Source organism: Oncorhynchus tshawytscha, linkage group LG01, assembly GCF_018296145.1.
Source record: "Oncorhynchus tshawytscha isolate Ot180627B linkage group LG01, Otsh_v2.0, whole genome shotgun sequence".
Taxonomy (NCBI): Eukaryota; Metazoa; Chordata; class Actinopteri; order Salmoniformes; family Salmonidae; genus Oncorhynchus; species Oncorhynchus tshawytscha.
Genome location: NC_056429.1, coordinates 66,700,692 through 66,844,870, shown reverse-complemented (window position 1 = coordinate 66,844,870; position 144,179 = coordinate 66,700,692). Strand labels below are relative to the sequence as shown.

The following is a 144,179-nucleotide window of genomic DNA, read 5'->3' as shown; positions in this document are numbered from 1 at the left end:
TTATCCAGTCTTGGTGATCGAGTGCCCACTGGAGCCACTTCTTGTTTTTAGCTGATAGAAGTGGAATCCCGGTGTGGTCGTCACCTGCAATAGACCATCCGTGAAAAGGACTGACGGGTTGTGCGTTCCAAGAAGCCATTCTGTACACCACTGTTGTACTGCGCTGTTATTTGCCTGTTTGTGGCCGGTCTGTTAGCTTGCACGTTTCTTGCCGCTCTCCTTCGACTCCTCATCAACAAGCTGTTTTCACCTACAGGACTGCCGCTGAGTGGATGTTATTTGCTTGTCGCAACATTCTCGGTATACCCTAGCAGTAATGGTGCGTGGGTAAAATCCTTGGGGAAGCCAGAAAAAAAGCTATATTGCAACCTGTGTTAATTGTGTTTCTGCTCTACAACCTGTTGGTTGCAATCGTCATAATAAATTCAACCACACCTTTTTCATCACAAATCCGGAGTGCAACCTCTGTCTGTTGAAGTCTGCAGTGCATATTGCATGTAACAAACAGTTACATGACCTACAGCATGGTTAGACGACTAAACTAAAACACCATTTCAACATCATCAAATCACCTATGCATACTCTAATACAGTGACAACTAATAGATACAAAAAACAATTTAGTCAAATAAACGTAAGCTAAATATGGAAAAAAGTGGAAAAAACATGTTGACTCACCCTACTTGTTGAGAAGCGCCAATGCCATGCTCCTCTCTTTCATGTTCATGAAATGTCTATGACTCTGTCATTCAGTATGTTTTTATTTTTTTGTTATCCTATGCTACCTGACTTAAATGCTTCCTCGCTAGCCTAACTTCATTTCATGGGCAACGTTAGCTACTTAACATTAGCCTTCTACATCTAGCTACATATTGAACTTCCATCCTCTTTTGCCATGGGCACAATGTATGAATTTATGGTTGGATCAGAATTGCCATTATAATAATTGGCCAGTACGGAGAATTAAATAAAACCAGAAGTCCAAATCCTTATTTCCATCTATGGCTAATTTAGGAAAGGGACAATTTTAGCTAGCTAGCCACCGGAGGACAAGAACACAACGAGAGGCAACAATTCAAGTTGTTTCTATCAATGATGTATTGCTTTCGATATAATTAAATTAGATTGAAACCAAATCCAAACTGGCTTCCCCTGGCTTCCCTTGATGGTTAGCATGACCATTCACAGTGGAGCTCACTCAGTTTAGCTCAATGCTAATTGACTATTATTTTATACTTTTTTTTATCAAGGGAGACTAAAAGATCGCTGGCTTCCCTTGCATTCAATGTTACGGGTGGGCAACAATGTCATACTCTTTTTGACCAGACAGCCTCAGATAGATAGGCCTATGCATACAGACAGAGGGGCGCTGTTTCGCTCGCTCTAATGGTTTCTCCGGTGCGATACATTCAGCCTCTTGCGAATTGAAGGGAAATTATGAAACACAGAGAGATGAAAGAGAATAACTATATATATATATATATATATATATACAGTATATATATATTATTTGTTGTAAAAAAAATGGGAAGCCTGCCTTCCCTTGGCATCCATGCCACTGAACCCTAGACGCTGTCTTGCGTGAAAAGCCCAGGAGGCCTGATGTTTCTGAGATAATGGAACCGGTGCGCCTGGCACCGACATTCATACCACACTCAAAGTTGCTCGTTTTGCCCATTCAGTCGAAAACTAACTGAATACCTCGATGCCTGTCTGCCTAGTTTATACAGCAAGCCACGGCCACGTGATTCACTGTCTGTAGGAGCGAACCATTTTCGTGAACGGGGTGGTCTACCTAATAAACTGGCCACTGAGTGTCTCAATGCAGTCATATTTGCTAATTAGTGGTGTGGCTTTATAACTATATAACTCAGAAACGAGTTCCCTACCTGTCCAGCTGGTAGTTTTGCTATATTCCTTCTCTAGTTTACACAACCTATGTTCACTCGTTTGTGTTGACTAGACTGACCAGTTAAGCCTCATGGCATTAGGGTCAAGGTAGACTTTCAGCCAAAATTAGAAGAAAGCATCAACGCTTTTCCCATCGGCTAGTACTGCTCTAGCTATAGCTTAACCTTTGCCTCACAAGGTGGTTGCTAGCTAGCTAATACCTACACTAGCCTCACACCTATAGTGTAGCCACGAGGCATCTAATGAACTAGCTCACGCCGCAAAAGGCTAATTTGCAGCAATGCTGAAAAGCCAGCTACGACTGGCCAGCTTGCTTCTCTCGTACACCTAACGTTCACTTGTTAATCATTGTCTATACTGACCAGCTACACCTCATGGTGCTATGGGCAAAAGATACTCTCAAGATCGAAGAACCAATGCTATTCACAGCTGCCTTCGTCTAACGTGGTACTAGCTAGCTAGGCTATTTGCCAACTAGGTGAACACTAGCTAGCTAACACCAAAAGCCTCACGGCTAAGCGTTGACTTGCACACTCATAACCCAGTTAAGCAATGCTTTCCCCCCGGAGCTACTGTGGGAACCCGTACCCCATGGGAAACAATCATGCTCAGGCACTTCTCAAACGAGTCCGCTGAATGTTGTAAGGTTTTACCACGTGCTAAGCTTAAGCCATCTAGCATACTGATAGCTTGGCTCTCTGGCATTGTTCACATGACGTTCAGTCGCTTTTGCGCTTACTTACCCAAGAGCCCTCCAAGTTAAAACTCTCCCCTAAGCACCTTTTGAGGATCAAGCCGAGGCTGGACAAGTAAATGTCAGTTGCCAGCATGCATTGACGGCACTCCGTGCCTGACGGCACTTTGCCTTCAGAAATAAATCACTCTCTGTCCATTTAATAGAATAATAATAATAAAATATTTTTTTTGTGAAGCAAACAACAAATAAGAAATTGAGCGTGCATAATTATTCACCCCCCAGTATTGACTAATACTTTGCAGAGCCACCTTTTTCAGCAATTACAGCTGCAAGTCTCTTGGGGTATGTCTCTATAAGCTTGGCACATCTAGCCACTGGGATTTTAGCCCATTCTTCAAGGCAAAACATTTCCAGCTCTGTGAAGTTGGATGAGTTCCGCTGGTGTACAGCAATCTTTAAGTCATACCACAGATTCTCAATTGGATTGAGGTCTGAGCTTTGACTAGGCCATTCCAAGACATTTAAATTCCCCCTTAAACCACTCCAGTGTTGCTTTAGCAATATGCTTAGGGTCATTGTCCTGCTGGAAAATGAACCTCCATCCCAGTCTCAAATCTCTGGATGACTGAAACTGGTTTCCAAAAAGAATTTCACTATATTTAGCATCATCCATCATTCAATTCTGACCAGTTTCCCAGTCCCTGCCGGTGAAAAACATCTCCACAGCATGACGTTGCCACCACCATGCTTCACTGCGGGGATGGTGTTCTCGGGGTGATGTGAGGTGTTGGGTTTGCATCAGATATAATGTTTTCATTGAAGGCCAAAAAGCTTAATTTTGATCTCATCTGACCAGAGTACCTTCTTCCATATTTTTGGGGAGTCTCGCACATGCCTTTTGGCGAACACCAAACATGTTTGCTTATTTTTTTCTGGCCACTCTGCCGTGAAAGCCCAGCTCTGTGGAGTGTACGGCTTAACTTCTTATGGATGGGGGAAGTATTGAGTAGCTTGGATGAATAAGGTGCCCAGAGTAAACTTCCTGCTACTCAGGCCCAGAAGCTAAGATAGGCATATTATTAGTAGATTTGGATAGAAAACACTGAAGTTTATAAAACGGTTTGAATGATGTCTGTGAGTATAACAGAACTCTTGTGGTAGGCAAAAACCTGAGAAAAAATCCAACCAGGAAGTGGGAAATCTGAGGTTTGTAGGTTTTCAAGTCTTTGCCTATCCAATATACAGTGGAAATGTGGTCCTTTTGCACTTCCTAAGGCTTCCACTAGATGTCAACAGTCTTTAGAAACTTGTTTCAGGTTTTTACTGTGAAGGGGGAGCGAATAAGAGCTGTTTGAGTCAGAGGTCTGGCAGAGTGCCATGAGCTCAGTCATGCGCGCGGCCGTGAGAGCTAGCTGCATTACTTTTCATTTCTGAAGACAAAGGAATTGTCCGGTTGGAATATTATTGAAGATTTTTGTTAAAAACATACTAAAGATTGATTCTATACATCGTTTGACATGTTTCTACGAACTGTAATATTACTTTTTTGACTTTTCGTCTGGACTAAGTGTGCCTGCGCCTCATGAATTTGGATTTGTGAACTAAACACGCAAACAAAAAGAGGTATTTGGACTTAAATGATGGACTTTATCGAACAAAACAAACATTTATTGTGGAACTGGGATTCCTGGGAGTGCATTCTGATGAGGGTCATTAAAGTTAAGTGTATATTTATAATGCTATTTCTGACTTGTGTTGTCTCCACAACATGGCAGGTATCTGTATGGCTTGTTTTGGTGTCTAAGCGCTGTACTCAGATTATTGCATGGTTTGTTTCTTTGAAACAGCGGTTGCATTAAGGAGAGGTATATCTTTAATTCCATGTATAGCACTTGTATTTTCATCAACATTTATGATGAGTATTTCTGTAAATTGATGTGGCTCTCTGCAAAATCACCGGATGTTTTGGAAGCAAAACATTACTGAACATAACGCGCCAATGTAAACTGAGATTTTTGGATACAAATATGAACTTTATCTAACAAAACATACATGTATTGTGTAACATGAAGTCCTATAAGTGTGATTTGATGAAGATCATCAAAGGTTAGTAATTAATTTTATCTCTATTTCTGCTTTTGTGACTCCTCTCTTTGGTTGGAAAAATGGCTGTGTTTTTCTGTGACTCGGTGCTGACCTAACATAATCGCATGGTGTGCTTTCGTCGTAAAGCCTTTTTGAAATCGGACACTGGTGGGATTAACAACAAGTTTATCTTTAAAATGGTGTATAATACTTGTATGTTTGAGGAATTTTAAATATGAGATTTCTGTTTGAATTTAGCACCCTGCACTTTCACTGGCATCCCGTTAACGGGATTTCATCGGTAAGACGTTTTAAAGTGGTCCTATGGAAAGATACTAATTTCTCCGCTGTGGAGCTTTGCAGCTCCTTCAGTGTTATCTTTGGTCTCTTACTTACCGCTCTGATTAATGACCTCCTTTCCTGGTCAATGAGTTTTGGTGGGCAGACCTCTCTTGGCAGGTTTGTTGTGGTACCCTATTCTTTCCATTTTTTTGATAATTGATTTAATGGTTCTCCATGGGATGTTTTAAAGTTTCCATTTTTTTTATAACCCAACCCTGATTTGTACTTGTTTGGTGAGCTCCTTGGTCTTCATAGTACCGCTTGCTTGGTGGTGCCCCTTGCTTAGTGAGTTTCCACACTGAAACCTTTCAGAACAGGCATATATATATATTTATATATATATACTGAGATCATGTGACAGATCGTATGACACATAGATTGCACACAAGTGGACTTCTTTTTAACTAATTATGTGATTTCTGAAGGTAATTGGTTGCAACAGATCTTATTTAGGGCCTTCATATCAAAGGGGGAGAATACATATGCACGCACTACTTTTCTGATTTTTATTTTTTGTATGTCCATTACATGACATCCAAATAAAAATCGATTTAAATTACAGGTTGTAATAGGAAAAACGCCAAGGGGTTGAATACTTTTGCAAGGCACTGTTCAATGACAAGATTTGAGAACGGCGATCAGCAATCAAAATAATTCAAATTCGTGTAGAATAACAGCTGTTGACTAACAGTGAAATGTTTACTTATTGGTCCTTTTACAAAGCAGAGTTAAAGGCAAAAAAATGTATACATTGAAATAGTGACTTGAGGAATAAATACACAGTGAATAATAAATAACAATAACGAGTAAAAATGCCATGGCTATATACAGGATATATAGCATGATATTGCCACCACCATGCTTCACTGCGGGGATGGTATTCCCCGGGTGATGAGTAGTGTTGGGTTTGCATCAGACATAGCGGTTTCCTTGATGGCCAAAAAGCTCAATTTTAGTCTCATCTGACCAGAGTACCTTCTTCCATATATTTGGAGAGTCTCCCACATGTCTTTTGGCAAACACCAAACATGTTTGCTTATTTTTTTCTTTCTGGCCACTCTGCGTTAAGCCCTGCTCTGTGGAGTGTACGGCTTAAAGTGGTCCTATGGAAAGATACTAATTTCTTAACCTTAACCTAGTTGGCTACTGCCAGTGCCGAGTCAATGTGAAAGGGTACAAGGCAATTGAGGTAGCTAGCTATGTCCTGTAAATATACCGTAGGCAGGGGTAAAGTGACTAGGCAACAGTATAGATATTAGACAGTAGCAGCAGCATACAGTGCATTCGGAATGTATTTTTCAACATTTTGTTACGTTACAGCATTATTCTAAAATTGATTAAATATTTTTCTTCCCCTTCATCAATCTACACACAATACCCCATAACGACAAGGCAAAATTTAGAAATATCACATTTACCTAGGTATTCAGACCCTTTACTCAGTACTTTGTTGAAGCACCTTTGTCAGCAATTACAACCTCAAGTCTTCTTGAGTATAACGCTACAAGCTTGGCACACCTGTCTTTGGAGAGTTTCTCCCATTCTTCTCTGCTGATACTCTCAAGCTCTGTCAGGTTGGATGGGGAGCGTAGCTGCACAGCTATTTTCAGGTCTCTCCAGAGGTGTTCGATCGAATTCAAGTCCGAGCTCTGGCTGGGCCGCTCAATGACATTCAGCAACTTGTCCCAAAGCCACTCCTGCGTTGTCTTGGCTGTGTGCTTACAGTCGTTGTCCTGTTGGAAGGCCAATCTTCGCCTGAGTCTGTGGTCCTGAGCACTCTGGAGCAGGTTTTCATCAAGGCTATAACGCATTAGATCTGGTAAAAGATAATACAAAGAAAAAACATTTATTTTCTTTGTACCATTATATTTTTAATGCAAGAGAAAGGCCATAATGTATTATGCCAGCCCAGGCACAGTTTTGATATTGGCCACAGCAGTGTATGTGTAAAGTTTTAGACTGATTCAATGAACCATCATCATTGCAGACGTCATTTCCGGTTACAACTTGCTGGCTTGTTTTCGAGTTGCTGTGCGTTTTGTTGCCAACCTGTTTTGCTACCTGACAACTTTACGGTTTTCACTTTTTAATTACCGTTCATATATTTATTTATTTTTTCCTCAACTTTTTCACTCCGGACGCTTTATCTGGACACGATTCGTCAGGACCTCCAACAGCCGAAGCTAAGTAGTAACATTAACATGATGCCTTCTAATTGCAGCCGCTGTACTCGCCTTACGGCGAGGATAGCTGTGCTGCAAGCCCAGCTTCAGACGCAATCGTTAGGCAAGGGTAATTTCAGTGTAGGAAAGGATGAAACAGCGTCTGTGCCACCAGTAAGTACAGATAGTAGTATAAATCCCCTGGCACAGTCCCCATAGCCGGACAACTTTCTCACGGTTTCTGGAAGGAAATGCTGTAGGAACGCTCAACCGGTGTCGCTCATTCAGCCGACAGAAACTTTCAACCGGTTTTCCCCATTAAGCAGCGAGTCGGAGTCAGAGGCCGAGTCTTCTCTGGTCTCTAATCCTCCCGTTACGGGGTCTGAGACGCCGAAGCTTCCCACCATTAGCTCTGACAAATTGAAAACTCTAGTCATTGGCGACTCCATTACCCGCAGTATTAGACTTAAAACGAATCATCCAGCGATCATACATTGTTTACCAGGGGGCAGGGCTACCGACGTTAAGGCTAATCTGAAGATGTTGCTGGCTAAAGCTAAAACTGGCGAGTGTAGAGAGTATAGAGATATTGTTATCCACGTCGGCACCAACGATGTTAGGATGAAACAGTCAGAGATCACCAAGCGCAACATAGCTTCTGCGTGCATATCAGCTAGAAAGATGTGTCGGCATCGAGTAATTGTCTCTGGCCCCCTCCCAGTTAGGGGGAGTGATGAGCTCTACAGCAGTCTCACAACTCAATCGCTGGTTGAAAACTGTTTTCTGCCCCTCCCAAAAGATAGAATTTGTAGATAATTGGCCCTCTTTCTGGGACTCGCCCACAAACAGGACCAAGCCTGACCTGCTGAGGAGTGACGGACTCCATCCTAGCTGGAGGGGTGCTCTCATCTTATCTACCAACATAGACAGGGCTCTAACTCCTCTAGCTCCACAATGAAATAGGGTGCAGGCCAGGCAGCAGGCTGTTAGCCAGCCTGCCAGCATAGTGGAGTCTGCCACTAGCACAGTCAGTGTAGTCAGCTCAGCTATCACCATTGAGACCGTGTCTGTGCCTCGACCTAGGTTGGGCAAAACTAAACATGGCGGTGTTCGCCTTAGCAATCTCACTAGGATAAAGACCACCTCCATTCCTGTCATTACTGAAAGAGATCATGATACCTCACATCTCAAAATAGGGCTACTTAATGTTAGATCCCTTACTTCAAAGGCAATTATAGTCAATGAACTAATCACTGATCATAATCTTGATGTGATTGGCCTGACTGAAACATGGCTTAAGCCTGATGAATTTACTGTTTTAAATGAGGCCTCACCTCCTGGCTACACTAGTGACCATATCCCCCGTGCATCCCGCAAATGGCGGAGGGGTTGCTAACATTTACGATAGCAAATTTCAATTTACAAAAAAAAAAAATGACGTTTTCGTCTTTTGAGCTTCTAGTCATGAAATCTATGCAGCCTACTCAATCACTTTTTATAGCTACTGTTTACAGGCCTCCTGGGCCATATACAGCGTTTCTCACTGAGTTCCCTGAATTCCTATCGGACCTTGTAGTCATAGCAGATAATATTCTAATCTTTGGTGACTTTAATATTCACATGGAAAAGTCCACAGACCCACTCCAAAAGGCTTTCGGAGCCATCATCGACTCAGTGGGTTTTGTCCAACATGTCTCTGGACCCACTCACTGTCACAGTCATACGCTGGACCTAGTTTTGTCCCAGGGAATAAATGTGGTGGATCTTAATGTTTTTCCTCATAATCCTGGACTATCGGACCACCATTTTATTACGTTTGCAATTGCAACAAATAATCTGCTCAGACCCCAACCAAGGAACATCAAAAGTCGTGCTATAAATTCACAGACAACACAAAGATTCCTTGATGCCCTTCCAGACTCCCTCTGCCTACCCAAGGACGCCAGAGGACAAAAATCAGTTAACCACCTAACGGAGGATCTCAATTTAACCTTGCACAATACCCTAGATGCAGTTGCACCCCTAAAAACTAAAAAAAATGTCTCATAAGAAACTAGCTCCCTGGTACACAGAAAATACCCGAGCTCTGAAGCAAGCTTCCAGAAAATTGGAACGGAAATGGCGCCACACCAAACTGGAAGTCTTCCGACTAGCTTGGAAGGACGGTACCGTGCAGTACCGAAGAGCCCTTACTGCTGCTCGATCATCCTATTTTTCTAACTTAATTGAGGAAAATAAGAACAATCCAAAATTCCTTTTTGATACTGTCGCAAAGCTAACTAAAAAGCAGCATTCCCCAAGAGAGGATGACTTTCACTTTAGCAGTGATAAATTCATGAACTTCTTTGAGGAAAAGATTATGATTATTAGAAAGCAAATTACGGACTCCTCTTTAAACCTGCGTATTCCTCCAAACCTCAGTTGTCCTGAGTCTGCACAACTCTGCCAGGACCTAGGATCAAGAGAGACGCTCAAGTGTTTTAGTACTATATCTCTTGACACAATGATGAAAATAATCATGGCCTCTAAACCTTCAAGCTGCATACTGGACCCTATTCCAACTAAACTACTGAAAGAGCTGCTTCCTGTGCTTGGCCCTCCTATGTTGAACATAATAAACGGCTCTCTATCCACTGGATGTGTACCAAACTCACTAAAAGTGGCAGTAATAAAGCCTCTCTTGAAAAAGCCAAACCTTGACCCAGAAAATATAAAAAACTATCGGCCTATATCGAATCTTCCATTCCTCTCAAAAATTTTAGAGAAGGCTGTTGCTCAGCAACTCACTGCCTTCCTGAAGACAAACAATGTATACGAAATGCTTCAGTCTGGTTTTAGACCCCATCATAGCACTGAGAAGGCACTTGTGAAGGTGGTAAATGACATTTTAATGGCATCGGACCGAGGCTCTGCATCTGTCCTCGTGCTCCTAGACCTTAGTGCTGCTTTTGATACCATCGATCACCACATTCTTTTGGAGAGATTGGAAACCCAAATTGGTCTACACGGACATGTTCTGGCCTGGTTTAGATCTTATCTGTCGGAAAGATATCTGTTTGTCTCTGTGAATGGTTTGTCCTCTGACAAATCAACTGTAAATTTCGGTGTTCCTCAAGGTTCCGTTTTAGGACCACTATTGTTTTCACTATATATTTTACCTCTTGGGGATGTTATTCGAAAACATAATGTAAACTTTCACTGCTATGCGGATGACACACAGCTGTACATTTCAATGAAACATGGTGAAGCCCCAAAATTGCCCTCGCTAGAAGCATGTGTTTCAGACATAAGGAAGTGGATGGCTGCAAACTTTCTACTATTAAACTCGGACAAAACAGAGATGCTTGTTCTAGGTCCCAAGAAACAAAGAGATCTTCTGTTGAATCTGACAATTAATCTTAATGGTTGTACAGTCATCTCAAATAAAACTGTGAAGGACCTCGGCGTTACTCTGGACCCTGATCTCTTTTTGAAGAACATATCAAGACCATTTCGAGGACAGCTTTTTTCCATCTACGTAACATTGCAAAAATCAGAAACTTTCTGTCCAAAAATGATGCAGAAAAATTAATCCATGCTTTTGTCACTTCTAGGTTAGACTACTGCAATGCTCTATTTTCCGGCTACCCGGATAAAGCACTAAATAAACTTCAGTTAGTGCTAAATACGGCTGCTAGAATCCTGACTAGAACCAAAAAATTTGATCATATTACTCCAGTGCTAGCCTCTCTACACTGGCTTCCTGTCAAAGCAAGGGCTGATTTGAAGGTTTTACTGCTAACCTACAAAGCATTACATGGGCTTGCTCCTACCTATCTCTCTGATTTGGTCCTGCCGTACATACCTACACGTACGCTACGGTCACAAGACGCAGGCCTCCTAATTGTCCCTAGAATTTCTAAGCAAACAGCTGGAGGCAGGGCTTTCTCCTATAGAGCTCCATTTTTATGGAACGGTCTGCCTACCCATGTCAGAGACGCAAACTCGGTCTCAACCTTTAAGTCTTTACTGAAGACTCATCTCTTCAGTGGGTCATATGATTGAGTGTAGTCTGGCCCAGGAGTGGGAAGGTGAACGGAAAGGCTCTGGAGCAACGAACCGCCCTTGCTGTCTCTGCCTGGCCGGTTCCCCTCTTTCCACTGGGATTCTCTGCCTCTAACCCTATTACAGGGGCTGAGTCACTGGCTTGCTGGGGCTCTCTCATGCCGTCCCTGGAGGGGGTGCGTCACCTGAGTGGGTTGATTCACTGTTGTGGTCATCCTGTCTGGGTTGGCGCCCCCCTTGGGTTGTGCCGTGGCGGAGATCTTTGTGGGCTATACTCAGCCTTGTCTCAGGATGGTAAGTTGGTGGTTGAAGATATCCCTCTAGTGGTGTGGGGGCTGTGCTTTGGCAAAGTGGGTGGGGTTATATCCTTCCTGTTTGGCCCTGTCCGGGGTGTCCTCGGATGGGGCCACAGTGTCTCCTGACCCCTCCTGTCTCAGCCTCCAGTATTTATGCTGCAGTAGTTTATGTGTCGGGGGCTGGGGTCAGTTTGTTATATCTGGAGTACTTCTCCTGTCCTATTCGGTGTCCTGTGTGAATCTAAGTGTGCGTTCTCTAATTCTCTCCTTCTCTCTTTCTTTCTCTCTCTCGGAGGACCTGAGCCCTAGGACCATGCCCCAGGACTACCTGACATGATGACTCCTTGCAGTCCCCAGTCCACCTGGCCATGTTGCTGTTCCAGTTTCAACTGACCTGAGCCCTAGGACCATGCCCCAGGACTACCTGACATGATGACTCCTTGCTGTCCCCAGTCCACCTGGCCATGCTGCTGCTCCAGTTTCAACTTCCACCTGACTGTGCTGCTGCTCCAGTTTCAACTGTTCTGCCTTATTATTATTCGACCATGCTGGTCATTTATGAACATTTGAACATCTTGGCCATGTTCTGTTATAATCTCCACCCGGCACAGCCAGAAGAGGACTGGCCACCCCACATAGCCTGGTTCCTCTCTAGGTTTCTTCCTAGGTTTTGGCCTTTCTAGGGAGTTTTTCCTAGCCACCGTGCTTCTACACCTGCATTGCTTGCTGTTTGGGGTTTTAGGCTGGGTTTCTGTACAGCACTTTGAGATATCAGCTGATGTACGAAGGGCTATATAAATAAATTTGATTTGATTTGATTTGACCATTGCATTTCTGTTCAAAATGTTGTATCAAGACTGCAAAAATGTGCCTAACTGGTTTATTAGTACATTTTCAAGTTCATAACTGTGAACTCTCCTCAAACAATAGCATGGTATTTTTTCACTGTAATAGCTACTGTATATTGGACAGTGCAGTTAGATTAACAAGAATATAAGCTTTCTGCCAATATCATGTTTATGTGCAGGGAAATGTTCTTGATACTTACAACCTCATGCTAATCACATTAGCCTACGTTAGCTCAAAATGTCCCGCGGTGGACCCACCGATCCTGTAGAGGAATGCAGTTCAAGAAATTGAATTAAGAAAATATTTACTAAATAAACAAAAGTGAAAAAAATATATATATGTATATATATATATCAAAATGTAACACAACAACATTACATAACAACAATGAGGCTATATACATGGGGTACCGGTACCGAGTCAATGTGGTGGGGGTACAGGTTAGTAGAGGTAATTTGTAAAGTGACTAGGAATAGATAATAAACAGTGAGTAGCAGCAGTGTAAAAACAGGGGGGGGTAATGTCAATAGTCTGGGTGAAAATTTGACTAATTGTTCAGTAGTCTTATGGCTTGGGGTAGAAGCTGTTAAGGAGCCTTTTGGTCCTAGACTTAGCGCTCCAGTACTGCTTGCCGTGCGGTAGCAGAGAGAACTGTTTATGACTTGGGTGACTGGAGTCTTGGACAATTTTTAGGGCCTTCCTTTGACACCACCTACTATATACAGTTGAAGTCAGAAGTTTACATACTCTTAGTTTATAGTAATTAAAACTCGTTTTTCAACCACTCCACACATTCCTTGTTAACAAACTATAGTTTTGGCAAGTCAGTTAGGACGTCTACTTTGTGCATGACAAGTCATGTTTCCAACAATTGGTTACAAACAGATTATTTCACTTATAATTCACTGTATCACAATTCCAGTGGGTCAGAAGTTTACATACACTAAGTTGACTGTGCCTTTAAACAGATTGGAAAATTCCAGAAAATGATGTCATGGCTTTAGAAGCTTCTGATAGGTTAATTGACATCATTTGAGTCAATTGGAGGTGTACCTGTGGATGTATTTCAAGTCATACCATGAAACTCAGTGCGCCTCTTTGCTTGACATCATGGGAAAATCAAAAGAAATCAGCCAAGACCTCAGAAAAAAATTGTAGACCTTCACAAGTCTGGATCATCCTTAACCTTAAATTTCCAAAAGCATGAAGGTACCATAATCATCAGTACAAACAATAGTATAAACACCATGGGACCATGCAGCCGTGATACCACTCAGGAAGGAGATGCATTCTGCGTTCTGAGATGAACATACTTTGGTCCGAGAAGTGCAAATCAATCCCAGAACAACAGCAAAGGACCTTGTGAGGATGCTGGAGGAAACAAGGTACAAAAGTATCGATTTCCACAGTAAAACGAGTCCTATATCGACATAACCTGAAAGGCCGCTCAGCAAGGAAGAAGCCTCTGCTCCAAAACCGACATAAAAAAGCCAGACTACAGTTTGCAACTGCACATGGGGACAAAGATCTTACTATTTGGAGAAATATCCTCAGGTCTGATGAAACAAAAATATAACTGTTTGGTCATAATGACCATCATTATGTTTGGAGGAAAAGGGAGAGGCTTGCAAGCTGAAGGACACCATCCCAACCGTGAAGCATGGGGGTAGAAGCATCATGTTGTGGGGGTGCTTTGCTGCAGGAGGGACTGGTTGTCACACCCTGAACGGAGTATTCTTTGTTTTCTTTATATATTTTGGTTAGGTCAGGGTGTGACATGGGTGATGTATGTGTTTGGGTTGTTTACCATCTAGGTGTTTATGTATGTGTATGGTTGCCTAGATTGGTTCTCAATTAGAGGCAGCTGTTTATCGTTCTCTCTGATTGGGAACCAAATTTAGGCAGCCATCATTCTTTGGGTATTTGGTGAGTTATTGTCTATGTGATGGTGCACGTTTGCACTCAGTTTTGATAACGGTCACGTTCGGCTTGTTATTTTGTTTGTTTAGTGTACTTCGTGTTTTCCGTCTTTCATTTAAAAGATGTATTCACATCACGCTGCGCTTTGGTCTCCTCACTACGACCATCGTGTCACTGGTGCACTTCACAAAATAGATGGCATCATGAGGGAGGAAAATTAGGTGGATATATTGAGGTGAACTCTCAAGACATCAGTCAGGAAGTTAACGCTTGGAAGAAAATGGGTCTTCCAAATGGACAATGACCCAAGCATACTTCCAAAGTTGTGGCAAAATGGCTTAAGGATAACAAAGTCAAGGTATTGGAGTGGCCATCACAAAGCCCAGACCTCAATCCCGTAGAAAATTTGTAGGCAGAACTGAAAAAGCGTGTGCGAGCAAGAAGGACCTATAAACCTGACTCAGTTACACCAGCCCTGTCAGGAGGAATGGGCCACAATTCTCCCAAATTATTGTGTGAAGCTTATGGAAGGCTACCCAAAACGTTTGACCCAAGTTAAACAATTTAAAGGCAATGCTACCAAATACTAATTGAGTGTATGCAAACTTCTGGCTCACTGGGAATGTAATGCAATACATAAATAATTCTCTCTGCTATTATTGTGACATTTCACATTCTTAAAATAAAGTGGTGATCCTAACTGACCTAAGACGGGGAATAATTTTTATTGGGATTACATTTCAGGAATTGTGAAACTGAGTTTAAATGTACTTGGCTAAGGTATATGTAAACCTCCGACTTCAACTGTAGATCCTGGATGTCAGGAAGTTTTGCCCCAGTGATGTACAGGGCCATATGCATTACCCTCTGTAGCCCCTTACAGTCAGGTGCTGAGCAGTTACCATACCAGGCGGTGATGCAACCGGTCAGAATACTTTTGATGGTGCAGCTGTAGAACTTTGAGGATCTGGGGACCCATGCCAAATCTTTTCAGTCTCCTGATGGGGCAAAGGTGTTGCTCTGCACTCTTCGCAACTGTCTTGGTGTGTTTGGACCATGATAGCTCGTTGGTGATGTGGACACCAAAGAACTATAAACTCTCAACTGGCTCCACTTAAGCCCCATTGATGTTAATGGGGGCCTGTCCGGCCCTCTTTTTCCTATAGTCCATGATCATCTCCTTTGTCTTGCTCACATTGAGTGAGAGGTTGTTGTCCTGGCACCACATTGCCAGGTCTCTGACCTCATCCCTATAGGCTGTCTCATCGTTGTCGGTGATCAGGCCTACCACCGTTGTTTTGTCAGCAAACTTAATTATGGTGTTGGAGTTGTGCTTGGCTACATGGTCATAGGTGAACACAGGGAGTACAGGAGGTTACTAAGCACCTGAAGGGCCCCAGTGTGGGGGATCATTGTGGCAGAGGTGTTGTTGCCTACCCTTACCACCTGGGGGTTGCCCATCAGGAAGTCCAGGATCCAGTTGCAGAGGGAGGTGTTTAGTCCCGGGGTTCTTAGCTAAGTTATGAGCTTTGTGGGCACTATGGCGTTGACCGCTGAGCTGTAGTCAATGAATAGCATTCCCACATAGGTGTTCCTTTTGTACAGGTGGGAAAGGGCAGTGTGGAGTGCGATTGAGATTGTGTCAGCTGTGGATCTGTTGGGGTGGTATGCGAATTAGAGTGGGTCTAGGGTTTGCGGCACGATGGTGTTGATGTGAGCCATGACCAGCCTTTCAAATAATTCATAGCTACCGACTTGAGTGCTGCGGGGGTGTTAATCATTTAGGCAAGTCTCCTTTGCTTTCTTGGGTACAGGGACTATGGTGGTCTGTTTGAAACATGTAGGTATTACGGACTCAATCAGGGAAAGGTTGAAAATGTCAGTGACGACTTGACAGTTGGTCCACACATGCTTTGAGTACACGTTCTGGTAATCAGTCTGGCCCTGCGGCTTTTTGAATGTTGACCTGTTTAAGAGCGTGATCACACAGTTTTCCGAAACAGCTAGTGCTCTCATGCGTGCTTCAGTGTTGCTTGCTTCAAAGTGAGCATAAATGGCATTCAGATCATCTGGTAGGCTCGTGTCACTGGGCACCTCGCTGCTGGGTTTCCCTTTGGAGTCTGTAATATTTTTCAAGCCCTGCCACATCCGACGATCATCAGAGATGGTTTTGTAGGATTCAATCTTAGTCCTATATTGTTGCTTTGCCTGTTTCATGGTATGTCTGAGGGTATAGCTGGATTTCTTATAGGTGTCTGGATTAGTGTCCCACTCCTTGAAAGTGGCAGGTATAGCCTATAGCTCAGTGCAGATGTTGCCTGTAAGCCATGGCTTCTGGTTGGGAAATGTACATGCGGTCACTGTGGGGATGATGTCGTTGATGCACTTATTGAGGAAGCTGGTTACTGAGGTGGTATACTCCTCAATGCCATTGGATGAATCCCGGAACATAGTCCAGTCTGTGCTAGCAAAACAGTCCTTTGGCGTAGCATCCGCATAATCTGACTACTTCCATATTGAGCGAGTCACTGGTATTTCCTGCTTTAGTTTTTGTTTGTAAGCAGGAATCAGGAGGATAGAATTTTGGTCAGATTTTCCAAATTGATGGTGAGGGAGTGCTTTGTATGCATCTCTGTGTGTGGAGTAAAGGTGGTCTAGAGTTTTTTTCCCCCTCTGGTTGCACAGGTGACATGCTGGTAGAAATTTGGTCAAACGGATTTAGGTTTGCCTACATGAAAGTCCCCGGACACTAGGAGTGCCGCTTCTGGATGAGAATTTTCTAGCTTGCTTATGGCCTTATACAGATCTTTGAGTGCGGTCTTAGTGCCAGCATCGGTTTGTGGTGGTAAATAGACAGCTACGAATAAAATAGATGAGAACCATCTTGGTAGATAGTGTGGTCTGCAGTTTGTCATGAGGTTTTCTACCTCGTCTTACCAGATGTAGCTGCTCTGTCCTGCCCATGCACAGACAAGCCAGCCAGCTCTATATTATCTGTGTCGTCGTTCAGCCACGTCTCAATGAAACATAAGATATTACAGTTTTTAATGTCCCGTTGGTAGGATAGTCTTAATCGTAGATCGTCTAGTTTGTTTTCCAATGATTGCAAGTTGGCCAATAATATGGAGGGAAGTGGTGATTTACCTACTTGGCAAATTCTTACATGGCACCCCGCCCTTCTCCCCCTTTTCCTCCGTCTTTTCTTCATGCTGATGACGGGGATTTGGGCCTTGCCTTGACAAAGCAGTATATCCTTCGCATGGGACTCATACATTTTGTTTTCATCCAGTTTGAGTTAAGTAATCGCTGTTCTGATGTCCAGAAGCTCTTTTCAGTCATAAGAGACGATAGCAGCAACATTATGTAAAAAAAAATGAGTCACAAACAATGCGAAGAAAACAAACAAAATAGCAGTTTGTTAGGAGCCTGTAAAATGGCAGCCATCCCCTCCGGCAACCATTATCAGATCGCAATGACTTTGATAGACATTTCAATTGTTTTTTTGTAGGTATATTATACGGAAGATTTATGGAGAATTGCTGTGGGAGTGCTATTTATATCCCATCTACTACTGACCATTCATCCATACTGTGTGTCCCCCATCATTGCAGCTTTGGAAATAAATTATCTATCCATCCATTGTTCCTTCCTGTGTTGATTTACTGACATGAGGGACAGGACCAGGACGGTCACATTACATCATGTGCTTTCTGTCCTGTTTCATTCAGAGGGAAGAACTAGGCAGTTACACCAGCAAATGGATACACAAATTGGAGGAAACAGGCACAGTGGGGTAAGTTACATAATCATGGTTTGTCTCTCATTCCCTTCCTCATGTTTCCTCATGTCTTATGTTCAATTTTTTTCTAAGTAATGTAAGGTACGTTATTCAACTGAGAATAGTGTTGACTAAGCAGAAACGCACTGGGTACGTTTTGACAATCTAAAAAAATAATTGCAGTGGGGAAATAGTCAAATTTTAGATCAATGGCTAATACAGTGTTATAAATGTGCTTTCATCGGGTGCTTCAGACGTGTCCATGCATCATGAGGGGAAATACCTTTGCTGGCTTTGAAGTGGAGGGAAGGATCAGAATCATACTGCTTCTTATCAAGAAGTCTATTTATTTTCTCCCATATTGTTTTATTCCTTATCTACACTTACCCTGCAGCATTATATTTTAAGTTAAAGCCTAAACCAAAGTTTTAAACTAACTCTGGTACTAGAGAGATAATGTGTGCAGGCTTTTGCTCCAGCCCATCACTGACACACATTCAAAGAATCATGGTCTTAAAGAGCAACTGCCTTTAAAAAGCAATGAATCCCTTTGAAAACAGCCTTTGTGGCATCGATTCGAGTCAGAAACAGCTATTCTAGTGTCAAAATTAACTACAAAGTATAAATAGGATAATTTTGGTCATAAAGTCAGTCTCATCTTAAACAGAGTTTGGAACATCCGTTCATCACAGCGGGTAAATTTAGGTTGGGTTTTGATTTGATGAAGTCCATTTGTCCACTAACATGGGGTGAACAGCTGCGGTGATTGCACCCTATCCAATAGCATAGACATAGAGACAGACCTGTCCAGCAGCTCCGACTTTGTTAACATATGACAATACGTTGCACATTTTTGAACTTGAGAAATACTGCACCAAACACCTTAGTTAGATGTAAAATTGTATAACTAAAACATCCTCGACAAAAACGAAAAAAGAAAGAAATCTGTAATTAATTTGATCTTAGATTCATTCTGGGGATTTTGAGGAAATTAAATAGGCTTCAGTGTCTACAGTGCCTCATGGGGGACAAATATTATTAACCAAACAAGGAATCGGTCAGAAAACACACCTCCAAGACTGAAATCTCATTTTTTCTAATGAGCAACGGAAAAACATACATGCCAATTAGCGTGTTCAGTGGCTTTTTAAGTCTGGTCTATGATAAGCTGAATCAAGTGTGTTACTGCGGGGCAGGAAAGAAAACCTGTACCGAGTTGCTTTCCAAGATCAGTGTTGGATACCCCTGGCCTACACACTATTAACTCTGTCATTTACATCTGACAGCTATGGTAGAAAATTACAAGGTTATGTTTTAATTCTGTTTATGCATCGAATAAGGTTTCTCAGTACTCTCTCATCTGTGTCTGTGTGGACTTGGGCCTCTGGGGCTTGGTGCTGGCAATTGATTTATGATGATTTGGTAATAAAACCTACAGCCTGCATTCCATAGAATGAGTTGGTGTTTGTGTACTATGAGGAGATGTCTCTGGTATGGACAGCTGATAAGAAGAACCTTGTCTTTGGGGCCAACCCCTGGTTTCTATACAATAAGAACAGTCTTCCAAGCAAATGCTATATGACTGGGGGGTTACTCCTTTCCTACATACAACATTTCACCTTTAGACCCATTCCACACATCTGTTCTTTGTCACGAAGACTCAGGAGTACGTAGGGCTTTTAACAATCTCCATTGCGTGACCGTTAATGCTCCATTATTGCAATAAGTATTAATAAAGTTTGATGGTTTTGAAGAAATCTAAAACTCTCTCTTTTGGTTAGAATAATTCCCCGACACAGCTCATGACCAGAAGCTGAGAAAGAGAAAAGGATCTCTGAAGATTAACCTGGACCGGAAGACTCCACATCTTGGCATTACTTAGGAATAAAACATTACTTTGTTTGACTGCTTGAGCCAGACCAGAGGTGATGCATTTCCATTTAAGCGTTAACACTGTATTGCCCTTTCAAGAGCTCTTCAATATCAAATTAAGTATTTTGTTCTGGAAATAAATGTACTTAGATTTTATTTAGGCAACACCTATTCCTTCTTTATTTGGGTTGTTGGTATAGATTGTGATTTGTGAAACAGGTTTGTGTCATTTTTGTTATTGTAAACAAATGCAATATTAGTCAACATAATACAATTGTTGGCTTTAAATTTGATTGTGTAGTGTCAATGCATCAAGTACAGTATGCCTATGACTTAAATGTTGTAATTTGATTGAAAGAGGTATGAAGTTAAATATTTTCTCCTTTTAAAGACCAGTGTGCATCCACATGGCGTATATGATACTGCTCTGCATGTGAACATTTAATTGATTCGTTTTAGACCTGTTTATACGTTTAATTAAATATGCACTAAGCAGAAATCGCTCCGCCATTTCCTAGTTGCTAAAATTTTAACAGTTTGCCTAATTTTAGATTATGTGACAAAACGAGCAAGAATAGTGTAGAGAATCATTATACCATCTAAACCGTTGTGAAATATTTTTTCAATAATCAAAAATATTGTATTTTCAGCTATTTGAACCTGGTATGCAAAAGAAGCAAAAACAAAACAAAAACGGGATGCATAGAAATAGCGCACATAGAACAGTTCTACCGCTTCTTAGACTTGCTTTCAATGAGAATGTCCTATTCCACATCAGGAGACTGAAAAGATTTGGCATGGTTCCTCAGATCCTCAAAAGGTTCTACAGCTGCACCATCGAGAGCATGGTTGACTGGTTGCATGACTGCCTGGTATGGGAACTGCTCGGCCTCCGACCGCAAGCCACTACAGAGGGTAGTGCATACGGCCCAGTACATCACTAGGGCCAAGCTTCCTGCCATCCAGGACCTCTATACCAGGCGGTGTCAGAGGAAGGCCCTAAAAATTGTCAGACTCCAGCCACCCTAGTCATACGGTTCTCTGCGCTACCGCACGGCAAGCGGTGCTGGAGCGCCAAGTCTAGGTCCAAAGGGCTTCTAAACAGCTTCTACCCCCAAGCCATAAGACTCTTGAACATCTAATCAAATGGCTACCCAGACTATTTGCCCCCATCCTCCACCCACTCTTTTACGCCGCTGCTGCTGTCTGTTATTATCTATGCATAGTCACTTGAATAACTCTACCTACATGTACATTACCTCAATTACCTGGACTAACCGGTGCCCCCGCCCATTGACTCTGTACTGGTACCCCCTGTACATAGTCTCGCTATTGTTATTTTACTGCTGCTCTTTAATTACTTGTTCCTTTATTTCTTATTTGTATCTTTTAAACTGTGTTGTTGGGTGGGGGCTTGTAAGTAAGTATTTCACTGTAACGTTTACACCTGTTGTGTTCGGCCCATGTGACTAATACAATTTGATTTGATTTGAGATCGATAACTCACATTTCTATGTGAATTTTGTGGGGTCGCCTAGTCTAGGTTCTAATGTAGCCCACTGTTACATTTCTAATAGGGGGTGGAACAGACACTATTTTCATGGTGACAGCATTGAGCACCCTTAATTGAAAGATAAAGTATAGTGCATCTTTCATACAATCATTCAATAAGGGATCACATGCTTACTTGAGGTGTTATGATGTTTCAATGAATATGAAGCAGCGAGGGATGGGCTGTACCAAGGTGGATCGAAGCCTTTGACACAGCATGTATCCCAGATGGGTCAGAATGTGTTAATTGAGTCTGACACAATGTTGTCCGATTATTGGTGTGTCCAAATGTTGATATGGTCCGTATCGGACCTGGACACATTTGGACACTCATGGACATACACTGAGTGTACAAAACATTAAGAACACCTGCTCTTTCCATGACATAGACTGACCAGGAGAATCAAGGTTAAAGCTATGATTCCTCATTGATCTCACTTATTGATGTTAAATCTATTTCAATCAGTGTAGATGAAGGGGAGGAGACTGGCTAAAGAAGGATTTTAATCCTTGAGACAGTTGAGACCTTAACTGTGTATGTGTGCCATTCTGAGTGTGAATGGACCAGACAAAGGATTGAAGTGCCTTTGAAAGGGGTATGGTAGCAGGCAGAGTATGTAAGCGGAGCTGGAGCAGAGTGAGCAGCTAGGCATGCCAATTTGACTGGAGCACAGAACAAGTTTCCCAAAGGCTGGAGCATTGGTCTTCTCATGGGCAGCAATCTTTCCAGTAGCGCTTACTTTGATTTTGGCCCAATAGGACTGACATATTACCTCTTAAATACAGTTTTCTGTTTTGATAGTGTTATTTTGCCTAAAAACCCTTTAGGCCTGCCTATAATATATATATATATATATATATATATATATATATATATATATATATCTGCATCCCTGCGTAGCCTGGTAAGAGTGGCCCAAAGGGTGTTAAGCATCCACAGTGGCTCTCCAAGCGCGGAGAGGGTATTCTCCACTTCTGACCTGCTCTCCGGCACCATTGCTTCTAAAAGTGAATTCAAAGGCATTGTAGACTGAGTCTAATAACGCATTTTTCATAAATAAATACATTCTAAGTAAGTCACAGCCTATATGGGTAATTTATAGACTATAATAATTTAATACAACGAAATGTTGTTCAAATGCTGAGCGCTTAATGTTCCTGCCAGCCTAATGTGTAGCACTTGCAAATGCTTCACAGTTTATTTCTTTGTAGGCTATAATCTTGAAATAATTTCAATAACAGGCTAATCATATAGCCCAAATAATTCCTTTCTACCTGTCTGGCACCTGACCTATTAAGAGTGTTTTATATGATGTTTAATAGCACCTTTTCATGTTGTTTATTAAAATACGTTTCAATCAAATTACATGGTTTGGTTTCAAAACTTGGTAGGTCCAGGTAGTCACAAATAGTTGGGTCTTGGTTAAATTGTTATTTTAATGAATGGCATAAATTTGGAGCTGCAGTTTTCTTTTCTGTGAGCAAGGACTGGTTTTAGCAGAAGAGTTGGAAAGCATAAGTGCTCTCTACTGTCACAAGGAGATACAAGCTTCAGTTCACTATGAAATCCCCCATTTTCTACTGGGTTCTATTTTCAGTAACCAACAGCGAATTGATAAAAGTCCCTGCCAAACCCGGGGCCCGTGGCAGCCCATTGGTCACTGCAACTTGCCCAGCCTCACAGCAGGCAGGGGGAAACAAGCTGGCCTTGGAGGACCAAAACCCCCAGCGACACATTAGACTGCCAATATCCATGTTAAGCTCTTGAACCAAAGCAAACCTGAAGGTAAAAAGTCCTTTGCTACGGCCACCCCTAAGGGGGGCAAGAAGGATCGGCCAATCTAGGGCACAGCCCTAAGCGACCCTCTTTTCAGGTTTAACATGAGCCAGCTATCCATCCCCTCTTCAATGGGGAGGCACGTCTACGTTTTTGAAAAAAATATTCCCTGTATAGCAGCACACTTTCATGACATTGCTCACATGGTAAAATGGAGGATATGCACTCTTACCCCCAAGTACCATCCTCCCTTGGACTCTCCCCTCTGCATCTTCTAGCTAGGGACGAAACTCAGCATGTGCGCTCTCCCTCCGGTCTCTTATGACATATGGAGCAGGATGACAGATTGCCATTTGCCATCATCCTTCATGGCCCCTGTTGATTGTCTCTGTCTAATGTGCAAGCAAGTCAGTAGAACAGGATCACAAGTGCGCCTCCTCTGAACTACCACCAGGAGGGGCCATAACTCTAGGTCCGTGTTTCCCAACTCCAGCCCACGATAGCACACATTTTTTCGTTGCCCCTGACAAACTCACCTGATTCAACTCATTGATGGCTTGATAATTAGTTGACAAGTTGAATCAGTTGTGCTTGTCCAGGGCTACAACAGAAATGTGGACAGTTCGGGATCCTGAAGGATTGGAGTTGGGAAACACTTATCTAGGTGAGAGAGGCAGGAAAAAGACCTGACACAATTCCCCGTTAATAAACGATAAACTGGGAAACAGCTTTTTTTGTAATCTCATGGCAACTCTGAAAACCCTTTCTATTGAGCTAGAGGACAGTCAGTACGATATTTCTTTACTATTACTTTATGGTCAGTTGAAGCACCAGACAGCTATCTGGTACACGCAAGATTTGGATGATAATTTCTACTTCAACAAGTCATACTGCTCACCCTGGACCAGGCCCTAAACCCAGAGATTCTAAAATGAAAAATGTGGCGTAAGAGAGGCCCACGCGCAGGCACCCTGACAACTACGTCGGTGAGTACATAATCCGCATTTACCCTCTATTCTATTGGCGAATGTACAATCACTGGAGAACAAACTGAACAAGCTCTGTTTGAGACTGTCCAATCAATGGGACCTGATGGTCTCTAATATTCTATGTTTCTTGGAGTCGTGGCAGGACAAGGACATGGATAATATACATCTAGCTGTTTTTTCTATGCGTCAGCAGGACAGAGCGACAGCGTCGGGTAAGCTCAAAGGGGGAGGTGTGTGTCCCTTTCTTAACAACAGCTGGTGAGTGATATATAATATTAAGGAAGTCTTGAGGTTCTTTTCACCTGAGTTAGAATACCTCATGATAAGCTGTGTAGACGTACTATTTAGCAATAGTTCTCATTTATGTTGTTCGTAGCTGTCTATTTACCACCATAAATCAATGTTCGCACTGAGACCTCACTCAACAAGCTGTATAGGGCCATAATTAAATAACAAAATGCTCCTCCAGAAATGTCGCTTGTAGTGGTCATTGGATTATAATGCAGGAAAGCTTAAATCAGTTTTATCTCATTTCAACAAGCATGTCACCTGTGCAACTAGAGACAAAAAAACTCTAGATCAACTTTACTAAACACACAGAACTGCATACAAAGCTAACCTTCCCCTTTCATTTGGCAAATCTGACCATAACTCTATCCTCCTGATTCCTGCTTAAAAGCAAACACTCAAACAGAATATACCAGTGACGTGCTCAATACGGAAGTAGTCCGATGAACCGGATGCTAAGCTACAGGACTGTTTTGCTCATACAGACTGAAATATGTTCCAGGATTCATCCATTGGCATTAAGGAGCTTACTACATCAGTCACCAGCTTCATTAATAGGTGCATCAACAAGATTGTCCCGAGAGTAACCATTCGTATATATCCCAACCAGAAGCCATGGATTACAGGCAACATCTGCACAGATCAAAAGGTTAGAGCTATCACTTTCATGGAGCAGGAAACTAATTGGGATGCTTATAAGAAATCCCGCTACGCCCTCTGACAAACCATCAAAGAGGCAAGAATCCTACTACAACGCCTCTGACACTCGTCGGATTACAAAGTTAAACCCAGCCGGCGCCTACCAGATGAACTAAATGCCTCCTATGCTCGTTTTGAGGCAAGCAACACTGAACCATGCATGAGAGCACCAGCTGTTCGGGATGACTGTGATCATGCTCTCTGTAGCTGATGTGAGTAAGACCTTTTAAACAGGTTAACATTCACAAGGCTGTAGGGCCAGACGGATTACCAGGGCGTGTATTCCAGAGTATTCACTGACCAGCTGGCAAGTTTCGTCACTGACATTTTCAACCTCTCCCTACCCCGTATGTTACACCTACATGTTTTAAACAGACCGCCATAGGTTACCTTCGCATTCTTGGGCACAGGGACTATCGCCCTGTAGCACTCACATATGTAGCCATGAAATGCTTTGAAAGGCTGAGCATGGCTCACATCATTACCATCATCCCACATCCTGGACCCACCCCAATTCACATACCGCCCCAACTGATCCACAGATCTCTATTGCTCTCCACACTGCCCTTTCCCACGTGGACAAGAGGAACACTTACATGAGAATGCTGTTCATTGACTACAACTCAGCATTCAAAACTATAGTGCCCTCCAAGCTCATCACTAAGCTAAGGACCCTGGGACTGAACACTTCCCTCTGCACCTGGATTCTGGACTTCCTGGCGGGCCGTCCCCAGGTGATGAGGGTAGGCAACATCACATCCGCCACACTGACCCTCAAAACAGGGGCCCCTCAGAGGTGTGTGCTTAGTTCCCTCCTGCACTCTCTGTTCACCCACGACTGAGTGGCCACGCATGACTCCAACATCATTAAGTTTCCCGACGACACAATGGTGGTAGGCCTGATCACCGACGATGATGAGACAGCCTATAGGGAGTATGTCATAGACATGTAAGTGTGGTACCAGGACAACAACCTCTCCCTCAACATCAACAAGACAAAGGAGCTGATCTTGGAATACATTCAAATGTACAGGGCTGTAGTGGAGTAGGTCAATAGCTTCAAGTTACTCTGTGTTCACATCACTGAGGATCTATCATGGCTCACACACACCAACACAGTCATGAAGAGAGCCCAACAACACCTCTTTCCCTTGAAGAGGCTGAAAAGATTTGGCATGGGCCCTCAGATCCTCAAAAAGCTCTACAGCTGCACCATTGAGAGCATGTTGACTGGCAGCCTTATCGCTTGGTATGGCGACTGGTTGGCATCCGACCGTAAGGCGCTACAGAGGGTAGCGTGTATAGCCAAGTATATCACTGGGGCAGAGTTCCCTGCCATCCAGGGCCTCTATACCAGGAAGTGTCAGAGTAAGTCCCTAAAAACTGTAAAAGACTCCAGTCACCCAAGTCATAGACTGCTCTCTCTGCTACTGCACTGCAGGCGGTACCGATGCAGCAAGCTTGAAACCAACAGGACCCTGAACTGCTTCTACCCCCATTCCATAATACTGCTAAATAGTTAACCAAATAGCTACCTGGACTATCTGCATTGACCCTTTTCCACTAACTTCTTTTACTCATCACATACTCTGCTGCTACTGTTTATTATCTGTCACTTCATTCCAAGTTACATGAACATATCTACCTCCAGTTACCTCGTACCCCTCCACTTCGACTAGGTACTGGTACTGTGTGTATACTGTATAGCTAAGTTATCGTTACTCATTGTGTATTTATTATTATACATTTTACTTTTCTATTATTTTTCTATTTTCTTTCTCTCTGCATTGTTGGGAAGTAAGCATTTCACTGTTAGTCTAAACCTGTTGTTTACGAAGCTTGTAGCCATCGTTACACAGGGATCTTCTGACCAAGTGTAGCAGGAGATTTGCCACCCTCACCCCGTAACAATGACCCTCTGAATGTGACACTCCTATCACTCAAGATCATTGACAATCTAGAGTGCCAGTGAGCCTTCTACATGCTCACTGTTTGGAAAAAATAGGCATTTTTGAAAAGTGGTGTGACCTACACAGATAATTCCTTAAATGCTCTGTATCGGAGGTTGCTATGCTTCATTTCAGGACATTTTTGGACAGGGGGAAGATCTCTACTGCAGGGTCCATTTAGCCACTATTATTGACCGTTACTCAGTAGGGTAAGACCCTCTGTTATGGCATTGCTGAAGGGTGAGCGTCACTCCAAGCCTCGTCATTGGGACCTGTCTATTGTGCTTGAGGCTTCCTCGCAGCAGTCTCTTGAGCTGCTGGAAAGCGAGGAGATACACTTCTCCTTCTTTATCGCTTTACCATCTGCCCCTAAGCCTGCAAAGTGAGTGGGCTGCAAACAGTCAGTCCAATGTTTGTGCCTACAGTTTGCCCCAGGGCTGTCCTAGGTACCTTGTTAACTAAACGCTGCCTTTATGCCAATGCAACTGTGGTTGTTGCGCCCTTGTGGTTTCCACCCACCGCTCTTCCTGTTAACAGAAGAAGAGGCTCTCCGTCGATTGTGTCCAATATGCGTTTTTCAAATTTGCTTGGATGAATAGGCCTAAAGAGTATTAGGTTACAGACAAAAGTGAACTATTCGCTGCTCTCACTCTAGCACGAGATGATCATCACATGAAAAAAATCCTCAAACTGAAATATTTAGTTAACAGAAATAAGGGAAACATTTCTGAAAACCTCAATGTTCTCCATCTAACGTATCTGGTCCACCTCGTATTTCATTTGGATTGGATATAGATTTTTTTATTTTATTAAAGGACCCTATCAGGGCCAGGTAGGAATTCAGATCTCAATTTTGGGATCTGAGAAAATGTTGTTGTCACTAATTGGCTTCGGAGAGCATGTCTGCGATACGGCAGACATCGCAGACATTTGATGACTCACATATCCAATGTGAGTCATCAAATCAACTATTTTAAATATAACTTAGGGTTACTTTGGTAACTCCAGTTCAACGATAACATGACTGAGATGTCTCACCTTTTCTCCCTGCTCACAAGAGCTCAAGGAAAAGAGGCATATTTGAGAATGACCAGTAGGCAGGCAAGTGGCACCTTATAATGAGGAGAAGGGCTCACCTCATTTGCCACTCGTCCTGTCTGTCTCCAACAGATGCTGTGTGATTTGGTTCTTCAAGTCCAGAGATCCGCCAAGAGAATCCCAATGTGAGACATCTCACTCATATTATCATAGAACTGGGGTTACGCAATTAGCCCTATATTTCCATTCACCCCTTGTTCTCCTTCTCAGATATGTCTATGCTAGATCTCTCTGTTCCCACAACAACAATACAATCAAAGCAAATAGTTCAGATATTTGGAGTCAAATTCATATGATGAAACAAGTAAATGTGTTACAAAAATTTGAACACATCACATTACGTATACACGCAAATCTCACTTAGGGCCCCCAAAAGGCTAGAGGCGGCACTGCTCAGGCCTTACACAAGGGCTTCAGAGGTACCCTTACCCTCCTGTGTGGCCTTCATCATATCCGCAGATCCTTATGGTTGTGGTGCTAGCTTTTAGCCATTAAATACAAGGAGGTCTGGAGGAGCAGAGAGGCAACAGAAGCAACCCAGCAGGGGATGTGTTTAGGAGAGTACCCCTCACTTCTTCCAAATGACTACAGGCTTTATGTTTGTATAGCTTCTTGCTTTCAGCTCTATCAAAGCAAGCACCCATTGTAATACTGTGGTTTGGGAGGATTAATTAAGAAGTAGTAGTTGATACATTGGTTGTATGCTTGTCTTCTCTTCTCTTGGCTTTAGTCCTTTAGTACCAATGCAAATTGACTCTCATTGGATTATATTTGGCATAACCAGCAGACAAGTTTTTCAGGTCTGTAGGTGGTTGGCAGTGTAAGATCAGTAGCTTGCTGGTGTATAGATTGTTTTACAACAATGGTCCTTATGTGACATTTCCAAGGTCTCCCTCTCTAGTTATTTAAGGTAATTCATGGCCACATGCATTGATGGAGAGCTATACAGAGGGTGAGAAGGAAGAGGAATAGAGAGAAGAGGAGAGGCAAAGGGAACACCGGCTTCCCAGTTCCTCAAAGTCTCAGCTGTTTTCTGCATCTCTGTTCTTCCTTATTCTCCCAAGTGTTGAAAGATTTTCTTGCACACCGTTTTATTACACAACATTCAGCGCATTCGTGGTTCAGAGCCACAGTGATACTTCTGTGTGAGCTTGATAAACAAGGGGTTTTCTGACTGCCCTGTTTTCTTGGTTAATTATTATGAGAGAGATCAAGATTTTTTTTTAAATTTAACAACAAATTCAAAATGATCAATAAAAATCAAATCAACTACAAATCACCACTAGTTTCAAACCACAAATACAACTTTTTACATTAAATCCAAACAGTTGCAATTCTCATTAAATTCCTTCAACAGTAAAGTCCTAAACTACCCTAGAGGCACTGGAAAGTCAAGATGTAGAGAGTTTTGTAGGCTACTCCAAAAATTGATTTACCTAGATCGGTACGTAGTACTGGAACCTCGAGCGTTAACCATCCCTATGAACGGAAATGGTGTCTCGTAATTTTACATTTTAACAAAGAAGTGAGGTAGGTCAGAAGCTTGTGTAATAGAGCTTTGTAAATAGGTAATGAAGTGATCTACGGAACTTTAATGAGGACCAGCAAACCTTTTAATACAGGGCGGGGGGAGAATACCCACAATAGCAGAAAAAGAGTTCACCACAGTCTCTACAAACACTCCTTGAGCAGGGACTGATTGCAGAACCGACACTTATGGCCTTTAAAACAGCAGCTCCCAGCGACCAACACGACTCACTGCAGCCACAGCCCATCTCCAGACTGAGAGAACTTTATTCACTCAAAGCACAGCATTATTTAGATAAGGCTGCGATAGTCACAAACTAATCTGGGCAGGATTATGGCCAGTGGGTTTTAATTGAGCGTTGTGACGTCGTGTTTCTATGCAGCTTTTGGTTTTCCCCAGATGTGTGTAAAAGAGGGAATGTTTAGTCCGGCTGAGTGTCTGTCTGACCACACAGAAACAACACAGCATCTACCCTACAATACAGAGCCAAGCTTGTTTGGGATGCAGCCACGATGACAGCCACACACTCCAGTGTGATGAACCAATTTGTTCCATGCCCTATTTTCCACTTCCAAAGCAGGAAACATAGAGGCCAGAAGAGTGTTTAGAGAACATAGCTGCAGGGTGGGAGACATGATGTTGGACAAGTCTGGATGATTTAGAGTCCTCTTCTGGAATCAAATCTTTCTAAGTATTCAACGTTGGTGTTACTACAGTATGCATGTCTTTGACATTTTTGACAATTCAACTGGATGAATAGTAACAACACCATGATGCATGAATGAATAAATTAATGAATTAATGAAGTGTTCGTGTCAAATCGCTAATTGGCAACCCATCCCTTATATGATTAATTGACAAATAAACAAACATTACAATTATTCACTATGGTAACTAAATGATCATTCTTGTTCAGGTGTTCTCTGCATTGCGCATCGCATAAAGAGTGAAAAAAATTGAAGGAAAAAAATAATACATAATAGTAAATAAGGTTATCCAAACAATAATTATATCCATAGAGCAGTAAAATAATATACATGCATACATACACACTGTATATATACACATACACTACCGGTCAAAAGTTTGGGGTTACTTAGAAATGTCCTTGTTTTTGAAAGAAAAGCACATTTTTTGTCCATTAAAATAACATCAAATTGATCAGAAATATAGTGTAGACATTGTTAATGTTGTAAATGACTATTGTAGATGGAAACTGCTGATTTTTAATGGAATGTCTACATACAGAGGCCCATTATCAGCAACTGTCATTCCTGTGTTCCAATGGCATGTTGTGTAAGCTAATACAAGTTTATCATTTTAAAGGCTAATTGATCATTAGAAAACCCTTTTGCAATTGTTAGCACAGCTGAAAACTGTTGTTCTGATTAAAGAAGCAATACAACTGACCTCCTTTACACTTTTTTACATTTATTTTTATTTTACCTTTTATTTAACAAGACTAGTTGAGTATCTGGAGTATCAGCATTTGTGTGTTCGATTACAAGCTCAAAATGACCAGAAACAAAGACCTTTCTTCTGAAACTCGTTAGTCTATTCTTGTTCTGAGATGATGGCGAGAAATTGGCAAGAAACTGAAAATATCGTACAACTTTGTGTAGAAGTTGTACGATATAGAAAGAGGAGTGGGAGGAATAGAAAGAGGAGTGGGAGGCCCCGGTGCACAACTGAGCAAGGGGACAAGTACATTAGAGTGTCCAGTTTGAGAAACAGACACCTCACAAGTCCTCAACTGGCAGCTTCATTAAATAGTATGCGCAAAATACCAGTCTCAATGTCAACAGTGAAGAGGCGACTCCGGGATGCTGGCCTTCCAGGCAGAGTTGCAAAGAAAAAGCCATATCTCAGACTGGCCAATAGAAATTGAAGAATAAGATGGGCAAAAGAACACAGACACTGGACAGGGGAACTCTGCGTAGAAGACCAGCATCCCGGAGTCGCCTCTTCACTGTTGACGTTGAATTGTGATACAATGAATTATTAGTTAAATAATCTGTCTGTGAACAATTGTTGGAAAAATTACTTGTGTCATGCACAAAGTAGATGTCCTAACCGACTTGCCAAAACTATAGTTTGTTAATAATTAAAGATCGGGTGCATTTGTTCAACTTTTTGATAAAAAGCGTGCAAATATTCAAGCCCTGCTACTCATGCCAGGAATATAGTATATGCATATGATTAGTATGTGTGGATAGAAAACACTCTGAAGTTTATAAAACTGGTTAAATCATGTCTGTGACTATAACATAACGTAGCAGGCAAAACCCCAAGGAAAAACTGTTCACAAAAAATAAATATCCCTCCGCGAGGTCCCTGTATTGTCTATGGCAAGGGAAAATAGATAGCGCCCAGTTTACAGTTCCTACAGCTTCCACACGATGTCGCCAGTCTTGTGAATTGGGTTGAAGTTAATCCTTGGTGAAATGAGAAATAGGCACTTCCTCTCAGAGGGTACACCGTGGGAAGTTATGAAAGAGAGAAAATCGTACATGATTTCAAGACTTGCTGCTATTGAATACAGATCGCCCCGTGATCAAGTTGATCGATTATTAACGTTTACAAATACCTAAAGTTGGATTACAAAAGTAGTTTGAAGTGTTTTGGCAAAGTTTATAGGCAACTTTTTTAATTTTAAAAAATGACATTGCGTTTTGGAAAGCTGTTTTTTTCTGGATCAGACGGGCTTCATAAATGGACATTTTGGGTATACATGGACGGAATTAATCGAAAAAAAGACCCAATTGTGATGTTTCTGGGACATATTGGAGTGCCAACAAAGAAGCTCGTCAAAGGTAATGAATGTTTTATATTTTATTTCTGCGTTTTGTGTAGCGCCGGCTACGCTAATTCTTTTTTTTACGTCTCGTTCAGGTATTTCGGGGGTGCATGCTATCAGATAATAGCTTCTCATGCTTTCGCCGAAAAGCATTTTAAAAATCTGACATGTTGGCTAGATTCACAACGAGTGTAGCTTTAATTTAGTACCCTGCATGTGTGTTTTAATGAAAGTTTGAGTTTTATCAAGTACTATTAGCATTTGGCGTTGCGCATTTCCATTTCCTGTTGGCTAGGTGAGACGCTGGCGTCTCAGTGGCTCTAAGAAATTTGTGGAGTGGTTGAAAAATTAGTTTTAATGACCCCAGCCTAAGTGTATGTAAACTTCTGACTTCAACTGTATATAACATGTACAGACAAATAAATACAGAAAAAATAAACATAAGGCATTTGAACCCAGTCTGGCACAAAGAAAAGATTCACACAATCGATATACACATGTGCCATTTACCAATTTGAAGCTAAATATTTTTTACAAATTTAATTGTAGGTAGCCCTTTTTCTTTTATTCCAGGCTTTATCTAAATATTTTTGCAAATGGAAATACACAATGGACAAAAAATAAATAAAAAATTATCCTCATCACTCAGCTACATAATGCCAGGGTATATCCGGTGTGCTTTCTGGAATAAGAGCAAGCGTATATTGTTGTAGAAAGGGCAATAGAGGATAAAATTAGTTTCATTATCTATTTCTTCGAGATCACAATAGTTACATAGTATTTCCTTTTCCATTTCACCACAACAGAGGCAATATCCCTGAATTTACCTGTGCACACAGTGATTTCTTGCGTTTTGGTAGGTTATAACATAATATATCTCAACACACGAATTCCCTATTAATCAAACCAAAGGTTATCAATTTGGGTTTATGATTAATCTCCTCCACCCATTTTGTTTTTCATATTGCAGTTGTTTTTAATCATATCTACAGTATGTCCCACTTAATTAGGTTTTCCTACAGATGTTCACAGTCAGACTGTTGATAAAGATCAGACATTTGTGTTTTTCCCACGCTCCCCCTATGGCTAGATATAATTTAAAAACTTTACTAGCTATTCTGGCAGTTGACATATCCAACTGTCTATTCCAAAGTCTCACACTAAGTGCCTTCCATCTCACCTCACAGGGTTCCCAGCCCATGTCCCCAGTTATTGCAAGTATAGGTACAAACTTGTGGACACCTAAAAAGTAACGTACTGCTCTGTTATGGACATTTAAAATACCTCTTAGCACCCCACACTCCTGCTGAATAGTCCAGAACAGGACACACACGTCTGATACAGTTGGGAATACGCAGCATAACCAATATCTTTGAGTGTTTTTGTTTTTCCTATAACTCCCCCAACAGCTCTGCTTGCTGAGTCAGCCATGCATGTTGATTTGTTGAATGATAAAATGTTGTTTTGATGAATGATAGAATGGCTGTCATTAGGAACCATCAAGAGACATGCTTCAATAACAGTAAAAGATGCATTTCTGAACATCTCAAGGCCCCTCACATCACTTACCTCCATTGGTGAAATGTTTAAAATGATTTGGGAACACTTTTCCATCTAACGAGTCTAACATGTACTGTATAAGGTGATTTGGAGGCAATTTACAGTGCGAGAAGGAGAGGCCCTCACCTCTATACGCACAGTGAACAGGAGCTCTGGGGTTCCTTTTTATGAAAATTATATGCATGGAGTAAGTGTTAAAAGGAGCATAGTAAGGTGCATTTGGGAGGGTTATTGTTACGGTAAATGAGGCAACAAATATGGTAAATTGATGTTCAATTATAGAGCGGTCTTCATAGAGGCCAACAGGTGGATGGTAGCTCCTTTAGAAATACCCACCTTGTTGATGGACAGCTATATAGTTTTGCAAGGAAATATTGTCTCATGACAAAATGTTCATTGCATAAATCAGAGTGCTGAACTTTTTCTCTGTATCTACTGACACAAATAAGGGATTTCATTGTGTACAGGCTTTAGAAATCACATAAAGAACATGTGGCGTCAACATTATTCCTGGAGGGCTTGACTGACGTGAGCCATCCCTGAGTTTCCAGTGATGTTAAAACACCACCTTAGTGGAGCCACACTGTTTGAGATGCCACTGCTACACTCATTCAGACAGTCTCCGCTAGCCTCAGAGAAATGAAGGTCATTTGAAGTTATACAGTAATTGCAACTGATATCCGTAAAAGGCACCCAAAACTGCAATTACCCAGGGATCCCTTCGTATGTCAGCCTCTCACAGCTATGTCCGAAGTCAACATGGCAATATGCAGTGAATGAGAGCCTGTCACTGAGATGACAGAAATGAAATTCATGCTCCAGTCTTTTTGTAATGATACAGTATGTCAAATAAACATAATGACGTGAGAAAGATATAATTAAGTTACTGTAAGTGAATCATCTCAAATGGAAATAACAACAACAACAAGCCTTAAGGGAAGGCTGAGGAAGAAATCACAATATTGTGAAAGAGACGGACACTCTCAATCTATCAATATAAATTACCCAATGGGCATACAGAAAGATGATGTGTGCAGATAAGCTGGAAAAAGGCTCTGAGCCTAAACCAAACACTATAATTCTCATGACGGCTCATTATACTTGTATACCTGTACTTCCCAGAATTGCATTGGATGCCCTAAGAGGGATTGATGAGGCCAGTCGGAGTGAGAAGAAAGTATATTTTCATGCTACAGCTGCACTTAATGTGCTATTATATTTTAAGGGTGTACTCCAACAAATGTGTCCCCGCATTCCCTTTCAGCCAACATTGACTATCTAGGGATGGGAAATTCTCAGGAGATGTCATATTTTTATTTTTATTTAAACAGGTAGGCTAGTTGAGAACAAGTTCTCAGTTACAACTGCGACCTGGCCAAGAAAAAGCATAGCAGTGTGAACAGACAACGACACAGAGTTACACATGGAGTAAACAAGATGGAGTAAAACAACATGGAGTAAAACAACAATAAACAAGTCAATAACACAGTAGGAAAAAATTGTCTATATACATTGTGTGCAAAAGGCATGAGGAGGTAGACAAATAATTACATTTTTGCATATTAACACAAGTGATAAATGATCAGATGGTCATGTGCAGGTAGAGATACTGGTGTGCAAAAGAGCAGAAAAGTAAATGAATAAAAACAGTATGGGGATGAGGTAGGTAAATTGGGTGGGCTATTTACCGATGGACTATGTACAGCTGCAGCGCTCGGTTAGCTGCTCAGATAGCAGATGTTTAAAGTTGGTGAGGGAGATAAAAGTCTCCAACTTAAGCAATTTTTGCAATTCGTTCCAGTCACAGGCAGCAGAGAACTGGAAGGAAAGGCGGCCAAATGAGGTGTTGGCTTTAGGGATGATCAGTGCTGGAGCGCGTGCTACGGGTGGGTGTTGCCATCGTGACCAGTGAACTGAGATAAGGCGGAGCTTTACCTAGCATAGACTTGTAGATGACCTGGAGCCAGTGGGTCTGGCAACAAATATGTAGCGAGGGCCAATTTTAGATTGGAGATGTTTGATATGAGTCTGGAAGGAGAGTTTACAGTCTAGCCAGACACCTAGGTACTTATAGATGTCCACATATTCTAGGTCGGAACCATCCAGGGTGGTGATGCTAGTCGGGCGTGCAGGTGCAGGCAGCGAACGGTTGAAAAGCATGCATTTGGTTTTACTAGCGTTTAAGAGCAGTTGGAGGCCACGGAAGGAGTGTTGTATGGCATTGAAGCTCGTTTGGAGGTTTGATAGGAGTGTCCAAGGAAGGGCCAGAAGTATACAGAATGGTGTCGTCTGCGTAGAGGTTGATCAGGGAATCGCCCGCAGCAAGAGCAACATCATTGATATATACAGAGAAAAGAGTCGGCCCGAGAATTGAACCCTGTGGCACCCCCATAGAGACTGACTGCCAGAGGACCGGACAACATGCCCTCCGATTTTACACACTGAACTTTGTCTGCAAAGAAGTTGGTGAACCAGGCAAGGCAGTCATTAGAAAAACCGAGGCTACTGAGTCTGCCAATAAGAATATGGTGATTGACAGAGTCGAAAGCCTTGGCCAGGTCGATGAAGACGGCTGCACAGTACGGTCTTTTATCGATGGCGGTTATGATATCGTTTAGTACCTTGAGCGTGGCTGAGGTGCACCCGTGCACCCTCGGAAACCAGATTGCACAGCGGAGAAGGTACGATGGGATTCGAGATGGTCAGTGATCTGTTTGTTGACTTGGCTTTCAAAGACCTTAGATAGGCAGGGCAGGATGGATATAGGTCTGTAACAGTTTGGGTCCAGGGTGTCTCCCCCTTTGAAGAGGGGGATGACTGCGACAGCTTTCCAAATCTTGGGGATCTCAGACGATATGAAAGAGAGGTTGAACAGGCTGGTAATAGGGGTTGCGACAATGGCGGCGGATAGTTTCAGAAATAGAGGGTCCAGATTGTCAAGCCCAGCTGATTTGTACGGGTCCAGGTTTTGCAGCCCTTTCAGAACATCTGCTATCTGGATTTGGGTAAAGGAGAAGCTGGGGAGGCTTGGGTGAGTAGCTGCGGGGGGGTTAGAGCTACAGGATGCAAATTTCTGCTTGAAAAAGCTGGTCTTTGCTTTCCTGACTGACCGCGTGTATTGGTTCCTGACTTTCCTGAACAGTTGCATATCGCGGGGACTATTCAATGCTATTGCAGTCCGCCACAGGATGTTTTTGTGCTGGTCGAGGGCAGTCAGGTCTGGAGTGAACCAAGGCATATATCTGTTCTTAGTTCTGCATTTTTTGAACGGAACATGCTTATCTAAGATGGTGAGGAAGTAACTTTTAAGGAATGGCCTGTGAAGATCAGAAGTAGTGGTCCAGGGATTACGGCAGGAATCAGGCGTTGTTGTGGAGAGACAGTCCGATACTAGTAGACTGGCGAGTATTATCCAGGCTAAGAACAGGGCTGGTATCTGTGTAGAAGGTAAAAGCCGCTAGCAGTGGCTAACAATGACTGAATAGCTAATTGGCTGGTTAGCTTCTGGAGGTTCTTGAATGTGTTCTAAAATTAAAAATAATAGCGATAGCGTATCACATTGGGTGAGGCAGGTTACCGGAAGGTATAATCGAATAAAAAATCGAAAAGAGATTGAAAATAAAATTGAAATATACATACAAAAAATACAAAAGTACACGAGACATGAACAAAACACGTCTGAGCACTAAAACTTCTAAACTATTGCATGTCCTCCCCTAAATCTCTAAGCCATTAGTCTAACACATTCATAAATGGCAAAACAGTCAAAAAGCAAATCATAAGGAATACGTTTTTGAAGTGTCTGTCCTATATCTAGGAGATATAAGAATGCTCAGGAATATATATATCCATACTTCCATTAATTTTAACCAGTACAAGGTTACCATTAGACAAGGCCCGTGAGACTTGTGGGGGTCCTAGAACAAAACTGAGAACACCATCGTGTTTATGAGAGGCTCTCCTTTCTATGGTGGGTTAGTTTGTAGCCCAAATGGTTCGGACACTATTGGCAGAAGTTGGCACATCATTGGTACTGACTTTAGATGAGGCTTGTGGGGGTCATAGAACAAAACGGAGAACACCATATGTTCATGAAAGACTCTTCTTTCTATAGAGTGGTCCATAAAGTAGTCAGATGCTGCAGATAATTTCATGAGAAGACCAATTTTTGGTCTCCTGGTCTGACAAACAACACTGTAGCTCTGCCGCTTTCCAGCGCATCGGTGGATTGAGCCTATGCAAAAAAACAGATATATCTAGCTTAAACAGACAGAATGTTTTATATTATGTTAATTAGATTGATGAAAGCGTGCGTCAATCAACTCTAGTGGGTTAAAACTTCTACTGCATGTCCACTTAATCACTGACCAAGCTATGATAGATATTTAATTAACCTTAACAAGCAGTGATATGATTGATATTGTGCGTGTGCGTGCGTGTGTGTGTTGTGTAAGCATGTGTAAGTGCGTCCATGTGTGCTGGGGGTGAGAGAGGTTGAGATGTAGGATGGAGGCCCCCACAAGATATACAGACACAGCTGGTAGTGTCGGCCATAATCTTAATTGAAATCTCCTAGTCACACTCTCCGTCTGTGTGTGTCGGTGTGCGTGTGTGTAGATAAAAAATTTACTTCACTAAGCTCACAACAGATGTGTGTGTGTTTTTCACCTCAGTGTGTTTGTGTGTGTGCGCGCGTACCTTCATGCGTTTAAAAATACCTCCATCACTATGTTGAAACAAAAATATATAGGCCTACATTTAAAAAACTAACAAAGATAAACAGAATAAAGTGTGACTTACAGTAGGTCTTAGTAATGTGGACACCGAGGAACTTGAAGCTCTCGACCCGCTCTACTACAGTCCTGTCGATGTGAGAGGGGCGTTTTTGGCCCTCCGTTTTCGGTAGTCCACGATAAGCTCCGTTATCTTGCCCATGTTGAGGGACAGATTGTTGTCATGGCATCACACTGCCAGGTCTCTGACATTCTCCTCTTTGTATTTTTCAAGATATCCAATTGTGATCTTGTCTCATTTCTGCAACTCCCCAACGGGCTCGGGAGTCATGCATCCTCCGAAACATGACCCGCAAAACCACGCTTCTTAATACCTGCCCACTTAACCCAGAAGGCAGCCACAACAATGTGTCTCAGGAAACACTGTTCAACTGGCGACCAAAGTCAGCCTGCAGGCGCTCGGCCCGCAACAAGGAGTTGCTAGAGCGATGAGCCAAGTAAAGTCCCCACGGCCAAACCCTCCCCTTACCCGGACGACACTGGGCCAATTTTGCGCCACCCTATGGGACTCCCGGTAACAGCCGGTTGTGACACAGCCAGGGATTGAACCCGGGTCTGTAGTGACGCCTTAGACCGCTGCGACACTCACCTAACCAGGGCGAAACTGGGCCAATTGTGCGCTGCCCTATGGGACTCCCAGCACGGCCGGTTGTGACAAAGCCAGGGATCAAACCCGGGTCTGTAGTGATGCCTCATGCACTGCGATGCAGTCCCTTTGACCACTTGGGAGGCCTGTCGATGCACTTATCAGTCATCACAGGATTCCTTCATGTGGTAAACTCCTCATATTCCAGTCTGTGCTAGCGAAACAGTCCTGTACCTTAGCATCCGCTTCATCTGACCACTTCCGTTTTGAGTGTCACTGGTACTTCCTGTTTGAGTTTTTATTTGTAAGAAAGAATCAGGAGGACAGAGTTATGGTCCGCTTTTGCCAGATGGATGGCGGGGGAGAACTTGGTATACATTTCTGTGTGTGGAGTAAAGCTGATCTAGAGTTGTTATCCCTCTAGGTGCACAGGTGACATGCTGGGAGAAATGAGGTAAAATGGATTCCAGTTTTCCTGCATTAAAATCACTGGCCACTAGAAGCGCCACCTCTGGATTAACATTTTCTAGTTTGTTTATGGCCCTATACAGCTAGTTGAGTGTGGTCTTAGTGTCAGCCTCAGTTTGTGGTGGTAAATAGACAGCTACAAAAAATACAGTTGAAAACTGTTAAATAGTATGGTCTACACCTTATCATGAGGTGTTCTAACTCAGGTGAGCAAAACCTCAAGACTTCCTTAATATTAAAGACACACCACCACCCCTAATCTTACCGAACTCTGCCGTTCTGTCCTGCCGATGCATAGAAAAACCAGTGAGATGTATATTATCCATTTCCATGTTCAGCCATGACTCCGAGAAGCAAAGTACAGTGCATTCGGAAAGTATTCAGACCCCTTGACTTTTTCTGAATTTTGTTACGTTACAGCCTTATTCTAAAATTGATTAAATAACATTTTACACACACTACCCCATAATGACGATACGAAAACAGATATTTGCAAATGTATTAAAAATGACAAAACATATTTACATAAGTATTCAGACCCTTTGTTATGAGACTCGATATTGAGCTCAGGTGCATGCTGTTTCCATTGATCATCCTTGAGACGTTTATACAACTTCATTGGAGTCCACCTGTGGTAAATTCAATTGATCGGACATGATTTAGAAAGGCACATACTTGTCTATATACTGTAAGGTCCCACAGTTGACAGTGCATGTCAAAGCAAAAACCAAGCCATGACGTCAAAGGAATTCTCTGTGGAGCTCTTGGACAGGATTGTGTCGATGCACAGATCTGGGAAACGGTACCAAAAAATGTCTGCAGCATTGAAGGTCCCCAAGAACACAGTGGCCTCCATCATTCTTAAATGGAAGTAGTTTGGAACCACCAAGACTCTTCCTAGAGCTGGCCGCCTGGCCAAACTGAGAAATCGGGGGGGAAAAGGTCCTTGGTCAGGAAGGTGACCAAGAACTCAATTGTCACTCTGACAGAGCTCCAGAGTTCCTATATGGAGATGGGAGAACTTTTCAGAAGGACAATCATCTCGCAGCACTCCACCAATCAGGCCTTTATGGTAGAGTTGACAGATGGAAGCCACTACTCAGGAAAAGGCACATGACAACCTGCTTGGAGTTTGCCAAAAGGCACCTAAAGTGACTCTCAGACCATGAGAAACAAGATTCTCTGGTCTGATGAAACCAAGATGCCAAGCGTCTGTAGGAAACTGGAGGAAATCTGGAGGAAACATGGCACCATCCCTATGGTGAAGCATGTTGATGGCAGCATCATGCTGTGGGGATGTTTTTCAGAGGCAGGGACTGGGTGACTGGTCAGGATCAAGGGAAAGATGAACGGAAGAAAGTACAGAGAGGTGCTTGATGAAAACCTGCTCCAGAGCGCTCAGGACATCAGACAGGGGTGAAGGGTCACCTTCCAACAGGACAATGACCCTAAGCACACAGTCAAGACAATGCAGTAGTGGCTTCGGGACAAATCTCTGAATGTCCTTGAGTGGCCGATCCAGAGACGGGACTTGAACCCGATCGAACATCTCTGGAAATACCTGAAAATAGCTGTGCCGCGACGCTCCCCATCTGACCTGATAGAGCTTGAGAGGATCTGCAAAGAAGAATGGGAGAAACTCCCCAAATACAGGTGTGCCAATATTGTAGCATCATACCCAAGAAGATTAGAGGATGTAATCCCTGCCAAAGGGGCTTCAACAAAGTACTGGTTTGTAAATTGTAAACAGTAAATGGTTTGAATATTTATGTAAATGTAATATTTCATTTTTTTATTTTTTTAAATAAATTCATCAAAAGAAATCTAAAAACTTGTTTTGTATTCGTCATTATGAGGTATTGTGTGTAGATTAAATATAATTTAAAATAAGGCTGTAACGTAACAAAATACTTTCAGAATGCACTGTATATTACACCTCTTAATTCTTTAGTCTAAGACCGATTTTCAGGATGTCTCATAGTCTGACTAACACCGCTCTAGCTCTGCCATCTTTCACCGCAGATGCAGAAGTGTGACACTGGCGGATGCGGCGGATTGAGATGCATCTGATGCGTCGATTCTAGCAGAGCCAGTCCTGGCCGTTATGCTGCCCTGGGTGAGACAAAAAAATTGACACGCTACATGAATAGTCCCAGTAAGCAAAATTACCTTGAAAAGATGTCTAAAATAGGTATTTTTCCAGATGTTGGTGATAGGTTCAATTTAGATTCTGAATGAAAAGATGTATCTTCTGGACGTTGAAATGAGGTTGCTTTTCGGTTCTGAATGAAAGTGCTAACTGAGGAATGGCCTACAGCAGGAATGGGCAACTCCAGTCCTCGGGGGCCGGAGTGGTATCACACTTTTTCCCCATTCCTAGTCAACACAGCTGATGAAACTAATTACACTCTAAACTGAAGATCATGATTAGTTGATTATTGGTGTCATGTGATAGCTGGGGCCCGATAAAAGTGTGACACCGATCAGGCCCCAGAGGACTGGAGTTGCCCATCTCTGGCATACAGTGTCGCCTGATATGTAATATTAGGAATTCCAATCTATGTTTCCTGATTCCTGTGACTCATCAATTTGTCTATCTAAGCTCTGAATATCAGCTACCCAACTTTAATAGGAGGAGTTATCCTGAGCCTATTTGCAATGTGTTTACAAAGCGGTAAATACAGAACTATGATCAGCTCGTGGAAAAATGACGGGTATAAACTTGAAACCACTGATCATGACAATTTAGACCACGGGATGAAACTACAGCAGTTGTGAGTAGCCTGATTGTGCATTCCATATTGTCCATTTTACTTCGACCTGTCATGTTTTTAGGATATGTTGTTTGATAACATGTCAGCTCCTTTTTTATTTAGTTGGGTGCCATTTAGGTTAGGCTATTTGACTGGAGAAACCTGCATGATGTAAAAAGATCTCCAGCCTGTAGGCTACAGAAAAAGCCACATACTCTTTCTGCCATATGCTATATCTGCTACGTGATTTATGTTAGATCACGTTTTTTTGACAAGTGCCACAGCGATGCATCTCTCCAACAGCACCCTGAAGAGGTGCGCTGGGAACAGTGGTGCGTATTCATGGATGTCAACGGAAGCCAGGCTTCCCCAAATATTTCATCCAATAAATCAATTCGCAAGTGGTTGAATTTCACCGGAGAAACTCCTCTGTCTAAGTATGTGTAGCCCATGTATCTGATGCTGTCTGGACCAAAAGAGTATAACATGTTGCCGCCGTAGCATTTGATTGATTGATGCCAGCAAGCATTTGGCCTCTCTTGATAAAACAATGATAAAATAAATAGCCAATCAGCGTTGAGCTGAGCTCAACTGTGGGTTGTCCTAGTGCAGCAAAACTCCCCCCAACGCAAGCCAGTTTGGATTTGGCTTCAGACCAATCAAATCACTTCCGTTATAAAATGTCATTTTCAGAAAAAGATGTCTGTTTCTGGTCTGCTTCTGTTGATGTCCTGCAGTAGCTAGCATGCTAAATCGGCCTTTTCCTAAGCCATGGATGGACATGGGGATTTGAACTTGTGGTTTTGACTTAATTCTCTGAACAGGCCAATGATTATGACAGCGATTCTGATCTAACCACAAATGAATACAGTGCCTTGCAAAAGCATTCACCCCTCTTCGTGTTTTTCCTATTTTGTTGCAAACCCGTAATTTAAATTGATTTTTATTTGGATTTCATGTAATGGACATACACAAAATAGTCCAAATTGGTGAAGTGAAATTTTAAAAATTAAAAACGGAAAAGTGGTGCGTGCATATGTACTCACCCCTTTTGCTATGAAGCTCCTAAATAAGATCCGGTGCAACCAATTACCTTCAGAAGTCACATAATTAGTTAAATAAAGTCCACCTGTGTGTAATCCAAGTGTCACATAATCTGTCACATATATATATACACCTGTCCTGAAAGGCCCCAGAGTCTGCAACACCCCTAAGCAAGGGGCACCACCAGGAAACGCTATGTCTGGCGCAAACCCAACACCTCTCATTATCCCCAGAAAAACCATCCCCACGGTGAAGCATGGTGGTGGAATCACCATGCTGTGGGGTTTTTCATCGGCAGAGACTGGGAAACTGGTCAGAATTGAAGGAATGATGAATGGCGCTAATTACAGGGAAATTCTTGAGGGAAACCTGTTTCAGTCATCCAGAGATTTGAGACTGGGATGGAGGTTCACCTTCCAGCAGGACAATGACCCTAAGCTTACTGCTAAAGCAACACTTGAGTGGTTTAAGGGGAAACATTTAAATGTCTTGGAATGGCCTAGTCAAAGCCCAGACCTCAATCCAATTGAGAATCTGGGGTATGACTTAAAGATTGCTGCACACCAGCAGAACCCATCCAACTTGGAGGAGCTGGAGCAGTTTTGCCTTGAAAAATGGGCGAATATCCCAGTGGCTAGATGTTCCAAGCTTATAGAGTTCATGTACATACTACCTCAATTGGGCCGACCAACCAGTGCTCCTGCACATTGGCTATCTGCATTGTGTCACGCCACCCACCACCCGCCAACCCCTCTTTTACGCTACTGCTACTCTCTTCATTATATATGCATAGTCACTTTAATCATATCTACATGTACATACAACCTCAATCAGCCTGACTAACCAGTGTCTGTATGTAGCCTCGCTACTTTTATAGCCTCGCTACTCTTTACTGTTGATTTATTTCTTTACTTACCTATTGTTCACCTTTTTTGCACTATTGGTTAGAGACTGTAAGTAAGCATTTCACTGTAAGGTCTACACCTGTTATATTCTGCGCACGTGACAAATAAACTCTGATTTGATTTGATTATTCTCCAGAGATTGCACATTCGCCAATAGAACAGAGGGCACCGTCTTCGCCTTTTATGAGTGTCTGGGATTAGGGCCTGGTCCAAGATAATCAATAGGTCTTTCGCCTCCGACTCATTGAAGTATAATTCCTCGTCCAAATCAATGTTAGTGATAGCTGTTTTAATGTTTTGTTCATAGGAAACAATGTCGGAAACATTATGTACAAAAAAAGTTATGATCAACGCAAAAAAATACACAAAATAGCACAATTGGCCAGGAACCCGTAAAACGTCCACCATTCCCTCCGGCGCCATTCTCGTATTCAGCCAGGGTGTGTGGTAGCACACCAAAGGATCTTTTAAATCTGGCCCAGAGAAATACAGAGGTCCTCTCACTAAATGAAAGTCTCTCTCCTGCTATCTGTTCCCTCCTTTCACTCGTTCAGCCATAGAGCTCTCTCTCTCTATCTATCTCGTATTCCATAAATCCCTTTTCATCTCTGCCACCTTGCCACTCCATTTCATAATTTTTCCTCATCCTTTGATCTTGTATTCCTTCCTTTGTGTTTTTGTTTCTTTCCTCTAGCCAGCAGTTCCATCTCTCTCTCTTTCTCCCCCTCTTTCTGCATACTCTTCTTGGTTTTCTCTATCCCCTTAGTTCTCTCTGTTCTCACTCCCTCTTTGTTTCTCTCTTCAACAGCACAATTTGTTTCCTCTGTATATCAGGCTCTTGAGGCTTATAACCATGTATCTTCCTAATTCTGGGTTGGCAGGGTGGTGTCATCTGCCAGATTCATCTCTCTCCTCAGCATTAGGAGTTGTTTAGTGAGGACTTCCCAGGGGACAAAATGTGGCACCGTCATAGGACGCCACCGTTCCAACATTTCAATTCATCAAATTTGCTAGAACTGCCCCAGTCAACTGTAAGTGCTGTTACTGTGAAGGGGAAACATCTAGGATCAACAATGTCTCCACCGCAAAGTGGGGTCCAAAAGCGAGGTCCATACAGAAATGGTTTGTCAAGATTGGTGTGGACGAACTTGACTGGCCTGCACAGACCCCTGACCTCAACCCCATCGAACACCTTTGGGATGAATTGGAACAGGCCTAATCCCAACATCAGTGCCCAACCACATTAATGCTCTTCTCGCTGAATGGACGCAAGTTCCTGCACTCATGTTCCAACATCTAGTGGAAAGCCTTGCCAGAAGAATGGAGGCTGTTATAGAAGCAAACTCCATATTAATGCCCATGATTTTGGAATGAGATGTTTGACGAGCAGGTGTCCACATCCATAGTGTATAAAAGAAAATCAACCGTCTTTATTAATCAGGTTTACACAGAGAGCAGCTTTGATGTTCCCCCCATAGAATAGACCAGCAAAATATTATATTGTGGCCCACGGCAGTTACAGTACTGTAGTTCAGGATGAAAGTATACTTACATCAGCTTGCCGTAAAAGTTGCAGTGCATGATGTAACAGTGGAGACGTAGCCTATGCTAGTCTTTTGCATGCAGCGTGCACACTGTTTCATTGTGTAATGTAAAGTAATTGCAGTGTAACTTAATCATATGTGATGCACTATGTCACAAGTACACACGTATGTGATATGCTGTACATGGTATGCAAAATAGACTCATCCATGAAAGAAGAGTTTTGATGGTTGCCACTAAAAAGAGGAGGATCCCAGCTGCTACTGTATTTAATTCCCAGCTGTTCATTTGAAGCACATGCTCTGCTATTGAACCGGAGTAGCCAACATGATTGAAAAACGCACCAGAGGGAAAGTGACCTTCATTCGCTATCCGAGTGCATATGAATGATGCCTTTTTTTCCCTTGCTCCGACCTAATCAAATGTTTACATATTACTGAAGATACGCTTAAATTGAGAATAGTCTGATGGGTGAAAATATGGTCAAGTGATGAGAGAACAGCTGTGCAGCCAGAGGCCACGAATAGAGCACAAGCTTTTTATACTACTTTCTCAAATCAACAATAGCTATAGTCACATCATGCATCCAATATATGTTTTGATTTCTAAGACATTTTAAGTTTTATCATTCACAACTAAAGTAGCCAAATAGCTGTAAATCTAGTGTATATGACCTGTTTCAAATGATCACTTTAATGCTTAACATAGCCACTTCATATGCTCAGGAATGGGAAAATATCCTTTCTATTTCAGTTTGCTAAGTTCAATTATATTCTTCTTACTATAAAATCAAATAATATAAAATAATGGCATGGGACTTATAAACATTACTTGTCTACTAAATGAACAAGCCTACAGCCTATGGCATGGCGCATAGCCAGATAACATACATTAGGCCAACTCATATTCTGTTCTTCTGAAATACATTTTCTTCATTTCATGTTTCTTTAGACCTGCCTAAAATAAATAATGGCTTTATTGTGATGGTGTATATTAAATTGATTTTATTAGACTTTTTTAAATGTCGATGTGTAAAATGCACGCATCTGCGGCTTGTTTGTGTGGAGGCCTGGAGACGCTAAACATGTTTATGTTAATTAGGTCAGTTACCATGAGACCGGCAGTCTTTTGCATGACAATAACCAGCTGAGAACATTTCCTGATCACCAATACCCTTACTAAAGAGTCAATACACAGACTCTTCAGTTATCACAACCACTCAAGTTCAATGTGTTCCTAACACCGGAGCTGAAACCAGAAGGCATATAGTCTATGCTGGTATTGTTGGCATGCTTTACATTGTTTACAATGTGTGCAATCACACAAAGGATGCTTTTCCATTCAGATTGAAAACCACTCTGCACATACAGGTAACAACAGCAAGCAAAGCTTTATGGAAACAAAGGGTTAGGAAGGTTTATCATCTGCCTGTGAATTTGTTTTGAGTGAAAACATTTTACAATAAATTGTGTGTGTGTGTGCGTGCATATGTGTGCATGCTTTACTACCCATGATGTATACCGTGTGTATGCTTGTATGAGCCATGTTGTAAGGGTTTTCCTCCTCCTCTTTGTCTGAGGAGGAGAAGCGAGAAGGATCGGAGGACCAATGCGCAGCGTGGTAAGTGTCCATGGTTGTTTATTTAAAAAACATAAACTGAACACCATGAATACAAAAACAATAAACGTGAACAAACCGAAACAGTACCGTGTGGTGAAAAACACAGACACGGAAACAATCACCCACAAAACAACAGTGAAACCCAGGCTACCTAAGTATGATTCTCAATCAGAGACAACCAACGACACCTGCCTCTGATTGAGAACCATACTAGGCCGAACACAGAAAACCAACCTAGAAACACAAAACATAGAATGCCCACCCAACTCACGTCGTGACCAACTAAAACAAACAAATAACACAAGAACTAGGGTCAGAACGTGACACATGTACTGTATATCTCAGTGTGTCTTTACACTTTCAAGTGTTTATGGATGCACACCAGCAGTGTCTTCTCCACTAAAATGGCAGGTGAAATCCCAAGTTTGATTCACTATACAGCTGTGGAATTATGCTTCAGATGCTTGCCACTTGGGGAGGTGGCTCCATATTCACAGCCCCCGATGCCTTCATAAATCAAGCTGCCTAATGTTCTGTGTGTTCGGGAGAGATCGAGAGAAAGAGAAATGCACCTCACAGCAGTTTGTGGGTGGCAGTCCCCAGCAGAGCATATTATGTTGCGCTGTATGTTTTCTGAATACTAAGACCCCGACGCACACACACACGCACACAGCTGACAGCCATGGCCACCTGGTGTTTGCTGCAGTATCCATTTTCATTGTTGGCCTATGAAGACAAAACCGCCCTGTCCACCCCTGAACAGGGTCCCTATCCGCTTTGTGTGTGAGTGTTGTCTGAAATGACTAGGAGCAGGCAGGCAGACTAACAGCACAGGGAATGGTAGAGGAAGTCATTCTCATAATTACATCCCTGTGAAAGAACTAGGGGAGCGGTAAACTTTATGTCTGCCCTATTTACAGTACTGTGGATGGTTTATTTAGCTGGTGGGAGGAGATGTTGTTGCTAAATCAAATCAAAGGAATTGTTATAAATCCAAGGCAGATTACAGTACACATGGATGGTATAATGACTTTCATGAATAAGGCATTTGACTGTTTATATAATTAAATTATAATATTGAATAACCTGTTTTCTAGCTCTGAACATAAATAAAACATGCATACAGAAACTTAATTACAAGATATCAGGAAGAATGGAAAGAAAACAACACTAATCTGATACTAAAAGCATGTGTTAAAATCTCCATTGGTTGTACATGGAAGATGGGCATGAGTTTCATTCTTTCCCTCTCCTGCAGTAAAGACTTATCATGTTACACATCAGGTAAAGGGATCTGTGTGCCCCGCCCCCCTCCCACCAGAGATCTGGTTAAAACCCCTCACTTCAAAGCGCATAGAGCAGAGGGGAGGAAGATGGCACCTGTGTTTCTGTTCCGGTGCTGGATCCAGTATGATGGTGATAGAAGAGGAACAAGGATCTGAACTCTACAGCCCAGCAGGGTCTCTGAGGACTGTATGAACACAGTGACAGGAGTATCGGCGGAGTGAATGACAGAAGGGGGAGGCTGAAGAGCTGACTGTCAGACTCACTCAGATACCAATGTGCAATTCTGGATCACTCTGACACTCATCTGATATTAGGTGACGGGACAAAATAGAAGGAGAGTGGAAGATGAGAACTACATCTCCCAAACATGTAGTGAACTGATAAAAGGGGTTCATGGCCCCAAAACACTAACCTCAGGTTTACCCTGAGATATGTTGAGTGTTTGGAAGCTGTGTGTTGACTAGATGATGCAGCAGATTTTGAGGGACATGTACATCGATCTGGAATTGCTGGCAGAGCTCAACGAGGAGCAGAAGCAGATCATGTTCTATAAGGAGCAGGAAAGGCACTGGGATGAGAGGGAGAACCAGAACCAGGACCAGGCCAAGTAGGGTGAGTCTGGGTGTACTGTACTGAAATCGAACAGTGTAGATCTAGACATGATTTTAGCTGTGTCTAAATCATGATTTCACAGGGATGTTTGATATTGGTACTGTTAAGTATGGTTTAATACAAAATTCCCAAAAGAAACTGGAGAGGTTGTGTTTGCTGTGTTTTTTGGTTGTGATTAGGAAATGATTATTATTGTTTGACCATGCTGGTGTCATGACGTTGGCCTGGGTTTAGGTTTATGACAGTCATAAATACCTCTCCCCCTATTTTTCCTCTCTCTACCCTACTGATGTTACATTTGCAAAATCCTTGGTTAACGTAGAGACTCTGGGAACATCAGAAGGTGGGGGGAAATGAACTATATTCTGGTAATCCGACAAATTGAACATATGCGGTGGTACTTAATGAATATGATGTCAGTTCGGTTGTCATCTGAGACATTCTCATCAATGATAAAATGACATAAGCTCTACAGTGTAAAGTCTACACATCAGAGTTATTGGATTCACATGGAATTGTTGTTCAATTTAAATGTTTGAATATGACATTATTCGTGATGGGATGAAATGTGATTTTAGCTTCTAAAATGTGAGATTTGGGTTTTCATAAATTAAGGCTCTGCTCAATCAGTGGCCCGCCCCTGTGAAGGGACATGGGCTATAAAACTTTTCAAGCACGCACTCCTCTCCCTTCCTATATAAAGCCTTGACGACAATATAACCTCCTGTTCCGAGGATGTGAGGACGACGGTCCGATGTCAGAATGGTTCAGATAATAACTACAGAACGAAGCCAACATCAGCGTGAGCTTTGGTTCCGAATGGTATGAACTTTGAACTCTTATTAACTACAGAAGTGATACCTCCTAGCCGTTGAGTTAGCAACAGCAGATGCAAACGAGGGTTAGGAAGGAACAGACAGAGTATCCCGTCTATCAAACAACAACGTTACTACAATGTTTTCAATTGACCACCAGAGACATTCTTCAAAGGACAAAGGACTCAGTTTGGCAACACGGCCTTCCATCTACCACCAACCTACCGAAGCGCAGCTCAGAGTAAATATTTATTGCATTTTCCTTTTCCAAATGGGCGGTAATTTAGAATGCATAAGATACTGTATTTACGATAGCACAGCTCTGGCTAGAGCAAGGCCCGCCTCCAACTCTCAAACCCAGCCCTTTTCTTTTGTGTAACAAGCTGTCATATCTTGTTCCGCAAGATAGGGACGTTTTCCTTTATGACATACTTTGTAATCAAGTTGATTAATTATGTGTATATGTAATTCTGTGTGATTAGTTAGGTATTTAGTCAATAAATAATTAAACCCAATTTTGTATTGCTGATTCAACTTGTTAGCCAGGGTTCGTGCAGATAACCAAGAATTTACAACTTTCAGATGAGACTGAATTAAGGTGACGATTAATATTGACTGCTATTGATGTAAAATATTACTAGGTCTTTAAGAGTTTATTCGGAAGATAACAGCTCTATAAATATGATTTTGTGGTGCCCCGACCCTCTCTAGTTAATTACATTTACATGATTAGCTCAATCAGGTGATATTAATTACAGAGAAATTCTTTTATAGAATAGCATGTCATATCACTTAATCCGGCATAGCCAAAGACACAACACTGGTCATTTATGAACATTTGAACATCTTGGCCATGTTCTGTTATAATCTCCACCCGGCACAGCAAGAAGAGGACTGGCCACCCCTCATAGCCTGGTTCCTCTCTAGGTTTCTTCCTAGGATTTGGCCTTTCTAGGGAGTTTTTCCTAGCTACCGTGCTTCTACACCTGCATTGCTTGCTGTTTGGGGTTTTAGGCTGGGTTTCTGTACAGCACTTTGAGATATCAGCTGATGTAAGAAGGGCTATATAAATAAATTTGATTTGATTTTGTTGTTGTCATAGACAGTCAAAGGTGATGCTGACATGCTTACCTCACTGTACCCGCTCAGGCAGCATGAGAAGTATCCAGTAGCTGCAGGGCAGTGATGGGGATGTGTGTGGGTGATGGGCGACGCCCCTGGAGATGAGCCTTATGATGACATCATTAAGGAGCTGATGGGGGGAGAAAGCCAGACGGCAGATTCAGCAGGAGGCCAAGGAGCTCTGGTGACTGGGGAGGAGAAAGGATGCCCACATAACCCAGTGCAGGGATTTGAATGCCAAAGGTAAACGATTATGTTAAATGTTATAGAAGGAAGGGAAAATGTGCCAGTGAGAGATTATATTGTAAGAGGGATGAGAGGGGCAGATAAGGAGATATCTGTTGTGTGTTATAGAGCCATAACTAGACAGAAACTCTCCAAACATGTTTTATACATAACAGCATGCACCTTGATGCAAAAAGACCCATGTCAATTTGGGCTTTGGGTAGGTTTCCCACCCCTTCCGTTCACGACAAAAGTATATTTCAACAACCCTCCTGCTCAGACAAATCAAAGAGGCTGAGATTGAGAAGAAGTTCTGGGATGCTATGCCGAAGGAAAATGCCCATTTTGTGGCAGGGAAGTGGAGGGAAGAAACAGGGGCTGCCAAGCAGGAAGTGGAACGCATCCAGGAGGAGCTCAAGGTTGGGCAAAGACAGTGTGTGTTTCTGTGGGAGGGATCTGTGGGGCAGGGGCAAAGTGATGGGGATCTTTGGTTGTGATTTGAAAATGTGAGTCAGATTACTTTCCCCATACAATCCAAGTGGTCAATGTCTTCTACAGAGATTTATTTGCTGGACTTGCTTGCCAGATCACCATTAAATATGTAAGTATTTAAGCTGCACGTTGCAACGTCACACTACTGTTAGAGAGGACGTCCCCTCAGTCTGCATCCCAGCTCCCCTGCTCTACAGGAGGGAGATATTTGAGAGAAGGATTGGACGATCAATACTAAATCTGGGAAGCACACTGGCAGAGAGAATCATCCTTATTAGAGGGATCTGAGGGACAGGGGCAAAGTATTTGCCAGGGAGCGCTCTGCACAGACCAACACTGTGTGTGTGTGTTTGTGCGTGCGTGTAGAGATGGCATATATGTATATGAGGATGGATCATGGAAAAGGATTTATTCTCTATGAAATGTAATAATCTTATACCTTCAAAGTAGAATGGGGGGATCTGAGGGGAGCTGGATGGGAATCTCTGGGGGGTGAGATCACTGTTGTACCATAGAGCCCTGTTGGAGCATCGAAAGTCCTGGATGATGTAGAACCCGGACGAATGAGACCTACTTAAGAAACTCAGCAGAGCTCGTTTATCATTGCCCTCCTCTGTTGAGCTCGCCTGAAGGAAAGGGGCTGAGTCATTAAACGTTTCCCCATCTGAAACTCTGGAAAAAGGAAGACACAGACAAAAACTGAGACAAAAATATGAAAAATTGAAGAGGCCAAAGTTGCATCACTAGACTATCTGCATCAAAATTAGGTCATTACTCTTTCACCAATTCAGTTTTCAATTACAGTCAATTCACAACCCTAGCTTCTACAACAAAATCTTAAAAGACTATTTAACTGTGTCACGTCCTGATCTGTTTCACCTGTCCTTGTCTCCACCCCCCTCCAGTTGTCACCCATCTTCCCCATTATCCCCTTGGTACTTACACCTGTGTTTTCTGTCTGTCTGTGCGAGTTCGTTTTGTTCCTCAAACCTACCAGCGGGTTTCCCCTTGCTCCTGCCTTGGTTATTTTCTAGTTTTCCCAGTTTTGTCCTTTCTGCCGTCCACTACCTTTGCCCCACAACTCTGGATTACCTGACCTGACCCTGAGCATGCCTGCCGTCCTGTACCTTTGCCTGCCCTTGTTTGAATTAATAAACTTTTGTAACTTCGACATTGTCTGCATCTGGGTCTTACCTTCAAATGTGATAAACTGTCCTGTTTATAATAATAATACTAATATGATGGGTCTGCAGATATTGCTGCGAAGAGACAGAATCATTAGATCACTTGTTTTGGTAATGCCTATATGCACAGTGCCTTCAGGAAGTATTCACACCCCTTGACTTTTTCCACATTTTGTTGTGTTACAGCCTGAATTTTAAATGGTTTTGTGTCATTGGCCTACACACAATACCCCATAATGTCATAGTGGAGTTATGTTTTTAGATTTTTTTAATATATATAACTAAAAATGAAAAGCTGAAATGTTGAGTCAATAACTATTTAACCCCTTTGTTTTGACAAGCCTGAATAAGTTCAGGAGTAAAATTGTGCTTAACAAGTCACAATATAAGTTGCAATAATAGTGTTTAACATGAATTTTTATGTTTAACATGATTTGACTCACTGCCTCATCTCTGTACCCCAAACATACAATTATTTGTAAGGTCCCTCAGCCGAGCAATGATTTTCTTTCTTTTTTAAAAATGTTACCCCCTTTTTTCTCCTGAATTTCGTGGTATCCAATTGTTAGTAGCTACTATCTTGTCTCATCGCTACAACTCCCGTACGGGCTCGGGAGAGACGAATGTTGAAAGTCATGCGTCCTCCGATACACAACCCAACCAACACTGCTTCTTAACACAGCGCGCATCCAACCCACCAATGTGTTGGAGGAAACACTGTGCACCTGGCAACCTTGGTTGGCGTGCACTGCGCCCAGCCCGCCACAGGAGTCGCTGGTGCGCGATGAGACAAGGATATCCCTACCGGCCAATCCCTCCCTAACCCGGACGACGCTATGCCAATTGTGCGTCGCCACACGGACCTCCCGGTCGTGGCCGGTTATGACAGAGCCTGAGCGCAAACTCAGAGTCTCTGGTGGCACAACTGGTGCTGCAGTGCCCTTAACCACTGCGCCACCCGGGAGGCCGAGCAATGAATTTCAAACACAGATTCAAATCAAATCAATTTGTCACATACACATGGTTAGCAGATGTTAATGCGAGTGTAGCGAAATGCTTGTGCTTCTAGTTCCGACAATGCAGTAATAACGAACAAGTAATCTAACTAACAATTCCAAAAAAACGACTGTCTTATACACAGTGTAAGGGGATAAAGAATATGTACATAAGGATATATGAATGAGTGATGGTACAGAGCAGCATAGGCAAGATACAGTAGATGATATCGAGTACAGTATATACATATGAGATGAGTATGTAAACCAAGTGGCATAGTTAAAGTGGCTAGTGATACAAGTATTACATAAGGATGCAGTCGATGATATAGAGTACAGTATCTACGTATGCATATGAGATGAATAATGTAGGGTAAGTAACATTATATAAGGTAGCATTGTTTAAAGTGGCTAGTGATCTATTTACATCATTTCCCATCAATTCCCATTATTAAAGTGGCTGGAGTAGAGTCAGTGTCATTGACAGTCATTGACAGTGTGTTGGCAGTAGCCACTCAATGTTAGTGGTGGCTGTTTAACAGTCTGATGGCCTTGAGATAGAAGCTGTTTTTCAGTCTCTCGGTCCCAGCTTTGATGCACCTGTACTGACCTCGCCTTCTGGATGACAGCGGGGTGAACAGGCAGTGGCTCGGGTGGTTGATGTCCTTGATGATCTTTATGGCCTTCCTGTAGCATCGGGTGGTGTAGGTGTCCTGGAGGGCAGGTAGTTTGCCCCCGGTGATGCGTTGTGCAGACCTCACTACCCTCTGGAGAGCCTTACGGTTGAGGGCGGTGCAGTTGCCATACCAGGCGGTGATACAGCCCGCCAGGATGCTCTCGATTGTGCATCTGTAGAAGTTTGTGAGTGCTTTTGGTGACAAGCCGAATTTCTTCAGCCTCCTGAGGTTGAAGAGGCGCAGCTGCGCCTTCCTCACGATGCTGTCTGTGTGAGTGGACCAATTCAGTTTGTCTGTGATGTGTATGCCGAGGAACTTAAAACTTGCTACCCTCTCCACTACTGTTCCATCGATGTGGATGGGGGTGTTCCCTCTGCTGTTTCCTGAAGTCCACAATCATCTCCTTAGTTTTGTTGATGTTGAGTGTGAGGTTATTTTCCTGACACCACACTCTGAGGGCCCTCACCTCCTCCCTGTAGGCCGTCTCGTCGTTGTTGGTAATCAAGCCTACCACTGTTGTGTCGTCCGCAAACTTGATGATTGAGTTGGAGGCGTGCATGGCCACGCAGTCGTGGGTGAACAGGGAGTACAGGAGAGGGCTCAGAACGCACCCTTGTGGGGCCCCAGTGTTGAGGATCAGCGGGGAGGAGATGTTGTTGCCTACCCTCACCACCTGGGGGCGGCCCGTCAGGAAGTCCAGAACCCAGTTGCACAGGGCGGGGTCGAGACCCAGGGTCTCGAGCAGCTTGGAGGTACTATGGTGTTGAATGCCGAGCTGTAGTCAATGAACAGCATTCTCACATAGGTATTCCTCTTGTCCAGATGGGTTAGGGCAGTGTGCAGTGTGGTTGAGATTGCATCGTCTGTGGACCTATTTGGGCAAGCAAATTGGAGTGGGTCTAGGGTGTCAGGTAGGGTGGAGGAGATATGGTCCTTGACTAGTCTCTCAAAGCACTTCATGATGACGGATGTGAGTGCTACGGGGCGGTAGTCGTTTAGCTCAGTTACCTTAGCTTTCTTGGGAACAGGAACAATGGTGGCCCTCTTGAAGCATGTGGGAACAGCAACTGGTATAGGGATTGATTGAATATGTCCGTAAACACACCGAGCTGGTCTGCGCATGCTCTGAGGGCGCGGCTGGGGATGCCGTCTGGGCCTGCAGCCTTGCGAGGGTTAACACGTTTAAATGTCTTACTCACTTCGGCTGCAGTGAAGGAGAGACCGCATGTTTTCGTTGCAGGCCGTGTCAGTGGCACTGAATTGTCCTCAAAGCGGGCAAAAAGTTATTTAGTCTGCCTGGGAGCAAGACATCCTGGTCCGACTGGGCTGGGTTTCTTCCTGTAGTCCGTGATTGACTGTAGACCCTGCCACATGCCTCTTGTGTCTCAACCACAAAGACCAGGGAGGTTTTTGTAAGGTCGGTGGCAGGGAAGTCAGGTGCAGGAGAACGAACTTGGTATAAACTGAATCATTTAATAAGAACTCACAAACTACAAAAACCAAAATATACAAAAAATAATCAAATGGGTACAAAACCCATCGCGCACCAACACATACAACAAGGACATGAGGGGAAACAGAGGGTTAAAAACACATGTAATTGATGGGATTGGAACCAGCTGTGAAGGAAGACAAGACAAAACCAATGGAAAATGAAAAATGGATCAGTGATGGCTAGAAGATCGGTGATGTCAACCGCCGAACACCGCCCGAACAAGGAGAGGGGCCGACTTCAGCAGAAGTCGTGACAGTTTTCCAATGCTTCGAGCACCTATTGCTAGATGGGTAAAAATGAATTAAAAACAGACATTGTGTCACGTTCGTCATAAGAATTATCGGACCAAGGTGCAGCGTGATATGGTTTCCACATGTTTATTAACTGAAACGCACAAAAAACAGTAAAGAATGAATGAAACATGAAGACAATGGAGTTCTCACTGGCAACTACACATAAACAAGATCCCACAAACACAGGTGGGAAATATAACTTCTTAAATATGATCTCCAATTAGAGACAACGATTACCAGCTGCCTTTAATCATACAAAACACCAACATAGAAAAAGAAACTAGAACACAACATAGACATAGATATACTAGATCACCCCCAAGTCACGCCCTGACCTACTACACCATAGAGAAACAATGGCTCTCTATGGTCAGGGCGTGACACATTGAATATCCGTTTAAGCATGGTGAAGTTATTAATTACCCTTTGGGTGGTGTATCAATACACCCAGTCACTACAAAGATACAGGAGCCTTCCTAACCAGTTGGGAGAGGAAGGAAACCTCTCTGGGATTTCACCATGAGGTCAATTGTGATTTTAAAACAGTTAAAGAGTTTTATGGTTGTGATTGGAGAAAACTGAGGATGGATCAACAACATTGCAGTTACTCCACAATGCTAACCTAAATGACAGAGTGACAATAAGGAAGCCTGTAATGAATACACATTTTCCAAAACATGCATCCTGTTTGCAATAAGGCACTAAAGTAAAACTGCAAAACAAATGTCAAAGAAATTAACTGTATGTCCTGAATACAAAGCATTATGTTTGGGGCAAATCCAACACAACACAACACTGAGTTGGAGGTGCCTGCATCATGTTATAGGTGTGTTTGTCATTGGCAAGGATTATGGTGTTTTTTGGGGGGATAAAAATAAATGGAATAGAGCTAAGCACAGGCAAATTCATAGAGTAAAACCTGGTTCAGTCTGCTTTCCAACAGACACTGGGAGACAAATTCACCTTTAATTCACCTTTCAGCAGGATAATAACCAAAAACGCAAGGCCAAATATACACTGGAGTTGCTTACCAAGACAACGATGAATGTTCCTCAGTGGCCTAGTTACAGTTTTGACTTAAATCAGCTTGAAAATCTATGTCAAGACTTGAAAATAGCTGTCTAGCAATGATCAACAACCAACTTGACAGAGCTTGAAAAATTGTTTTAAGAACAATGTGCAAATATTGTACAATCCAGGTGTGCAAGTCTCTTAGACTTACCCAGAAAGACTTATGCAAATGTGATATTTCTGTATTTAATTTTCAATAAATTAGCAACCTTTTCTAAAACATGTTTTAACTTTGTCATTATGAGATATTGTGTGTAGATGGGTGGGAAAAAATCAGTTTAATCCATTTTGAATTCAGGCTGTAACACAACAAAGTGTGGAATAAGACAAAGGGTATGAATACTTTCGGGAAGGCACTGTAGCTTGTTTTTGGTCACAGGTGCAGGTATGGCTTAAAGATCACAACATTTACGTAAAGCTATCTGTGCAAATAGCACTGTTGGGTGATTTGAAAAGTCATAGTCAATCAATCAATATTATAATAATACTCTTAGTAAATATTTTCAGATCTAATTTGCAATCTGTAGAAACTATGACAATACAAAGGTTCAGAACTTTCGTGAAACATCACAGCAAAATTAAAAAATATATGGCAAGTAGAAAACTGGATGGTTTTCAAAACTGGATGGCTTTCAGAGATAGATGGAGGGTTAAAAAAATTAAAAAGATAAACGTAAAATATACCGTGTCCGTGTACAATGTCCATAAAATGTATATAATATGTAAAAGCTGGGAGTAAAAGCCTAAGTGTTGTTGTCTGTTGGTTTACTCCAATTAGGGGAGGGGTGTAAGGGTTAGGGGAAAATAATAAAGAAGGAAAATATGTTTTTTTAAATGAGAAAAAAATATATGGGGGATTGGAAATGATGCAGACAAATACATTGATAGAGCCCACAATTTATATTCAATATTAAAACTGATTTACCCCCCACCCAATAAAAAATGTATTATCATAAAAAAAGTAGTTATAATAATAATAATAATAATAATAATATGATGGGTTACATTCCCTATTGGTTACATTCACAGAAGAGTAGCCTTTGACCTAGAGAAACCCAATTGCTGTGCACATGTGGTGAATGCTTGCTTTGCAAAAAAGAACCCTGTGTGGTCTGAAACTCTGAATATGTTCACTGAGGTTCTATACACTGTATGTTCTTTCCACAGCATCAAACAACATCAATTATCTTGCTGTCACTCACCAGTCTCCAGCAGGGGGGAAAAGCATTTTAGCTACAACAAAACATAACAGCTAACAATTGTCCCGGTCAAAAGCTGCCTGTTTTCACTCTACAACTAAATGGTAATTACCTCTATGCAATGAATTACAAGGCCAATTTATTTCCCCGGAAATAAATTATTCAGTAAATTATTTCCACTTCAGTACAGATGATGAGCTAAATGCTTGTGTTCATCACAAGCAGTGTGTATGGAATATCATACTGGAGAATGAGGTCATTAATGTAGTCAATTAGAAGTTAGCCAAATTGGACTAAGGAAGGGAAAGGGAGCAAACCCTAAATATTATAATAGGCCTACATTTCTCAGCAGGCCAAGGTACATTGGAAGATGCAGCAATCATGACAGTCAGGGACATACAGGTCCTGTATTTACTGCCGATAGTCCTGGACAATTATTTTTGTGTTTTGTTACGAAATTGTATGCAAATGTGTACGCCCACCTGTCTTTTGTTCACAATTCCGCACATATTTCTCCTCTGACAGAAACGCGAGGAGGAGGAGAGACATCAAGGTGAGGAGGACATAAAACGTGCAGAGGAGAAGAGAGCGAGGGAGCTGTATATCTCCCTAGAGCAGGAACAAAGGAGTGAGAATGATGAGAAGGAATGGGAGGCGCAACGTAAGTCAAGTCTTCCCTGCCTTTTCTCTCTACACCTGTTTTCCTTTCCATTGATCACCTCCTTCTCCATCCCTCATTTTTACATGAACCTCTTTTATTAATTTCTGTCCCTCCCTAAATGCCAACTCCAAAACTTTTGTTGCTAATCCTCAAACTTTCCTACACCTGAAAACATTAAATGACCCCGGCAATCGATAGAACATCACTCATGGATGCACAAATAATATATAACATTCATAATTGGTGAATCCAGTCTCCTTTTTACCTCATTTAACCCCTGATTTACATAACAAAAGTCACATCTCAATAGGTGGTTCAGATAAGTCATGACATACCACAAGTGGAGGGCTGGGCCTTTCCTTGTTTGTTCTTTATTGTTTCTCAAGCAAGGGGGGGAGGCCGATGACATTACAACTTCCCATCAAACCAACTATTTGAAAGCCCTACTCGTTGAAGTATGCAGTTGTGTTTAAAAAACACAATCCTGCTTTATTTGAAGTACGTGTTATGAAGGCTTCATAAAGCATTCATATATGTTTTGTAACCACTACATTAATGGCTCACAAATCATCTACAACCTTTTTTCATGCTCTATAAAGGATCAAAACATGTGAACAAATAAATTAGATGGTTATGTCACATAGTTATGCCACATTATGAATCATTCTAGAGCATGAAATACGGTTACAGATGATTTATGACCCATGTATCTACTGCTTATAAAGCCTTCATAAGTTGTAGGCACGTGTCGCGTACAACCTGGCAGTCCCTGTGGGCAATAGAGAAGGGCCGTGTGGCGGTACCTCCCTCAGGAGACAGCACTGTGCTAGAGTCATCCTCCTCGACCACCCACAGCACAGAGCGTACCCACTGCCCCAGCCTCCAGCCTGCTGCTCCTCCGCTGTACCGCCGCGGACAGTGCCCGAAGACACAGCCTCACTGTTTCACAGCCACTGACGTACAGGACAGTTACAGAATTGGCCTACTATTCATGAATATGTACACGGATAGACATAGCATAATTACTATGCGGCACCCAATCCATATACAGATAAGATGCATAGAATGGTGATGTAAAAAAAAGTGTATAATATATATCGAGAGATACACAGAAGCAGACCCAATAGACCCGCAAGGCTTTTTTTGTGCCTGGAACTCATCTAAAGCATGATGCACCTTTATCACGTCACCATTAAAAGGCTTTGGGCAATCTTATATATTATGTATTTATTTCTTATTATAATATCATGTGATTATGCATGCTTCACTTCTCTATCTTCTCCTGTCTCGCCTGGGTGAGAGCCCCCCGGCTCAGCTCCAGAGAATGTGTTCTGCTATGGTTCGAAGAGGAGCAAATGCCCAAACAGGCTGGCTATGAGTGCAATAGCACCACCACTACTGGTTCCAGGGTCAGTACTGGGATGTTGTCTCGACCAAACATGGATCCCTCCTAGCTTCCCCTCTTGCACCAAACTACTTCTCTTCACTACTATTACCACATGCAAACTATCTAACTCAAAAGTATTCCTCATGAAAGGAGCATTGAAAAAAAGTGAGTCTGTTCGTGCATGCTAGTGTGTGTGGCTGGATTTTCAGTACATCAGGGATCTTTTCATATCACAACTGATGTAGCAACAAATCACATACACGGCTGACCTGCGTTATCTTCAATAATACTGCTGTAACCATGGAAACATGATATGCGGAGGCTGACAGAACTGAATGTTTGAACTGTGTGTGAATGTGTGACATTAGTTATATGCTAATTTGAAAAGGAGGATCTTGGTCTTGGAGGAGGATCTTGCATCTTGGTTTGCAAGAATTCATATGTCTCTTTGACATTACACATACAGTATAACATTGTGTACAAATACAGATAAAAAGCATCTGGAGACTGCCGGGGGGAGGATGCTGATAAACAGTGTGAATATAATTCACCACAGATCACCACATTGAATCTGGAAAATCGTAACATAAAACCATCCAATTACTGTAGAGCTACATAACATGCATGCAGCGTACAACAACAGACAAAACAACAGCTGTTGATAAGGATGTATAGCACAAGCATATCTAAGACCAGGCAGCTGTAGGCTATGTACTGATGACCTGTCTGTCTTTCTTTAGGAAGAGATGATCACCACATCAGGAGAGCTTCAGCAGAAGGCATGCAAACAGACAGACTCAGCCACGGACTATGGGAAATCTTCCAATGACCCCCTCAACACCTTGTCAGTTCACTATGAACCCCTTTGTGCTCCCTGAGATGTCACTTTGACCTCACCCCCTTGGATTCACACAGAGGGAGCTCAGGAGCTCCGATTTCTCCAGGCGTGGAGCTATGTCTTCCGACTCCTTCAGACGCCTTGGATTCACACATAGGGAGCTCAAGGGCTCTTCAGACTCCAACCGGACCACAGGACTGTCCATAGACATCCATTCCCCCAGTAGCATCTCACATGCCTCACCCCCAGCTGTATAGCAGTGAGGACTGTATAACACAAAAGATGAGTGAGCCATTGAGATATATATCATTTCTGCTTCGGGAGTTACACAAATGATTAGCAACAGTGCGATTCAGGACAAGATCCAGCTTTTAGGGAAAGAGCAGACTTGTGTACACAGGTAAGCAGACAGACACCCAGACACCAGAGGCAACAGGGAACAGATGTGGATTGATAAAAGTGTCTAGCATCTGTCAAATACTCCAACTGACACAATTTATTTTTGAATGCTAAGATTATCACTTTGTTCCTTAAGCAAATTTATGGTAAGATGCTAAACACAATTAGGCAAAACAAAGGTCTCAGGGAGTACTACAGCTTTAAAGTAGAGTCATAGAGAACATTGAACTTGTTTTTGTGCACTCATCCCTATAGGGAATCTGTTGTCATCCTGATAGGGCTTTGTTCCTGGGCCAGACTGCAGTTGAAAGAGAGCATTTGCAAAGAAATCAAACTACGTATATCGAATGAATGCACATCCTCCTCCCATAGGTTAAAGCTACTATGAGAAGGAATTAATCATAATGCAAACAGTGCAATTATTCACTGAGATCCACCTTGAATGAATCTCTTGAATGAATGGTGCAAGTGCCCTCCTGTTCAGGATATAAGACTATTGCTGCAGTAGCACTGACAGCTTTTTCCATGCAACTGGTCCAGAGTGGGTAACCAGAGCTCCTCTTTTCCAACAGCCAGTATCATTCAGCAGTTAAGACAGCCAATAGTTTTGTTAACATCAGCACACACCCCCACGCACCCCAAAAACACACACAGACACACATTCAATCATAAGCTCAGGTTTCCACAACACTGTAAAGAATGCATTCCTGGCTAGTAGAGATGTGCTGCTGTAGTAAGCAGCATGAGGGATTGTTGTGTGGCAGGCAGCTCGATTTGTCCAGCTTTAGGTATCATTTACTGGCAGTAGACCCAGCATGAGTCAGTGAGCCAGGCAGTCAGTCTGTTTAGAGCAGCCAGTAGTCAGCCACAGCCACACAGCCATTAAGTTACATTAAAGTATCACTCTGAACATCAACCTCATCAAAAACACCTCTCGCCAGGTCGTAAATTGTATGCAGCAGAGGACATTTTTTTTACCCTTTAGTATTGGTGATTGGAATGTAGCTTTGTTACAGAGACTTTTGCTGCCCAAAAACGTTTTAGTCCAAAAGTGAACACTGGAACAATATTCCTAACATCCAAATGTGGGGAATGATGAGAGATGGTCTATGGAAAACAAATGTATATTTTGTGATGTCATTAAAAATTATAATGAAAATATTGTAACTTGAACAGTATACACATTGTATATATATCAGGTTTTCATCCTTTACGTTGTGAAGGAAATATCAAAGATAATGAGAGTATTTTTGAGGAAGAGAGGAATGTGATTTTAGTTTTCTAGCGAGATCATAGTTTTGATGATACTTTGCCCCAGTAAGTAGCCAGGCCCGAGGGAGCTCAGAGTGTGTCAGCATGACGGAATCGCCCCCTTTTTACCAGAGTGTATAAAGGATGAGTTGAGACTCAAGCTGCAGCTTAGGTCTCCATTGTTTACAACCCTGAAAATCAACACAAGGTGAAGACGATAAAGTAGCCTTTCTAACAATCAATGTTACGGCTGAGTATCTGTTCTAAGTACCGTATCTAAGAAAGTGAATTTAAGTAGGACCATCCTGTTACTCTCTTCAAACCATTGTTGACTGCACTGCCCTCATCACCCCACTGGGGATCATCGACATCTGATTAGCTGTATTTAGAGGACCACTCTTCCAGAATGAGTGAAAGCAAACACCACCCTGTTAGTTCTGCATCAGACTACAGGACAAGGCATTGAAGCCACGGCCAACTAAGAAGAAGGACATTGTGACTTCTTGTGGTCAATCAGAGCCTTACACTTAAGAGCTCGGGAGAAGGCCCAACTGAACCCTTTTCACAAAGGCCTCGGTCCAACAGAGATAAATGACGTTAAGAAGTCATTTAAACACATAAATACATTCATTATTTCGTACACCAAATGGTCAGCGGTTCTTGGGCTAAGTATTAGAATTACTGTGAGCATAGTTACAAGTGTTGTCACTCTTTCTTTCTCCCGTTTCCCCTCTCTACTCCTCCCTCTTTTGATATACAAGCAGTCATGTTGCTTTTAGTCTGCTAGGGACCTGTTTCCATCGTATTAAGTTGCTAATCAATAACCTATACCGAGTGTGTGTATCCTGTGTTATTATTTAGTTAGTCAGTAAATACATCGTTAAATACATTTTTGTGGTACGGAATGATCAGTAAAGCTGGGGTTTGTCCAGATATGAGGAGTATGCAAAGTTCAGAATTATGAGAAAGATATGAGGTAATAATTGTAATAAATTACTGTTATCAATACATATCTTATATATCATCTAGAGTTTAATTTGGGAGATGGTAACTTGTTAAACAACTTCTTCCGTGGTGCCCCAAATCCTAATGAGTTAATTGTTATCATGATTAATTTAATTGAGTAACAATTAAACCTAGTTAGTTGATTCGATACATAAATCATCAGATTAACGCTTAGTTCAAGTCACGAGAACTGTATATACAAAGCATGTAGACACCCCTTCAAATTAGTGGATTTGGCTATTTCAGCCACACCCGTTGCTGACAGGTGTATAAAATCAAGCACACAGCCATGCAATCTCCAAAAAATGGCCTTACTGAAGACTCAGAGACTTTCAACATGGCACCGTCATAGGATGCCACCTCTCCAACAAGTCATTTCGTCAAATTTCTGCACTGCTAGAGCTGCTCCGGTCAACTGTAAGTGCTGTTATTGTGAAGTGGAAACATCTAGGAGCAACAATGGCTCAGCCGCAAAGTGGTAGGTCGCAGAAGCTCACAAAACAAGACCACCAAGTGCTGATGTGTGTAAAAATCATCTGTCCTTGGTTGCAACACTCACTCCCGAGATCCAAACTGCCTCTGGAAGCAACATCAGCACAGGAATTGTTAGTTGGGAGCTTAATGAAAAGTCTTCCATGGCCGAGAAGCCGCACAAAAGCCTAAGATCACCATGCGTAATGCCAAGCGTCGGTTGGAGTGGTGTAAAGCTCGCCGGCGTTGGACTCTGCAGCAGTAGAAATGTGTTCTCAGGAGTGATGAATTACGCTTTACCACCTGTCAGTCCAATGGATGAGTCTGGGTTTGGTGAAGGCCAGGACAACCCTACCTGCCCCAATGCATTGTGCTGACTGTAAAGTTTGGTGGAGGATGAATAATAGTCTGGGGCTGTTTTTCATTGTTTGGGCTAGGCCCCTTTGTTCCAGTGAAGGGAATTCTCAATGCTACAGCAAACAATGACATTCTAGAAATTATTTCCAAATTTGTGGCAACAGTTTGGGGAAGGCCCATTCCTTTTTCAGCATGACAATATCCCAGTGTACAAAACAAGGTCCATACAGAAATGTTTTGTCAAGATTGGTGTGGAATAACGTGACTGGCCTGGACAGAGCCCTGACCTCAACCCCATCGAACACCGTTGGGAAGAATTGGAAAGCTGACTGCGAGCCAGGGCTAATTTCCCAACATCGGTGCCCAACCTCAGTAATGCTCCATGGCTGAATGGAAGTAAGCCCCCAGAGCAATGTTTCAACATCTAGTGGAAAGCCTTCCTCAGAAGAGTGGAAGCTGTTATAGCAGCAAAGGGGGGAACAACTCCATATTAATGCACATGATTTTGGAATGAGATGTTCGATGAGCCGGTGTCCACATACTTTTGCTCATGTAGTCTACCTTATCATACATCTTGGAGGATGTATAGTATTATAAGTATTTCTCTGAGATCAGGTTGCTTGCTGCTCGTAACAACAAAGGAGAATTATAGGGAGAGTTTATGTTTGTGGATAGATGAACTAAGGACAAAGGTTAAGATAATTTATGTAAAAGGTTAGGAAATCTAAATCAACAAGGCTAGGAGAATTTACGTAGCAGGTTAGGTGAAATCGGTTAGCTAAAACGCTAGTTGTCCCCGACGCGACTTGAACACACAACCTTTGGATTGCTAGACGGTGGCGGATTACTCCCACCCATCCTCCCTGACCAAACTCTATACTTTCGTTTTTCTGGGGGGGGACTCAGTCAGGGTGTCAACTTACTGTTGAAAGTTACATACACAAGGTGCAGTTTTACTGTTATGTCAGTCACTGACAGTCACTCAATTAGCCCATGTCAGCTACAATTTTTTAATTGGTAAGTTAGTCTTGTGGCCAGATATCTAAATGTATAATAATCATAGTTGAATTACCAACTGGGGGGCCCCCATTGATCATCAGAAATCATATTAAAAACAGCAAACATTTGTCTCCACCTGATGTGTGGAATTGCAGAAAATTCCCCAAAATTCACATTTTTCTCACTGCCCTATGGCAAAATTGCAGCAAACTTGCTTTAAAAACTGCTGAACGTTCTCTACATCCCATGGAATGTGTAGAATTGCAGGAAATTTACTTTAAAAAATGTTCTACACTGTCATGAGAGGGGCCGCTAAAATGTTTTGCTCACAAGGTCGCACCCTTGTGAGCTGTTGCTGTAGTTTTACGATTTTTGTGGCCCCAACCCCCATAAACGTTGCACATCCCTGGTCTAAAGTAACTAGACCTTTAGTATGTATCATGTCTTGGAGGTGCTCAGGAATATATAAAGATTGTTTCTTATGGCTGTGGCCAGGCTGAAAAAAATACAATGCTGTCAAAGTTGCAAGACTGTCTCAATGTGGCAATAGACCTATTCCTTGGCTGACTTTTTTAAATGACATGAAGGCTGTTCAGGGTTTCTATTAACTTCCCATAATTAACACAAGAGGGCTCTAAAACACAGCTAAATCAGTACTGTTTAGAGTGTCAAATCCTTCGACCAAGGAGGCACAAAAGCATGTAGTAGCCTTTCAGTATATCCAACGACCACCTTGTAAGTGTATGCCTGGGGAAGGTAATTTGACTAAATGATATTGTCATCTGTGATGATTAATAACACTGGGAAGTTTAACAAAATGGACAAACATACTTTATTGTTTATAAAAACCTATCCAGAATTAATTAAATTCACATTTACAAAATGTCATTACATAAAACAGAACATCCCTTTTGTTAAAAACACTCATATGATTACATGGAAACAATCAGTAACACACACAAAACAAAGAAAATTGTCAAACTACATGACAGAAATTCACCAGCAGATCTGCAGTTGAAGGCCTGAATGACCGTCAACTCCATTGCTTTCATTTGCGTCTTTTTATCTTGTAACTTGTATAGCACAACTCTAGCATTCATGCGATATAAAACCCCATAAAATATATCCTCAATCAACATTCCATAACCCGCCATAGATGCCTCTGTTAAGCTCCCCTTTCTAGTACGAGGACAGCAGAGTATCTTTGGACAGGACGGCAGTAAAGCAAGCTCAATGTATGGAGGTACTGGCAGTTAACTAGCAGAGGCAAATACCTCTGCCAAATATACATTCAGAACGCTTTGAATAATGTTAGGCCAGTGGTCACTTGGATGATTGCTGGGTGCCTTGAGGTATATAGTCTGGACTGAGGAGAGACGCTGGTGGGTTGGGCATCAAGTACAGTTGTAATTATATATCTCCATAAAGTTCAAATCGGGCAGCCGCATCAACACAACAGCAAAATAATTAAACTCCGCTACTCTGAGGCCTAACAACTAACTAATACTTCACTTACAGGTCATCTAACACTGATCAAAATAAAACATGTCAACCATCTACATACGCATTGCATCCACAATTCACTTTCCCTTAAGGAAAGTAGTATGTATCTCAATGATACAAACTCAACTTCTGCTCAGAAGCATTTGATGCACGTTGTGGACTGACAAGTTGGTATGACAAGTTATGACTTATAGAAAAGACATGGCTTGACTGACAAGTCAGAGGTTCAGCAGTGCACATGTGGGTTTGAACAGCTGCAGACTGATTCAAATGGTTAAGAGCTAGCAGAATTTCCCCAATGTTTAGCTGAGAGCTAAGGGACAATGGTGGTTTCAGTTCAAAGCCTGTCCTAACCTCGTCCCCAGGGTTAAATTGCTGTTGCATAGAGCCTAGTAACACTGAGCAACAAAGTGGGATTTGAAAGGGGTGTGGATAAAATCGAGGTGGGAGACAGCGAGCCTGATACAGCGTTATTGGATGAGACTGAAATATAGCAAAAATAGCAAATCAATATAAATGTTCTATCACATAGCCATATTTTTGAGCTCAATTGATTTCGGAGTTTGGGATTTAAAGTTTATATCTGAAAAAATATTTCTCGAAGTGTACTTTCAGATTTTCTGAACTCACTTGTTTAAATCACCTGTGCTGCTCGAGCTTTAAAGTGCTCAATGTATGGGGAGGTTCTAAGGGTTATGCTAGATGGTGATAGATTAGCCAATTAAAACAAATGGTTGTTTCGTCCGCTCCTGCCATAGACGTCCAGTCGAGTCAAGTTCTGAGGCGCTGTGAAACCAGACGGTTCGACAGAGAGAGAGAGACGGCTTGTGGACGATAATAGCCATCACACAATGCGGTGCTGAGATTGTGTTGATTCAGAAAGAGCTCTAGGGCAAAGTCTCATATTGGAGCAATTACATCTTCACTGATGTGGTAGACAACTCTTACTGCTCACACAGTCTGATATTCTACAATTCTAGTCATGAACAGCTGCAGGCCAGAGAGCACACCGTTTAAACAATTGCAACGACTTCATTGTTGTTTTTGATCATTGTTGAGGTATGATGAATTCACCCAGGATTCTACCTGGGTGTATTGGTTAAGACACTGTTCCCGGGAAAGATGTTCAGAGTGTCTTAGGAAAACAATACAAGAATGTACCAAAAACATATTTAAAGGGAAACCCAGAGGCTATTTTTAAGTGGTTTGTTGAAGTCTGACTGCAATCCTGTGAGAGAAGGCACATATGAGTCTAGTTGAATAAGGCAGCTTCATGTCCACTGTGCATGCCCTGCAGAGGTATTCGTCTCCAGAGACTAACAGAACAGTCCAAAGATAATGAGCCATAGGTATGGAAGAAGTATTTTTGTCCTCTTCTCTCATCTCTTGCCGGGCCTCAGAAAGGGAGATCAGAGAAAGGGCGGAATGGATGGTGGACAATTTCTCTCTCAGTACAGTACCCCGTAGACCTATGCATTCCACCACACCCATCACTAGTAGTTAAACTTGACCTTCTCAATGTCGACAATCAGTGTCCGAGCCAAGAAGATGCCCATCATCTGAAAAGGCGGAAGAATTCACAGCATTAGCCAACAATAGATATGAATCCCATCAGCATATAAACATATACTCTCATTTCAATATAGTTATATTTACCTGAAGCAGAGATATAATGATGAATACTCCAGCTACTATGTAGAGATTCCGTGGAAGCCATTCCTCTAAGGCTGGGATGCAGCCCTTGATGTAAATATAGTTGATCCAGTCCCCCTGCAACAGGAAATGAGAGCTATATGGAATGCTCTCCCATACCTTTGTATATACCGGCTTACTCAAATCACCTTACACTAAGTACAAGTCTTGGTGCACTTAATTATCTTGTAGGGATAGATCAAACTGATTGTTTTTTCAAATACCGAAGAAGATTTGACACCAAGTGTTTGTTGCCAAGAAGTTTCCCGACTTAGAATATATATATTTTTTTAAGTCAAAAGGATACATTTTGCTATTGTGTAGCTATTATCTATGACAGCCTATGGCAGTATCTCAGTGAAATTAATATTGACCATCACAAGGGGCAGAGGAAAAGTCCAAATTAGCAAATAGATAGTTCTTCTGCAATTAATGGGCAGGAGTAACAGAAAGGTCGCTGGTTTGAATACCCGAGCCAACAAGGCAAAACATATATTTGTGCCCTGGAGCAAGGCACTTAACCCTAATTTGCCCCAGGGGTGCCATACTACTATGGCTGACCCTGTAAAACATATTTCACTGCACCTATCCGGTGTATGTGACAAACAAGAAAAATATGAAGAATTGATGAGTCATCTATGATGAATAGTGAAACTCAGCTCTTCCATTTCAACATAAAAACTCCCATTTATCTAGAAACATCTGCTCTGTCTAAGACATTTTTCCTGATAAACAAAGAAGACAAATTAGTTTGCCTCATAACTTTGAATAACAATGAAGATGAATAGTTCCTTCTGAGCCAGGGGACCAGAACCGATGTAACAGGGTGGATTTGCAGAAAAACAAATTTAAGCCCCAGATTTGAGAGCGACCACTGGAACACTAGGCCAAAACATAGATAAAGAATCATTTATTTTCAGCCTGCCGTTCTTCGTAGTGACAAGAGATTAACAGGGACAGGAGGGAGCCTACCTTCCGTTCAGCAGTGATAACACGAAATTTGTGTTTCTCCCATTTGGGTAATGGGAAGAAGAGGCACTGTCGATACAGCTTAAATGACCTGACACTAAAGCCTGTATTATCTACCCTTAAGAAGAAATGGAAGTTTACTTTCTGCACTGAAATTTTATCTATTACTTTACAATGTTTACCTTTCACAAAAATAGTCTTACTACAGCTAGTAGAGGTGGATTGTTGCAAACAATAGACTTGGATGCATATATAGGCCATATTAACATACAGTTAAGACATGCAGTAGGCTATCATAAATACAAATAGCGATTCCTACAGATTATGTGTGGTTATCAAAAGTCGCTTTGGATAAAAGTGTCTGCTAAATAGCATATATTATTATATGTATACATACAGTTGAAGTCGGAAGTTTACATACACTTCGGTTGGAGTCATTAAAACTCGTTTAACCACTCCAAAAAAGTATTGTTAACAAACAATAGTTTTGGCAAGTCGGCTAGGACATCTACTTTGTGCATGAAAAGTAATTTTTCCAACAATTGTTAACAGACAGATTATTTCACTATCACAATTCCAGGGGGACAAGAAGTTTACATACACTAAGTTAACTGTGCCTTTAAACAGCTTGGAAAATTCCAGAAAACGATGTCATGGCTTTAGAAGCTTCTGAGAGGCTAATTGACATCAATTGAGTCAATTGGAGGTGTGTGTACCTGTGGATGTATTTTAAGGCCTACCTTCAAACTCACAAACTCACTGTGCAAATCAATCCCAGAACAGCAGCAAAGGACCTTGTGAAGATGCTGGAGGAAACAAGTACAAAAGTATCTATGTCCAAAGTAAACCGAGTCCTATTTCGACATAACCTGAAAGGTCGCTCAGTAAGGAAGAAGCCACTACTCCAAAACCACCATAAAAAAGCCAGACTACGGTTTGCAACTGCACATGGGGACAAAGACCATAGTTTTTGGAGAAATGTCATCATGAGGGAGGACAAATATGTGGATATATTGAAGCAACATCTCAAGACATCAGTCAGGAAGTTGAAGCTTGGTCGCAAATGGGTCTTCAAAATGGTCATTGAACCCAAGCATACTTCCAAAGTTCTGGCAAAATGGCTTAAGGACAACAAAGTCAAGGTATTGGAGTGGCCATCGCAATGCCCTGACCTCAATCCCATAGAAAGTTTGTGGGCAGAACTGAAAAGGCATGTGCGAGCAAGGAGGCCTACAAACCTGACTCAGTTACACCAGCCGTCAGGAAGAATGGGCCAAAATTCACCCAACTTATTGTGGGAAGCTTGTGGAAGGCTACCTGAAATGTTTGACTTAAGTTTAAATTGTTTACGGTAATACTACCAAATACTAATTGAGTGTATGTAAACTTCTCACCCACTGGGAATGTGATGAAAGAAATAAAAGCTGAAATAAATCTCCGTTGTTCTGACATTTCACATTCTTAAAATAAAGTGTTGATCCTAACTGACCTAAGACAGGGATTTTTTTTCTAGGATTAAATGTCAGGAATTGTGAAAAACTGAGTTTAAATGTATTTGGCTAAGGTATGTAAACTTTCCAACTTCAACTGTATATGTGTGCACTGGATAGGGTCATACCTTTAGATGTTTACGGACATCATAGCCACACTGGGTGTTTAAAACGGAGTCCTGCAGAGAGAGAGAAAGAAACATCTCAAATTAGTCCGGTCAGTGTCAAGGACTAACAAGAGGCATACCTAAAAATGAGCATGCCAGTGGCAGTTATAACAACTAGTACAGAGTAACTTATTCAGAGATGGATTGTGAAGGAGCAACGACATGGAGATAAGGGCAAGCAGATTACTCACTGCAGGGTCACTGAGGCAGCAGGAGAAGGGCACTCCGCACCTCTCTCTGCTGGGGTTGTTGTTGGTGCAGTTGAAGTAGACGTTCAGGTTCCAGTCATCAGGCTCCTTGGCTCCGCAGCAGTGGTTCTAGGACAGACAAGAGGGAAGTTTGAGTCAGATGGTTCTAATGAACCCGAACACACACCAACTCCTGAGGTGTTTCCATACCATACATCTGCCAGTGTAGGACTGAGCACACATTACACAGCCACTTAGAGGACAGCGGTTCAAGTATCATCAGGTCCCTAGAGACCAACGGGCCATCGTAGCAAGGCTTGTGAAAGCAAGCACACAATTATACACCAACACTAGGATGTATAAATCATCTCAGGAAGGGGTTAGGAGGAAAGGAAGGAAACAATGTGACAGAACCGATGTGAGGGACAGCAGGTTATTAAGTAAATTCGTGTCTCACATTCTCCCTGCCTCCATATCCCATTACCCACCCCCCACAGCAACACTCTGCATAGCTCTCGCTCTCTGCCTCTCACCAGCTTTTGTAGGGAGTCAATCAGGTTTTGCAGGTCGATGTCCTCTCTGTAGGCCTTGACGTTGGCCAGGAAGAAGTCGTTGATCCACTCTCTGACGTTGTCCTGGAAGACGAACGCCAGCACGGCCGCAGTCAGTTCCAGGAAGAAGATTAACCCGATCACCCCTGAGAACTAGAAGAGAAAAACAAGTTAACTATACGTGGTGGGAGACTGATAAGAGAAGCATCAGTAGTGCTCTGCATGGGTAAAAAAAAAACAGCTTAAAAATAAAACTATTGCATGCCCTAATCAATGAAGGATGTGGTGAATGAAAAAAACTGGCTCTCATGAGGACCGCCACAGGAAAGGAAGAACCAGAATTACCTCTGCTGCAGAGGACAAGTTCATTAGAGCTAACTGCACCTCAGATTGCAGCCCAAATAAATGCGTCAGAGTTCACCTCAACATCAACTATTCAGAAGAGACTGCGTAAAATCAGGCCTTCATAATTGAATTGCTGCAAAGGAACCACTACTAAAGGACACAGATAAGAAGAAGAGACTTGCTTGGGCCAAGAAACACAAGCAATGGACATTAGAATGGTGGAAATCTATCCTTTGGTCTGATGAGTACAAATTGGAGATTTCTGGTTCCAACCGGCGTGTCTTTGTGAGACGCAGAGTAGTTGGACGGGCAATCTCTGCGTGTGTGGTTCCCACCGTGAAGCATGGTGGGTGTGATGGTGCTTTGCTGGTGACACTGTCTGTGATTATTTTGAATTCAAGGCCCACTTAACCAGCATGGCTACCACAGCATTCTGCAGAGAAACGCCATCCCATCTAGTTTGCACTTAGTCAGTCAGACTCCCATTTATTTTTCAACAGAACAATGTCCCAAACACACCTCCAGGCTGTGTAAGGGCTATTTGACAAAGGAGAGTTATGGAGTGCTGCATTAGATGACCTGGCCTCCACAATCACCCAACCTCAACCCAATTGAGATGGTTTGGGATGAGTTGGACAGCAGAGTGAAGGAAAAGCAGCCAACAAGTGCTCACTCAGCATATGTGGGAACTCCTTCAAGACTGTTGGAAAAGCATTCCTCATGAAGCTGGTTGTGAGAATGCCAAGAGTGTGCAAAGCTGTCATCAAGGCAAAGGGTGGCTACTTTGAAAAATCTAAAATATGCTTTGCGTGGGAAATACACATGCGGATATCATCACGGTAGATGGAATCAAAAATCTCAAATTTGGACTCTAGACAAAATTTCCACCAGTCTAATGTCCACTGCTCGTGTTTCTTGGCCCAAACAAGTCTTCTTATTATTGGTGTCCTTTAGTAGTGGTTTCCTTGCAGCAATTCGACCATGAAGGCTTGATTCACATAATCTCCTCAGATGATGTTGAGGTGTGTGTTAGTTGAACTCTGAAGCATTTATTTGGGTTGCAATTTCTGAGGCTGGTAACTAATGAACTTATCCTCTGCAGCAGAGGTAATTCTGGGTCTTCCTTTCCTGTGGTGGTCCTCATGAGAGCCAGTTTCATCATAGCGCTTGGTGGTTTTTGTGACTGCACTTGAAGAAACTTTCAACGTTCCGTACCAACTGACCTTCATGTTTACAAAGTAATGGACTGTCGTTTCTCTTTGCTTCTTTGAGCTGTTCTTGCTAATATATATGGTATTTTACCAAATAGGGCTATCTTCTGTATACCCCCCTACCTTGTCACAATGCAACTGATTGGCTCAAACGCATTGAGGAAAGAAATTCCACACAGTAACTTAAGGCACACCTGTTAATTAATGCTTTCCAGGTGCCTGCCTCATGAGAGAATGCCAAGAGTGCAAAGCTGTCATTGAGGCAAAGGGTGGCTATTTGAAGAATCTCAAATAACATATTTAGATTTGTTTAACACTTTTTTGGTTACTACATGATTCCGTGTGTAATTTCATAGTTAATGTCTTCACTATTATTCTACAATGTAGAAAATAGTAAAAATAAAGAAAAACCCTTGAATGAGCAGGTGTGTCCAAACTTTCGACTGATACGGTATATATATAAAAATGTTTTTCTGAAACGAACAGCTGACTGAAGAGTCAGTTTGAGCCAGTTTCTGTGGAAACATGGACTCTTAACATGAAACCTTGTTGCTTCTTGCTGAAACAAGCAAGGCGTTGCCTAGGTAATGCCCCCCTCCCTGCACCAGCAGCACAGAAAAATAGAATGAATAAAAAGTGCTTGGAACTTCTAACCCTGGCAATTTGACCGGTAATTTCATGAACTCAAACATTGTTGCCTGGTATATTCATGCAATAACTTCCATGGTAAAGTAGAATGTATGATGTTAATTTATATAGATCATACAATGGAATACATTTTTTGCAAAGTCACTTGAGTTGAAATCAACAAACCACAACACATATTGATGGGTATACTTCCTGCCTTGCTACTATGGGTAAACTCGCAATGGCCACCAGTCCACCCCATATACCATCACGCTTGAATGGGTATGCCCCTTCTATTCATGATATTTCTACGACAGCACATGCAGTCAAGAGGAGAATGATTACTTGTTTCTACTCAAACGGTTATTACAGTTACCTCAGTCATTTGGCTGACAATCACAGCCCCACTTGTAAGAGCAGCTAAAATGTGTACCAGTATTCTATCGGTATGCTATGAGACCCCCAAGAGAGAGAGATCGAGCAAGAGAAATAGAAAGAGTATTGTGGTGGTGCAGTACTCACAAACTTGAGGAGGCATATGTTCTCCCTGAGTGCTCCTACACATCCTGCAAAGCCCAGGATGAAGGTGATCGCTCCCACCAGCAGCACCAGCCACACGGGGTCAAAGCCATGCAGCCGTGTCACCTGTGTCAGGTCCAACAGTACTCCCTACAGGAGTGAGAACAGTTGAGTTAACCGTTGAGCTAACAGATCCCCAGGGTATTGGCACATGGCGACACAGAAATTACATAAAATACTGTATGACCTTTCAGACATTGATGAGAAGCTGATAACATTTCAAGCAAAGCATCAACACGCAAGTAGACAGTCATTCCGAGAATAATGAATGCCACATTATAAAGAATTAAATTATTTAATATATTGAATAAATTACATGGCATATCTGATTAAAAGCTGGCGTGTTATCCTGTAACAATATCTCCAATACGCATTTGAATAACCTCTAATGTAGCGGTTCAACCCTACAGAACAGACGATTAAAATGTGTTATCAGCTTCAAGCTGTGTGTAACAATAGGGGAAATTAACTGTGAATTTGATGGTTGTGAATGTTTTAAAAGGTGTGATGGCAGTGATGACAAGTGACAAGTCTGTGGGCTGAAGGTCTGGCACTAACACAATTACACAAATTCTATTCATTGGCTATTTGTGTAATTGTGTTTGTGCCAGACCTTCAGCCCACAGACTTGTCACTTGTCATCACTGCCATCACACCTTTTAAAACATTCACAACCATCAAATTCACAGTTAATTTCCCCTATTGTTACACACAGCTTGAAGCTGATAACACATTTTAATCGTCTGTTCTGTAAGCTGTCTGTACGGTGGTGAAACATTTACAGGACAATGGGAGAAGCTGCTCCCTCACCTTCTCACTCCAGGCCCAGAACCCAATGGCGATGAATGCTGCTCCAGCCAGCTGAGGAAGGAAGCAGACCAACTTTTTTCAGATGTGTTTACATTTTTGACTTGGTGTGTTCAGTTGTTTACTTTTATTTGTAACATTTTCACATAGGCATTAGGGAAAACACTGCCACTAAATAATATTAAAGCATAACTAGGTATAAAAGAGGGAGCCTGCTAATAATGAAAACACTGACAATGTCTTTAATTTAAAAAGGGCACCAAAATTCAAGAAATTGCAAAAAAAAACAGGAAGAGATGGGTCATAAGTGGTTATTGTGCATCTTTGAACTCAGAATACAGCTGCCCTATCAAGAGATTAATTAACGAGCTTAGCCAAAATCCAAAACAGAAGCGTTTCTACATTTCCTGTTGACACAAACAAAGAGAGGAAGCTAGCAAATATCTTAGTGAGTCTCCAGTACACTAGCTAAAACAGGAACTAGGGGCTCTGAAGGTTATTTCTCAACTCTGGATGTTGGAAGGACATTAGAGATGTAGGCTAAAGCAACGAAAGAAAAGCTCACACCCTTCTTTAATTTAGAAATAAACAGAAAGAGGCTGTTACCAGTTAGAGGGAATGGCTATTGAAAATGTGTTTTGTGTGGAAAGATTGTGGCAGGGGGCACCAGGTCAGCCAGCAGGGGCTGCCATCTGCCCTCAGAGGTGAAAAATGGTTTTAGTAAATCAATGTGTTCTCTACATGGGCTTCCCAGACATTCTTGCCTTAAAAGAACACCATATTACTCCCTCCAGAATTTTGCTGGAATTTGGGATATTTGCAGGCAAAAATGTGCAGTGATTGGTCGAAATTGAGCCCAATTTTGTTCCACGGTGATGGGTCAGTTGTATGCAATAATATTGTGATGATTTGACTGACAGAAATAGTGCAGTGATTGGTCAAATCTGCAAGCCCTCGCATAATATGCAGGTGATTGTTGATTTTGCTAAATATGTTGTGATTACAGAATCCTGGAGGGACTGCTATATGCTCCATCTCATGCCGGGCGTAAACTACACGACTTTCAAAATCCTAACATCGCTGAGCCTCACATTAAACAAACGTCTTTCTTGTATTATTTTTTTGTTGTCTTGCCAAAGTAGTGGTGCGCACACTAAACGATGTGGCACAGACTGGGGGTCACACACTACAAGATTCTTCACTTGGTCGTGAGGATTCTCCATACCACGCTGTCTCCTGAAAACAACGAGTGATTAGATTGTAAACGTAGCTGGAACAAGCGGTGGCTAAAAGCAGCCACAAACGCATTCAATCAGAAATTCACACTTGCCATACAGAGTTGAATCACCTAGCCTACACATTTTGAATTGAGTAAAATTGCTTGTGAACTTCAGAGCTGAAGTGGTTTGACACTGGCTTAGGTTAAAGACAAGTACAAACACATAATAGTAGTAATCGCTCTGGCTCGACAGTGGACACATTTTGGGTGTGGCGATACATCATCATCATCATCATCTCACTGGCTTTTTCTCTGGCAAGCTCTCGTTGCTGATCATCCTTCTCAAAACATGCCGTTGCACATCTCACTACAAGAGCACTGCAGATTTGTGCTGATAAAATGTGTTTGAAAATATGGGAACACATGGGATGGCCCAAAGACGGGAGCGATAGCCCTCAGATTGCGTTGGTGACAGCCACGCACCCCGCGTAGGCAACAACATGGTGATTTTGTCTCCAATCTCAAAAATATGTAGTGTACGCCTGGCTTTAAAGTTGCAGTATTCTTGAGTATCTGATTTACTGCCCATCGCTGACTCTAGCAAACTAAACTCCAAGGTGAAGGAAGTTTATGATTTACTTCACCAACAGAGTGGAGCAGAGGCCAGGCTTTTTGGAATCTAGCTCAGACAATATCAATTCACTCACGGGAAATACTTCAAAAAATGTTTTATCATGAAAAGCCTACCTCGTACCTATGTTTGTCCTCTGTAGTTGCGGGTCTTGTTTGCGGAAATCCGTATTTTTTCAATAAATGTTAATAAAATACAACCACTGACGTTTTGCTCATGTCTGTTTCTCAAAGATGGCAATTTAGCGTGAATGTGCAAGTGTCAATTGATTATCCGATGACGTAAGCCTAGTGCTCCAAATACTCATTGTCCAATCAAATCACAGAATCTACAGATGGTGTGCCGACCAATCAAATCTCGCAGATCATTACAGGTGCCAGTAAACCCAAAATTTGGCACATTACTTTATTGACTTGCAGCATTTTCGGTCCAGAGAAAATGAGAAAAAATGAGAAAAATCATAAAAACACACTTTTATTTGACATATTACAATAATTTTATAGCAGGGGTCTACAACAGGTCGATCGAAAGCTACCAGGAGCTTGCAGCCCACCTATTGCCCACCTTGCAGCCCAGCTTGCAGCAAACAATTCTGAAAGTACATTACATTTTCAAGTGTTCCACTGCAATCTAACAAGTATCAGATACTGTAAGCTCCCCGCTACTGTCTAATCAATGCAATATTATAAACTGGGTGGTTCAAACCCTGAATGCTCACTGGCTGACAGATGTGCTATATCATAGGAATGACAAAACATGTATTTTTACTGCTCTAATTTTTTTATTTTACCTTTATTTAACTAGGCAAATCAGTTAAGGACAAATTCTTATTTCCAATGATGGCGTAGGAACAGTGGGTTAACTGCCTGTTCAGGGGCAGAACGACAGATTTGTACCTTGTCAGCTCTGGGATTTGAACTTACAACCTTCCAGTTACTAGTCCAACGCTCTAACCACTAGGCTACCATGCCGCCCCATTGGTAACCAGCTTATAATAGCAATAAGGCACCTTGGGGGTGTGTGGTATATGGCCAACATACCACACCTCCTCAGGCCTTATTGCTTAATTATCCCAACCCTGGTTAGCAACTATTGGCTTAAAAAACCAAACCTAACAATATCTCCCAATTAATTTCCAGAAACATTGCCCGTCAGACAAACGTGCGCACCACTCAGACAATCACTGTGTTTAGCCAGTTGATGTGATAACGGTCTTGTGGGTTGACAGAAATACTTCCCCAAAACAGTCTCAATTAAATGTTAACTGCAATGTAGGTGTACATGGCAGAAGTATATTATGAGTAATTATAAACTGGGTTGTTCGAGCACTGAATGATGATTGGTTGAAAGCCGTGGTATATCAGACCGTATACCATGGGTATTGACAAAATATTTAATTTTATTGCTCTAACTATGCTGGTAACCAGTTTATAATAGAATAAGGCACCTTGGGGGTTGTGTCGAACAGCCCTTAGCCGCCGTGGTATGTATGTATATATATATACACTATATACACACACACACATCCCATCGGGCCGTATTGCTTAATTATGACATTTGAATCTATTATTTGCTTACTTTGACATGAAATGAGCAGCAGCAGTACGGAACCATGGCTAGACCAGCACATTAGATGCCACATTCCTCACCTCGCTAAATGTGCAAGTAAAGGGTCAGGTGCAATAGAAGGGGAATTACATTTTTATTTAAATATTTGTTCATTTTCTTCCATACACCACACCCCCCCATAAAAAAATTGTCTTCACATAAACAATATGTTGTTCATCTATGAACAATTGTACATTTTAGAGTAAAAAAACAAAACAAGTAGTGTACTACTTTCTCTTGTACACTAAGGACCCAGGGAAGAATAGCAGGCGAGATGAGACAAATGAGTAGCTCACAACATGTTTAATTTATTATAAGTAGCTCTCATGCTAGAAATGGTTGGCAACCCCTGTTTAAATCCTAGATTTAATTTACAAATGTCAGAGATTCAATTGATGGAAGTTGCCATCTTCGAGAAACAGAAACGAGCAAAGTTGGTGGCTGTATTTGATTGTTTATTGAAAAGGTATGAATTTCAGCAATAAAAGAAAGGCACGCAACTAGAGGTCAAACATTGGTACAATGTAGGCATTTCAGGATTTACCTTTTTTTAAGTATTGGGCAAATCGATGTAGTCTGCGCTAGATAGCACAAAGTCTGGTCTCTGCTCCACTCTCTCGGTAAAGTTCATCATAAACTTCCTTCACCATCGAGTGGAGTTTAGTCCGCCAGGCAAACTCAGGCCAACTATACAGATTATGCATAACTACATTCATAGCATAGCACCAAATGAGACAACGGGGTGCCACAGCATGTCTGCATTACTCATTGTTTACAGGGTTACCTACTGCTTTTGCTACTTACCCAAAATATGATGTTGTAGCTGAACATGAGGTACTTGTAACAGAAGCTGACTTCTGCATTTTCATAACGATAGTAGTGCATATTTCCCCCTGTGTTGAGAGACAGGAGCGAGACAATGACAGTTAGCACACAGATGGAACAAGATGTTAAAGGTTGACCTACTAGCTAGATAATTATCTAACGTTATTTGTTTATCCAGCTACATGCTCATAAGGCTATCACTTAGCTAGCAACACAGTTCGCTCACTAGCTAACGTTAGCTAGCTCATCACTGAATCAAAGACTGAAATAGTAGCTACAACTGTTGTTGGCCAGAAAAATCCAGCTAGCTAACTAACGGCAGTTTGGCCAGTTAACTAGTTAACAGCTAGCTAGCTAACCATCATTCGATAAGCTGCAAACTGTCAGAACACCAACAGCTAGATAACAATAGTTGCTAGCAGAGTTAACGCTACTGTAGCTAGCTAACGTTAGGCAGCTTTCTAACGGATTCGTTACCTGGCTAACGTTAGCTGGTCAACACAATTCATGTATACGGTGGCTAGATAGTATCTCGTGATAACCAGCTAGCTATGATACAGATGGAAACACAGCTAATTTCACTATGGCTAGTACTTAGTTGCTATCCGGAAAATAAATATATGCTAGCTAGCGTAGCGATTAAGACAGTGTTCGTTTAACTAGCTAGCTATCTTGCTCAAAAGCAAAACATTCGGCAAACTTCACATTTTCAATATAGATAAAGTAGCTACGTTAAAAAAACAAGTTTTTATATTTATTTTATTCGTTGCGACCTATCAACTTCATAATTATCAACAACTCACCGCGGCTTTGTTTAGCGCTGCACTGCCTGTTGGCAAAAAAATATATCTTAATTGAGTTTCGAAAACTCTTTGGATACTTTTTACTCCACTTCCTGTAAGGGCAACAGGCCACGCCCAATTTTCTCCTATGTTTTTGTTTTCGTGTTACCAAAAGGTTACGCGTTAGAACTTTAATTGATATTTGATTGGGTAATAATATAACGTTATTTGTTTATCCAGCTACATGTTCGTAATGCTATCACGTAGCTAGCAACATAGCTATGCAAACTCAACAAATCAACTTTAGCTAGCACTTAGCTATGCAAAGTCAACAATTCAACTTTATGGAAATCCAAAAAACACTCAAAGATGGACACATCACGAATTAATATGGTCAATAAATGACACTGATACATCAAATAGTTTATTTGTCATTTTCACAGTTAAGCAGATGTTATAGCGGGTGCAGCGTAATGGTTATGTTACTAGCGCCTAACAATGCTGTAAAATGTCAAACAAGTAGAAAAATAATTTTAAAAAATATTGTAAAAATAACACTGAAATCAAGATATTGTAATGACCTGACTAGATCATAAAGGAACAATTGTCCAGACAGAGGTTTGAGTTTACGAATTGACGGATTATTAAACCAACTTTACACAGGCTACTCTTTGGCCGTAGCCCACGCCAAATAAATGAAAGATAACCCACAAGCATATCATGACCTCTTGTGAAGCCCAGACGTAAGAGAGAGAACAAAGGCTAAACCTGGTCTTAACTTCCAAAGCTCTATCCCCCTGCCCAACCTCCCTCCACGCCACTCCGCCAACCGCCAGGATGCCCGGCATCAGAACATTCCAGGCATTCCCGTGATTGGCAGATAGCAGGTTGATTGGCATGTCGGACCCTGCGAACACTGGGTACTGGTAAGTACAACACAACCACCTACTAGCCTAACACATAACACACAGCTGTCTGTGCGGGTCGCTACACAGCCCCCCCACCACAAAGTCCCTCGTCCCCGAGGGAACAAACAAAGTCTCTGAAGCGACCCAGAGGTCTCCTTTACCTGCGTGGCCGTGATGGTCGCAGAGTGCCCCTCTGGGAACCAGGGGATGAAGGCAGGGATATGGGGGACAAGGAAGCAGGAACGGGTAATACATTCCGTGGCTCTGGGGAACCACACGGTGACACAGGTGGGGAGACAGAGGGAGTGGGCTGTTTACATACTTATCTCATATGTATATACTGTACTCGATATCATCTACTGTATCTTGCCTATGCTGCTCTGTACCATCACTCATTCATATATCCTTATGTACATATTCTTTATCCCCTTACACTGTGTATAAGACAGTAGTTTTTTTGGAATTGTTAGTTAGATTACTTGCTCGTTATTACTGCATTGTCGGAACTAGAAGCACAAGCATTTCGCTACACTCGCATTAACATCTGCTAACCATGTGTATGTGACAAATAAAATTTGATTTGATTTGATTTGGAACCTTGTCTGCGGCACCTGGGGGTGGGTGCCTGGAGAATGTCATTGCCAGAGAGGGGAATTGTGGGGGTTCCTGGGGTTTGGGTAGAAGAGGCCCCTCTGTATGGGGTTAACCTGTCCCGGTGCAGTGTCACCTTTCTCCCCCTGGGAGGAAGCTGCACCCGGTAAACAACCTCCCCTAACCTCTCCATGACACTGCAGGGTCCCACCCAGTGACTGTCCAACTTGGGGCATCTGCCTTTTTTTCTTAGGGGTCAGTAGACCCAGACCAGCTCCCCAGCCACAAAGTGCCTTCCCCGGGTGTGCACGTCATAGTTCCTCTTCTGCCTCACACCTGCATTCACCAGCTGCTCTCTGGCGAAGGTGTGGGCTGCCTCCAGGTGGTCCTGGAGTCTCCGGGCGAGCATACTCCGGCCCCGGGGGAACATGAGGGCTATCCAGGGGCCGACCAAACGCCATCTCTGCAGGGGTGCGGATCTCTCTCCCCAGCATGAGGAGGGCAGGAGTGCAGGAGGTGGAGTCTTGGACAGCGGAGCGGAATGCCATGAGGACCATAGGCAGGTGCTTGTCCCAGTCACGCTGGTGTTTGGAAGAGACGATGGCCAGCTGCTGTCCACGCGTTTTGTTGAAGCGCTCCACAAGGCCATCACTTTGAGGATGGAGAGGAGTAGTGCGGGTCTTGTGCATACCCAGCCTCTCACACATGGTGGCGAACACACGGGACTCAAAGTTTTGCCTTGGTCGCTGTGGATGGACTCTGCAGCTCCAAACCTGCTGAACATCCCCGCTGTCAGGGCGTCGACGATGGTCTCTGTCTCCTGGTCAGGCAGAGCATAGGCCTCGGGCCATTTTGTGAAATAGTCCATGGCCGTGAGCACCCAGCGGTTTCCACTGTCTGTGGTGGGGAACGGCCCAACTACATCCACTCCCACCCTCTCCATGGGAGCCCCCACTGGGAACTGTTGGAGCTGGGCATGAGAGCGGCCTGGGAGGCCCTTTCTCGCTGTGCAGTTGTCACAGCGGCGACAAAAGTCCTCCACATCCCTCTTGTGCTGCCCCCAGTAAAAGCCCTGACGGAAGCGGCGGAGTGTTTTTCTGACCCCAAAGTGTCCAGTCCCCACCCCCCCCCATGAGTACTCTGGAGCACAGCCTCCCGCAATGCTTTTGGGACCACCACCTGCCACCTCTCCTCTCCCGTAGCTGACTCCTTCCATGCCCGCTGTAGCATGCCATAGCATGCCCGCTGTAGCACTCTCAAACTTTGACCACAACCCTTTGGTTGCGAGTGAGAGCGCTGTCACCTCTTCCCATGGTGGCCTCACCTGCGCCTCTACCCACTGTAGCACTGGCTGTAGGTCTGTGTCCCGTCCCTGCTGCTGCCCCCATTCAGCCACGTCGACAGTCTGCAGCTCACAGCAGACAGGCCCGCTCGCCCGACACACTTTGGCACAGACTATCCCACTTCTAACACCAATGTAATGAAACAGCAGGGAGCAGTTCTCGAACCCTCGACCTTCGAGCCCGAGGTCCGGCACGCTATCGACTGTGCCGCAAAAGCATGCTCGAACGGCAGAGTCGATTTCCGCGCTTATAAACCCAGGGTCGTTACAATATGTTCAACGAATCCAATTAACAAGCCAAATAGCACAGCAATCCAAATGCAATATATACAGTTGAAGTCGGAAGTTTACATACACTTAGGTTGGAGTCATTAAAACTCATTTTTCAACCACTCCACAAATTTCTTGTTAACAACTATAGTTTTGACAAGTCGGTTAGGATATCAACGTTGTACATGACACAAGTCATTTTTCCAACAATTGTTTACAGACAGATTATTTTACTTATAATTCACTGTATCACAATTCCAGTGGGTCAGAAGTTTACATACACTAAATTGACTGTGCCTTTAAACAGCTTGGAATATTTCAGAAAATGATGTCATGGCTATAGAAGCTTCTGATAATTGACATCAATTGAGTAAATTGGAGGTGTACTTGTGGATGTATTTTAAGCCCTACCTTCAAACTCATTGACTCTTTGCTTGACATTATGGGAAAATCAAAAGAAATCAGCCAAGACCTCAGAAAAAAATTGTAGGTTCATCCTTGAGAGCAATTTCCAAATTCCTGAAGGTACCACGTTCATCTGTACAAACAATAGTACGCAAGTATAAACACCATGGGATCACGCAGCCGTCATACCGCTCAGGAAGGAGACGCATTCTGTCTCAGAGAGATGAACGTACATTGGTGCGAAAAGTGCAAATCAATCCCAGAACAACAGAAAAGGACCGTGTGAAGATGCTGGAGGAAACCGGTACAAAAGTATCTATATCCACAGTAAAACGAGTCCTATATCGACATAACCTGAAAGGCTATGTGTAACAGTATAGCTTCCGTCCCTCTCCTCACCCCTACCTGGGCTCGAACCAGGGACCCTCTGCACACATCAACAACTGCCTCCCAGAGCAAGGGGAACAACTACTTCAAGGTCTCAGAGCGAGTGACGTCACCGATTGAAATGCTATTAGCGCGCACCCCGCTAACTAGCTAACCATTTCACATCGGTTACACAAGGAAGCAGCCACTGCTCCAAAACCGCCATAAAAAAGCCAGACTACGGTTTGCAACTGCACATGGGGACAAAGATCATACTTTTTGGAGAAATGTCCTCTGGTCTGATGAAACAAAGTATAACTTTTTGGCCATAATAACCATCATCATGTTTGGAGGAAAAAGGGGGGGGCTTGCAAGCCAAAGAACACCATCAAAACCGTGAAGCACGGGGGTGTCAGCATCATGTTGTGGGGGTTCTTTGCAGCAGGCGGGACTGGTGCACTTCAAAATAGATGTCATCATGAGGGAGGGAAATTATGTGGATATATTGAAGCAACATCTCAAGACATCAATCAGGAAGTTAAAGTTTGGTCGCAAATGGGTCTTCCAAATGGACAATGTTCTCAAGCATACTTCCAAAGTTGTGGCAAAATGGTTTAAGGACAACAAAGTCAAGGTATTGGAGTGGCCATCACAAGCCCTGACCTCAATCCCATAGAAAATGTGTGGGCAGAACTGAAAAAGCGTGTGCGAGCAAGAAGGCCTACAAACCTGACTCAGTTACACCAGCTCTGTCAGGAGGAATGGGCCAAAATTCAACCAACTTATTGTGGGAAGCTTGTGGAAGGCTACCCGAACCGTTTGACCCAAGTTAAACAATTTAAAGGCAATGCTACCGAATACTAATTGAGTGTATGTAAACTTCTGACCCACTGGGAATGTGATGAAAGGAATAAAAGCTGAAAGAAATCATTCTCTCTACTATTAATTCTGACATTTCACATTCTTAAAATAAAGTGGTGATCCTAACTGACCCAAGACAGGGATTTTTTACTAGGGTTAAATGTCAGGAATTGTTAAAAACGAGTATAAATGTATCCTGCTAAGGTGTATGTAAACTTCAGACTTTAACTGTATGTATATAGCCTACACCAGATGAGAAGAATTAATGACATGAACAGCAGTAGATATGTGAGCTATGTCCAGTATATAAATACACAGTATTTTACAAAACCCCATGACAAAATGGATATAATTGCAGTAAATTAGCTTCCTGAGTCCTGGCCAGAGTCCTGAGTATAAATATTTATGTATGAGAATAGTGTGTATAGACCGTATGGACAGTATGTGAATAGAAAAAGTATGTACAGCAGTATTTACAGTACATTCAGTACATTCAGTACGTACATTCAAGTATTCAGACCCCTTCATTTTTTTCATATTTGGTTATGTTACAGCCTTATTGTACAATCAATTAAATAGTTTTTCCCCCTCATCAATCTACACACAATAACCCATAGTGACAAAGCAATAAATGGTTTTTAGACATTTTTGCTAAATATCACATTTACATAAGTATTCTGACCTTTTACTCAGTACTTTGTTAAAGCACCTTTGCCAGCGATAACAGCCTCGAGTCTTCTTGGGTATGATGCTACGCACTTGGTACACCTGTATTTGGGGAGATTCTCCCATTATTCTCTGAAGATCCTCTCAAGTTCCCCAGTCTGAAGTCCTGAGCGCTCTGGAGCGGGTTTTCATCAAGGATCTCTGTATACTTTGCTCCATTCATCTTTCCCTCGGTCCTGAATAGTCTCCCAGTCCAAGCCACCGAAAAACAGCCCATCATGCTTCCCCACAGGGATGGTGCCAGGTCTACTCCAGATGTGACGCTTGGCATTCAGGCTAAAGATTTCCATCTGGGTTTCATCAGGCCAGAGAATCTTGTTTCTCATGGTCTGAGAGTCCTATAGGTGTCTGTTGGAAAACTCCAAGTGGGCTGTCATCTGCCTTTTACTGAGGAGTGGCTTCCGTCTGGCCACTCTACCATAAAGGCCTGATTGGTTGAGTGCTCCAGAGATGGTTGTCTTTCTGGAAGGCTCTCCCATCTCCACAGAGAAATTCTGAACCTCTATCAGAGTGACCATCGGGTTCATGGTCACCTCCCTGACCAAGGCCTTTCTCCCCCGATTGTTCAGTTTGTCCAGGCAGCCAGCTCTAGGAAGAGACTTGGTGGTTCCAAACGTCTTCCATGTAAGAATGATGGAGGCCACAGTGAGTTCTTGGGGACCTTCTATGATGCAGACATGTTTTGGTCCTTTCCCCAGATCTGTGCCTCGACACAATCCTGTCTCGGAGCTCTACGGACTAATTCTAATTCCTTCAATCTCATGGCTTGGTTTTTGCTCTGACATGCACTGTAAACTGTGGAACCTTCTATAGACAGGTATGTGCCTTTCCAAATCATGTTCAATCAATTATATTTACCACAGGTGGACTCCAATCAAGTTATAGAAATATCTCAAGGATGTTAAATGGAAACAGGATGCACCTGAGCTCCATTTTGAGTTTCATAGCAAAGGGTCTGAATACATATGTAAATAAGGTGTTTTAAATTTGAATACGTTTGCAAACATTTCATAAACCTGTTTTCACTTTGTCATTATGGGGTATTGTGTGTAGATTGATGAGGTTATTTAATTCAATCCATTTTAGAATAAGGCTGTAACGCAAAAAAATGTAGATGAAGTCAAGGGGTCTGAATACTCTCGGAATGCACTGCATATATGATAAGCCATGACTAAAATACAATATATACATATAAAGTGGGTAAAGCAGTATGTTAACATTATTCAAGTGACCAGTGTTCAGTGACTCTGTATACATAGGGCAGTCTCTAAGGTGCAGGATAGAGTACCGGGTGGTTGCCAGATAGTGACAGTGTCTAAGGTTTAGGGCAGGGTACTGGGCGAAGGCCGGCTAGTGATGACTGTTTAACAGTCTGATGGCCTGGAGATGGAAGATGTTTATCAGTCTCTCTGTCCCAGCTTTGATTCACCCGTACCGTCTCTGCCTTCTAGATGGTAGTGGGGTGAATAGGCCGTGGCTCAGGTGGTTGAGCTCCTTGATGATCTTCTTTGCCTGCCTGTGACACTGGGTGCTGTAGATGTCCTGCTGTAGACACACTGCAAGGCTCTACACACACACACACACACACACACACACACACACACACACACACACACACACACACACACACACACTCTCTCTCTCTCTGCAAGGGTATAGTGCAACAAAAAAAAGACAGGTCAGTTCCCTTAAGCTTTCTCACAGGCAGACATATTGGCTATTTGCACATATATAATGTATATATACAATACATATTGCAATATATCTAGTAGTTTAGGCTACACTATCAGCCGATAATGAAATGATGACTTCTCATCATATCTGGAGCTTGCCGCCATCTGCTGGCATTGTACTATCCACACATCATTCTGCACTATTATGCACTCACTAACTATTTGAAGGGTTGAGTGCAATATGTGCAATCTCTAATTGTAACTAAAGTGTAAGATTCTTGACAGTTAAGTAAGATTGGCCGAAATGATTGGCTGACCACTATAATTATCTTCCACTGAACTCACGAGGATACAAAACAGTAGCGGATCTGTTGAATAAAATTCCAATGTGAGTTTGAGGTCATGAGAGAATATGCTCTTGTGTTGATCTCCTGACGTACCCTTGCAGTTCCATGGAAAAGTCATGACCTTGAAAAGAGTTATGACCCTCCATTGAATAATATTCTTGTCTCCAAGACCATTGAGAGCATGACCTTTGTGTGACTGGGGTTACACATGTGTCCAGGATATGCTTATTGATGAATTGCACTGCTAAAATGAATGGGCTGATGGGAATACAGAAATAAATCACTATTAGCGATCTGCCTCAACCATGTGGTGGTTTCTATAGTGTGAGATATTTTGCATAAAAAATACATTAGAAATGTGTTGCATTAGAAAAGTCTTGCTGTTGCATCACACTCTTTATGAATCACATTCAACATTTTGGAAAGTGCCTTGAGACTAGAGTCTGCATAAGCCTACAGTATATCAGTAATATCTGCAATAATTCAGCAGGTGTAGCTGTTTTCCAAAAAATGTGATTTCAAGAGGACAATGTATAGCATAATGGAACTTGACTGAGTCGGGTTCAGGATCTGTAGTCGTCCAAGTAGATGTGATCTAATAAATGCTGGCATTCATTAGAAAACTTCGCCGCCGTCTCATTCTCATGGATTACTTTTTGAGGTTTAGCTGGAGAACAGACAAGATCGGTCTGACATGAGTCTATCTACAGATGCTTGTTGACCGGGAATCACAAGCGTTGTTGACCATAGTGACTCACAAAGGAATGAAGAGGTACCACAGGTTCTCTTCTGGGCTCAGCTCAGAAGAGATTTGCATGGGGCAAGTCTGAGTAAGCATGACTCTCCTACAGAAAGGACAGGTAATACGGGGCAATAAATGACCTCCCATCTTTATTCTATTGTAGACTCTTTTATTGTTTCCCCCAGAAATGTCACTAAAATGATCTAGGTTAATTAGAATACTTCTCCGTCTCTGTTTCTATATTTGCATAATTAAAAGCAACCCTTCATGACTTATTCTTGACCAACAAGCTTCTGTTTGCTGTGAGAATAAAAAGCAGCATGTCCCAATACATAATAAATTCCTTCAGAAATATTCTTGATTTATTTCACATATTCTTGTGTTACAGCTTGAAATCAAGATGGATTAAATAAAATGTCTCACCCATCTACACACAATACCCCATAATGAGAAAGTGAAAACATGTTTTTGGAAATATTTGCAAACGTATTGACAACGAAATACAGAAATATCTCCTTTACATAAGTATTTTACACTCCCGAGTCAAAACAAAAATAAATAAATGTTCTAGCTCAGTCAAATTGGCTGTTTACACGGCCGGCCTGGTTATTAGGCAGTTTTTTTCCTTTCACAGCGATTAATTAATAACTTCACCATGCTCAAAAGGATTTTTATTGTCTGCTATTGTTTGTGTTTTTTTTACAATCTACCAATAGTTGCCCTTCTTTGCGAGTCACTGGTGTTTGTGGGTGAATCCTTGTTTGAAATTCACTGCTCGACTATGGCGGCAGATTGACGAGGGCGGAATTTTCTGAGCTAAACTGACCAAGACGTACCTCCAACAAAAACACAAAATCTCACATAATTCTGCCCAAAAACAATTTCTCTCAACCATTGGCATATGTGCTTCTTAGGTGAGCGTTGATGTCGCCCTTTGGTCAGCAATGCCCACTTTGTCAAAGGCAGGGGTACAAAATATTTTTCTTGTCCATTCCCAGCGTACCTCTCCAGGGTGTAGCGCTATATTCTGTCAACCTCCAAAAAACATACAGATCATGTAGCAGATATAGCATATGGTAGAAAGCGTATGTGCCCTTTTCTGTAGCCTACAGGATTTTCAAGCTGATTTAAGTCAAAACTGTAACTAGGCCACTCAGGAACATTCACTGTCATCTTGGTAGGCAACTCCAGTTGGTTATTGTCCTGCTGAAAGGTGAATTTGTCTCTCACTGTTTGTTGGAAAGCGGAGAACCAGGTTTTCCTCTAGGATGTTGCCTACGCTTAGCTCTATTCCATTTATTTTTATCCCAAAAAACTTCCATGCATACCCATAACATGATGCAGCCACCACCATGCTTGAAAATATGATGTGTGGCACTCAGTGGTGTGTTGTGTTGGATTTGCCACAAACATAATGTTTTGGATTCAAGACATAAAGTACATTTCTTTGCCACATTTTTTACAGTTTTACTTTAGCACCTTATTGCAAACAGGATGTATGTTTTGGGATGTTTTTATTCTGTACAAGCTTCCTTCTTTTCACTCTGTCATTTATTTATTTTTATTTCATCTTTATTTAACCAGTTAGGCCAGTTGAGAACAAGTTCTCATTTAAAACTGTGATTTGGTTAAGATAAAGCAAAGCACTGCGACAAAAAAAAACACAGAGTTACACATGGGATAAACAAACATACAGTCAATAACACAATAGAAAATCTGTATACAGTGTGTGCAAATGAAGTAAGGAGGTAAGGCAATAAATAGGCCATAGTGGTGAAGTAATAACAATTTAGCAATTAACACTGGAATGATAGATGTGCAGATGAGGATGTGCAAGTATAAATACTGATATTAATTCTGGTGTGCAAAAGAGCAAGAAAAAAACAAATATGGGGATGAGGTAGGTAGTATGGCTATTTACAGATGGACTGTGTACAGCTGCAGTGATCGGTAAGCTGCTCTGACAACCGATGCAAGTCTCCAACTTCAGGGATTTTTGCAATTCGTTCCAGTCATTGGCAGCAGAGAACTGTAAGGAAAGGCGGCCAAAGTAGGTGTTGGCTTTGGGGATGACCAGTGAAATAGACCTGCTGGAGTGCGTGCTACGGGTGGGTGTTGCTATGGTGACAGTGAGCTGAGATAAGGCGGAGCTTTACCTAGCAAAGACTTATAGATGAGGGTAGTATTGTGGAGTAACTACAATGTTGTTGATCCATCCTCAGTTTTCTCCTATCACGGCGATTAATTTTTAACTTCGCTATGCTCAAAGGGATATTCAATGTCTGCTTTTACATTTTTTTATTTTACCATCTACCAACAGGTGCCCTTCTTTGCGAGGTATTGGTGTTTTTGGTTGAATCCATGTTCTAAGTTCACTGCTCGACTAAGGGAACTTCAAGATAATTGTATGTGTGGGGTACAGAAATGAGGTAGTCATTCAAAAATCATGTTAATCACTATTACTGCAACTTATTAAGTGACTTGTTAAGCAAACTTTTTACTCCTGAACTTATTTAGGCGTGGCATAATAAAGAGGTTGAATATTTATTGACTGAAGACATTTCAGCTTTTTATTTTTAATTTGTTTGTTGAAAAAAATTATGGGGTATTGTTTGTAGGCCAGTGACACAAAATCTCAATTTAATACATTCTAATTCAGGCTGTGACACAACAAAATGTGTAAAAAGTCAAGTGGTGGGAATACTTTCTGAAGGCACTGTTTGCCGGCCTAATTCACTTAAACACAAACAGGCTATGAACTGGAGTAACCTTGTGCTTGTGTGCACAACTGCCCAACAGGATGAATGAAGCATGCTGTAAGAAAATATATTTGGAGGCTCTGTGAAGCGACTAAACTCCCATGTTTTGTGGGTTGCTATGAATGAAATTAAATATTACTCCTAACAACCAACACACTCAGGAGTGGAGTGAAGAGACTAGGGTAAACTCTCACAGCAGTACCATGGTCTTCAGAAAGGTATACAGATAGGCATTTGTAACACTTTGTAACCACAAAAGTGAAGTGAAGATATAAAATGTACCATAAAATGTGTGCCTATGCGCAGGGGTTAAATTGGAACTATGAAGGTACTTCTTCCATCTGCAGTGGATGGAAGTCCATTCCTCCCCAAATGTAAATCTTGTATGACTCACATTTGGGATAACTTTAGTATTTCCACAGAAGTTCAGCTATTTTCAAGCCACTTCCATATATTTGAGGTGTAAAATACACTGTAGCCTATATTTTCATCTGGATAACTCAGTGATGAACTGGATTTAGTTCACAAAATTCAACCCTAAATGTACTTATTATATAGCAGTATCTGAATGAGGAGAAAAAAAAGGTATGACAAGAAAAATAAAGTAACACATATGTGTAGATATGGCCAGGGCTGCTGCTCCTTTTGATTGGTTCCATGCCTGCACTGTTTTCACACCTGGTCTGCAAACAATGGCCAAGTCATGTGCCAGAGATTTAGTGGTTTTAGGAGGGGAGGGAGGAAAGGGAGGGATGAATGAGGGAGGAAGGATGGATGGAGTAGGAACCCTGCCACAGACTCATCCATCTGGAAACAGTGGTGTTGGTACCTCCTTCCAGTGGCCCCTCCCTGCTCTCGATGCCCACATAAGTCAACAGGCTCGGCTCATGACTGGGCACATCTGCAGTTATGCAATACAAGGCATAAAGGGAGAAAATATGTCCATTAGGGCATAGTAAAAGGTCCATATGTGTCAGAGAGAGGCCTGAATTAGAATCTTGATGAAAAGTGAGAAGACAGAAGAGATACAGTGCATTCATAAAGTATTTAGACCCCTTGGATTTCTTAACATTTTATTGTGCTACCAAGAGGTATTAACATTGATTTAATTGTCATTTTTGTCAACGAACTACACAAAATATTCTGTAATGTCAAAGTGGAAGATTACTATTATTATTTCACCTTTTTACAGATTAATAGAAATTAACTGTTAAAAAAAAATAGTCGTTGTGTAAGTATTCAGCTCCCTGAGTCAATACATGTTAGAAACACCAATGGCATTGATTAAATCTGTGAGCCTTCTTAGGTGAGTCTATAAGAGCTTTGCACACCTGGATTGTGTAGATTTGGCCTTGTGTTCTAGGTTATTGTCCTGCTGAAAGGTGAATTCCTCTCCCAATCTCTGGTGTAAAGCAGACTGAAGTAGATTTTGCCTGTGCTTAGCTCCATCCTGTTACTTTTTATCCTGAAAAACTTCCAATTATTTGCCGATGTCAAGCATGCCCATACCAGCCCATACCGGGGTGGCAGTGTAGCCTAGTGGTTAGAGCATTGGACTAGTAACCGAAAGGTTGCAAGTTCAAATCCCCGGGCTGACAAGGTACAAAATCTGTCGTTCTGCCCTTGAACAGGCAGTTAACCCACTGTTCCTAGGCCGTCATTGAAAGTAAGAATTTGTTCTTAACTGACTTGCCTAGTAAAATAAAGGTTAAAAAAAATTAAAAACTCTGTAGTGGTTTTAAAATCACCAATGGTAACATCCCTGAGCAGTTTCATTCCTGTCCTTCAGTTCAGAAGGATGGCTATATCTTTTATGTATCAGAGTGGTTTAATATATAATCCACAGCATAATTATTAACTTGGCCATGCCAAGATATAGAGATATTCAATGTCTGATTAGTTAGTGTTTGTCATTTACCAAATCATTGGCCTTCTTTGTAGTTGAATCTGTGCTTGAAATTCAATACTTGACTGAGGGACCTTGCAGATGTATGTATTGGGGACAAAGGACAGATTAGTCATTCAAAAATCATGTCAACTTGATTATTTCACACTGCGTGAGTCCATGTAACGTGAGTCCATGTAGCATATGTGATTTGTTTAAGACATTTTACTCCTTGACGAATTTAGGCTTGCCAAAACAAAGGGGCTGAATACATATGCAATCACTATATTTTATTAATGCATTTTTGTTTATAAAATTACAGAGTATTTTGTGTAGATTGTTGACAGAAAATTACAATTCAATCCATACCACTTTTCAACTCAATCCATACCACTTTGAAACACAATAAAATTTGAAGAAATCCAAGGAGTCTGAATACCTTTGCAAGGCACTATGTACATACATGGGACTCATGCACCCAAAAAATCTGAGGGGCACAAGTACAGTGCATTCGGAAAGTATTCAGACCTCTTGACTTTTTCCACATTTTGTTACGTTAAAGGCTTATTCTAAAATGGATTAAATAAAACATTTTCCTCAATCTACACACAATAACCCATAATGACAATGCAAAACCAGGTTTTTAGAAACATTTGCAAAAAAACAGAAATACCTTATTTACGTAAGTATGAAGACCCTTTACTATCAGACCTGAAATTGAGCTTAGGTGCATCCTGTTTCCATTGAACATCCTTGAGATGTTTCTACAACTTCATTGGAGTCCACCTGCGGTAAACTCAATTAATTGGACATGCTTTGGAAGTGCACACACCTGTCTATATAAGGTCCCACAGTCAGAGCAAAAAGCAACCCATGAGGTCGAAGAAATTGTCTGTAGAGCTCCGAGACAGGATTGTGTTGAGGTACAGATCTGGGCAAGGGGACCAACAAATGTCTGCAGCATTGAAGATCCCCAAGAACACAGTGACCTCTTAAATGGAAGAAGTTTGGAACCACCAAGTCTCTTCCTAGAGCCGGCTGCCCGGCCAAACTGAGCAATCGGGGAAGAAAGGCCTTGGTCGGGGAGGTGACCAAGAACCTGATGGTCACTCTGACAGAAGGACAACAATCTGAAGACTGAACTCTTTTGCCTGAATGCCAAGCATCACGTCTGGAGGAAACCTGGCACCATCCCTAAGGTTAAACATGGTGGTGGCAGAATCATGCTGTAGGTCGAGGCAAAGATGAATGGAGCAAAGCACAGAGAGATCCTTGATGAAAACCTGCTTCAGAGCACTCGGGACCTCAGTCTGGGGCGAAGGTTAATCTTCTGACAGGACAACAACCCTAAGCACATAGCCAAGCCAACGCAGGAGTGACTTCAGGACAAGTCTCTGAATGTCCTTGAGTGGCCCAGCCAGAACCCAGATTTGAACCCGATCTAACATTTCTGGAGAGACCCAAAAATAGCTGTGCAGCAACGCTCCCCATCCAACCTGACAGAGCTTGAGAGGATCTGCAGAGAAGAATGGGAAAAACTCCCCAAATACAGGTGTGCCAAGCTTGTAGCGTCATACCCAAGAAGACTAGAGGTTGTAATCACTGCCATCCAACCTGACAGAGCTGGAGAGGATCTGCAGAGAAGAATGAGAGAAACTCCCCAAATACAGGTGTTTCAAACTTGTAACGTCAGACACGAGGCTGTAATAGCTGTCAAAGGTGTTTCAACAAAGTACAGAGTAAAGGGTCTGAATACTTATATGAGCGACCGCTCGTTCTATCGGTTCGGTTGCCAGAGACGTGACCCAGTCACTCAGTCTTTTTGTTCTGTTTCTATGGACGTGACTCAGTCGTTCATTCTAAGTGTTCCATTGCCATACTGTTTGGCAACTTTCTTATCCCTTGCTTGTTAGCTAGCCAACTATGGCTAACGTACAGTCATGTCTAAATGTGCAGTCAGAATAATATTTGTTTAAGCTGTTGTCTAGTGACATTTATTTGGATACATCCATAACAATGAGCTAATGATGCGCGATTTCACCTGGCATAGAAAATGTGCTCTCGTCAGGACACTATTGTTCAGAGGATCTAGCCAACAACACAGCTAACACAATCACTTCAAACTGAAGCTAGAAGGACTGCAAACTAGCTGCACTTTGTTCAGTTGTAAGTTTTTTCAATTGACATTTCGTTGTGTGATTACGACTGGCTGAGAAACATTGCCTACCTGTCTGTCTCATCCCGACTCCTGACACGTTCATTACTATGAGACAGTTGAAGATCGAATATGAATATTGAAACAACGTTACAAATGACGGAGAGACAGACAGCAAGGTTTATAAAAAGCTCTGCTGTTGAAAACTAAATGTTAGTCTAAAAGAAAAATGTACAAATTGCCTGGCTGGGCTGATGACACAGTCAGATGGAACAGAGTAAATAGGCATTTTAACTTGTGGAATAGACACAGGCTGGAATGCGGTTTAAACCAATCTTCATTCAGAATTAGATCCACCCGTTGTATAATTGTCTATTAACTTACACTGCTGGTGATGACACCAGGCAAGCCAAATCTCCACCCATGCAAAACCTGCTTATTATAAGATCCTGTGTAAATTGTATTTTCAACCAGAAACTATCCGGAAATAACACTGATAAAATGTTGTCAGGCTTTAACAGTGTTAGTTTCACCAGCTGTTGTATGATATGATATAAAACTCAAGAAAACAGAATTTTGAGGGCACTGGGCCTTTAACAATATCTTGCCCAGACTTTCTTGAGAATGTAATGTCTGAATCATGTCATTAGCCTAATCTTTTGTAAATGAAGATAAGTTATTTTCCTCCAGCTTGTGCATTTATTATGGGTGCTTACTGTGTGTCCGTTCTTTTTTGTTGCCGCTTCTCAGAGCTCCACTCAAATCAAATCAAATCAAATTTTATTTGTCACATACACATGGTTAGCAGATGTTAATGCGAGTGTAGCGAAATGCTTGTGCTTCTAGTTCCGACAATGCAGTAATAACGAACAAGTAATCTAACTAACAATTCCAAAAAAAAAAACTACTGTCTTATACAGAGTGTAAGGGGATAAAGAATATGTACATAAGGATATATGAATGAGTGATGGTACAGAGCAGCATAGGCAAGATACGGTAGATGATATCGAGTACAGTATATACATATGAGATGAGTATGTAAACCAAGTGGCATAGTTAAAGTGGCTAGTGATACATGTATTACATAAGGATGCAGTCGATGATATAGAGTACAGTGTCTACGTATGCATATGAGATGAATAATGTAGGGTAAGTAACATTATATAAGGTAGCATTGTTTAAAGTGGCTAGTGATATATTTACATCATTTCCCATCAATTCCCATTATTAAAGTGGCTGGAGTAGAGTCAGTGTCATTGACAGTGTGTTGGCAGTAGCCACTCAATGTTAGTGGTGGCTGTTTAACAGTCTGATGGCCTTGAGATAGAAGCTGTTTTTCAGTCTCTCGGTCCCAGCTTTGATGCACCTGTACTGACCTCGCCTTCTGGATGACAGCGGGGCGAACAGGCAGTGGCTCGGGTGGTTGATGTCCTTGATGATCTTTATGGCCTTCCTGTAGCATCGGGTGGTGTAGGTGTCCTGGAGGGCAGGTAGTTTGCCCCCGGTGATGCGTTGTGCAGACCTCACTACCCTCTGGAGAGCCTTACGGTTGAGGGCGGTGCAGTTGCCATACCAGGCGGTGATACAGCCCACCAGGATGCTCTCGATTGTGCATCTGTAGAAGTTTGTGAGTGCTTTTGGTGACAAGCCGAATTTCTTCAGCCTCCTGAGGTTGAAGAGGCGCTGCTGCGCCTTCCTCACGATGCTGTCTGTGTGAGTGGACCAATTCAGTTTGTCTGTGATGTGTATGCCGAGGAACTTAAAACTTGCTACCCTCTCCACTACTGTTCCATCGATGTGGATGGGGGGGTGTTCCCTCATGCATGTGGACGTGTGCGTGTACACCCGTGAACACTTGAGAAGCTCGCACCCCATTTCCTGTGGGTTCATTCATTTTGTCAATTTACTATTTTGTTTGTTGAGAGCTCTGCTATTGAAATGTGTAGGCCTACCTGTTTCAATGGAACTTCTATGAATAATGTGATTTTTTGATAGACTAATCTGTTTTAGACATATAGCCATAGTGTTGTGCACCCATGCTCATTGTGGCTATGGTTTAGCAAAGTGGCACTAGGAATTTCTACCTGGCTTTGCCAGTGTTCTGTAAACTCTGTTGGAGAGTGTCCATGTGGTTAGGCTGTATTTTATCTTCACAGTACCCCTAGCCTGTTTCCTTAGGCCAAATCCTGATTTGGTTCAATTTCTTAGAAGTAGATTTTTGTTCACCATTTGTTTGTTTTTGTAATTCAATTTTGCCAACATTATTTATCCTAACCACTGCTACTACCACTACCATTATTTAGTGAATAATAAAAAAATAAGCACTTTTATCCTTTGCCTCCTGACCTCCTGAAAACATTTTCACAGACTTGGATTTGGAAAATGTCTCACTCAATTCATAGCCTTTCATGGATCTGTCACTGTGGTCTCTGTAGTCAATATTCAAGTCTATGGCTGTAAGTCTCTAGTGATATCAGCTCTCTTGGCCGTGTTTGATTGGATCCACCCTGATTGCACGTTTATACTGTACGTTGTTTTCCGTTTTCCTCCCATGATGGTGTCATCTTCTTTTGACAGGGTTTGACGCTTGGAGCCAAGCAGGCCTTTCCCTACCTCAGTACATTCATCTCCTCCCTGAACCAGAGGAGGGAGACGGGAGGCAATGGCAGCTTGGGCATACACCCAGGTCTACCAGGAGGAAGACATGGTGAGTTAACAACACTGGGCAGACACACACCCATACTGAAAACACATGTATTATAATACATACTCAGTTTATTAGGTACAGCACGGTGTTCAAGAATATGGATCACTCATAGAGAAAGTGAGTCGTGTGGCCATAGCTTGCTATAGAGAGCAGGCAGATAAGCATTGAAGCATTCAGTTACTATTTGATTGAATGTTAGAATGGGAAAAACAAATGACCTAAGCGACTTTGAGCATGGTTTGATTGTCGCTGCCAGGCGAGCCGGATCCAGTATCTCAGAAACGCCCGCACACCAGGACTTTACACACACTACAGTGTCTATGGTTTACCGATAATGGTGCGACAAACAAAAAACCTCCAGTCAGTGGCAGTCCAGTGGGCGAAAACAGCTCGTTGAGAGATCAAAGGTGAATAGCAAGAATCCTGCAAGCTAACAGGCCGGTCACAAACAGACAAATAATGCCGCAGTCTAATAGTGGTGTGTAGAACAGCATCTCAGAATGAACAACTTGTCGATCCTTGTCACGGATGGGCTATTGTAGCAAACGGCCACACCGGGATCCACTCCTATCAGCTAAAAAAAAAGAAGAGGCGGGTCCAGTGGGCACGCAATCACCAACACTGGACAATTGGGGAGTGGAAAAACATTGACTGGAACATTACAGCGTGTTCAGTTTACTTGAGTGGCCTGCGCAGTCCCCAGACCTCAACCCAAAAGAGCATCTTTGGGATGAGATGGAACAGGCTGTTTGCAGAGTGTACCACCGTTCAATCTGCCGCAACTGCGTGATTCCATCACGTCAACATGGACCAACATCCCTGTGGAACGTTTCTGAGACCTTGTAGAGTTCCCCAAAGAATTCGGGGTGTACTGGGGGCAAAGGGGGATCCGACCCGGTACAACATGGGTGTACCTATACAGTACCAGTCAAAGGTTTGGACACACCTACTCATTCAAGGGTGTTTCTTTATTTTCACTATGTTTCTACATTGTAGAATAACAGTGAATACATCAAAATGATTAAATAACACATATGGAATCATGTAGAAACCAAAAAAAGTGTTAAACCAATGAAAATACATTTTATATTTAAGATGCTTCAAAGTAGGCACCCTTTGCCTTAATGACAGCATTGTACACTCTTGGCATTCTCTCAACCAGCTTCACCTGGAATGATTTTCCAACAGTCTTGGAGTTTCAGTCCAACTTATCCCAAACCAACTCAATTGGGTTGAGGTTGGTTGATTGTGGAGGCCAGGTCATCTGCTGCAGCACTCCATAACTCTCCTTCTTGGTCAAATAACCCTTACACAGCCTGGACATGTGTTGTGTCTTTGTCCTGTTGAAAAACAAATGATAGTCCAACTAAGCGCAAACCAGATGGGATGGCGTATCGCTGCAGAATACTATGGTAGCCATGCTGGTTAAGTGTGAATTCTAAATAAATCACAGACAGTGTCACCAGCAAAGCACCCCCACACCATCACACCTCCTCCTTCATGCTTCACGGTGGGAACCACACATGCGGAGATAATCTGTTCACCCACACCGCATCTCACGAAGAAACAGCGATTGAACCAAAAATCTCAAATTTGTACTACAGACCAAAGGACAAATTTCCACTGGTCTAATGTCCGTTGCTCATGTTTCTTGCCCCAAGCAAGTTTTTTCTTATTATCGGTGTCCTTTAGTAGTGGTTTCTTTGTAACAATTCAACCATGAAGGCCTGATTCACACAGTCTCTTCTGAACAGTTGATGTTGAGATGTGTCTGTTACTTGAACTCTGTGAAGCATTTATTTGGGCTGCAATTTCTTAGGCTGGTAATGAACTTCTAATGAACTTATCCTCTGCAGCAGAGGTAACTCTGGGTCTTCCTTTCCTGTGGAGGTCCTCAGGAGTGCCAGTTTTATCATAGCACTTGATGGTTTTTGCAACTAAACTTGAAGAAACTTTAAAAGTTCTTGAAATGTTCAGTATTGACTGACCTTCACGGCTTAAAGTAATGATGGACTGTTATTTCTCTTTGCTTATTTGAGCTGTTCTTGCCATAATATGGACTTGGTATTTTACCAAATAGGGATATCTTCTGTACACCATCCCTACCTTGTCACAACACAACTGATTGGCTCAAACATATTAAGAAGGAAAGAAATTCCACAAATTAACACCTGTTAATTGAAATGCATTCCAGGTGACTACCTCATGAAGCTGCTTGAGAGAATGACAAGATTGTGCAAAGCTGTCATTAAGTCAAAGGATGGCTACTTTGAAGAATCTCAAATTTAAAATACACTTTCTTGGTTAGTACTTCATTTCATGTGTGTTTTTTCATAGCTTTGATGTCTTCACTATTATTCCACAATGTAGAAAATAGTAAAAATCTAGAAAACCCCCAGATTAAGTATGTGTCCAAACTTTTGACTGGTATTGTATATATTAATAAAATACAAATTATAAAAAATATTTTCTTCACATAAATAGTGCACTGGGTCTTTGCTAGTCCCTTATTAACTGACGGATATAGCCGTCTGTAGCGTTGGTGAGAAATGTTTATCCCAACCGTTGCATTGATTCTCTTAATGGGTAGAGCCTGTTAGATCGTGAAAAAGATGGGTAGAGTCAATGTGTGTCCACACTTAATGGAAGGTCAGCGGGGGTCAACTGAATGTCATGCAGTGAATGTACTAAATGATTACAGACTGATTGGGTTGTGGTTAAAACCTATTCAGGCTAGGTGGGTAGAGACAATGTGGGAGACACGCTAGCATCCCACCTAGCCCAACATCCGGTGAAATTGCAGAGCGCGAAATTCAAAATACAAAAATCGTAATATTAAACATTCATCTAAAGACATGTGTCGTACATCGTTTAAAAGCTTAACTTCTTGTTAATATAACCGCTTTGTCAGATTTCAAAAAGGCTTCACGGCGAACGTACACCATGTGATTATCTAAGGACAGCGCCCCGCCGACAAAAGCACTAAAAACATTTTTCAAACCAGCAGAGGCATCACAAAAATCAGAAATAGCGATAAAATAAATCACTTACCTTTGAAGATCTTCCTCTGTTTGCAATCCCAAGGGTCCCAGCTACACAACAAGTTGTTGTTTTGTTCAATAAAGTCCTTTATATCCCAAAAAAGTAAGTTTAGTTGGCGTGTTTGATTCAGTAATCTACCCTTCCACTCGTTCAACATGCAGACAAAAGAATCCCAAAAGTTACTGGTAAACTTCGTCCAAACAAGGCAAACAACATTTCTAGTCAATCCTCAGGTACCCTAATATGTAAATAAATGATGCAATTTTAGACAGAATGTTGTATGTTCAATACCGGAGATAAATAACGAAGTGCGCGTCACAAGACTAGAGTCCTAATGAGAGACACCTTGAAAAAGTACAGCTACTTGCTCATTTAAAAAAAAAACAAGCCTGAAAGTCTTTCTAAAGATTGCAGTTCCCATGGCTTCCACTAGATGTCAACAATCTGGGAGGAATTCTTTTGAATATCCCATAGACAAGCATTGGAATGGCCTGTGGCCTAAAAAAAAATAAAAGATTCCGGATGGATTCTCCTCGGAGTTTTGCCTGCCATATCAGTTTTGTTACACTCACAGACATTATTTAACAGTTTTAGAAACCTCAGAGTGTTTTCTATCCAATGCTACCAATTACATGCACATCCTAGCTTCTGAGTAACAGGCAGTTTACTTTGGGCACGTCAGTCATCCGAACTTCCGAATACTGCCCCCTAGCCCAAAGAGGTGTTAATGGCTTGGTTTTCTTAATCTGAACAAGTTGCAGACTGAGGATCTCGCTATCAAAGCCTTGTGAATCATGTGCATTGTGGAACTGCTGTATGTATCCCATCTGTGTCTTTGCAAGCAGTGAAAAAACAATTTACTTATCTGCTACAGTACACATTAGTTGTGTGAATTATACCCTATGTATAGAGAACTATGTGTGTCTTTTGTAATTTCCCAGGGAGGGAGCTACCTTCTATTTGCTGGAGTGTGATGCAGAAACAGAGGTTCTCCATCGACACACTTCCCCCCGAGGTGAAGGCCCCGTTCCTCTCTGACCCTATCATCCCTCTCCTCACTAAAACCACCAAAGAGTTCCAGTGAGTAACACCTCTCCCAATTAGCTACATTATGACCTTCCTTTGACCTTGTGTAACAGTGAGTAGCCTACCTTAATCCCCTCTTATGATAACTATGACCTTTGATTTGCTACGACAATGATCATAGTCTGTTCGCAGCTCCTCATGATGAGCTGCCCCCTCTGTCCAAGTGCTCCTGGTGGATTCCGGCTGCCACCAAGGTCCTTGCCCTCTTCAATAAGTCATGTCCACAACATCAGGAAAAGGGGATATTCATGGGGCTCTGGGTATCCCGCAGTGCTGCAAAATGAGCTCTGTGTAGTACAGTATATGCTGTAAAACCTAATACTCACACATAGGCCTACCAGAAATAGAGCGAAAGGCTATTTGCTCAAGGGAGGCTGGAGTTTCAGGTGCTGTGAAGAGGGTGGAGGTCGAAGGGGTGAATTGGTTTTTCATGCATATAGAACCTGGGTAGAGATCATATTTCACGTGTACTATAAAGTAATTTATAGACGTGTAGATAAACTCTAATACCATGGTATACCCTGTCCACACCAGACGCAGCTAACAGCATATCCAAGCCCCCTATCATCTCCTTCACGGACTTCTACAACATCACCTTGGACCACATTGATATCATGGAGCAGTATCGCACCTGGGCGAGCCATGGGAACTCCAACAAGTGAGTCACCAGTCCACAGGAGCAACACCCATATCCCATATTCAGAGCTAGGAGTTTTCCTGACCAGGACATTTTCTGAGCCTTTCTTATAGGCCATACATTCTTCTTGTTTAAATGTCTTCAATCCTGAACAGAGTTGGGAAGCCCTGCTGGGAAGAATGTAAACCACAGCAAGTTGTTTTCCCGTTTCTGTATTAATCAGTATCAGTAAATTATTGACAGCTCATGGTACAGAGAGCAGAACACACTGCACATTCAGAAAGTATTCAGAGCCCTTGACTTTTTCCACATTTTGTTACAGCCTTGTTCTTAAATGGATTTTACACAATTTCCTTCATCAATCTGCAACACACAATACCCGATAATGACAAAGCAAAAACAGTTAAAAAATAAAAATAAAAAATAGCACCTTTTTCAGCGATTAAAGCCTTGAGTCTTCTTGGGTATGACGCTACAAGCTTGGCACATTCTTCTCTGCAGATCCTCTCAAGCTCTGTCCGATTGGATGGGGAGTGTCTCTGCACAGCTATTGTCAGGTCTCTCCAGAGATGTTCAAGTCCAAGCTCTCGATGAGCTACTCAAGGACATTCAGAGACTTGTCCCGAAGCCACTCCTGCGCTGTCTTAGCTGTGTGCTTAGGGTCATTGTCCTGTTGTAAGGTGAACTTTTGCCCCAGTCTGAAATCCTGAGCACTCTAGAGAAGGTTTTTATCACTGTACTTTGCTCCATTCATCTTTTCCCTCGATCCTGGCTATTCTCCCAGTCCCTGCCTCTGAAAAACTGGGCTGCCAGCTCTAAGAAGAGTCTTGGTGGTTCCAAACTTCTACCATGTAAGAATGATCGAGGCCACTGTATATTTGGGAACCTTCAATGTTGCAGAATTTTTTTCTGACCCTTCCCCAGATCTGTGAACACAATCCTGTCTCGGAGCTCTACGGCCATTTCCTTTGACCTGATGGCTTGGCTTTATCTCTGATATACACTGTCAACTGTGGAACCTTAAATAGACAGGTTTGTGCCTATCCAAATTATGAATTTACCACAGGTGGACTCCAATCAAGTTGTAGAAACATCAGAAGGATGATCAATGGAAACAAGATGCATCTGAGTTCAATTTAGAGTCTCATAGCAAAGGGTCTGAAAATGTATGTAAATAAGGTATCTGTTTTTTTATTTTTAATACATTTGCAAAAATGTCAAAACATCTGTTTTTGTTTTGTCGTTATGGAACAATGTGTGTAGATTGATGAGGATAACAATTAATTTAATACATTTTAGAATAGGACTGTAACGTAACAAAATGTTGAAAAAGTGAAGGGGTCTGAATACTTTCTGAATTCTCTGTACTTCTCATAAGCTGCACGTTTTTCCTCTCTCCCTGCTTGTCCATTCCACATTTTTGATGATAGAGCTCCCTCTTGTGTGCCATACCTCATATGAACAGTTCAAAGTGCTAATGCAGTGCTACAGAAGGTGAGCCTCCCCAGTTCTTCTCTCACTGTGACTACCCTCAGTGGAACAGCTCTGTGAGTCAGAGCCGAAACTCAAAACAGACCACCACGCCTCCATATGAAGTGTGACTGTAAAGAGACACATGTTATGGAGAGAGAAGGATATTGCACAATCATTCCTCATTCTAAAGATGGAAATTATTATGGATCTGGATCGGACCAGAGAATGTGGGTTGCTCTCTTCCTCTTCACGGAAATCTTCATGCTTCCATATTTGCAGTTATTTTTCCCAATCCATTATTTTGTCCTCTATTCTCCTCCTCAGGTTCTCTTTATGCCAGTTCCCATTTATCCTGTCAACAATGGTGAAGAGAACCATCTTCCAGAGGGACTCAGAACAGCAGATGATCTGCATGGCTAGAGTGAGACACACAGCCTAGTGTCTTCTGTCAACTTTCCTTTATCATCGACACCGTTGACTCTGAGCTGTGCATAAACTGAGATGACCTGCTTTCATATTAAAAATAAATAAATCTGTATGTGTTTTTCCAGCAAAGCCTGGTGAACAAGGTCTCCCGCAGGCAGAGAGTGGACATGAACCTGCTGTTCCTCAACATCAAGGTAAGACAGGCCCAGCTACTCAACGACTCACTGGATGAGGTAAGACCTAACACACCGAGCCTGGGTGGCCCAAGCGTTGGGTATGGTCGAGACATTGTTGAGACGCTGTCCTCTGTAAAAAAAAAAAAAATCCCACTCAGTATGCTCTTCTTTATGAAGTTGTCTGGTCCCATGAACACTATAACTGTCTGACAGCTTATTCAGCACTCTGCCTTCTAATGGTGATACATAACACTAAAGCACAGAGCCATTAGTGGGCCCATTCCTTCCCCCCCTAATGCCCATCTGGTCTTTTGCTCTAGAAAGTATTCTGTCACCATGGCTTGATTTGAAAAACCTGCCTGGATGTAAAACGTGTCACCCCTCCTCCCCCTCCTCTCCAACCCTCTGTTGCCCTGTCCAGCTGAGCAGGAAGAAAGTGGACCTAAAGAAAAAGCTCAAGGTGACCTTCATAGGAGCGACAGGGCTCGACATGGAAGGCCTCACCAAGGAGTGGTTCCTGCTGCTGCTTCAGTAGATTATTCACACTGACTATGGTCAGGAGGGTAAAGAGGCCCTCTTGGATGCACATTTGCTGTTTTAAAGATAATTACCACATTTCGTCATTCATGGGGCAGAGAGAACATTTTACAGTTGTGAAGCTAGTTTCCTGCAGTTATACAAGTTTGTCATGGGGCTGTGAGACAAATTGCAGTTTCAATTCTTATTTCTTGCAATTATACACATTTTGCCATGGCTAATCAAAACGTACAAAGAATCCATATATTTCCTAAAAACCCATGCAAGATTTTTCAAATGTTTCTCTCTCTCATTTTAGATACTGTATGCAATGCAATGGAAAGTAAATCAGCTTTAATTGAAATCTCAGCAGAATTCAAATACTAGCCATTAAGCCACACTCACACTACCAATAAAAACACAATAACTGTGAGTGTGCTTGTGGCTTTTGGAGGCAAAGAGTCACTCTTTCTCCTTCACTCACAGTCCTCCAAGCTGAGTTATTATTTTCATAGATACATTTTCAGAAGTGCGGGCTGCTTGCCTAGACTTAATGAAAACTGTGGCCCGCTCATTAAAACTGCTTTTTTTGTACCAGAAGGTTCATGTCAGCTTTTCATAGCCGAGCTGTGAAAGGCACAATAATGTTTCATGTTTGAAGGTCAGTGTTTAAATCTGGTTAAGGAATGAATGCTGCTGAATGCTCCTGGGAATGTTTTCAGTCTACTTTTAGAAAACGTCATTGAATAGACGTTTGTGTTACATTAGGCCTATGGAGGGGTTTTCCCAGTCGCATTTATGCCCTTTCACTGGATTAAATATCAAAATTGTTTGTTTTTTCAGGCATGTTCACCTACTTGAGGGATTCCTGTTGTCATTGGTTCAACAGCTGGAAGTGTGACAACTACTCTTGAGTTTCAATTGCTCGGGACTGTATCCTTTCATTCCCAACCTAGGAATTACTGTGTCAACATTTTCAGATATACAGCAATCTGCACCACACACACACACACAACAGATGAGGCAGTGCTTGAAAACCACACTGGAGAAACATATACTTTAATGTATTTTTGATGCTATAAATCTGTCTAACCATCCAATATGTGCTTATCATCTATCTATATTTCATAGGACTTATGTCAACCACTTTTGCGAGACATGAACAATAACAGAATCTTCATGATATAAGACATGATATTTCCTGTGATTAATAAGTGAGAGATACAAAAAAAGTACAATTTCAAACCACTGAACATAACATCCCAAACCCTCCGAAGATAAAGCTGATCTGGACTGCTGGTCTGTCTGCATATTAGGAAGACAGTGGCCACATAATCATTATATTGACCCAATCATTCACATGTAATGTCATTGTAAGCCAACGTTATCTGACATAACTTTCCTAGGGTTGTCTTCTAGGCTTGGGCGGTATCCAGATTGTCATACCTTCATACCAACCTTGTGCCATACCAAGATATATTCGGTAATACAAGAACTGAACACAAGGGGCACTATTTTAAAACCCTACTGAGCCTTTGTAATCCTAAGGTTAGCAATATTATGTAAACAAGTACATTTAAAATCCCATAGAGAATGCTAACTAAATGCTAACGAGCGCATTGTGAACATTTTATTCAGTCTCTGACCTAAACTATTTGCAAGACAAACATCCAAGCTCGTAAAGTTATGCAAGTAACTCAAAAATGCTACTCACAGTTTGCTTCACACACAAAACAAATATTAGACAGCATAGGTCCCCAGATCCTCAAAAAGTTCTACAGCTGTACCATCAAGAGCATCCTGACCGGTTGCATCACCACCTAGTATGGCAACTGCTCAGCATCCAACCGTAAGGCGCTACCGGGGGTAGTGCATACAGTCCAGTACAACACTGGGGCCAAGCTTTCTGCCATCCAGGACCTATGTACTAGGCGGTGTGTCACGGATCCCTCCGAAACTTTCATCACGCACACCTGTCCCCTATTCCCACAGATTAGTATTTGTATATATGTGCCCTTTGGTTTCCATTGGAGTTCGATTATTGTTACAATGTCCATTGGTGCGTGTGCGTATCTGTGCTGTGTGTTTATGGCTTTTTGCACTTGTGAATACGCAGATGATTACGGGTCTCATCCCGTGTGTTAATCATTGTGCCCGTGTGTTATTTATTTCAGGTACTCCTCACTCTTTTGTTTGGGTTGTGTTTTGTTACGTGTTTGTTTAGTTTTTGTCCCCGTTCCTTTACACGGCACGCCGTAATTGGGTGTAATGTAAAAAACTATTATACATTCCTGCGCCTGTCTCCCGAATCATTCATACCAACATGACACCATTCATACCAACATGACACTGTGTCAGAGGAAGGCCCCAAAAGTGATCAAAGACTTCAGTCACCCAAGTCAGATTGATCTCTCTGCTACCACATGGTAAGCGGTATCTGAGCGCCAAGTCTAGGTCCAAAAGGCACCTTAACAGCTTCTACCCACAAGCCATACGACTGCTGAACAATTCATCTCCCTTTGTTTTTACACTGCTGCTACTTGCTGTTTATTATCTATGCATAGTCACTTTACCCCTTCCTACAATGAATGAATGAAACATTTATTTGTGTCAAATCGCCAATTGGCAACCCATCACTTATGGGATTAATTGACACAAACAATCCAATAATTCACTGTGGTAATTCAGTGATAATTCTTCTTCCGGTGTTATCTGCAGTGTGCATCGCATAAAGAGTGAAAAAATGTAAGGTAAAAATCAACACATAATAGTAAATAAGGTTATCCAAACAATAATTATATCCATAGAGTAGTAAAAAAAATATACATACAATCACATACATACACACTGTATATATACACACATACATACACACACATACATACATACATACATACATACATACATACATACATACATACATACATACATACATACATACATACATACATACATACATACATACATAGACTACGGTTCAAAAGTTTGGGGTCACTTAGACATTTCCTTGTTTTTGAAAGAAAAGCAAATTTTTTTGTCCAATAAAATAACATCAAATTGATCAGAAATACAGTGTAAACATTGTTAACGTTATAGATGACTATTGTACCTGGAAACGGCTAATTTTTTATGGAATATCTACATAGGTGTACAGAGGCCCATTATCAGCAACCATATCTCCTGTGTTCCAATGGCACGTTGTGTTAGCTAATCCAAATTTATAATTTAAAAAATCTAATTGATCATTAGAAAACCCTTTTGCAATTATGTTAGCACAGCTGAAAACTGTTGTTTTGGTTAAAGAAGCAATACAACTGGCCTTCTTTAGACCAGTTGAGTATCTGGAGCATCAGCATTTGTGGATTCGATTACAGGCTCAAAATGGCCAGAAACAAAGACCTTTCTTCTGAAACTCGTCAGTCTATTCTTGTTCTGAGAAAGAAAGGCTATTCCATGCGAGAAATTGCCAAGAAACTGAAGATCTGGTACAACGCTGTGTACTACTCCCTTCACAGAACAGAGCCAACTGGCTCTAACCAGAATAGAAAGAGAATTGGGAGGCCCCGATGTACAACTGAGCAAGAGGACAAGTACATTAGAGTGTCTAGTTTGAGAAACAAGTCCTCAACTAGCAGCTTCATTAAATATACCCGCAAAACACCAGTCTCAGCATCAACAGTGAAATGGTGACTCCGGGATGCTGGCCTTCTAGGCAGAGTTGTAAAGAAAAAGCCATAACTCAGACTGGCCAATAAAAAGAAAAGATTAAGATGGGCAAAACAACACAGACACTGGACAGAGGAACTCTGCCTGGAAGGCCAGCATCCCGGAGTCGCCTCTTCACTGTTGACATCGAGACTGATTTGTTGTACTATTTAATGAAGTTGCTATTGTCACTGAGTGATTAGCAAACCAAATGCACAACTACAGAGCACTTAGCAATTTTTACAGAGTTAACGTAATAGTTATGACACACTACATGGCCAAAAGTATGAGGACACCTGCTAGTCGAACATCTAATTCCAAAATCATAGGCATTAATATGGAGTTGCTGCCCCCTTTTCTGATATCATAGCCTCCACTCTTCTAGGAAGGCTTTCCACTAGATGTTGGAACATTGCTCTGGGGACATGCTTCTATTCAGCCTCAAGAGCATTAGTGAGGGCAGGCACTGATATTGGACGATTAGGCCTGGCTCGCAGTCTGCGTTCCAATTCATCCCAAAGGTGTTCGATGGGGTTAAGGTCAGGGCTCTGTGCAGGCCAGTCAAGTTTTTCCACACCGATCTAGACAAAACATTTCTGTATGGACCTCGCTTTGAGCATTGGGGCATTGTCATGCTGAAACAGGAATGGGCGTTTCCACTTCAGCCGATGCTTGGCATCGCGCATGGTGATGCTAGGCTTGTGTGAGGCTTCTCGGCCATGGAAACCTATTTCATGAAGCTCCCGACAAACAGTTATTGTGCTGACGTTGCTTCCAGAGGCAGTTTGGAACTTGGTAGTGAGTGTTGCAACCTAAGACAGACAATTTCTACACGCTGCAGCACTCGGCGGTCCCGTTCTGTGAGCTTGTGTGACCTACCATTTCGTGGCTGAGCTGTTGTTGCTCCTAGACGTTCCCACTTCACAATAACAGCACTTACAGGTGACTGGGGCAGTGCTAGCAGGGCAGAAATCTGACCAACTGACTTGTTGGAAAGGTGGCATCCTGTGACGGTGCCACCTTGAAAGTCACTGAGCTCTGCAGTAAGGGCCATTCTACTGCCAATGTGTGTCTATGGAGATTGCATGGCTGTGTGCCTGATGATTTTATACTCCTGTCAACAAGGGGTGTGGCTGAAATAGCTGAATCCACTCATTTAAAGGGGTGTCCACATACTTTTGATATTTTAGTGTATCTTGCTGGCAAACATTTTGTTGTGAATTACATAATGTAACTAGATCACCTGGCACGTGCTGCACAACAGTGAGTGACTCACAAGGCTATGTTCTTTCCTCGTTGTGTGCTTGTAAACACATACCATGTGACTGGGGACTACTGGTAATCTTCATAATGAAAAATGATGTGACAGGTGAAATGAAACACGATCTTCTTTATCTCCTAACATATTGCACAAGTTCACTGCTGGTATTTACTTAAAAAGTAGATACAAATATTCAAATGTATTACAAAACTTAAAATAAATAGATTCAGCAGTACTGACTGTATTGAAAAACCATCCTGTGGCTATTTCCAAATACCCCGGTACACGGCATACCAACAAAGCCTTTTGTCCTCACTTGACCAACTGTACCTTCCTATTTATCTACGAGCTAGATTCTATCTAGGTTAAGTCCATTAATCTGACTCTTGTTTTTTAGTTAACGTAGCATATTTAGGTAACATTGTAAACAGCCTGTTGATAGTCCTTTGTCTGTAAAGCCTTTCCTGGAGTACTCATGACTTACAAACTATGTCCTCGTATAACAATACATTCATTTATAGGGTTGTCCTCTCGACTTGATCTACCTGTCTACCTGGTTGCACTGCCTGAAGAAGACTTACTGTCGATACAAAAAATGTAATCCATGGGTGTGTATTTAGTGCTGTTAGGACTGATCACGAGTGACCGCAGCGCCAACACAGAAACCACTGTGCTGCGATTGGTCGGCCCGGTGTGCATCTGCCTTCTAGTGGGATGTCACAATCAATCAATCAAATGTATTTTATGAAGCCCTTTTTAAAATCAGCAGTTTTCACAAAGTGCTTTACAGATGCCCAGCCTAAAACCCCCCAAAACAAGCAATGCAGATACAGAAGCACAGTTGCTAGGAAAAACTCCCTAGGAATGCTGGAACCTGTCCTTTTCTTGTTGTACCTGGTGGAAATGTAAAAGGATAGTGTACAATTTTGTCATTTAAGCCCCTTATACCATTTTTATGTCTCTGCTTGCAATTTCAAGGAAGTTGAAGGTAGTTTTGCAAGCCATTGCTAACTGGCATTAGCACAATGACTGGAAGGTTATGGGAACAGCTCCTATAGACTTCCAGTCATTGCTCTAACACTAGTTAGCAACTTCTTTCAAACTGCACGCAGAGACATAAAAAAGGTATCCATAAGTTCATCTGACTCTGGGGAAGTAGGAAAGATTTTGAAACTTTCACCTCCTTAGTTGGAATCATATCAAACATTTTGAGTGAGTTGACCTCTCAGCCCTCTGAATAGCATTCTGTCAACATCTTGTCCAGTTTATAGTGTTTTCTTTAGTGCATCACCTCTGTTCATTAACTGCCATAGGGTGTCATTTAATTAAAGTACATTACATGAGTGTGTTTTCAAGAGATGGCAATAGAAGGTGGTAAATAAATAGAGTGAATAAGTTTTCCCTTGTGTGTGTTTCAAGGGAGTGATGTATTACTACATTAGGAAGTTGATCATATCCAGTTTATTCCTACCTGCAGGTGAGCTGGGGCTTGTCAAAGCTCTGTGTTATGTTACAGTTACGTTTTGCACAGTGCAGAGACTGTGCACGCAGCATGCCGTTCTTACTTTGTGCATGTTGCTTGGAATTTGTACACGTTGCAATAGTGTTGTGAGGAAATTGAGCCTGCTTTCTAACGCACTGCATCTCAGTGCTTGAGGCGTCGCTACAGACACCCTGGTTCAAATCCGGGCTGTATCACAACCGGCCATGATTGGGAGTCCCATAGGGCGGCGCAAAATTGGCCCAGCGTCATTCGGGTTTGGCCGTCATTGTAAATAATAATTTGTTCTTAACTGACATGCCTAGTTAAATCAAAGTTAAATATATATATATTTTTAAATCACTTCCAATGAGCTCGATAGAGACACGTTGCAAAATGAGACTACAAGAACAAGGAGAGATTCAGAGGAGAGATATTTGGACGGAGAGAGAAAGTGAGAGGGAGAGAAATATAGAGACAGTTGAAGGCAGCCGGTTGTCCTGGCATTACCTCTCTGATTGCCCTGGGTTCAGAGACGCAATGTCAAGAAGTCAGTCTGTCAGCTCCTGTACTGATATAGCTTGGCACGGGACTGTACCACTCTCTCAAAGCACATGATACAGCACATTTATGTGTGATACAGCATGTTCCCTATAGCCTACTATTATGTATTATATATTATGTATTATATATTATATTACTATTATGTATGTACAAGAAAGACGTGTGAAGCTCCTTCCCTTTGTGTTGCCTAACATTGTAAAGTGAGAATCTGATTCTTATGTAAGGCCAAGAATCAACCATGGAAATAATCAATGACATTGAGTTGTGTAGTAGGTGGTGGTGTATTCCCTTCGCTACAGAAACCCTGTTTAATTTCCAATGGTCTTTCAACGTGTGTGTGTGTGTGTGTGTGTGTTCGTTAGAGCGTTGTGTGTGTCTGAGCAGTTTGCATGCATGTGTACTTATGTGTTTGTACTCTTGAATCAAGGCACCCACTCTACCTGCAGTTACACATTATAAAGGGATCTGTGTGCTATTCCTATGAAATGCAGCCAAAGTGGCTCCCTCATACGGAGACCATATGGAGACTAGACAGCTGGGAAAATGTTCCGTCTGTGTGTGCGTGCAAGGTTGCATGCAGTACTGCTTGTGTCTGTGTGCATGCATGAGTGTGCGTGTGAGTGCCTGTGTGTGTGTGTGTGTGTGTGTGTGTGTGTGTGTGTGTGTGTGTGTGTGTGTGTGTGTGTGTGTGTGTGTGTGTGTGTGTGTGTGTGTGTGTGTGTGTGTGTGTGTGTGTGTAGAGAATTAAGGACTAAATGTTCTGTTCACCAACTGGGTTTTGTAGGAAAGGGGCGGTGGCTGATGTAGACCGAACACACACAGTAACACAATATAGTAATTTGCTCTGTCCTGGTGTAGTTCAGAAACACTGTGCAGAAACACAGCCTCTGTGTGTTTACTGGGCATTAGCCCAAACATTCACAGTTGTATGGTACCGTACATTATGTTAAAATTTCCTGTGTTATTGTGTTGCCCTAATATATTCATTTTCACTGAGTTATGTGCAGTGATTTCATATATTGTCTGGGCATTGTTAGATGGCTCAGGATAATAGATTTTTGACACTGGTCCTGCTTTGGTAAAAACCAATCACCTAAAATGGTCTAAACTGTCTGTGAATCAGTGTATTGTCCTTACCTCTGTGCGTCAGCTCATGGGTCTCGCTGTGTACAACAGCATTTGCCTGGACATCTAGTTCCCTCCATACTGCTACAGCAAGCTCTTGGCTCCACACATCGTGCCAAGTGACCAGAATACTCCTGCCAGCATGGCAACCACTACGCTGGGCGACCTGCATCAGGTTATTCCAGTTCGTCTTCTACGATTGCTTCATCTCAAGCACATCATTTAGTGTAATACACTTTCTCTGAGGATAGGCATCCTCATTAGAATAGGTAAATTAGCCTGCAGACCAGTGTGGGTTTTAGGGGGTTAAAGTGAGGATCACAATACCCCAGTTAACCAGCAGGGGGACCAACCATTCAGCTTTCTGTCTTTACTCCCAAACGTTTTCCTCTGGACTGGATCCAACCTCTGAAAGTCCTCTGAATGAATTAACATTTACATTCAATCTGTCCAATGTGAATCAACTCTCAGGTCACCATTGCTGACATTGTTTTTTTTGTTGGTATAAGAGTTTTGTTTTAATTGTTAAACTGTGCCAGATTCCTGCCTCTTTTTTAAATGTATATTTTGGCTTTGTTCATAGTTACATAAGAGTGAGGCATTTTTCTCTCCCCTATCTGTCCTAAAAAAAACATGTTAATAACACTGTGGCTTCAATGAAGCAGGTTGGCGGGCCTGGCATACTCTAAGTGCCACAGTAATTCTGCACTGGCTCTCTTGGGGTGTGACAGGCAGGCACAGCCATGACACTGTACGACCGATCAGAAATCGTGCCCTCACCTTATGTAATTAATTTGCAGTTGGGCTGAATAAGAAGACGGTTAAAAGTTGTTTGCAGTACAGTCCCATCTGAAAAGTCAATTGTGTTGAATGGTTGAATGGTTTGCTGAATACACATTTCTCCAGACACAGATGATCAGCTTTCAAACAGAAGCTTGGTAACATAATGCGCACATTCATGCAGGCACACATAGTAGTATATCACCCGTGTGCATTCTGTTGACAGTAAGCAATAAAAGTGACATACAGTATTTTCCATTTCTGAACCTGGCAAATGGGCTTGGAGAGCTGCTCAGCTATAAGGGCAATTCGAGGAAGACTTCTAGCTGACCTTCCAGGTTATTTTTTTTTACCTCAGTTTATTTAGTAAATATTTTCTTAATTCAATTTCTTGAACTGTATTGTTGTTAAATAGGCGTCCCGCCAGCGGGACACCAGTCGACAACATCTGGTGAAATTGGAGGGCGCGCAATTCAAATAGATAATCGTAATATTAAACATTCATGAACATACACGTATCTTATATAATTTAAAAGGTTAAATTCTTGTTAATCTAACTGCGTTGTCCGATTTACAATAGGCTTTTTAGCGAAAGCATACCATGCAACTGTTTGAAGATGGCACCCCACATCAAAATATTTTTCAAACAGCACAGGCTTCATAAAATCACAAATAGCGATTTAAATAAATCACTTACTTTGAAAATCTTCCTCTGCTTGCAATCCCAAGGGTCCCAGCTACAACATGATTGGTTGTTGTTATAAAATCCTTCTTTATATCCCAAAAAGTCTGTTTAGTTGGCGCCATCAATTTCAGTAATCCACTCATTCAACATGCAGACAAAGGAGTCCAAAAAGCTACCACTAAACTTTGTTCAAACAAGTCAAACTACATTTCTATTTAATCCTCAGGTATCCTAAAATGTAAATAAACTATAATATTTCAAACAGAAAGAAGTATGTTCAGTTGTAAAAGTAAAATTAGTTAGTAAGTGCGTGCCAACAGACTGATTTTGAACTGGGAGTCTTTGTACAAAAACCCCAAATTCTTGTTTGTTTTTGAAGAAACAAGCCTGAAACAATGAACAAAGACTGTTGACATCTAATGGAAGCCATAGGAATTGCATTCTGGGAGCTGGAATTACATAGAACCCATAGCTTTCCATTATAAGAACCTGGGAGCTCAACAAAAAAAATCTGTTTGGTTTTTCTTTGGAATTTCACCTGCCATATCAATTGTGTTATAGTCTAAGACATTATTTTAACATTTCTAGAAGCTTCCATGTGTTTTCTATCAAATGCTACCAATTATATGCATATCCTGGCTTCTGGGCCTGAGTAACACTATCCAATGCTACCAATTATATGCATATCCTGGCTTCTGGGCCTGAGTAATAGGCAGTTTACTTTGGGCACGTCAGTCAGTCAGGAAAATAGACCCTAGCTCTAAGAAGTTATTTAGGGCTTTTAAGTAAGCATTTCACTGTAAAATCTACACCTGTAGATGTAAAATGTGATTTGATTTGATCTCCTTTCCTATTTATTACCTGTGCAAGGGCAACAGTGCACCAGGGGTCCGATTCCAACCTGAGTTATGCATGCGTAAATGGAACATAATTACCTTTTTATGCACTTTTCTCGCCATGCGTATTCTGACTTTGAATTTAAGCATGAGAATAGCATGCTCTTCACCCGCGATTAGTTTGGGGTGTAGATCTAATGAATTAAGGTGTGGCAGAGGTGTCTACAGATACACCATATTCTGTACTTGACTTAATTCCCAAATAGTTCCACCACCTTTATACATGAGGAAACCGTGAGTAAGGTCTATCGAACATACCAGTTCCAAGTGGAAAAAGCATCTACTTTCAGTTAGAAATAACACCATTCTCCAAGCACTGTAATTTACAACTTGATTAGAGCTATTAATAAGAACTAGGTAAATTAATAATCCATTTGGATAAGGGAATTGTAAATATATGGAGATTTCAAGGTAGTTACAGTTAAATGGCTGTGATAGGAGAAAGCTGAGGACGGATCAACACCATTGTAGTTACTCCACAATGCAGACCTAAATGACAGTGAAAAGAAGGAAGCCTGTACAGAATAAAAAATATTCCAAAACATGCATCCTGCTTGCAATGAGGCACTAAAGTAATACTGCAAAAAATGTGGCAAAGAAATGTATTTTTCGTCCTGAATACAAAGCATTATGTTTGGGGCAAGTCCAACACAACACTACTGGGTTTCACTCTTCATATTTTCAAGCGTATTGATGGCTGCATCATGTTATAGGTATGCTTGTCATTGGCAAGAACTAGGGAGTTTTTTAGGATAAAAAAATGAATAGAGCTAAGCACAGGCAGTGTCCCAGAGGAAAGCCTGGTTCAGTCTGCTTTCCAACAGACACTGGGAGACAAATCCACCTTTCAGCAGGACAATAACCTAAAACGCAAGGCCAAATATATACTGGAGTTACTTACTAAGACAACATTGAATGTTCCAGAGTGACCTAGTTACAGTTTTGACTTAAATCGGCTTGAAAATCTATAGCAAGAATTGCATTTTTTTGTCTAGCAACGATCAGCAACCAACTTGACAGAACTTGGAAAACTTTAAAAATAATAAATGGGAAAATATTGTACAATTCAGGTGTGCAAAGTTCTTAGATACTTACCCAGAAAGACACAGTTGTAATCACTGCCAAATCTGATTCTAACATGAATTGACTCAGAAGGTTGAATACCTATCTAATCAAAACATATTAGTGTTTTAATTCCCATTAATAAATAATTCCAACTAAATCCATTTTAATCCCACTTTGTAATAACATCATGTGGAAAAAGTCAAGGGGTGTGAATGCTTTCCGTAGGCAACGTCTAAGAGTTCTGAACTCTTACCTGGTCGAGGCCTTGATTTTCATCATTGGATGTGAACCTTAATCTCAGTATTGGAACAACAATAACTAATCAACTGACTGTGAATATGTCATTATTGTGATTTTAGACAGCCTGGGAGTGTCTTTATTTACATTTCTATGCCTTGTCTGCATTAGTAAGGTAAGAATGTATGAGGTCAAATTCAGTCAGCACTCTTTTATTGATCTATCACCACTTGTCATGAGTTAAGTTGTCACACCTCTGAACTTTTATGATACTGAGTTAAAGATCTTTGTAATGTGCATTTTGGCCTCTGAGTCAAGGCCCAGGTCATGGTCTCATGGTCTTTCACCATCTTACTGGGTGAAGTGTCTTTCACTCTTATTGAGGCAGAGGTTCAGTATACTCACTGAACCGTATTCAGTTCACACACACCATCATCCATTACTCCTCTAAAAAACAGCTTATATATGCTATATCCTTCACTTACCCGCTGAGTTAAACACCAGAACAAATACATTATCTATACCCCTGGTTACTGATTACAGTAGGCTATTTTTAAGCCCACATGTTTACCGTAAGTGAATGTTGACCATTAACTTATATAAGCTTTGGCCTTTCACAGGAAATTCACTCTCTTTTTGTAAAGATAATGAGTGTGTGATTGTATCTAGGTTTTCCAAGAGGAGCTTGGCGTGGTCAAGTCCTATAACCTGAAACCTGGAGGTGACAAGATCCTAGTCAACAAACAGAACGGATGATCTCCGCAAGTGTAGTTCCCACCGTGAAGCATGGAGGTAGAGGTGTTATTGTGTGGGGGTGCTTTGCTGGTGACACTGTCAGTGATTTTTTTAGAATTCAAGGCACACTAAACGAGCATGAATACCACGGCATTATGCAGATACACCATCCCATCTGGTTTGCACTTAGTGGGACTATCATTTACTATCATTTTAGTAGGCTAAAATATGAGAGGTAAACATACAGGGGCCACAGGATGTGCTTTGTTTTGTTCCATCCCATCTCTAACACAGCTTATTCAATGAATCAAATGGTCATGGTTGTCTATTTAAAACATGATACAATGAAATCAAGCTTTGAACCTCCAGGACTAGATTTCTGTTCAAAAAACAGAGATGTGCCATTCACTTAAATCTAATTCCCCTTAGTGTGTCTTTTTCTGTTCTACATGTTATGTCACAAGGCTCCTCTTTGTGTTTGAGTATATGTCTCCTCTATTTGTGGGCGTGAGTGGTTTATTAAATTATTTTCTTTCTCTGCAGAATATGTTCAGCTGTACACTGATTTCCTACTGAACACGTCCATTTACAAGCAGTTTGCAGCCTTCTATCATGGCTTCCATAGTGTGTGTGCATCAGACGCTATGATGGTGAGTCAGGTCTTCTCTCTGCGTTCTGTGGGGGGTGGGGTAAAAGTCAGCTCGGCTCTCAGGTTCTTTGAGGTCTTTCGGTATGTAAAGTACAATAAGAGTTATTCACGTCACTGTGGACAGAAAATATCCAGATGAACATTCTGATATGGGTTTATAACTTGAACATTCTGAAACAGGTTTATAACTTGAACATTCTGATACAGGTTTATAACTTGAAAATTCTGATACACGTTTATAACTTTAACATTCTGATACAGGTTTAGAACTCATGCAGTTCTGAGTAACAGATTGAGAACGAATTGAGTCTGTTCTGAGGGCAAAAAGGGGTGCAACTCAATATTAGGAAGGTTTTCCCAATATTTTGTATACTCAGTGTATGTGCTGATGTGTCACGATCGTTTAGAGAGGGATTGGACCAAGGTGCAGCGTGGTAGGCATACATTTAACAGGCCTTCATGGTTGAACTGCTGCAAAGAAACCACTACTAAAGGACACCAATAATAAGAAGAGACTTGCTTGGGCCAAGAAACATGAGCAATGGACATTAGACCAGGGGAAATCTGTCCTTGGTCTGATGAGTTCAAATTTGAGATTATTGGTTCCAACCGCTGTGTCTTTGTGAGACGCAGAGTAGGGGAATGGATGATCTCCGCAAGTGTTGTTCCCAACGTGACGCATGGAGGAAGAGGTGTTATTGTGTGGGGGTGCTTTGCTGTTGACACTGTCAGTGATTTATTTTGAATTCAAGGCACACTAAACCAGCATGACTACCATGGCATTATGCAGATACGCCATCCCATCTGGTTTGCACTTAGTGGGACTATCATTTATTTTTCAACAGATCAATGTCCCAACACACCTCCAGGCTGTGTAAGGGCTATTTGACCAAGAAGGAGAGTGATGGAGTGCTGCATCAGATGACCTGGCCTCCACAATCACCCGACCTCAACCCAATTGAGATGGTTTGGGATGAGTTGGACCACAGAGTGAAGGAAATGCAGCCAACAAGTGCTCAGCATATGTGGGAATAACTTCAAGACTGTTGGAAGATGGTTTGGGATAAGTTGGACTGAAACAAGACTGTTGGAAAAACATTCCAGGTGAAGCTGGTTGAAAGAATGCCAAGTGTGTGCACAGCTGTCATCAAGGCAAAGGATGGCTACTTTGGAGCATCTAAAATATGAAATATATTTAGATTTGTTTAACACTTTTTTGTTTCGTACTGTACATGATTCCATATGTATTATTTAATAGTTTTGATGTCTTCTCTATTACTCTACAATGTAGAAAAAAGTAAACATAAAGAAAAACCCTTGAATGAGTAGGTGTGTCCAAACTTTTGACTGGTATTCCATATATATTCACACATACATACAGTCGGGAACATGCGGCAAATCTGTCAGTGAACAGCGTGTAGACAATACAGGCCTTTGGCAATATTTCAAATAAAATCGCTGAAAACAAAGGTTGGAAAGCAAATGGCTCCTGCTGGAAAGAGAAGACAGTAATCTGTATGCTGTAGGCTACCAAAATATCTGATCAACTTCCAAATATTGAGTGAGATAGGCTTTTGGCACAAATGTTTCGGCCATCTCCGGTGAGTGAGCATATCATTGGTCGAGTCAGTGAAACTGAAAAGCATGTTTAGGACTATAATTTCCTCCTCATATTGTAGCCTATAATATGTGGGTCTCCACAATGCTAGGCCTAGGCTGTTGATGGATTCAAGACAAGGGCCTTTTTATTGATCTCAGATTCTCAGTTTGTCAGTGTCAAAGTAGCCTGTATATTCTGCCAGTCTCCAGTCATGTACTTAGAATTGCATGCGTTTAGAAAATGATTTTTTTTCCAGATCCTAGGCTACAAAACATTTTCCCCAACCCTACTGCAATGATATGCATGCGATGCTTTAATATAAGAGCCAATTTATGGAGGGTGTGACACTAACATATCCTCCGGAGGCACGTAAAGGCCAAATTAAGCTCCATACCGCATCTGTGTGCCCCCCAAATTTTGTAACAATGCGGAAGGCTCCGTATAGCTCCGCATTGACATGATTGGTTGACGGTAGGTGGTGGCGGGAGGTCCTGTATAAACACAAACTCACTTCCTTGACAACTTCCTTCACAACAGCTCTGCTGAATGCACTTACTGCAGAGGCCGTATCACCATAAATGCTGCACGCATGGCCAATGCAGACGTCGGAATGACCATGCAGCGCCTTTTAAGGTGATTTTATTTCTCATGCGTTCTTGTACCTCAGAGCTCACCAGGTCACCCCACTCCAGCTCACTTTTTGTTCCAGTACCTCCCGATTTACAAATTGGCATATACTAAATAATATGTGCAAAATTAGTTTTAATATAGAATGGGCCATTATCATGCACCTGTCTGAAACAGGGGCATGGTAAAAAAAAAAAGATCATATGCACTTGAATAGCAAATGGAGGACACTTTTCCCATGGTTCATTTTCATGCCAGCAAGGTAGGCTACCCCAGTTGTAAAGCGAAGCAATGTGCTTAATATTAGGTAAGTTGATAAATAAATACAGAAGGCCTAGTGATAAGAAAGCTGAACGGATCATCCGATTTCTAATAGAGTCCATCAAAACTCAGTTTTCTTACGCGATTGCATAGCCTATAGAAATGTTCAGCAACTGGAACACTTATTTCATTCCATGCATCAACCAGCTATGAGGAGCTGGCTGTCGCAGTGCAACAGGTTATTCGATTTCACTAAAACTCAATGCCAGAGCTCTCATTAAGTGTTTCATTTGATTTTCGAAACTATTTGCATTGATGTCAGAGTGATTAGAGGGACAATAGAGCGCTGAGTAATGGCCATTAGCAACTGGCAAGTTTGGTATGCTACTAATGACCATCAAAGGCATCAGAGAACTATTTTGGAGAAGCCTATTTACCACGACTCAATCATCACTGGAATTTGACTGTGGTCATGACACCGGACTGCCGGTGTGGAGGTGATAAGTTCCCAGTAACAGCCCTAGGCACACCTTGTGTTGTGGTTATGCAGCTGCTGAGACTTGAGGAGGTGGAAATCCTGGTATGTGGGACTCCAGAGCTGGGCATGAGCGCCCTGCAGAAAGCAGCTCAGTATGAGGGCTACAGCAAATCTGACCTCACAGTATGGTGAGTGTCATGCACATAAAACTCCCAGTGCACCTAATCTATACAACTGTTCAGTATTTTTCAATCTTTCACCTGGCAAACATCCCCAGATCCTCCCCTCACCATGCCGTGTGACTTTCTGACCTTAGTTCTGTTGTTATGTCTTTGTTTAGTATGGTCAGGGCTTGAGTTGGGTGGGTTGTCTATGTTCATTTTTCTATGATTTGGGATTTCTGTGTTTGGCCTGGTATGGTTCTCAATCAGAGGCAGCTGTCAATTGTTGTCCCTGATTTAGAACCATACTTAGGTAGCCTGGTTTCACTTTTTAGTTGTGGGTAATTATTTTCTGTGTTTGTGCCACACGGGACTGTTTCGTTTGTTTCACTTTGTAATTTTGTATTTTGTAGTGTTCAGTTTTACATATTAAAATGGACACTTACCACTCTGCAAATTGGTCCGATCTCTCTTACTCCTCGTCAGAAGAAGAGGACGAGCGGTACAGAATCACCCACCACCAAAGGACCAAGAAGCGTGGTAACGGGCAGCAACAGCGATCTCAGGACTCCTGGACATGGGAGGAGATTCTGGACGGCAAGGGACCATGGGCACAGGCTGGAGAGTATCGCCGCCCCAAGGCAGAGCTGGAGGCAGAGAAAGCCAAGAGGCGGTGGTATGAGGAGGCAGCGCGGTTGGAAGCCCAAGAGGCAGCCCCAAAAATTTATTGGAGGGGGCACACGGGGAGTGTGATGAAGTCAGGTAGGAGACCTGCGCCAACTCCCTGTGCTGACCGTGGAAAGAGAGGGACCGGGCAGGCACCGTGTTATGCCGTGAGGCGCACGCAGGCATAGCCCGGTGCGGTACATAGCAGCGCCTCGTATCGGCCGGGCTAGAGTGGGCATCGAGCCAGGTGCCATGAAGCCGGCTCAGTGCATCTGGTCTCCAGTGCGTCTCCTCGGGCCAGGGTACATGGCACCAGCTCTACGCATGGTGTCTCCAGTTCGCCAGCACAGCCCAGTGCGGGCTATTCCAGCTCGCCGTACTGGTCTGGCTACGGGGAGCATTCAGCCAGGTAGGGTTGGGCAGGCTAGGTGCTCGAGACCTCCAGTGCGCCTTCACGGTCCGGTCTATCCGGTGCCACCTCCATGCACCAGCCCTCCGGTGGCAGCCCCTCGCACCAGGCTGTCTCTCCGTCTCCTCCATACAGGTGCCCCCGCCTGTCCAGTGCTGCCAGAGTCTTCCTCCTGCCCAGCGCTGCCAGAGTCTTCCTCCTGCCCAGAGCTGCCAGAGGCTTCCTCCTGCCCAAAGCTGCCAGAGGCTTCCGTCTGTCCGGCGCTGCCAGAGTCTCCCGTCTGCCCGGCGCTGCCAGAGTCTCTCGTCTGTCCTGGAGCTGCCAGAGTCTCCCGTCTGTCCCGGAGCTGCCGGAGTCTCCCGTCTGTCCCGGAGCTGCCGGAGTCTCCCGTCTGTCCCGGAGCTGCCGGAGTCTCCCGTCTGTCCCGGAGCTGCCGGAGTCTCCCGTCTGTCCCGGAGCTGCCGGAGTCTCCTGTCCATTTGGGACCCATTGCTACGGGCCCCAGTACGAAGTCGACGGCGAGTGTCGCCGCTCTAAGGAGGCCATGGAGGCGGTTAAGGAGGCGGGGAAAGACTATGTTGGAGTGGGGTCCACGTCCCACGCCAGAGCCGCCACCGCGGACAGACACCCACCCAGACCCTCCCCTATAGGTTCAGGTTTTGCGGCCATAGTCCGCACCTTTGGGAGGGGGTACTGTCACGTTCTGACCTTAGTACTGTTGTTATGTCTTTGTTTAGTGTGGTCAGGGCATGAGTTGGGTGGGTTGTCTATGTTCCTTTTTTTATGATTTGGGATTTCTGTGTTTGGCCTGGTATGGTTCTCAATCAGAGGCAGCTGTCAATCGTTGTCCCTGATTGAGAATCATACTTAAGTAGCCTGGTTTCACTTTTGAGTTGTGGGTGTTTATGTTCCGTGTTAGTGTTTGTGCCACACGGGACTGTTTCGTTTATTTCACTTTGTTATTTTGTATTTTGTAGTGTTCAGTTTTACATATTAAAATGGACACTTACCACTCTGCAAATTGGTCCGATCTCTCTTACTCCTCGTCAGAAGAAGAGGACGAGCGTTACACCGTGGAGTACTACAAAGCCTTTAGCAACAAGCCATTATGACAGACCCATTATGCTATAGGGTCTTTCACTCTGTACTACTTTCACTCTATACTACCTCCACTCTGCCGACTGTCCAGTCAGTGCAGTTGTTGCCCCACCATAACTCATCTCTGCCAACCTGTGCCACTTTACAGCTGCATGCGTTTCCGGTCCCTTTCAGACCTGTTTTACTCTAGCTGCACTCCCTCCCCTTCCCCCTTGGGGACCAATCACTTGCTTTCATTTGAAAGTCAACCTTAGCATAGCTCTTCAGTTGACCTTTCCTATTACACAAGTCTATGCATTCACTTTTCCTATTACATGAGTCAATGCAGTGTGATGCAACATAACTCAACTTCTCAAGGAGCTGTACACTCTTAGAAGAAAATGAGCTATCTAGAACCTAAAAGGGGTCTTCGGCTGTCCCCATAGGATAACCATTTGAAGGACCCCTTTTGGTCCCAGGTAGAACCCTTTCCACAGATGGTTCTACATGGATCCCAAAAGAGTTCTACCTGGAACCAAAAAAGGGTTCTTCTATGGGGACAGCTGTAGAACCCTTTTGGGACCCTTTTTTGTAAGAGTGTAGTTCACTCTCAATTTCATGCAATCGTGAGTGATGTTACAACAGCCGTCTAAATGTAGGTCTTGACTTGCTGCCATAACATAATAGTCACATTGGCTGTGTTTTACATTGCCTGTCTGGAATTATTTATTGACACCACCTGTTTGTGTGTGTGTTTAGCCATTTCTGGGACGTGGTACTGGCCTTCCCCTTGGAGCTGCAGAAGAAGCTGCTCCACTTCGCCACAGGAAGTGACCGTGACCCATGGGAGGGTTTGTTGACCTAAACTTCAAGATCGCCAAGATCGACGTGTCCACTGACTGGTACTATAGTCATCTCATCACTCATTGCCTCTTACTCTCATATATATCCAACAATATAATTTAGAACAATATCCAAACACAAAATAAACATTTTAGACTGTAACATAGACTAACAATACTGTTCAAGGAGGGAAACAAGGTACAGCATACTATGGGGAATTGCACTCTCAAGGCTTTGGTTGAAGGATCTGCAATCACGCCTGACAAGGCCAATGAAATCCATGCCTCGCTGGAAGCCCTGTCTTCCACAGATGACAAGCTTGAGGCTCTGATTCATTCCTTTCATTTAATATCGCTCTTCACTGAGCCCAGGAACGGGTGGTAGGGGGCCAAACAGTATAGTCATAATGCTACGTTCCTTTTATGTCAGTCAACTTCGGTACAACATACTATGGGGAAATGTAATCGCTCCCCAAGCCGACCCCAACGGATGCTAAATGAAATGGCCCTTGGCACACCAGCCAGACCTGACCCTGCCAGATGAGGCAGTCTGGGTATTGTGCAGATGGCGTGCTGCCTAGTGACTTTCCCCTGTCCCAAACGTAAGCACACTGTGTGCTAAACTGGGAGCAGTGACATCCAAGCGATTAAAACCTCACAAAAGTGTGTGATGATGCCCAACTCGCCGTAGCACAAATATCTCCTATAGTCAACCTTTTGACAAACCCATCCTGGTGCAGTTGAGACAAGTTCTGAGAGAGTACCTGCCCTTGATGTGAATGGTGCATATGTACAAACCCAACAACTACTTTGACTACTGTGGTATAGTGTAGAGAGGGAGCTAGAAACGTATTGACGCCCGAGTGTCCCTCATCCTGCTGATGCATCTCTGTGTTAGAAATGGAAACACCACCCACATCCTGTATTAGGAGGAAACTCACAAGAAAAATCTTTCACTTGTCTGCAAGACAATAATATTCAATCGTCCTATTGTCAAGGTAATCATTCACAAAGTCCTTTAAAAGTGACCAGCTCTTCCATACTGGTATCAGTCCCACATAGATAACTATTAGAAATGATGTTCTGACAGTCTGCCGGTAGTGAGGAATTCTTCTTCCCTTCCACTGGTTGCACTTCACCAGGGATCTTTTGCCGTTTCAGGTACAGTCAATCTTCTTCCCTTCCACTGGTTGCACTTCACCAGGGATCTTTTGCCGTTTCAGGTACAGTCAATCTTCTTCCCTTCCACTGGTTGCACTTCACCAGGGATCTTTTATCGTTTCAGGTACAGTCAATCTTCTTCCCTTCCACTGGTACAGGGATCTTTTATCGTTTCAATCAATTTCTTCCCTTCCACTGGTTGCACTTCACCAGGGATCTTTTATCGTTTCAGGTACAGTCAATCTTCTTCCCTTCCACTGGTTGCACTTCACCAGGGATCTTTTATCGTTTCAGGTACAGTCAATCTTCTTCCCTTCCACTGGTTGCACTTCACCAGGGATCTTTTACCGTTTCAGGTACAGTCAAGGGATATTGCTGCAGCCTCAGATGATAGATTCTCATGACCTGTAACGAAGGAAAGAAAACAGTGAAGGTCCTGGTTTCAAGAGATATTCATATTTCACATAGATTTCCCTAAGTAATCATGTCCCGATTTTCAAGATTTTTTTTTATTTTTTAGATTTCACCTAGAAATCCCTAATATGACGACTGCAGTATACAACATAGAAGCTTATCAGGTTCTGATCACCTTACTATGCTTCTTCACCCAAGATTGAGTCCTAATTGCTAATCAATCAGCTCTTTATTCTCCAGGCTCCGCTTTGTCATCAAAATGGACAACCTTGAAATGATCGACATGTATCCATTGTGATTTTCCCTGGACTTTTACTGTGGACCTCGTTATCAGCAAAACTTGATAATTACCTTCCCATTTTAGCCCTAATGTCTCTGTCATATATTTTTTTACCATCACCCACTGTCCTGGCACTACGTCATGTCCCCGTTCTGGAGTTATTCCCCATTAGAGAGTTGTATGCAATAGTTAAGCATTGTGTCGCTCAAAGTGAACATCTGCTTTTCTCAAATCTAACATGCCTGGTAGTGACATTGACCATTGTAGTCACTGCCCAGCCTACCTTCCTCACACCCCCCTTCACAATGCTTGAACGGTCTGTGTATAAGATAAACTCAGGGTTTTCCAACAAATTACTCTATAAACTCATCAGAGAGCTGATCCAAAACAAGTCACAACAGTCGTGTTCAAGTAATGCACTATGTTTGTCTATTGCTGTGCTTTGATGAAGATCAGATCAAATTTGATGACCAATTTATGCAGAAATCCAGGTAATTCCAAAGGGTTCACATACTTTTTCTTGCCACTGTATATGTTTTGCATAAGATATGGGCAATACAGTGACTTCAGCACCCGTATCTACTAAAAGAATAGACTGCAAAATTGTTAACCATCATGTTCACAAATATTACAACCGATTTTATATGTACACCAGGTGAGATGGGACGTAAAGAGGGGGTCTGTGAGTTTACCTCTAAAGCATCCAGCAAACTCTGCTGCTGAGACGGAGAGAGGTTCTTAAATTTCAGCACCAGCATTGTGTCGTTGGGGCTGTTGCCTTGATTCCATTTTCCCTTAGACGGGCCCTGCTTCTCCTGGCCACTTCTCATAGAATCACATTTTCTTTTCCAACAGTCTCGTTGCCAGTGACCAGAAATCCCGCAATTATGACATAAACCAGGTTTCTCTTCTACTGAACGAATAATGTTGTTGGTTTCACTCGGAAACTGCACAACTCTGATACCCTCATCTCGTGGATGCTTAAACGTTTTTGACCATTCATGCAACTGTTTTGGAGATGCTGATTTATGTGTGATTACTGTCACTAGAGGTTTATCTTTACTATCTTTTACAGCCTGTGTTCTGGTTGGCCTAAGACATTGTTCATCACTGCTGTCAGAATCTATTGACTCAAAGCCAGGCAATGCTGACCAGATGCTTCAAACCTGATCTGCCTTGCACAACTCAGTGTGAGGATAGATAGAGGGAACAGAGAGGCCACAGGTGGGGGTCACATCTGACTTTTTCACCCGTGTCTCCTCCTCTACTTTTAAATGGTTCTTTATATCACTAGAGAGTGAATTTAAAATCTGTTTCCCACTCACATCCGGAAGAGCTGGTCTACCCTTTTCCAGAGTGGTTTTCTCACCAAAATATATACATATATATATATATATATATATATACAGTGGGGCAAAAAGGTATTTAGTCAGCCACCAATTGTGCAAGTTCTCCCACTTAAAAAGATGAGAGAGGCCTGTAATTTCCATCATAGGTACACTTCAACTATGACAGACAAAATGAAGGAAATAAATTCCAGAAAATCACATTGTAGGAATTTTTATGAATTTATTTGCAAATTATTACCTACAAACAAGCAAGATTTCTGGCTCTCACAGACCTGTAACTTATTCTTTAAGAGGCTCCTCTGTCCTCCACTCGTTACCTGTATTAATGGCACCTGTTTGAACTTGTTATCAGTATAAAAGACACCTGTCCACAACCTCAAACAGTCACACTCCAAACTCCACTATGGCCAAGACCAAAGAGCTGTCAAAGGACACCAGAAACAAAATTGTAGACCTGCACCAGGCTGGGAAGACTGAATCTGCAATAGGTAAGCAGCTTGGTTTGAAGAAATCAACTGTGGGAGCAATTATTAGGAAATGGAAGACATACAAGACCACTGATAATCTCCCTCGATCTGGGGCTCCACGCAAGATCTCACCCCGTGGGGTCAAAATGATCACAAGAACGGTGAGCAAAAATCCCAAAAACTTAACTCGTCGTGTTTGGAGGACAAAAAATGCTGAGTTACATCCAAAGAATACCATACCTACTGTGAAGTAAGGGGGTGGAAACATCATGCTTTGGGGCTGTTTTTGTGTAAAGGGACCAGGACAACTGATCCGTGGAAAGGAAAGAATGAATGGGGCCATGTATCGTGAGATTTTGAGTGAAAACCTCCTTCCGTCAGCAAGGGCATTGAAGATGAAACGTGGCTGGGTCTTTCAGCATGACAATGATCCCAAACACACCGCCCGGGCAACGAAGGAGTGGCTTCGTAAGAAGCATTTCAAGGTCCTGGAGTGGCCTAGCCAGTCTCCAGATCTCAACCCCATAGAAAATCTTTGGAGGGAGTTGAAAGTCCGTGTTGCCCAGCAACAGCCCCAAAACATCACTACTCTAGAGGAGATCTGCATGGAGGAATGGGCCAAAATACCAGCAACAGTGTGTGAAAACCTTGTAAAGACTTACAGAAAACGTTTGACCTCTGTCATTGCCAACAAAGGGTATATAACAAAGTATTGAGATACACTTTTGTTATTGACCAAATACTTATTTTCCACCATAATTTGCAAATACATTTATTAAAAATCCTACAATGGGATTTTCTGGATTTTTTAAATTCTCATTTTGTCTGTCATAGTTGAAGTGTACCTATGATGAACATTACAGGCCTCTCTCATCTTTTTAAGTGTTTGAACTTGCAAAATTGGTGGCTGACTAAATACTTGCCTGCCTGGTAGATTTAAAGAGAAACTTTTGGTCAGAAACGTTGTGTCGGATCTTTGGATAGACAAAACATTATCAACATAAACCTGAAAAGAAAATGCACATACCTTATTGCACATGCCTTATTGTTTAAACAAACAGAGGATTAAATGTAAATCAAACCCAGATTGGTTGGGTAATTCAGTAGCTTGACGCAATCCTGCCTTTAACAATTTTCAGGAAGCTAACGATAGATGTTTGACACATTTATCATAGAAGTAGCCTGTGACAATAAAAGCATCTCATTCTAAGACTGATAGACAGTACAGATATAGGATCTTAATTTGATCACCCTGTTGAAGGAGAACTTTCCTGCAATGCAGAACATTTAAAACTTGCAGTGTATTTGATGTTTCAAAAGGCTTCTGAAGTTTGTAATTTCTACTTTGAAATTTCAGATTTGATTTTCCCTTACAGAAAATGCATCAACCGCTACAAAAATGTCCATTCATTATAATCCACATAATAATTCACATTTCCTTTTGCTGTAGGATTATTTACTGCTGTAGCAAACTGGCTGAAATAAGATCCTACATCTGTATCAGACCTCGTCAACCTTTCGGTTCTAAATTACCATAACGATATATATCTTTTTTTGTGTTTATGTTACTCTATACTAATCTGGCAATAGAAGATAATCTATCATTTTCTTGTCTTACAAACTAACTACATAGATGATACACGTAATGTTAGCAAGCGAAACAGCCAGCTAACGTTAGCTAGCTAGCTAACAGTACGCTTTAACTTGAAATGAAAATGTCTTTCTGACAAAATTAGAAACATGTAATATCTGAAAATGTAGCTATCTAGACTATCTTACATGGATGGACGCTTCTCCCTCTCTGTCACGGATGCCATGGTTGCCCTTAGTTTGAAGATGTAACTCTGGTGTTTTATACAACAGTGTGTTCTCTTTTCGACTCCCTCTGCAGATTTACAATTCCATTTGCAATTCCAAATTCCATCTCCTCAGCTATCATACTCTAATTCCACCAAGCATTCCACTGATTTCAAAAGTCGGTCCTCCAGAAAGTGGAGAGCAAAACTTTTGCAGTTCTACTATGTGATATCTAAAAAAAAGCAATGTTAGAAAGGATTACCTACACATACTGACCAGCTCATGTTATAGACAGAAGCTACATGGCAGACCAATCCAAACTCATCTCTTGGCATGTCCAGCCCACCCATTATCTCAGCGAATCATGGCTAGCGGGAAGATTGCTTTCTTTTTTTTGTGGCTAAACAGACTGGTCTCGTAATTTAACAATTGTATTTGTATTTACAAATGGCATACAAGTTTGTGAGTAAGGGACATGAAAGTTCATATGTTCCAGAAGGCATTTCTGTTTTAAAAACAGTTTATGTTCAAATGGCTCTCCTGTGAAGTAGTGACTCGTGACATACACCTCGTTTCCTGAGATAATATATACAGACAAGATACATAGAAACATACACACACAAGTAAAGCCTGTTGATGAGTGGCTTGTAAACCAGTGTCATATAGAGGAAGAGCGATAGAAGGAGAGAGTGATGAAGGGGGTAGGTCAACACAAAGTTTACACGCTGCTGCAGAAGAGTATGTCCCTGCAGCCTGACCCAAGCATACCAGCAAGTAACCATCTGTGCTTACATGGATGAATCATTTAGATGTTAAAGTGCATTGTTAAAAAATATATATTGTACAACTTTTGAAATAACCACACACTACGCACAATAATCATAGAACAACTGGAAAATTACTTATTAACAGGAGTTTGTTATATACAAATTTCCAAATATTTTTTGCAAATAGTGTTTACTGATCTGTGTTGTTCTCATATGATGCAGTCTAACCCCACATTATTGTGATAAAGCATAGAGTTAAGTCCCAAGGATTTCCTCCTTGCCATGCGCATGGTTTATAAAACTTTTGTTCGGTAGTGATTGTGTCGTATCTGACTTCAAATCAGTACCCACAATTCATTGCTGGAAAGCCATTAGTTTGCTATAGCATGACCTTCTTCTTCCTGCCTTGTCTGTACCAAGTGTACTCAACCTGACTTCTACCCCCTCACACACACACACACACACACACACACACACACACACACTAAACCAGCATAATTCCTGTTCCCAATCACCATTTTCTACCACAGCAATATGAAACTGACTTTGTTTGTAGGTATGAAAAATCTTGCCACACAGCTGGAAGGGTGTTTCAGTGATGTACTTGATTGGTGAAAAACTGTCAAGCAGGGACAACTGTTATACAAGGAGCATTAAACATGCTCCACCATTGCTGTGTGTTTACACGGATGAGGAAGTCAATCAAGTGTGTGAAAGATAAATTATTAGGTTTCACTTGAGCTTTTTTATGAATTTTAGTACTGGTAGGCAGGTCATGCTTGTGAATATGCCTAGGACCTTTAACCCTTTACACCCAATATGGTTAGGGCTAGATTTAAATGTGTCTTACAGAATAAATATGAAATGCGTAAGCATGTTAGAAATTGAAAGGGAACCGTTTGGAGATCATGGGAAAATTATTAGACCAAAGTTTCACCTGACCCAAGACTGAATCCAAACATTACAATGTTGATTTTATGTGATTTTTACATTTACTGTACCTTTCACCACATTGTTTGGACGTTTGTTGATAATGAAATCTGAAAAAATGCTGGATACATTCAGTAACATGATAAGAATATTCCTGGAAAATGTGGGGTAGGTGCAACATAAGACAAAACAATGACAGGGGTTTGAGTGAGAGGACTAACTAGTGTCTCCAAGTGGCACCTCTCCAAAGTGTGCACAGTTCCGAAGTAACTTCAATGAGGAGTTTTTAACTCTGATGTGCTTTTTTGAGCTCTCCTAGCTGAGCCATGAACACAACCCTGTATCCCTGCATCACACAATTACTGTTGTTCTTTATGCAATCCAAAAACAGCCAATTAAAGATCACAATCTGGGTCAGGTGGGCATCATTTACAAGCTTGTCCTATTTCCAACATGACTAGCTAGCTAAGTAATAAAATATGATCTTACAGTGTTAGGCTTTCACAGGGCAATACAAAGAAACAGTAGTTCTATTGTGCATTTCTTCACAATAGACAAATAGGCTCAATCTGTTCATAACAACCCGAGGCATGACGCCATGTCATCTTGTAACTGTACATCAAACATTGTAATCATAAACGTTGACACTGTATATGACATGAGTGTTATCATATGGAAATGTCAAGTGCACATTTGGACAGCATTACATTCCCTCCCTCAGACAAGAAAAATAAAAAAACTTTCCCAATTAGCAGGAGGGATGGGGGCAACTTCTTGTCATGTGCAGTGCTGAAGTTCAGAACAGCTGTCACTCAAAAAAACATAAAACCATACAGCTCTGTGAAGTGCAGAGCCTGAGCTTTGAGGTCATTAGCTTGTTACTGTACAGCTACTGCATTCCAATTTAAGTGCTTATCAGTGGCCCAATCCAGTAGCGGTGCATGGGTAATGCCAAGACAGTAAAAAAAAGCAATATTGTGATAATTGCATTGTTTGCTCTATTACCTATTCTTTCATACGCCACCATGAAATACAATAAGGACGTGACAACAAAAAGTCACACAGTGGCGGAATAAATTAAATCACAAAACCAGAGAGCAACGTCTGTCTGGTGAAGTCCACCAAGCAAATGTTGCATGTAACAAACAGTTATATGACCTGCATCATGGTCAAGCAAGTTAATGTTTGACAGTTTACCAAACAACTACTGATTTAGAACCATGGAATTACTGCAAGTTAACACAAAGAAAACAGGAGCACTGCCTCCACTATTCCAGCACCATTTCAACTTAAACACTTAAACTACAAAACAATATATGCTTAGTTTAATACACTGAAAACAAACTTAAAGATACAACAAAATAATTTAGTCCAATCAATGTTGCTAAATATCAAGTGGCTGTCCATGGTACTGATTTCTGTGTGTGTGTGTGTGTGTGTGTGTGTGTGTGTGTGTGTGTGTGTGTGTGTGTGTGTGTGTGTGTGTGCGTGCGTGCGTGTGTGCATAAGTAAAACAAAAATGGTTGACTCACCCTACTTGTAGACTAGATGAACGCCAATGCCATCCTCCTCACCATCCTCCTCACCTTCATCAATGGCTTTCTCATCCAGTTAGTTTTATTTGTCATAGGCTACCTAGCTAAAACGCTTGCTAGCCTAACTTACTCACATGGGTAACAATGAACCAGCTAAGTTAGCTAGCTAGTTAACATGAGCCTACGAGGCTACATATTGAACTTCAATTCAAAATATGAGGCACAACATATGAATTTATGCTTAGATCAGAATCGCTGTCGTAATCATTGGCCTGTACAGACATTTAAGTCAAAACTAGTTCAAATTCCCCATCTCCATCAATGGCATAAGAAAGGGACGATTTAGAAAGCTAACTACTGCAGAACATCAACGCAAGCAGACCAGAAACAGACACCATTTTCCGACAACGACGACGTTTCGTTTAGGATGTGATTTGATTGATGTGAAGCCAAATCCAAACTGACTTCCATTGAGGGGCATTTTGCTGTGCCAGGACAACCCACAATTGAGATCAGCTCAATGTTGATTGGCCAAGTGACCCAGTTAATTTTATTTAAAAAATTATCAAGGGTGGCCAAACACTTGCTGGCATCAATCAAACAAATTCTACGGCAGCAACATGTCATTCTCTTTTGTTCCAGACAGTGTAAGATATATTGGCTACACATACTGAGATAGAGGGGCGCGGTTTCCCTCGCTCGGATGACTTCTCCCTTCAGCCACAAAATGTTGAAAACACAGAGAGATGAAAGAGCCATTTTATAAGTTATATGTGTATATTGGTCAAATATTTGGGGAAGCCTGGTTTCCCTTGGCATCCATAAATACACTCCACTACCCAGATCTGACATTTTCAATCCGTAATGGGTACGGATGTAAAGGGTTAAAAAGGTTTACTGTCATTTAATCAGTCTCCTGATTACTTTATTTTATTAGGAATAATACAGACTAGGGGAATCAGATTATACCAAATGCCCTTCTGATGCAAAATACTTGTAAACCAAAACAAGACTGGATTGATGATTAGTACGAAGGGACAACCTCAAAGCGCCATTGCTATGCTGTTCATTGCCCTAGAAACCCCAGAGTAGCCAAGTGACCCAGTTAAGTCAGCTTGTTTGGGTTCATGAGGACATCACACACATACAGTGCATTTGGAAAGTATTCAGACACCTTTACTTTTTCAACATTTTGTTACACTACAGCCTTATTCTAAAATTGATTAAATTGTCCCATCCCCCCCTAATCAATTTACACACAATACCCCACAATGACAAAGGAAAATAGGTTTAAAAAAAAAAAATAACAACATTACATTTATGTAAGTATTCAGACCCTTTACTCAGTACTTTGCTAAAGCATCTTTGGCAGCAATTAAAGCTTTGAGTATGACACTACAAGCTTGGCACACCTGTATTTGGGGAGTTTCTCAAATTTTCTCTGCGGATCCTCTCGAGCTCTGTGAAGTTGGATGAGGAGTGCCGCTGCACAGCTAGGTCTATCCAAAAATGTTCGATCAGGTTCAAGTCCGGGCTCTGGCTGGGCCACACAAGGACATTTAGAGACTTGTCCCGAAGCCACTCCTGCGTCGTCTTGGCTGTGTGCTTAGGGTCGTTGTCCTGTTGGAAGGTGAACTTTTGCCCCAGTCTGAGATTCTGAGTGCTCTGGAGCAGGTTTTCATCAAGGATCTCTTTGTACATTGCTCCGTTCATCTTTCCCTTGATCCTGAGTCTCCCAGTGCCTGCCGCTGAAAAACATCCCCACAGCATTATGCTGCCACCACCGTAGGGATGGTATTGGCCAGGTGATAAGTGATGCCAGGTTTCATCCAGATGTGATGCTTGGTTTTCAAGCCAAAGAGTTCCCTCTTGGTTAATTCAGATCAGAAAATCTTCTTTCTCATGGTCCGAGTGTCCTTTAAGTGCCTTTTGGCAAACTCCAAGTGGGCTGTCGTTTGCCCTTTACTGAGGAGTGGCTTCCGTCTGGTCACTCTACCATAAAGGCCTGATTGGTGGAGTGCTGCAGAGATGGGCGTCCTTCTGGAAGGTTTTCCCATCTCCACCAAGTAACTCTGCAGCTCTGTCATAGTGACCATCGGGTTCTTGTTCACCTCCCTGACCAAGGCCTTTCTCCTCCGATTGCTCAGATTGGCAGGGTGGCAAGCTCTAGGAAGACTTTTGGTGGTTCCAAACTTCTTAAATTTAAGAATGATGTAGGCCACTGTGTTCGTGGGGACCTTCAATGCTCCAGAAATGTTTTAGTACCCTTCCCCAGATCTGTGCCTCGACACAATCCTGTCTCGGAGCTCTAAGGACAATTCCTTCGACCTCATGGCTTGTTTTATGCTCTGACATGCACTGTCAACTGTGGGACCTTATATGGACAGGTGTGTGCCTTTTGAAATCATGTCCAATTAATTGAATTTACCACAGGTGGACTCCAATCAAGTTGTAGAAACATCTCAAGGATGATGAATGGAAACAGGATGCACCTGAGCTCAATTTTGAGTCTCGTTGAAAAAAGGTCTGAATACTATGTAAATAAGGTATTTCTGTTTTTATCATGAATACATTTGCAAACATTTCTAAAAACCTGTTTTGCTTTGTCATTATGGGGCATTGTGTGTCAATTTTTATTTTTTATATTTAATACACTTTAGAATAAGGCTTTAACGTAAGTGGCTAATGTTAGTTAGAGCTATGGGTTAGGGTTAAGGTTAGGGTTAGCTAAAAGGGTTAAGGTTATGGTTAGGGGAATGGTTAGCTAACCTGCTAAGTAGTTGAACAGATGCTAATTAGCTAAAATGCTATTTCGAATGAGATTTGAACTTGCAACCATCAAATCCACCACGACCAATTCCCCCTCAATTACCCTACATTTATTTTTGCCTTCAGTAACTATATGTCTTATGAAACCATGCCAATTGTAACATATACTCATTTGATGTTCCCGGATTTACACTTACTATGTTACGTCTAGTCTATGAGACCAGGCTGGAATACCAAACTGTATGAAGCTCAGTGTCATTGTGACCCCAGAAAGCTATTTCTTAACCTGATACTTTCCTGTGAGGGACACACTGATCAAGTTGCGGCAGCACACATACCAAATGAAGCAACTCAACAATACAGAGGACCTGTCTGCAATATCTATAGCCTACAAAACATCGTCGCCACGTACTGCACTCTAACACTGTCTTTGTCCACTTATTATTTAAGTCTGCCTTGAACATACTCATGCGGCCAATACAGGTGCCCAGTGTCATCTCTGGTAACCATTCAGACCATATTTTATCAAACACCTGATTTAACCACACAAATCAAATCACCTGGAACTTGTTATATATTGGCTTGCATGCTGTACCAAAATGTTGGCTGTGGTATCTGTTGGATTGAGAGAATATATTTGCCATGTCAGTTGGCACCATTGGTCTCGTTTCCAGCCTTGTGTCTTTGACAGACAGCTGCTATACTATAGTGGCACTGTAAGCCTGCAAAGCATGGCTAGCTAAGTATCAATGGGGGTGCCATGTTACATGCTAGAGAGCTGAAAATCAGCTGGACATTGCTGAACAGAATTATACTGAATAGAATATATCAATATTCTGCATGCATCAATTCAGCCTATATACATTTTTGATACACTAGATAGCCAATACCATAGTTATAAGTTGAATAAAGACAATATGGATCTACAGTTGCCCCCTGTTTAAGTGACAGTGTACACCTCATCATTAAAGCCTTAGCCCACCATTTTGGACTCTTGCCCGTTACTATGCACAGCCCTGAGTGGTCAGGTTGCACCAGGCAGATCAACTGCATGTTCTGGCTGAGCAGGGCTTTCCACTCTCCCCTTTAGCCAACATACCATGCTCTTCATGTCCATTCAACCTCCTCTCATACAGCAGGCCATGTGAACATTAGGCCTGTCCTAGTTGCTATAGGGGACTGGAGTACAGAGGATGTGTGTTAAGAGACAGATTACATTGTTGATTGTTTTTGGGCTGTACACCTGTCCAACATTTTACGCTCTTGACCCTCAGAGGACAGGTGAACATGTGTATATGACAGAAAACAAAAGAGTGGAAGTAGGGTCAGTAGCAATGGATGAATGTTTGTTATGTCAGCAAGATCTGAACACTGATTGTGTTGTGCATATTTAGATGAATGTAGCCAATGAGGGGTAACGGCTGTCCACTGAAGGCGGGTTGGGGTGAGGAGTGCGCCCCTCTCACCTTTGTTGTCACAGAATGTCATAGACTCTTCTCTCTACTACCGCATGACAAGTGGTACCGGAGTGCCAAGTCTAAGACAAAAAGGCTTCCCAACAGTGTTTACCCCCAAGCCATAAGACTCCTGAACAGGTAATCAAATGGCTACCCGGACTATTTGCATTGTGTGCCACCCCCCCCAACCCCTCTTTTTACGCTGCTGCTACTCTCTGTTTATCATATATGCATAGTCACTTTAACTATACATTCATGTACATACTACCTTAATTGGGCCGACCAACCAGTGCTCCCGCACATTGGCTAACCGGGCTATCTGCATTGTGTCTCACCTATCACCCGCCTACCCCTATTTTTACGCTACTGCTACTCTCTGTTCATCATATATCCATAGTCACTTTAACCATACCCACATACTACCTCAATCAGCCTGACTAACCGGTGTCTGTATGTAGCCTCGCTACTTTTATAGCCTCGCTACTGTATATAGCCTGTCTTTTACTGTTGTTTTATTTCTTTACCTACCTATTGTTCACCTAATACCTTTTTTTTTTGCACTATTGGATAGAGCCTGTAAGTAAGCATTTCACTGTAAAGTCTACATCTGTTGTATTCAGCGCATGTGACAAATAAACTTTGATTCGATTTGATTTGAAAGGCCCTCTCTATGAGACTCACATGACCTCTGTTTTTTGTGAAGGGTTATCTCAAATTCCACTCTTCTCTGTCCTCACATTTCCCCTGATGCTTGATGGAAAGGAAAGCAAGCTCTACTCTTTCCACAATGACAACAGAATGGAGGTAAACATAACTTTTCCATGTACAGTAATTTGAAAGCCTGTATAACAACATTCTAAATTGCAAGCCCTGTGTTCCTCTTCAAGACTCTTTCTACACCTCCCTCCTCTCCCACCATCTCCTGCTCCCTCTGTCCCTCTCTCCTACCTCAATTTGAGGTTGATCATGCCCAGAAAGCATGGGCATTGAATGACTGCAGTCAGTAACACATGGACCAATCCTCAGTCATGGACAAAAATAGTGCTCCCCTATCAAATGTCACCATCCACACAGAAGGGCAGGTGGGCAGGTGGTCCATATCTTTCCCCAAAATATGTCAACTGAAATAAATGTAAGGGGATGAAATATGTAAAGCTATAGCTATCTATCTTAAGAAAGGACAATGACCCTTTCATGGATGTTCGGGCAAGGTTAGCTCTCACATCAATTATACTTATTCCAGTAGGGAAGACCAATGCCACACTTATAGGACTTTACTTTACCAGATACAAGTATATAAGCTATTAGCAGCTTGATTGATTTAATGCTGTCTATAGATTGGACTGTTGAGAGGCCATGTGAACATCATGCTTGTTGTGACCTTTGGGACCTTAAATGATTTAAACTTCATTCAACACTGATTCATGGTCATGAGTCAGTCTACATTGTCCATTGCTTAATAACTACATTTCTGGCCACTACCTTTGCCAACTCCTAACCATCTATATTTACAGTCTCTCTTATATCTATCTCCAACCTCATATCTATCAGCTATAGTCTATTCTAATCTATTATTGTCTGATACTTTACATTTAGGTAAGTACTTTGTTCTTCCATTGCATAGCATTCTATTGAAAATTAAAGATTTAGTGAAATCTTTTCAGTCAGTTGCATCAGGGTTCCCAGGCTAATTGCGCACAAGTGTCTGGTGCACGAAATATGATAGGCTTCTTACATTCTTGTCACTACTTACTTTCTTAGGTTACTTTTGCACTCTTTTGCAGAACTTTCTATATTTACTCATCTGGATCCTCTGACTGGGCTCTGCCATTGAGCTTCCAATTGAAGGTGCATGACATGCATCCAAATGAAGGATTGATGGGTTGTCTTAGTGTCAGAGATTACCCTGGAAAAGGCCAATAACAACATATATTTTCAGCATAATGTAACGAATCTCCTCTTCGGCTCTGGCAGCTCCTGACTGATGGGCGGCTCTGGCAGTGCTGGACAGGAGGGAGACTCTGGCAGCACTGGACAGGAGGGAGACTCTGGCAGCGCTGGACAGGAGGGAGACTCTGGAAGCGCTGGACAGGAGGGAGACTCTGGCAGCGCTGGACAGGAGGGAGACTCTGGAAGCGCTGGACAGGAGGGAGACTCTGGAAGCGCTGGACAGGAGGGAGACCCTGGCAGCGCTGGACAGGAGGGAGACTCTGGAAGCGCTGGACAGGAGGGAGACTCTGGCAGCGCTGGACAGGAGGGAGACCCTGGCAGCGCTGGACAGGAGGGAGACCCTGGCAGCGCTGGACAGGAGGGAGACCCTGGAAGCGCTGGACAGGCGGGAGCACCTGGAGGGAGGAGATGGAGAAACAGCCTGGTGAGTGGGGCTGCCACAGGAGGGCTGGTGCGTGGAGGAGGCACCGGATGGACCAGACCGTGGAGGCGCACTGGAGGTCTCGAGCCTGCACAACCTGTCCTGGTTGGATACCCCCTGTAGCCCGGCAAGTGCGGTGGGGTGGAACAGACCGCACTGGGCTGTGCTGGCGAACCCGGGGACACCGTGCGTAGGGCTGGTGCCATGTACCCCGGGCCGAGGAGACGCACTGGAGACCAGATGCGCTGAGCCGGCCTCATTTCTCCTGGCTCGATGCCCACTCTAGCCCGGCTGATATGAGGCGCTGCGATGTAGCGCACCGGGCTATGCCTGCGCACTGGGGACACCGTGCGCCTCACGGCATAACACATGCCTGTCCGGTCCACCTCTCTCCACGGTAAGCACAGAGAGTTGGCTCAGGTCTCCTACCTGACTTAGCCACACTCCCCGTGTGCCTCCCCCCAATACATTTTTGGGGCTGCCTCCCGTCCCTGTTGCGCTGCCGTGCTAGCTCCTCATATTTCCGCTGCTCGGCCTTAGCAGCCTCCAGCTCTTCCCGGGGGAGGTGATATTCCCCAGCATGTGTACAGGGTCCCGTACCGTCCAAAATCTCCTCCCATGTCCAGGAGTCCAGAACCCTCTGCTCCTGGTTACCACGCTTCTTGGTCCGGTTGTGGTGGGTGGTTCTGTAACGAATCTCCTCTTCGTCTGAGGAAGAGAAAGAAGGATCGGACCGATAAGCAGAGTGGTAAGTGTCCGTCATAATTTATTGACTGAACGCACAAAACAAAATAACAAAGTGAAATGGACGAAACAAAACAGTTCTGTAAGGTGACATACACTAAACAGAAAACAACCACACACAAACAAGAGTGGGAAAACAGGCTACCTAAGTATGGTTCTCAATCAGAGACAACGATTGACAGCTGCCTCTGATTGGGAACCATACCAGGCCAAACACATAGAAATACACAACATATAACAAAAACATTGATTGCCCACCCCAACTCACGTCCTGACCAACCTAAAAATAGAAACATACAAAAGGAACTAAGGTCAGGACGTGACACATAAACACAACTTCAGGTCTAGTGGAATGTGAGGCCATACACAACAAGACACCTTCAGTTCTATGGCCTTTACATGGTTAGATTACACTAATTCAATGGAACTATAGCTCAGATCATCCATTACTAACATCACTGTCATCATAATTAGTTATAGTTTCTTATGTATGTCATATCATATTGCATCTTTAACAACAATAAAAATGCAACGTTGTTTACATGTTTTCTTGAAGTTACAGTATATGAAATTAACTCAATGGCTCGTCTTCACAGGACTCTCCCGCAGCTGTTTTGTTCTGAGTTTGTCACTCAAGAATGTGACATCCATACGGGCTTTGGCAGATTCACTAGTAGATGTACACTCTTAAATTTAAAAGGTTCCAGACGGAACCAAATAAGGTTCTTCAGAGCGATGCCATAGGGGCACCATTTTAGGTTCTCTGAAGACCCTTAAATGGGATGGTTCTTTGAAGAACCATGCCAAAAATCAAAAACTCCAAAGAGCCATCATTGGTTCCACAGTGAACCGTCATAAAAGGTTATACAAAAAGATGTTTATGATTCTTTGGATGGTTTTGGAGTGTTGTTTTAACACTGTAGGTTTGAGCCTTATTTGCATATTTTCCAGGGGGCCATTTGAGTGTCACGCCCTGACCTTGGAGATCCTTTAAATTCTCTATTTGGTAGGTCAGGGAGTGACGAGGGTGGGAAATCTATGTTTATATTTCTTTGTTGGCCGAGTATGGTTCCCTATCAGAGGCAGCTTTCTATCATTGTCTCTGATTGGGGATCATACTTAGGCAGCCCTTTTTCCCACCTTCTGTTGTGGGATCTTGTCTTTGTGTCTTGCCTGTGTTGTACTCCTAGCTTTGCGTTCATTGAGTTGTTTATTGTTTTTTGGTGGAACATTTAAAATGAAAGAAAATGTACGCCTACCACACTGCACCTTGGTCTTCATTTAATGACGGACGTAACAGAAGATCCCACCACCAACAGACCAAGCAGCGTGGTCAGGAGGACTGGACCTGGGAGGAAATCCTGTAGGGAGCAGGACCCTGGACAAGGGTCGGGGAGTATTGCTGTCTGAAGGAAGAGATAGAGGCAGCGAAAGCGGAACCGCGACAATACGAGGAGATAACTCAACGAAGCAAGTACGAGAGGCAGCCCCCCACCAAAAAAATTGGGGGCACACGGTGAGATTGGTAGAGTCAGGGTTCAGACCTGAGCCAACTCCCTGTGCTTACCGTGGGGAACGTGTGACCAGTCAAGCATCATGTTATCAGGTTCTGCGCACCATGCCTTCAGAGCGCATCCACAGCCCGGTGCGCTCTGTGCAAGCTCCCCGCAGTTGCCGTGCTAGAGTGGGCATTCAGCCAGGATGGATTGTGCACTCCTGGCCTCCGGTGCATCTCTTCGGTCCAGGAAAACCAAAAATGTGTTAAACAAATCAAAATATATTTTAGATTTGAGATTCTTCAAAGTAACCAC

At 42.3% G+C, this 144,179-nt stretch overlaps 1 protein-coding gene, 1 long non-coding RNA gene and 1 pseudogene across 3 annotated transcripts; 2 read left to right on the top strand and 1 right to left on the bottom strand.

The window, feature by feature from the left end:
- The first annotated feature begins 49,256 nt into the window (after positions 1 to 49,256).
- Positions 49,257 to 64,896, top strand: LOC112255326. 2 transcript variants are annotated; one of them, XR_002954238.1, is made up of 4 exons: positions 49,257 to 49,801; positions 51,766 to 51,981; positions 59,895 to 60,030; positions 62,158 to 64,896. It is a non-coding gene; the product is annotated as an uncharacterized LOC112255326 (long non-coding RNA). The 2 variants fall into 2 exon arrangements; XR_002954239.2 differs by lacking the exon at positions 51,766 to 51,981.
- Positions 64,897 to 67,550: 2,654 nt separating this feature from the next.
- On the bottom strand, positions 67,551 to 82,093 carry LOC112255315 (tetraspanin-14). The gene is made up of 9 exons (XM_024428327.2): positions 81,953 to 82,093; positions 81,129 to 81,217; positions 76,870 to 76,920; positions 76,003 to 76,149; positions 73,280 to 73,450; positions 72,750 to 72,875; positions 72,520 to 72,570; positions 69,897 to 70,010; positions 67,551 to 69,799 (listed from the first exon to the last, which is right to left on the bottom strand). The coding sequence occupies exons 2-9, from the start codon at positions 81,207 to 81,209 to the stop codon at positions 69,734 to 69,736; spliced, it is 807 nt and encodes a 268-aa protein (XP_024284095.1). The 5' UTR covers positions 81,210 to 81,217; positions 81,953 to 82,093; the 3' UTR covers positions 67,551 to 69,733.
- An 8,163-nt stretch (positions 82,094 to 90,256) lies between these two features.
- Positions 90,257 to 128,200, top strand: LOC112260912 (annotated as a pseudogene).
- The last annotated feature ends 15,979 nt before the right edge of the window (positions 128,201 to 144,179 follow it).

Coding starts and splice junctions, on each gene's coding strand:
- LOC112255315 (XM_024428327.2), bottom strand. CDS start 81,209: ATGCACTACTATCGTTATGAAAATGCAGAAGTCAGCTTCTGTTACAAG. Junction 76,150..76,869: donor TCTGGGCCTGGAGTGAGAAG/GTGAGGGAGCAG, acceptor TCACTCCTGTAG/GGAGTACTGTTGGACCTGAC. Junction 70,011..72,519: donor ATGTCCGTAAACATCTAAAG/GTATGACCCTAT, acceptor TTCCTGTTGCAG/GGGGACTGGATCAACTATAT.